Raw genomic sequence first — 114514 nt, forward strand, 5'->3', positions numbered from 1 at the left:
AACCAAAGCAGGGCGATGGAAGCTGACGTTATCCCAAACAACAACAGAGTGACGCTGCTCTGGCTGTGCTGGTTTCCTGTAGTCCAGCTGGAACATATGTTGTCTTAGACCATCAAGAAAAGCAAGGAGAAGCATAGTGTTATAGGGTCCTAGAATGGCATGGCTGTGGAGTACCCCTTGTAGGCTGATGGCTGCGCACATAGTGACATTCCCCCCACGCTGACCAGGGACATTTACAATAGCCCGATGGTCAATTACGTTCCTTCCCATTCTCCTCCTTTTGGTCAGGTTAAAACCTGCCTCATCCACAAAGATTATTTCATGGGGAACAGGTCGTCCTTAAATCTCAAAGATTCTCTGCAAAACATATAACACAGTAAAGTAAATCGCTACCCTGAACCACAGTTCAAGAGTGCACAAATAGCAGCATAAACTGCCATGCTGTGATGGAACACAATACTTTATACAATTTCAAAACTTATACCTGAACATATTCCACACGTTGGTTTTTTACTCTGTCAGAGTTTCATTCAAAATGGATGCGGTATGCCTGTTTCATCTGGAATTGGTTCTTTCGGAGGATGTGGTCAATTGTGGAGAGGCTAATGGCATTTATCCCTCGAAAATGATAATCACCCTCAATCACTCTCCTTTAAATCTCTCGCAGGCAGATTACATTATTGCCAATTACTATGTTTACAAGCTACCTCTCTTGCTCCTCCGACAAAAGCCTTAACCTGCCTCCACCAGGTGGTCGTTTCTGTGTCCTACAAAAATAGAAGCACTCATTACTGTAACTGTCACACATTCTTTTTACAGGAAAAAAAATAGAAACATACTGAAACCCAAGAAACTTGAGTTCAGTAACTCAAAAGTTACTGTACAGAGCAGTCTTACTGAAGTAGGTAGTTCACCTACCTGTTTTCCTCCCTGAAGGTTCTGATAATGGAGGCAACATTGGCTGTACTAGTTTCCCAGCCTCCCTCATAGTCACACCATGGACAAGGACATGGTCAACTAAAATGGCTCAAATTTCATCCGAGACCGCTTATCTTCTTGCTGTTGCTCTTCCCCTTTCTTATCGCCGTCGTCCTCGACCTCCTCCTCCTCCTCTACCTCCTCCTTCCTGGTGTCCTAGACCTCCTTCTCCTCCTCCTCTCCCTCTTCCTTCACCACGTCCTCCTCCTAGTCCTCTTCCTTGATTTGATTGATTTGATTACTTTATTTAGAACATGAAACAATTACAATATAAAATAATAATAAAATAAACAAACAAACAAAATGTTCGAAAAGGAAATTCTTATTTAATCCTACCCCTTTTGACTACTTAAAAATTACAGTCAATTTATGCCACACATAGTATACATACATACACACACATAAACCTATATACATATACACATACACATATACACACACATAAAAATACATATATATATACGTATATATACCCATACATACACACATATACATACATACATACATACATGCACACATGCACACACACACACACACACATATTTATACATACACATACGTGCAACATATATACATACTATACCTACATAAATACTGTTTACTTATACTGTACATACATTGACACTTCACCATTGCTATTTATTTAACGTGTTTACACCATATAATTTACACAAAAAACTTGCATTAACTTTCACTATACAATAACATTAACCTAACCCCTCCTCATTCCTGTACTTTGTAAGGATCACTTCTTTATGTTCCTTTGTAAACTCTTTTATATTTAAAATTTGTTTTAAATCTTCACCTAATCTGTTCCACAGTTTCACTCCACGGACAGATATACAAAAACTGTTGTATGGAAGCTATGCACCTTTAAATTTAACATGCCTCTTAAATTATAACTCCCTTCTCTCTCCAAAAACATTTTCTGTATGTTTTCAGGTAACAAATTATTCCTAGCTTTATACATAATTAATGCAGTTCTAAATTCCACAAGGTCAAAGAATTAAAAAAAATTTTATTGTACAAACAGTGAATTGGTGTGGTCACGAAATCCTATATTATAAACAATTCTCATGGCTCGTTTTTGAAGTATCAACAGGGGTTGTGGTGAGCTTTTATATGTGTTCCCCCAGTTCTCAACACAGTAATTTAGGTAAAGGTAAAATCAATGAACTATACAATGTATGGAGTGACTTCTGATTCAAAACATATTTTACTTTGGCCAGAATAGAAATACTTTTAGACAATTTGTTCTGGACATGTTTAATATGAGATTTCCAGCTGATTTTGTCATCTATTATCACACCCAAAAACTTTGTTTCACAGACTCGTTCAATATTAACACCCTCTATCTGTACCTGTATTTGACTATGAGTTCTACAATTGCCAAATACCATAATTTTTGTCTTTTCTAGATTTAGAGTTAACTTGTTTTTGTCTAACCTTTTTTTAAATTTTTTTTTATTTCCAAAGTGATCAACTCCAAAAGCCTCTGTAGATTCTCATCAGTGGCCCAAATGTTGGTGTCATCAGCAAATAACACATATTTCACTAAATCAGATACTTTACATAGGTCATTTATATATAAAATAAATAATTTTGGCCCCAATTCTGACCCCTGGGGGACACCACACATAATTTCCAAACAATTAGATTGGTGCTCTCCCATCTTTCCTGTCAGTTAAATAATTTCTAACCCAGTCCAATACAACTCCCCGAATCTCATACATTTCCAGTTTGTTAATTATTATATCATGATTTATTGTATCAAAAGCTTTTTTTAGGTCAATAAATATCCCTACAGAAATTTTCTTTTTATCTATGGAATTGGCCATTTCTTCTATGAATTCAGATAATGCTAACGAAGTCATCCGGTTACGCCTAAATCCATACTGACTGTCAGAGAGAAGTTTGTGTTTGTCAATGAATTTATCCAGTCGATTGTTAAACAGCTTTTCTAAAATTTTTGAAAATTGTGGCAGAAGAAAAACAGGCCTATAATTTGTGAAGTGGTGTTTATCACCAGATTTATACAATGGTATCACTTTTGCTATTTCATTTTGTTTGGAAATTGTCCAGTTTAAAATGATAAGTTAAAAATATACATTAATGGTTTTAAAATTCTTATCTATTCCATCACAATCAGTGGATGTTTTGCTTTTGCATTTATTTACAATTTCTATAATCTCTCTTTCTTCCACTGCTTCCACAACATTGAACAGAGATTTCTCTCAATTAATATATTACTGTTATTGCTAGATGACGCCGTGTCAGGGATGTTTTTAGCCAGGTTGGACCCTACCTTAATAAACAAAACTGTTGAGCTTATTTAGAGCATTTTCCATTTTTGTAACATATGTATCATTGTCAGTAAAGTGCTGTGAAAAATTTACTTGCCTTGGGCTACTTCTAATTACATTGTTTAATATCCTCCATATACTTTTTATATTATTTTTATTTTCTTCTAATGTTTTATGATAATAATCTTTCTTAGAATTTCTTATGACATTAATTAGCTTAATTTTATATTTCTTATACTTAACTTCTGCTATTTCAGTTCTAAATTTTATAAACTCTCTATATAATGTATTTTTCTTTTTGTAGGCATTAATTAATCCTTTAGTCATCCTTGGCAGTTCTTTTTTTATTTCAGTAATATTGCTTTATTGGGCAATATTTGTCATACAGAGATTAAAATATTCTTAAAAATTCATCATATTCTGTATCAATATCTTTCTCTTTATAGATTAATTTTCTGTCTTGTGTCATCAATTCCTCTTTAAATGCAACCAAAGATTCCTCACTCGTTTGTAGATTAATTTATTATCTATTTTTGCATTTTTATAATAAATGTCAAATACTGTGAACACTGGCAAATGATCACTAATGTCATTTATTAATAATCCACTCCTCATCTTATTGTTTATTTCCATATGCTCCATATGATCCGGCTTGGTCTAGTAATTTTGGGTTTAAAGATTTAGACTATGCAAATTATTGATTAATTTTTCAGTTATTTACTTTTTTTTTTTTTGGCATTTTATTTGCATTTAGTAAACCAATGTTGAAATCCCCCCAAATGAACTTTACTTTTTGATTTGTTTTTGTAAACATTTCTTCTATCAACTCATTAAAAGTATTTATATCGGAACCAGGTGTTGTATATAAGCAGCTCGCCAAAATGTTTTTACTTTTCTTCATGACTAACTCTATTGTAACACATTCAAGTAAATTATCCACCACTTTTGTCATTTTTTCCACCACATTTTTGCCCACAAACAGAGCCACTCCACCCCCATTCTTATTTTCTCTATTCTTACAAACCATTTTATATCCTTCAATCTCAAAGTCCATACCTCTCTCACTATTAATTCATGTTTCTGGAACTGCAATTATAGAAAAAGGCTGGGTGAAATTATGTAAATACTGTTTTATATTGTGGAAGTTCGTGTACATACATCTGCTGTTGAATTATTGATATTTTGTTTTCAGTCTTGATGGTGTTGTTAAACTGTTCCTCTGTGTAATAGCTGCAGCTATTTTCTGTGTTAGTGAAAAAAATATTCTCAGGATCCATGTAATTTTCCAAGTCCTGTGAGTGGTATTCAGTATATTGAAATGTATTTAATTCCTGATCCTCGTACTCAGCAATCCTCTGTAAAAAATGATTAACCGTAGTAGAATATGAAGTTTTGTTTGTTGTCATAGTAGATCGACATACCTAAATGATGCTTCTCTGCCTATAGATTGTTCCTGACATAGGCTATTAGTTGTTTCTGGGTTGTTTTGGAGTGCTGGACGTTGGATGAATAATCAATTTGTCTTGCCGTATGTAAGCAATATCCCCACTTGCTCTCACCGCTCTCAAACCTGTAATCAAATCCTTCCTTTTTCTCTTAACAGCATCTGTGAAATCTTCGTTTATGTATATTTTCGATCCCTTTAGCAATTTGGCACGTTGCAAAATAGCTGATTTGTCTTTAAACCTTAGGAGTTTCACCACTATGGGCCTCAGTCTTTCTCCTCCAGGTTTTCCTGTGCGGTGGGCTTTCTCAATCTCGACCTCCTGTTGCAGCTGTAATTTATTTTTTAATACTTTCTTCACTTTCTCCTCTGACTCAGTCCAGTTTTCTGGCCCTCCATATACTCCATCTTCTCAGTGATAGTCAGCATGCCCTTACACACTTTGAAGACATCTGATTGCAAAGAATTGCAGCGATCCACTTGTTTAGCATTTTCAGCTTTCATATTCAGCTTCCTTCTGTGTAAACTGTAAACTTGTTTTTATGTCCTGTAATTCCCTTGTTACCGTGTCTATTCTGGAATTTGTTGTATCCATTATAACTTTAATAAATCCTTTAAAAGTGTCCTGTTGTTGCTGAAGCAGTGCCGAAAACATTTCCTTCTGCTGTTGCAATAGTTCTGATACTTGGGATAGTGTGACATATTCCTCGTCAGGTCTCACCTCTGCTGCTCTTGCTCTTGTTGGCATTTTACGCTTTAGTTGCCGGTAAACCAACCGTAGCGTAGCCTAGCCTAGCCTGGCTACGCAAACTGAAGTGAGATGAGGCCTTTAAATCCCAGTTTGTTTACAGCAGTCTTCTCTCAATCTTCTCCGAGTTAAAATTAAGAATTAAAATCGGAATATAAATGAAGTGCAGGTTGTTTACCTTGATTAAAAACCTTGATTACAGTTTTTGCCAGTTGCTTGAACACTATAAACCAATGCTTAGACTAAAGTAACACAACTTGAAGTTTTTGTTACCATACCTCAAACACATGTACCCATACCTTAAACACATGTACCCATACCTTAAACACATGTACCCATACCTCAAACACATGTACCCATACCTCAAACACATGTACCCATACCTTAAACAAAAGCGTTGCTTTGCACTCTAGTTGCAATTATGCAACACACTTACTACTTTATGGAACACACATGGTCCTGCATACTAAACTCTATTTCATACATAAAACACTTCGTTCAAAAATGAAATCTCAGGGTGCCATTTGGAAAACACATGTATCCAAAATACAAAACACATCGGGTAATTGCAACCACTCAAATACACATCTAAAGGCACTTACTTGCAAAACTGAACACCGATTAGCCAACTACAAGGACGCCAACGCCTGTTCACACAACAGCAGGAACTTGCCATTGTGGACCTAGTGAGGGCAGACAATGCCATCCGTCTCCACCAGCTACGAAAGAAAATACAGACAGGCAAGTGTTCAACAACATAAACCATGTGAGCATCACCACCATCAGACGCATCTTGGGAAAACACAGCATCACCATGAAGCAGCTGACGAGTAAGTGTAACTGTCCTTTACATTTACAATACAGTATTGGTGAAATCCAGTAGCAGCTGAATATGTACCATATCAGTACCACATGGATCCATTCTGAGAGCTACACAGGTACCTGTGTGATGGGTTGAGGGTTCTGTATGTGTAGCACTGTAGTACAGTAATATGTTCTCTTTTTTTTCTACAGAGAATCTTGGCCATGGATGGAGCTGCACAGCCTCATGAATTCATTTTCATTGATGAAGCTGGATTCGACCTGTGCAAAACAAGACGACGGGGTCGTAATGTAAATGGCCGAAGGGCAATTGTGCACGTCCCAGGGCAGCGCGGGGGAAATATCACATTGTGTCCCGCCATAAGCCTTCGAGGGCTTCTGCATCATCATGCAAAACTAGGTCCATACAATAGCCAACATATACTCACATTTCTAGATGCTCTCCATAATATAGTTGTACAGAACAAATCAGATCAGCCCAGGTTTGTGGTGATGTGGGAGAGCCCACGTATGCACAATTGTCATGATTTTTTTGTGTTTACAGTATAGTGTTTTTTCTATTACTGTATTATGTTTTTTGTATATTGAGTAGGCCTATTTGCTTTTTTGGTTGTTTGAAAATGTGTCTCCTGAAAATATGCCTTCTGAATAAACAATGAAAATCAAAGCCTGCAGTGTTTTATATAAAGTAGACTAGTGTGTTCCCCCTGATCTGAAAGTGTTTGCATATGATGCAAGTATGTGTCATTTAGTCAACAGAGTTACATTTTGACAAAGGAATGTTAGGTTTTGATAGAGTTTAGGTTTTGAGAGTAGAGTTTCAATTTGGCACAGATGTGAATGGTATATTTCCCAGTGTTGTGTCATGTTTACTTGTGTTTAGAGTTTTGAGCGAAGTTTTGCAAAATGTGTTCAAGCAACGGGCAAAAACTGTAAAAACAGATCCTCGTGCGCCATTAGATCACGCAGACAAGCGAAGTTTGTATACACACCGTCACACAAGAGTCCTTCACCACGTCCTTCTCCTTGTCCTCTTTCTTCACCACATCCTCCTCCTCATCCTCCTAGACCTCCTCCTCCTCGACCTCGTCCTTTGCATCTCTTTGGATTTATTGTTTAAACCTTATGAGCTGACTTTGGTCCTTTTATCTATCCATCAAAGTTTCTGATTGGTGTGTGATAAATTTTGACTCCCAGTGTTTCCACTTGGTTAATTGTGTGTTAATTGAGTTCAAGCTATGCTGACGTAAGGTAACATTATTAAATGATAGTGCTTTATAAATGACCACATGGTGTATGCACTGAAAAATGTAAGGATTTGTGTGTAGAGTTTTGCAGTACCAGTTCATCAAATCTGACTCATGTGTTAAAGCAGGGGAATAGTGTTTATCGTTCAGGGAAATCGGTATGCTTTTTGAAAAATAGTATTATGGTTTTAAAATTTTAGTTTAAAAGATTTGTTATAGTGTTTTAGCAATTGAGAAAAACTGTAAGACCCCCAAAAAGCTCAAAAGATTGGAAAAAAATAGCTGCAAGCAATGATTATTTTTTAGTAATTTTTTTGTTTGTATACTTTTTTTATTTTAATCTAAGCAGTCAGACAAAATGATAAAATAATGTACAAATTGTGACATTTCCAAATAATACGATAAATGAAATAAAACTAAATATCGTTACAAAATAGCAAATTAAGGAATAAGAAACACAAATTTCCTAAACTTCCTTTTTTCTCAATATAAAGCTTTTGAAATAAATACGTACTGTAGGTATCATGTGTCTGTTTGTACAGTGTAAACTATTTCCAGTGTGAGATATACTGTATATTCAGAAATAAGTATTTGATCCCCTACAGATTTTCTAAGTTTTCCCACTTACAAAGAAATGAAGGGTCTATAATTTTAATCATAGGTTTATGGTAAAGGTTCGAGACAGAATATCAACCAAAAATCCAGAAAAAGCACATGATACAAATGTTATGTTGCATTTCGATGAGGGAAATAAGTATTTGATTCCCAAGCAAAACATGACTTAGTACTTGGTAGAGAAACCCTTGTTGGAAAGCTGGAAGATGTTTCTTATAGTTAGTTACCAGATTTGCACACATCTTGGGATGCATTTTGATCCACTATTTTTTACAAATTTTCTCTAAATGTTTAAGGGTTCTTGCCTGTTGTTTGGCAACTCAAAGTTACAGCTCTCTCTGTGAATTTTCTATTGGATTAAGGTCTGAATTCTGGCTAGACCACTCCATGACCTTAATGTGCTTATTCTTAAGCCACTCCTTAGTTGCCTTGGCAGTATGTTAGGTGTCATTGTTATGCTGGAAGACCCATCCGCAACCCATCTTCAGGAGGTTCTCATACAAAATTTTACAACAAATGGCCTCATCCATCAGTGCAGCAAAGTCAATCTGTACCTTTAGCAGAAAAACAGCCCCAAAGCATAATGTTTCCACCTCCGTGCTTGACTGTAGGGACTGTGGTGTTCCCTTTCAAAAGCTACACTCGATGCTGCGTGAAAACGCTATGGGAACATCTTTCTGTGTTGCCGGTTCTGAAGCATGTGTGTATCAAACACGCCAAATCTTGGCATATATAACCTCGGTCAGGTGACGTCATCTGATAAAGAACACCTGCTGGTTATAAATAGGAGTGAACCGGAAACATTCCTCCGATCTTTTTGTCTTCAGGACCGTATTGTGATTGCGTGTGATGTGTGCAAGCGAATTTAAAGTATTAACTCACCGATATGGTGGAGTTTGTTAGGAGATCCGTACCTCTGCTCTTTCGCCCAGGACCGTGGGGGTGCCTCCCCCCGGGGAGGGGCACGTAGAATTTTTCTCAAAGATGAAGTGTTCTCCCTGGCACCCCCAGGAGGTCGGTGTTCTTGCTCTGCCACCACTCGTGTTTCGGGCAACACCGGTCTCCAAGAAATGTTCGTTTTTCGGCCTTTTCCTGCCATGTTTCAGGATGCCGAACATCTAACACCACCCCCCCGTCTAACCGTTAAGACTTTGCCCCTTTCGGGGAAACTGGCAGCGTGGAAGATACTGCCAAGTATATCTCCTTAGGTACTAAGCACTGTAGTGAGAGCTACAGGATCCAGTTCTCACATTGCCCTCCGCGTTTCAATGGCGTGGTCTTCACTTCCGTCAAACCGGAAAGGGCGCATCTGCTGACTCTGGAGTTACAGACGTTGATGGAAAAGGGTCCATAGAACATGTTTCTCTACCAGACAGAGAGTCAGGCTACTACAGTCAGTATTTCTTGGTTCCCAAGAGGAACGGGGGGCTGCGTCCGATTTTAGATCTTCGCGGGCTAACCGCTATCCAAAAAAGACAGGTTCAAATATTGACTGTCAAAGTGATTGTTTCTCAAATTCAACCAAGGGATTGGTTTGTGACAATCGATCTGAAGGACACATATTTTCACATGGAAATATTGTCACAACACCGGAAGTTCCTGGGGTTCGCTTTCGGGGGCTAAGCTTACCAGTATCGACTCCTTCCATTTGGTCTAGCTCACCCCGCACATTAGACGACTGGCTGATTCTGGCTCAGTCTCAGGAGTTAGCCCTTCGACATCGGGATATTGTCCTAGCTCATCTCCGTTCCTTAGGATTGAGACTCAATGCCATAAAAGCATTTTATGTCATTTTATTCCCTTTCCTGCTCAGAACACAACATATTTGAGTGTCACGTAGGATTCGATCGCAATGCGGGCACAGGTGTCTCCTGCGCGTGTCGAATCCATTTCCAACACCCTGAAGGAAACCAAGCTAGGCCAGAAAGGTCATGGCAGCTGCATCCATATAAGGGTGGCCTACTTGGCCTTTGTGCGCACACGCTACACAACCTTGGGGGTCCAGACACTTGCAGTGCGGCGGCGTTGGTATTCTCGTACCCATAGCGTTTTCACGCAGCATCGAGTGTAGCTTTTGAAAGGGAACGTCTTGGGTTACTTTCCTGTTTCCTGAAAAAGCGGGAAGAAGATGCTGTGCTCCAATGCCGCACTGCTTGCGTGACTGGACGTCCTTTCAGACAAAGAGATCTGAGGAATGTTTCCGGTTCACTCCTATTTATAACCGGCAGGTGCGCTTCATCAGATGACGTCACCTCACCGAGGTTATATACTGTATGCCAAGATTTGGCGTGTTTGATACACACGTCCTTCACAACCGGCAACACAGAAAGATGTTCCCATTGCGTTTTCACGCAGCATCTCGTTCATGCTTTTTCAGGGTACATAGTTACAGCAAAGTAACCCGAGACGTTCTTAGTGTCATAGTCATACGTAATGTCTTGTAGCCCATTCCAGCCTTGTGCAGGTCTAAAATCTTTTATTATAAATAGCTTTCTTTGACAGCTCTTTGGTCTTGCCGATGGTGGTGAGGTTTGAATGGAAGATAGAGATTTTGTGGACAGGTGGCTTTTATACACATACCACATTGCTGTTAGGAGCACCTTCTTAAATTAATATGTGTACCACAAAAGCACATAACCAGTCTGTGAGAGGCAGAATTATTGTTGGTTGGTAGGGGATCAAATACTTATTTCCCTCATTGAAATGCAACTTAATTTATAACATTTGTATCATGTTCTTTTTCTGGATTTTTGGTTGATATTCTGTCTCAATCCTTTACCATAACTATATGAAAAATATTATAGACCCTTTATTTCTTTGTAAGTGGGCAAACTTTTAAAATCTGTAGGGGATCAAAAACTTATTTCCCCCACTGTATATTTGTTTAGCCTCTAGTTTATTTGCTATTTATATATGTTAAGATTGCAACATTAAATAAAGCAGCTAAACTAACCGCAACATGTTTGCTTCACTGTCTACCACTGCTGAAGACAAAACTCCCCCACCCCACACCTTTTATGTGGTCATGTGACTCCATGCAGTTATTGGTTTTGCAGCTAATTGGTCAAACAGAGTCATGTGATTGTTGTTGCTGCATCTGATTGGTGAAACAATCACGTGGTAGATCCACTTGCTGCATTTCTCTGGCAAAAACAAAGAACATCTAAAGTGTTGAATAAATGATTAGAAAAGTAACGAGTCGAGTGGAGCCGAATGAAGCGGAGTAAGAGTAGCGTTTCTTTTTCACAAATCTACTCTAGTAAAAGTAAAACATATGGTGCAGTAAAACTACTCATAGAAGTAATTTTTTTTCAAAAAGTTATTCAAGTAAATGTAACAAAGTAAATGTAACTCGTTACTACCCACCTCTGGCGATAACATTTGTGATGTGTACTGTCGTGGCAAATTTGTTGTAAACTATGCCAATTTTCTAAACACAATCCAAACAACTACTTGAGTATTGAAAGAGCATAAAAGTTTGTTGCAACCAAAAGTAAATGGACAGCACTGGACTGGCCAGCCTGAAGACAACAGACACCCAACAAAAAGTCAGCGAGCTTTCCCCACTTCCCCAATTTTACATGGTTTATATACCTTCACTTAACACTTACATCATTGTTTGCTCCTCCTTAAGTCAAATAATTATTTAATATTCATTAGATATAAGCTTCTTTTGTTCAGGTCAGATTGGTGTGGCCTTTTCCCATTACGTAATTTTCCCTTCTTATCTCATATTTATTCATGTCTGGGTCGGCCTAAAAGATCTTGTTTTTATCTTTCCCTTTTTGGAGATGGTTTTGTTTGTTTCTGTTTTCTTAATTAGACCACTGTGAAGACTTCAAGGCATACCTACTTTATTTTTGTATTCTGGATCACTGCCTGCCTTGTCTAATTTTTCTTAATAAAGTTCCCCTATTTCTTGCACTCGTCAATCATCTATTTCTTGCACTCTGTGTCTACGGGTCATTCATACCTCACATACTTCTTGATTATCGTTAGTTATAAGTAAACAGCTATAAGACAAGATAAAAAGTATTAGGAGTAAATACTTTAAATTTTTATTATACTTATTGCTTTGTTTTCTTATCCCTTCCTTCTACTTGTGAATTTCTCACTTCCTCAATTTGTTGGCGCCTTTTCATTTATTGTATCAAGGCCTTTTGAACAGAGGCCTTCTGGGTATTTAGTACTTCACACTTGAATACAATTGTAGGCCAATAAAATTTTTCCACAATACGTGTGTAGAACAGGCCGCAGTTGCAGAAAAAAAAAACATCACACTATGATGTCACTGAACGTGTCACTCAACATTATGTCACTCAATGTAATGCCGCGTAGAAAGTTATTAACCACTTTTCAGCATAAGTTTAAGGTATTATCATGGCTGACCCGTTTGATATATCTAAAATCCCTCCACAATTTTGCATCCTCAATGAGGCAATTAACCGCTCCAAAAAGTCCCATAGACTCGACATTGAGACCAACATCAGCTGTGACATCATAGTTATGGCATCAGAGCTATGATGCCATGGTGAGCACCACTCACATTTTCTTCTTTATTATTATTATTATTATTATTATTATATAACAATTATCATAAGGTCAGAATAAGAATAGGTATGTTTAACGTCATTGTATTTGAAATGTTTTCAAATGGATTGAGCTTTATGATCATCAACCACTATCACATTCCACATTTACTTTCGGTATAAACCTGCACCGCTCAGTTTCTCTTAGAAATAAGTGACGCAACTGAATCCTGAAATCTGATTGGTCAGAGCACCGACTCCTCCCCCTGTTTTACAGGAAATTCAGCAGCAAAATAGATACGAAGAGGATTGGTATAGTGTAGCTAACCCGCGTTAAACTGAGTTTAGGAGTTTTAAAAACGTTACGCATACGTAAGAGAGGTAATTAATATACTTTATAGTTATAAAGAGTTAAGTGTAAGACAGATTTAAATCACCAAATAAGAGATTATTATTAGTTTTCTCTCTTACTGTGTTAGACTTTAGACTGAGAGATGGGGCGCGGCAGTGCAGTTATAAAAACTCTGGTTTTCCTCACATTTTCTCTTCATCTTTCATCAGCTGGTGAGTTCTGTAATGTTTACTCTCTTTATTATATTTATTTACTATGCAATAATAATGGTATAATTAGGTAAATAATAACACTTAGGCTGTGATATAGTGAATATCTTATAGGTATAAATAAATAAATAAATAAATTTAATAGCTGCATCTAAAAATATATATATAATAATAATAATAATTATTAGTAGTAGTGGTAGTAATAGTAGTATTATTTCTCTTTTTACAACTGTAAGAGTAATCTCTACCAAGTAATGTCACTCCTTATTTAAATATTCCTCGTCGCAATTCTAACAACCATCTGCGCATTTTAAATACAAATCTTATCATATTAATGACATTAATATGTCATTTTTGTATTTTTTTTTTTTTTTTTTTTTTAGTCGTTTTACGCTGTAACTGTTTGGTAAAGTTTCGTTTATTATTTACTGCAGCTGTTGTTTATAAACTTCCCCCTCAGTCCTGCTGTAATGTGTAATGTTAAACACTAGGGGTGAGAGCCGATGTTAGATTTTAGTCCTTCAGGGTCCCGGATCGATTCCCGTCTCTGTGTGCATGGAGTTTGCATGTTCTCCCCGTGCTTGGTGGGTTTCCTCCGGGTACTCCAGATTCCTCACACAGTCCAAAGACATGCAGATTAGGCTTGTAGTGTGTGTGTGTGCCCTGTGATGAATTGGCACCCTGTCCAGGGTGTACCGCTCTAGGGCCCCTGCAACCCTGAGTACAGGATAAAGCTGTATACTGTAGATGGTGAGTGAGTAGCTTGACGCAGGGTAAAGTGTAGAGAACATAAACATTACAGAATGAAGAGAGATTAATATTTTTAATTGCTCTTATGGTGCTGGTCTTCCATAGAAGACACTTTTACATCCACTGTAGTATTGTTCTCTTTTATAAAATAACTTTTAAATACAATAATAACAATTGTGTGTGTGTGTGTATGTTTGAATGTGCGAACAGTATATATTAATGTGTGATTTTACACTGTTACAGTCACACACACTCTGCAGTACGTCAACACTGCAGTGACACCAGGAATAAATTTCCCAGAATTCACCTCTGTGGGTCAGGTGGATGGACAGGAGTTTGTGTACTATGACAGTAAGATCAGTAAGGTGATCGCAAGGACAGAGTGGATACAGAAGGTCACCGATGATGATCCACAATATTGGAACAGAAACACACAAATTTTACAGAGTTTGCAGGAGATCTTCAAAGTTGATATGGCTATAGCAATGCAGCGCTTTAATCAGACAAAAGGTAAGTACACACACACACACACACACACGCAATCATGCACACACATTGAATGTTTTTTAACTGTTTAACCTTTTCAAACATTTTTCACCAACTTAGGAATGTAATTTTTTCTATAGGAAAAAAGGACTGTATAGGTTTGTGTGCTTATTTATTAGATTTGTCCTCTTATTCTGATATCCCCTTTGTTACTATAGTGCTGCAGTGTTCTCCATGGTGGTATTAAGAAAGTCTTATCCTGTCATATCTCAAGCCAAGCTTGTGTCATAGGCGAAACGCCTGAGTGTAAAGGGTTCACCATCTGTGTTTTGTGTGAGAAAGAGAAGGAGTTGTGAGTTTGTCACACCTCTTGACCTGTGTGAAACGGTGCAAAATGTTCAGTTTGCAAGCATAGGAACACATTGCATGTCAAACACCACACGTGATATTTCCAAGAGCAGACTTTTTCTGTGTAGCCCATTTAGCTAGATCATCTCTGGAAAAAGTTTGCATCTCTGGCAGAAGTTGTGTGGACAGAGACATGGGGCACTGGTGTGACTTAATATTGCTCTTTTTTTTTTCAATTTTATTTATATAGCGCTTTTAACAATTTTTCAAATACTGTATTCCTGAGCCAATGGTATTAGAAACTCAAGGAATGCGTTATACTTTTTTTCTTTGAGGACCACATTTATTGTTGGTTAAAGCCTGATCAGTGAAGTGCGTCTGTATTTTAATTGTCCACTTTTTGGTTCAGACGCTCATTCAGTTGTAACTCACTATATTTTCTAGCAAGGCAACCCCAACAATTTTAGACTTTTCCACACAGAATACTTTGTTATGTGTGTTACATTTAGTTTCTCTGTCTTGAACTGTTGCTGTCAAGTGTCCTCTGGCTCTTCAGCATGTAAAGCATGAAAAATTAATTTGTTGTTATACCACTTCATTAGACATACCTTCCCATCTGCCCTGGTGAACTGGTGCTGGGGCAATCAGATGCACCTACTTCTCTAGCATCAGGCATCCACACCTGGTAGTTTCATCCAGACTTGAAATAAGTCCTGAACCTGTGAACTTCATGCATCAAGAAACGAGAACGCCACTTTTCTATCCCCACTTTTGCCAGCCTCAAAAAATAATCCAATTATCTATGGAACCCACGTTCATCAATCTATTTTACCATAGTATTTCACATTGTCCACTGGCTGTCAGTCTTAACTTTCTTCTTCAGCCTCAAACAAAACTATGTCTGAAGTAAATGTAACAGGGCAGTTGTAGCCCTGTCACCATCACTGCTCTGATGACCAGATTCTTATGAATCAGAGGAATTAATCACTTCATCACTTAGTTTTTTCTTACCAGGACCAGCAGCATCACAATTTTGACAGAGAAATATGTCATGGGAATGTATCATATGAGAATAAAAAAGTAAATGTTAACTTATGTGTTACTAATAATTGTAATCATAGCTTGTTACCATTGATAAAACTAATTTGTAATTGTTTTTCATTTTTTAAGTTTCAAGTTAAAATTCATAAAAAGATTGCAGTAGAGTGCAGCTACAGCTATTAACAGTTATTGCTAAAATATTTTTTTGCAACAAGTATAATAGAAAAGTATTGCTGTGAATGCTGTGATATTAAGTGTTGACAAAAAAAGAAAAAAGGACAGTAACAAAAACAGACAAAGTCAGCTGACTTTGTCTCTCGACATGAACCACAGAAAGCTTACAAAGGACTGGCTAAGAGAGATAGAACAGAAAAGGGGAGCATGGAGGGACAAAAGGATAAGAATAAACATAAAGTATAGTTTACACTGGCTTGGAGATCCAGTAAAAATTAAATTACAATGGCTATAAATATATACAAGTACATATATACATAAATATATACATGAGGAGAATATGAATATTATGAGAATATGTGATGTGTGGTGTAATACTTGAATGGCTGCTGTAAAAGAAGAGCTCAGCTGGACCTCATCAAGCTCATCTGTATGTATGTGTGATGTGTGTGTGTGTGTGTGTGTGTGTGTGTGTGTGCAGGAGTTCACACATTTCAGAGGATGTATGGCTGTGAGCTGGATGATGACGGCACCACTAGAGGATACAGCCAGTTCGGTTATGATGGAGAAGATTTTATGACCTTTGATCTGAAGACTCTGACCTGGACCGCTCCGACACCTCAGGCACTGATCACCAAGAACAAGTGGGATCCTGATACTGGATATAATAAGGGCACAGAGGACTACCTGAAGAACGAGTGTATTGAGTGGTTAATGAAGTACCTGACTTACGGCAGAGAGACTCAGAGGAGAAAAGGTATAGTGTATGATCTGTTACTGTAACACACACACACACACACACACACACACACACACACTTTTAGTGAACACATTAATAACACACTCCTTCTCCTTCTTAACAACGGACACACACACACACACACACACACACACTAATAACATTTTTTATAAAACAAACAAACATACACAGAACACGCTTTCATTACATTAAAAGCTCTAATGGTGAAAACATTAATACACTCCTTTACTACAACACAAACACTGTACATACCTTTTCCCTACAACAAAGTGTGTGTGTGTGTGTGTGTAGGCGTGTGTTGTAGTGAAAAGTGTGCTTTCAAATCTAGACCGATGCAAAATCCGTTATGACCACTCTAGAGCTCTGTAGAGGACGGTAACGGCTGCTTACAGCCTTTTTTGGACTTTATGAATTCTGACGGGGTCCTCAGTGTCGTTATTGTTGGGAAAAAAATTGGAGCAATTTGCTCCCTCCTGTCAATTACCAAGGCTGTTAATGCTTTGGTATCAATTCATTAGCGCCGATATTGAGTCATTATTGATTTTATTGATATTTATGTTGTTGTTATCAGTTTTTATCACCTCCTTACCTATTCTGCAGCATTCGGCAGCCGATTAAACATAGATGGAAGTAGAGACAAAATTAACAAAGTAATATTTTAAGGAAAAAGAATGTAGAGTCAAAGAAGAATCATTATAGATACAAAAGAAGATGAGAAGAAAAGAAAACTAAAAATAAAGATCCTGGATTAAAGTGTGATTGTGCTGCATGTATGATTGTGAATCTCTCTAATATTAATAATATTCTTACATCTATAGAGAGAGAGAGAGAGAGAAAGAGAAAGCTCTCTCTCTCTCTCTCTATAGATGTAAGAATATTAATTAATAATTAATATTAAATTATATCAACTGATTGATATGATGATATGGAATTCTGAGACTGCAGTCAGAGAAGAAAATGCTGAAGGAGACAAGGGGGTTAAGTTGTAAAAAAAAAAAAAAAGAAAAGCTTGCAAGAATCTTGTGCAGAAGCTTCCTGCTTTTCCTTGTAAAAGGAAGTCTTAGCAGAAGTTGATTCAAATGAGAATTTGTAATGCAACACAATATCTGTGTTCGGTTGTGATTTGTGGCTGTAAGCCATTGTTTTCACATTGATGCGCTCAGTGACAGAGTTTCATATGATGCCATTCATGTAGACCCGCGTGCCATGGTGACTTATTTGTGTATATTACCAAGCAATAGTGCAGGAACTTATTGCTTACTTTTTAGTTACTGATGACTGCCAGTGGAGTTGACTGATGCATCCAGACCATTTTTGCTGCAGGAATTTACCACTATTCTCATAGCAGCTGTTTACATTGTATACTCACTCTTGAACTGGCTGCTAAAACACTAAAAATTATTGTACTTTACTGACCTGCATTATGGCTTGCTGCACTACAAATCTATAAACCAGGTAGCAGGGAAAAAAATCTTTCAGGTTAGAAGATAAAGGGCATATGAGGTTAATAAATGAGAAAAGTGAGAAAAGCAATGTGTCTGTAAGGAGAAAACTGAGTCAGAGTCTGGAAGGGATGATACAGTGCAAGAAGATAGAAAAGGTGAGATAGAGTGGAGGTTTCTTTTAGGAGTACTATTGAGTCTGGAGTAAGCAAGGGGTAAGTTTTGTGACAAAACTTAGCAATGTCTGTATACATTTCTGTGTCTGCTTATTGCAGAATAGGCTTCTAACTGCTGTGATGGATATACTTTAATATCTTGGTTAGCCCTGTCCACAGTTTATACCTTAAGGGAGATGGAACCTACTCCTTATTAGCCCACTGAGGATTCTGACGAAATCAAAATTCTATTAAAAAACATTGAACAAAATGAAAGAATTAAGTGAAAAAAATAATAGAGATAATTAAAAATAACTTCAAAATAAACCATCACAGGGAAAGCCACAATGATTCAGATGTAGGTTCATTGGAGTTGCGGTAATTTAATGTAAAAACACTGTCATTTGCTGAGAATAAACAGGGAGAGATTATCTGACAAGATCATGCATGCTGTGTGTATCTGTGTCTCTCTCCTTGATGAGGAGTGCATGTATATCTGAGGGAGTGGACACTTTAAGCAATCCTTCCATTATTTGAAGACTTAACACCAATAGAATAGAGAATAAATAAAAAAATAGAACTACACTAATTACACTAATGATTAAATAAATTATTGTTAAATCACAGTTTTCTCTTTTGTGCTGGTCAGAGCAGATGATTTTTAACAGTGTATTTAAACTCATCCCAGTAGAATGTGGTGTGTGTGTGTGTGTGTGTGTGCGTATACTGGTTTTACTGTCACTGTGACAAGGTGACTAAGACACTGCTCCTCTGTTTAGATAAATATATACTGTAGATAGTGGAACAGTTTACACACACACACACACACACACACACACACACAATTCAATTCAATTTTATTTGTATAGCGCTTTTAGCAATTTTCATTCCCGCAAAGCAGCTTTACACAATCAAAAGAATTATTTAAGTTTGTATGAAATGTGAATTTGTATGAATCAAAATGGTCAGTTTGTCCCTAGTGAGCAAGCCGAGGGCGACAGTGGCAAGGAAAAACTCGCTGAGATGTTAATAGAAAGAAACCTTGAGAGGAACCAGACTCAACAGGGAACCCATCCTCATTTGGGTGAAACAGAAAGCAGTAAATGATCTGCATTTATACAGTGTGTAGGGTGGGAGGCAGTTCAGCTATAATAGCTGATGTTAATTGATGTTAATATGAAGTCCAGGTAGTTGTTGAAGACCCAGGTAGACTTGTAAGAAGTTCCAGTCCTGAACTATCGAACTGTCAAGTCCCCAGAGAAACAGTTGCCAACACCAGTCAAGGCCAGAACCATTTTCTAGGTAGAGAGAATCGTCCCCTGCCACCACACGCATCCCAGAGAGACACACCGGGCATCCATGTGACGAGATCTTCAGCCAGAAGCAGGCACCAGGATGGGTCAGACAGGTCCGGAGGGCAGAGGGAGTCTGGATCACTTGCAGCTCAGGAACGACATGTGTAGCTCGACAGAGAGAGAGAAAGAGTGAAAGGGGGAGACAGTAGGAGAGAGGAAAGAGAAAGAGGGGGGGAAAGAGAAGAAGAGGAGAGATGGCAGTTAGGTATGGTCACAGTCACACAATGTATAATGTGAATGTTTATTAACTGTAAAGTGCAAGCAGAGACTCCGGCAGGACTAACTATGACAGCATAACTAAAAGGGAGAGCCAGAAGGAAACACAAACATGAGGGCTTTCTGAGATGTAAAGCAAACAATCACCTCACCGTCAGCAAACCTGAGTGATCAATGAGAGTGAGGAAGACAGCATCCAAACATACCAGTTCACCATAATACTCTACGTCCATGAGTCCCCCAGATCTGCTCCTTTACCTACAGATGGAGCCACGCCAAATAGCCGCGGAAGTGTGAATTGCGTACGAATGGCGTACGGCTGCCCTATGCACGCCGTAATCCCCCCTCCTTTTTCTTCGAGAAAGGCGTGTCAAGATTTCACAGTAAACACGCCCATTCAAGCCCTATTTATGCATTTACCTGGTTCCACCACTAGATGGCGCTTTGTTCTCAAGGACACGTTAACACAAGCCAGCAATTTAGCTGCGCTGAGTTGCAATCACGTGATTTTAACAACCCGCTCCCACCCCCGCCGAACTGACACTGCCAAACTGCACTAGAGATGAAGATGGCGGCTTAATGGACTATTCGCGGTAAGTGGTGTTTTAATTTATAAAATTTGTTTGGGATTAGTTTAAAGTTTATTTTCCAGTTTAGTTTTTTTATCGGCCATTTTGAAAATCACTGGCAGCACCAGCAGCGGTCAGATGTAACTTTAGATAACTTAATGATCTGTTTACCAAGTCTGGAGTTAACATTACAGCTTACTGTCAGTGTCACAAACTCACAATGTCACTCCTCTTCAACTAAAAAGACACTAAAGCTTCGAAAATACTCTTAATGTCCCTATTACAAAAGCTGCACTACCGGATGAAGAGTGTTTGTGCTTTATAAAAATGCCTTTAGAGTCTGACCGCGTGTTGTCTGGATAAATTCAGCATTTATTTATTCTTTGGGTAAGAGTTAATCTGCAGGTTATATCTGTGAATATAATGTGATTCAGTTCATGAAGGACACAAGCTGAGGATAGATGTACAGGAGCTCGCGAGCTAAACGCTCATAACCCGGTTTATATTTTTCTCAGTTTGGCCGTGACTTTGCGCGGTAGCGCGAGCGCTTAGTTACCGAGATGGATAAAAACTCTGAAGTGTTTATCAGTTAAGGAGTGTTAGGAGGGGGAGGTGGTGGGGAGGAGGTGTGTGAGGAGGTGGTGGGGAGGAGGTGTGTGAGGAGGTGTGTGAGGAGGTGTGGGGGGCTTCAGTACTCGGGAAGTTATAGTTTGGCTTCAGAGATGAACTAATATATACGAGTGTTATATCGCTAACTTATTTGTATGAAAAGCGCATTTTAATTTAATGCAGACGATAATACAGACAGACCGGGGTTAACACTAACAAAGTTCAATGGTTAAAGTTATCCCAGTTTATTTACATTCCAGAATTCCCCAAAACAGTATTTTACACACTCTGTGGTGTAGGTTTACTAATATCTTTTATATTTATTACAACTAGATATTCTGTAAAGTTTATTTATCTCTGTCTTCACTAAATTCTCCTGTTGTCTTTAAGCAGAGCTCCGCCCTGGAGGATTGGGGGGTCAGACGGATGACGGTTGGCCTTTTGGAGCTACTGGAGGAGCCTGAACAAGCTGTTGAGGGAGCTGTAGGAGGGATGACGTCACAGTGCAACAGCTTTAGAATGATGTTTGGTCAGGTCTACTGTATATTCTGAACATAGAATTGCAAAACGTCTGATACTTTAGGGAGGAAACAAAAAATTAAACAGTTCCTTCTTTAATATTTAAAAAAAAAGATATTTTAATATAAAAGAACCAGATAGAGACTGATAAGCAGCTGGTGTTATCTGGGTATTTTAATGACCTTTAAGCAAAAATTTAACATGTTTTTACCTGTTTTATACAAATTATTGTTTTACCTTTGACTAGTTTTGGAAGAATAAATTTTATTTTTAAAGTCATGTGTGCGTGTTTTAATTGTTGGGGGATTGTTTGTGTATTTAAAAATACATTTACTTAAACCAACAACTTCAATGTGCAAAAATGGGACCCGACGTTGTTTTAAATAGTCAAAGAGTTAGGCTAATAATAATGATAATAATAATAATAATTATTATTATTATTATTATTATTATTACTGGTTATAGAAACAAATTAAAACAACAGTTAAACACTTGATCATATGTATCTATGCTAGTTTGTGACTATGTGACCCATAATAATTTTTTCTCAGTATAAAAGTTTTGGGTTTTTTTAAGAACTCCATTAAAAGAGCAAAGACAAACTTAGAAGGAGTGGAAGGTAAGAAACCTCAGTGGAGAATACTGACTGTGACATGGTGCTAATTGCTCTCTGTGTGTGTGTGTGTGTTTGGCGGGGGGAGGGGTACTTCAGACTTACTTGTCTCTGCCCAAATGTTTGTGTTAAAGCAACGGAGAAATGCAGCACACACACACACACACACACCTCTCATCCACAAACGCTTTAACTGTTGACTTGTAAATCGTTGATTAAACCTATGAACACAGCTGTTCAGCATCAGTCCTAAACACAAGCGCAGGGTATGTTTTTGTCCTTAATTAAAAGACACCAATATGTTAATAATTTACACAATGATAACATGTTGTTTATGTTTATTTTGCGGGAAAAGGTAATAAGCAATATTTAACATAAAACAAACCAGGAAGTAAGTGTTTCATACATTAAAGTGCTGTGTATAACCAAGTGCCCCAACAGACATAGCAACAGTGTAGAGAGTGTGTGCGCTGTGGGGGATTGGAAGGTGAACGAAGATAATCATTTACAAGACAAAAGACGTTCAGAGGTGTGTTATGCCCTAAAACGCCCCCCCCCCCCGGCACGGATTGCCCCCCATTACGCAATCGCTATCTTCAAAGAAAAGCCGCCGCCCCTTTTCATTCAAACGCGTTAGCGAGTGTTTTTCTTTCCCTCGGTTTTCGGTTTTGTGAACACAGTTGCGTTCAGTAACACGATGGAACCAATTACCTAAACAGCAGCAACAACAACCATTATGATCACACTGTTGAATTTATATTAAATATTTCGCAGCTCCGTCCTCTTTGCATTGCTACGTGTTTATTTACTTCCTTTTCGCATCGCACGTATAATGCACTCTAAAATCGACACTATCAAACTTGGAAATGATATAATATCAAATCAAACATCACGTTATAAAAAGTAACGAATTTGTCACTACTCTTCTCTTATGCAGCACGGCTAAAAAGATAATAAAAATTACACCAAAGTGCTGCAGGTTTGGTGTCTGTGTGCTTTTCCTAATCAGAGTTAGACGGGGGGCATTTTGTGGCTGCTCCAGTTACACTGTACTTAGATATTACACAGAGGGGAGTTCACTTCTGTTCTCTTCATCCTAGCTTAATTTCATCTCATGAAATAATATTAAGTTTTGGAGTTTTGGTATGAGTTCATCTCCCCAGCCAGTGTTGGGACAGGGTAGCATCGTGGCAGGATTGGTGTAACTTTTCTTATCTTTTTAGCCGTGCTGCGTAAGAGAAGAGTAGTGACAAATTCATTACTTTCGTTACTAGACATGGTCTATTTTGTCTGCAAGTGAAATACATCGATACGTTTATAATTTACACCACGATAACATTACTGCAGAAGGATCTAGAGACGTGACTTTGAGACGTTCACAGTATATTCGAACCGTAGACAGTGTTTATTTTGCAGAACATTACAAAACAGCCATGTCCAATAAAACAGTGCATCTTTAATAAGCCACATTGGTTTCGAGTCAGTAGTAAAATTAACGAAAGACTGAGAAGCCCCGTAAACTTGACCCTGACAATAATAGTCGATCTTATATTTATGTTTATATATATATATATATATATATTTTTTTTATGTTCGAATTAACGTTTCAGGGTAGCCTATATAATTTGTCTTGTCATCTGTTTACAGCGTTGGCTAATTTTGTGATTGAGACCCATGGGTTACATTGAAATATTTATATTAGTAGTAGTAAGCCAGGCTTTAGTAACCTTGAATAAATCACAATATAAGCCCTCTCTCGCGCACGCGCTCTCTCTCTCACACACACAGACACACGTACACACACGAACAAGTAAAACATGAAATCGCGTAAAACCAAATGAAACTATGGCAAAAATATATAAGCAGTAAAAATTACAGTACTATCCTGTAGGTGATTCCTGTCCTGATAACAGGCGCTGACCCTCTGGAACTGTTTAGTTCTGTTAGTATTGTGTTCAAGTGTGAATGTTTATGGGGATTTAGTCTGTCACTGCTGCCGCATCTATTCACCGTAGTAATAAGTGATTAATGTACCATCAGATCTTTAATGGGGGACGTTATACTGGTTAAATGACTGAAGACATACTGATCCGTATGAACAGATATTTGTTCCAGATATTATGCGTTATTAATCGATTTGTTTTGCCAATTTTTGACTATCAGCGAAAAAAACATCAGCGAAAACATCAAAAATATAACGAAAACAAACTCAAGCAGAAGTTAAATTTCAAGCTTTACTTTGCAGTAAAATATTATCTACCAGTGTATTAAACGGAAATAGATAAAAACACCTTAATGTAAAATACTGTACATAGCCCGCATTCGTATTCCGTACCTATAACGACTGGTATAGATAAATTACAGATGTTACCGTCTTTAAGTATTATTAAGGATGTCGTGAAAAATATTGCAATAAGTAGTTTTATTAATTAATTTAATCATTAATTAAAATAGCATCATGGGTTGTGTATTGAGTGATTTAAATCTGTTTTATGAATCGTTTTTTATCCCTCTTTTTTACCACATCATCTTTTTATGAAACTATGTTGACGTAAGGTATGTTATATATATATAAAATATAGTAACCGGCTGCTTGGACACTGCAGTTAACTGAAGCAGTCAATGCTCCATCTGGCGGAATTATACAGCATTGCAACCATCTTTTTAGAAAGCGCATGGGGGCGTTTATGGGGTGGGGCATCGTTAACTACGTCATCGCGGGGGATCACATTCCGTGCACGGATCGATCATGGTCCTGTCACGGTCCTGTCATGGACCTATCATGCTCCAAGCGGCTGTTTGACGTGGCTCCCACTGTATGGCAAATCTATTTATAAAAATGCTTGGCTAAATAAATAGGTTTTTAGCCTGGACTTAAACACTGAGACTGTGTCTGAGTCCCGAACACTATTTGGAAAACTATTCCATAATTTTGGGGCTTTGTAAGAAAAAGCTCTGCCCCCAGCTGTATTTTTCATAATACGCGGTACTGACAAGCAGCCTGCATCCTTTGATCGAAGTAGGCGTGGCGGATCGTAAGACACTAACAGTTCGCTCAGGTACTGCGGCGCGAGACCATTTAATGCTTTATATGTCAAGAGTAGTATTTTAAAATCAATGCGAAATTTCACAGGGAGCCAATGCAGTGAAGATAAGATAGGGGTGATGTGCTCATATCTTCTGGTTCTAGTGAGGACTCTCGCTGCTGCATTCTGGACTAGCTGAAGCTTATTTATGCATCTAGCTGAACAACCAGACAGTAGGACATTACAATAGTCCAACCTGGAGGTGATAAAAGCATGAACTAGTTTTTCTGCATCGTTTAGCAACAATATATATCTTATCTTGGCAATATTTCTGAGGTGAAAGAATGCTATCCTGGTTATATTATCTACATGAGCTTCAAATGAAAGGCTGGAATCAATAATCACACCAAGGTCTTTCACTGTTGCATTTGATGGAACAAAAAGTCCATCTAAAGTTACGGTGTGATCTAAAATTTTACTCCTAGCTGTATGCGGTCCTATGACTAGAACTTCTGTCTTATCTGGATTTAGCAGAAGGAAGTTAATTAGCATCCAATTTCTTATGTCCTGCACACATTGCTCAATTTTAGTAAGCTGTTTTTTCTCATCAGGTTTTGCTGAGACATATAACTGTGTATCGTCAGCATAACAATGAAAACCAATACCATGTTTACGGATTATGTTGCCCAGAGGAAGCATGTAAAGGGAAAAAAGCAGTGGACCTAAAACTGAACCCTGCGGAATGCCAAACTCCACTAGAGAACATGCAGAATAATCACCATTTAAGTCTACATACTGATAACGATGGGTCAGATAGGATCTGAGCCAGGAGAGGGCTGTACCCTTAATTCCTACTACATTTTCTAATCTGTGAAGAAGAATAGCGTGATCAATGGTGTCAAAAGCTGCACTGAGGTCGAGTAATACAAGCATAGTTACACAACCCTGATCAGAGGCCAATAGGAGGTCATTTACTACTTTAACGAGTGCTGTCTCTGTGCTGTGATGAGGCCTAAATCCTGACTGATACAGTTCATGTATGTTATTTCTATGTAGATATGAGCATAGCTGCTCCGCTACTATCTTTTCCAGAATCTTAGAGATAAAGGGGAGGTTTGATATTGGCCTGTAACTGGACAGCTGACAGGGGTCGAGGTCAGGTTTCTTAATTATTGGTTTGATAACTGCTAATTTAAAAGATTTTGGAACATACCCAATGCTGAGTGAAGAATTAATTATTCTCAACAGGGGTTCTGTTATTGCTGGTACTATCTGTTAAAGGAAATGTGTCGGTACAGGATCTAATATACAGGTTGATGAATTTGTGAAATTAGTTCATTCTCTTCAAGGGGAGTAAAGTATTCTAGGTTCCGATCTGACATGGCTAGATTAACATCTGCATCAATTACATTGTTCGGTTTCAAAACCTCAATTTTATGCCTAATATTTACAATTTTATTATTAAAAAAGTTCATGAAGTCCTCACTATTGCATGATGTTGGTGTGGAGATTTCTGCAGTGGTCTTATTTCTGGTTAATTTGGCTACAGCATTAAATAAGAATCTAGGATTATTTTTGTTATTTTCTATAAGAGTGGAGAGATATGTTGATCTAGCTACACTAAGAGCTTTTCTATAGTTCAGGATGCTCTCCTTCCATGCTATTTGAAATACTAGCAATTTAGTTTGACGCCATTTAGGTTCTAATTTCCGAGCGGTCTGTTTTAAAGTGCGCGTGTGATCGTTATACCAGGGAGCAAGTTTCTTATCTCTAATAATTTTTCTTTTAACTGGAGCTACATTATCTAAGGTATAGCGAAATGTCGACTCTAAATATTCAGTCGCCTGATCGAGTTTTGTGGGGTCAGACGGTGATCTAATCGAAGTTGGGAACTCTGGGAGATTACTGATAAAACTCTGTTTGGTAGTTGATGTGAATGTACGTTTCATACGGTAGCGCGGCGCTGTGCGTACATTATTACTGTGACACACTTGAATTGAGACAAGATAGTGATCTGAGATAACTTCAGATAGTAGAATTGTGAATAAATTTCTTATACTTAATCCGAAAGATATTATTAAATCTAGAGTGTGCCCTGCTTTATGAGTGGGTCCTACTACACACTGATTTACTCCTACTGAGTCCAGTATGGACATAAATGCTGTTCTCAGAGGGTCTTCTGGGTTTTTAAAATGAATATTAAAATCTCCAGCAATTACCACTTTGTCTACAGAAACGACTAGGTTTGAGAGGAAATCTGCAAATTCACTAAGAAATTCAGAGTACGGCCCTGGAGGTCTGTAAATGACAATTAGCGGGATCGACTGAGCTGACTCAATATAGTTAAATACACTTATGTTACTATAAAGAATTTCAAATGCATTAAATTTAAATCTGTGTTTTTGTACGATAGCCAGATTATTGTTGTAAATAACTGCGACACCTCCTCCTCTACCAGTTAACCGAGGCTGGTGTATGTAGCTGTATCCAGGAGGACTAGCTTCATTTAGAGCTACATACTCGTCCTGTTTAATCCAGGTTTCTGTTAAACAGAGTATATCAAATTCCTGATCTGTGATAATTTCATTAACTATAACTGCTTTAGATGCGAGAGATCTAATATTTAACAGTCCTAGCTTCAGATCAGAGGTGCCGGCTGCGCATTCAGTCTGATCCAAGTTTGTGGTCTTTATGTTAATTAAATTACTAAAACAGACTTTCTGAGTCTTTCTAAATTTGTTTTTAGCTCGGGGAACAAACACAGTCTCAATATGATGAACCCTGAGTGACGACTCTATGCAGCTAGCAGACGGTTGGTTTAGCCTGTCTGTCTGCTCCCTGGCCTGGGCTCTGGATTGTCACCGATTAACTAGGCCTCTTCTGAGACTATGAGCTATACTGCAAAAAATGAGTCCCGCCCTAACAGGCCAGCTTTGCCCTCAAAGGTCTTCCAATTATCTATGAAGCCCACGATGTTTTCGGAGCACTACCTGGACATCCAGCGGTTCAGCGACCATAACCTGCTGTAAATTATGTCACCACGTCTCATTGGGATGGGACCAGAGCATACTACTCCATCGGACACCGCCTTCGCTAATTTAAACACCTCTATAAAGTTATTCTTACTAACCTCTGACTGACGAAGGCGTATATCATTAGCTCCAGCATGTACTACTATCTTGGAGAACCTGTGCTGTCCTAGAGCCCTAAGATTACCTGCTATGTCCGGTGCTCTGGCTCCCGGGATACACCAAACCACTGCCGCTGGCGCCCTTAAAGGCCTGGCTAATTTCACGTGTCTCAGTATAGAGTCTCCTATAACCAGAGCTCTTTCAGGTTTCTCAGCGGGTGCATCACTGAGGAGAGCAAACCTGTTGGACACGTGAAGTGCAGAAGAGGTGTGCTCCGGTGGGCTAGCCTTAGCGTTAGCTTTGGCTGAACGAGTATGCCGCCGAGTCATCACCCACTCGCCCCGCTGTGAGGGCTCTAATGCCGGAGTCGGGGGCTGGTTATCTCCGCCTGCGGCACCCAGACTGTCCGCTACAGGAATAACACTGCTCTCGCGCTCTCTAACCCTCTCTAAAGTCTGGATGCGCTCCTCTAACGCTGATATCTTCTCCGTCAGAGTGCTCACTAACACACACCTATCACAAATAAAATTACCACTAACGACAGAGGAAGAATGTCTAAACATCCTGCACTCCGCACACTGAACGAGCTGAATATTAGACATGATATCGTACCTGAGTCGGAGTTTAGCTGTTTGGAGCTGAATTCTGTTTGTTGTTCTTAGAAGAAGAAACTTGCGCGTTCTCCAAAAAGCGCAGAAAAAGGCGAAGCCAAATAGTATTAGATGTAAAAACTAGTTGCTATTAATATTATTATTGTATAAATGAAAAAGATATGTAATTTAATCGCTAATACAAACGCAAAACTTTCGCGGCAACGATACAAAAACAGGAAGCTTGTTTCAGTTTCACACAGTTTGAGGTCTGTCCATAACATTGGTTTATTTAGGTTAGAAAGAAGAAAATGCCAACAGTTCTGGTGTTCACTTTTCTTCATTCCTGCTGAATCTAGTCCACTGTCTACATAAAAAGGACAACACTGAAAATCTTCTCACCAGGAATATTGTCCTTCATCAGGGTTACCATAAAGCATTCATAAATAAGGAAAACATTTTAATCTTAATATTGCTATATCTCTTTGTCTCTGCAGATCGTCCTGAGGTGTCAGTGTTCCAGAAACACTCGTCTTCCCCAGAGGTGGTGTGTCATGCTACAGGTTTCTTCCCCAAAACAGTGATGATCAACTGGCAGAAAGACGGAGAGGACGTGCGTGAGGACGTGGACCTCAGAGAGACGTTACATAACCAGGATGGAAGCTTCCAGATAAGAAGCATTCTGAGAGTCCCAGCTGAGGCGCTGCAGAAACACAAATACACCTGCGTGGTTCAGCACATCACAGGGGAGATTCGAAAAGACGTCCCAAAAGGTCCTAATAAACTAGAGCTGTAGAGAGTAAAAGCTGATTTCTTGCTGCAGCAGATAATAAAGACTCTGTGCTGATTTAATAGGTGGAGGATCGATTGGTGTCATCATCGCTGTAGTCGCGGCTCTCGTCGCTCTTGCCGTTATCGGGGTTATTGCTGGAATTGTGGTCTGGAAGAAGAAGAACTCTGGTGAGAGGAGGAAGGAGGCAGATGGGAAGTTTATATATATATAGTTTATTGTTTTATACTAACTGTCTGTCCATCATGTGTGTTTCAGGCTTCAAACCTGTTCCACCCAAACCCTGTAAGTGAACCTTTATGATCCATAAATGATGTTTAAAACCAATAATAAAAATGATGTTTTTATGAGAAAAGCCCACAAAATCCTGTTCAAATCTTGTAAATGCAGTAAACATACTTTATAATAATTGTCTGTAAATTATGTCTTTTAGACATCAAAAGTGTTCCTTATCATGGTGATTCCTCAACATGCTGTAAATGAGCCTTTGCTTCGTCTGCAGTATTTAAAATAAAATGAATTGTATAGTTATCTAATATCAAATTTTAACACTGTAAATTTCACAGCCTCTCAAGAAGAATTAATTTCAACAACAGACAGAACATGAACGTGTTCCTGCTGAACTGAGAGAGTAAGACATGATGTAGTTTACAGTCTAATATGGAATAAACATCTGTGTGTGGAGAGAAAATCTAACATTCAGTCTCAATTTAGAGCTCATCCTGTTTCTGTCTGTCTGTTTCTCTAGGAGACACGAAAAGCGAGGGAGGAGGAAGACTCTTAACACACACACACACACATGCACACATACACACACACACACACACACACACACACACACACACACACACACACACACACACACACATTATTCCAGTGTGTAATCTTGGTGTATGATTCGATTCTGATTATCTTTTGTTATTGTTATAAAATGAGATTATTAGTGATTGTTGGTTTATTTTTTGTTCTGTGTGTAAATTCTCTGGAGTTTCTACTGTCTGTACTTTGGTGTGTGTTTACACTCTGCTGTTCTCTTCTCTCTGAGCTCAGTGCTGTAGGATCTACTTTAGGGGGAAACCAGGTTTAGGACTAAAGATTATCACTGATGATGATGATGTCATAGTGATGTCACTCTCCATTCTTCCTCTGGGATCTTCATCACTTACAATATACACAAAACACAATTATCAGATTTAAACTCTTCTGTTTATGACACATTCAACTCTACATTTAATTTACTTTACACTCTGTACAATCTTACACACACACACTTTATTATTGTTTATTATTATTATCTTTATTATTATTATGATTTCCTAGAGTTTAATAGAGATGATAAGGTCAGTACATGACAGGTGTGATTTACACACACACACACACACACACACACACACACACGCACACACACACATAATTGGATCTGATCTGTGTGCCTCTAACAGAACCTGGGTTCTTTAGATGCAGAGGTGAAAAGAGTAATACATTTTTGTATTCAAGTAAAAGTTCTGTTACTTTGGTGACTTTTTACTGAAGGAAAGTTACCATTATAAAAATCTACTCAAGTGAAAGTAAAAAGTAGCTCATTAAAAATGTACTCAGAGTAAAAGTAACCAAGTTACTTATTTTAACCGCGGGGGTGGGATGGGTGGGATTATAGTGTAGTTTAAAAAAGACAAGCGGATATAAATCTGAAACCTTTTTTTTCATTGAAGGAACACCTTTGCTTAATAAAGCTGTTGCCTTTCTTGCGTTTGAAATCAAAGTGGTCGCTTAAATATGATGTAATATGATGGATAACCGAGGAAAAAAAAGAACTCATAGCCGAGAATAACGTTCAGCACAAAACCTTTATTGGCCTCTTTTCTCTACGCCCCTCAATCAATCAGTGCAGTGGTTTCCGGGTGCAATTTTTTTCCTTCCCTGTTGCATTATTTTTTTATTATTTTTCATTTTCATTTATTTATTTTTTACTTAGTAGCGAATATGATTTCAAATGTAGTGAAGTACAAAATTTCCAACAAAACATAGTTAAGTAAAAGTAAAATTACAGATTTTAAAAACTACTTTAAAAAGTAGGACTACACAAAAAAAACTACCCAATTACAGTAATGGGAGTAAATGTCCTTAAATTCATTACTTTCCACCTCTGTTCAGATGTGAGAGGTGTTGAAGAGATTAAGTGACTAAAGTGTAAAAGAACAGAAGTGAACTAATTATAGCACTGATCACATTATTCATTATTTAAATCAGTTTAAAGATAAAACCATCCATTAAACACCTGTTCACATCTGTACCACCCAAATCTCTCCAACAATGCATCTGTTCTGTCAGTCTAACAATCTGAATAAAGAATAAAGTGGATTTTTTAAAACTTTGTGCTCTGAGGTTTATTTTATATCTCTGTTATTTTAACGGACGTGACGTCAGGATCAGTTCTGTTTCTTTTCTGTAGAAATGCGATTGCAAAGTATATGTTTTTATATATGTAGTTATATTAGTTATTTAAAAAACTAACATGCGTTTATTATTATTAAAACACATTTATGAATTACGGTGTAACTTGATTATGTTCCTGAACAAATTAATATAAATTTTGGGCATTGGGCCACCACTATAAACCATAATTGTTTTTTTTTCCTTTTTTTAAAATTATGTTAAAAAATGTAATGCTCAATGATGTCATTCAGTTGTTTACTGCATTTATTTACTGAGTTTTACTTTCATTTCACTGTCAGAGCTGTTCACTTACAGGAAGTCACATGATTAAGTCAGACAGCAGGAACATTGTAATCTTAATCACATGGTTTAACTACTGCCTACATTTAAGACATTTCTCAACCCCTAATTTTATAAACCAGGTGTTTATTAGACTTGATGCTGTTCATGATTTCCAAAGTTTCAGAAGACACTAATCTGAATTAGTAGAGCTGTGAATTTAAATTATGTGTTAAATGGCAGTTAATGGTAGTGTTGGTGCTAACTAGACTTCATCCGTTGATTATAATTCATCAGAATAAAAAAATGGAAATTAATTTAGCCTCTAGATCTTTATAGCTGTGTATCTGACCAGTGAGGAGAGCTAGTGAGTATAACCTCAATCAGAAATTTCCTGTAGCTGTTGATGATTTACAGTACAAACACTGTAGGTACTTTGTGTCATTCACCATATATTATCTTCATGTGACAGACCACTAACCCAATATTCTCCCTTGGTGAATTTCTGATACTAATCCTGATAGGGCACAAAACCAACTCAAAACTCTGATCGTTCCACAAACACCAACATTTAAACCGAGATTATGGTGCTGATGTACAGTGTTGTCTTTCTGCTGTTGTGTTTTCCTCCTAAACGTGTTGAACTTTGTTATAATTAGTAATTAATTTTATTGTAGTAAATAATTAATTAAATGAGTAAATAATTAAATTGTTTGTCATACAATATTGTGCTCTGAAAGTTAATATAAGTAGTATCATACTTATTAAATCTAGGCTATGATGAATATTGGATTGACAAAAATAAATGAATGTGGGTTCATTATTTAGAAAGCATGTGTTGACAGAGGAAACCACATTTAATTAAATGTAACTTATGAAACAGAAAGTTATTTTCTATTTATTATACACTTTTATTTGTGCAATTTTATATAATGTTGGTGTTGAACTTAAACTGGATAGATTTTTGGTAGATGATGAATTCATGCAATAAAATACACCCACCTAAAGGATTATTAGGAACACCTGTTCAATTTTTTATGAATGCAATTATCTAATCAACCAATCACATGGCAGTTGCTTCAATGCATTTAGGGGTGTGGTCCTGGTCAAGACAATATCCTGAACTCCAAACTGAATGTCAGAATGGGAAAGAAAGGTGATTTACGCAATTTTGAGCGTGGCGTGGTTGTTGGTGCCAGACGGGCCGGTCTGAGTATTTCACAATCTGCTCAGTTACTGGGATTTTCACGCACAACCATTTCTATGGTTTACAAAGAATGGTGTGAAAAGGAAAAAAAAATTCCAGTATGCGGCAGTCCTGTGGGCGAAAATGCCTTGTTGATGCTAGAGGTCAGAGGAGAATGGGCCGACTGATTCAAGCTGATAGAAGAGCAACTTTGACTGAAATAACCACTCGTTACACTCGAGGTATGCAGCAAAGCATTTGTGAAGCCACAACACACACAACCTTGAGGTTGATGGGCTACAACAGCAAAAGACCCCACGGGGTACCACTTATCTCCACTACAAATAGGAAAAAGAGGCTACAATTTGCACAAGCTCACCAAAATTGGACAGTTGAAGACTGGAAAAATGTTGCCTGGTCTGATGAGTCTCGATTTCTGTTGAGACATTCAAATGGTAGAGTCAGAATTTGGTGTAAACAGAATGAGAACATGGATCCATCATGCCTTGTTACCACTGTGCAGGCTGGTGGTGGTGGTGTAATGGTGTGGGGGATGTTTTCTTGGCACACTTTAGGCCCCTTAGTGCCAATTGGGCATGGTTTAAATGCCACGGGCTACCTGAGCATTGTTTCTGACCATGTCCATCCCTTTATGACCACCATAAAGCTCGAATCATTTAAATTGATTTCTTGAACATGACAATGAGTTCACTGTACTAAAATGGCCCCCACAGTCACCAGATCTCAACCCAATAGAGCATCTTTGGGATGTGGTGGAACGGGAGCTTCATGCCCTGGATGTGCATCCCACAAATCTCCATCAACTACAAGATGCTATCCTATCAATATGGGCCAACATTTCTAAAGAATGCTTTCAGCACCTTGTTGACTCAATTCCTCGTAGAATTAAGGCAGTTCTGATGGTGAAAGGGGGTCAAACACCGTATTAGTATGGTGTTCCTGATAATCCTTTAGGTGAGTGTATATGTCTTGTGTTCACTGTAATAGAAACAGGAGTCAATCCTAAGTGTCTTTACTCAACAGAATAATCTTCATCCGTGTGCTATAACAACAACTCAAATTTTATTTGTCACATACACAGTCATACACAGTACGATATGCAGTAAAATGCTTAGACAATTGCTAATAAAAGAATAAAAGAATATGAATAGGAATAGTAAATAAGTATGAAAATTAAAATAAAGGGTAAGTTTAACTAGGGAAGAATAAAATAAAAATATACAAATAAAAGTTAAAAATAAAATAACTGTACACAAAAATACACAATATAGAAAATATATGGAGAATATATGAAGAAATGTAAAACAATAAGAGGAGCGGAATAAATGGTAATAAAAGAATAGTTATGTCCATGGTTGTGCAATCCACATATTAAAAGTGTATTAGATCTGAATAAACTGGTTTTAAACTTTTATTAGTTTAATTATTAGTAGATAGACAGAACATAAATAATATTAATGTTTCTTCCCTTTTTTTCTTCCTGTAGCGTCATTTTACTTTAATTGTAGGTATAAACTGGCTCTCCTCAGTTCTCCCCAGAAACTGGTGACGTGTGAAAAACTGATTGGTCTGCCTGAACTCTCTTTTCTGATTGGTTTAAATGCTGGGTTCTGATTGGTCAGGGTGGTGACTCCTGTTTGGTAATTCATTTGACCAGTATATTTTGTTTGCCTAAATTGAATTATTTAGTGACCATTATTATTGTTATTTTAGAGTTGCACTGATTATTGTTGTATCAGAGTTTAGACTGAGAGATGTCTAAATTATATATATATTTAAAAAAAATCCTTACAGTTTCTGCATCATTATTGCATTATCTTTCAGGTTTGGAGTGGCCATGGCACAGTCCAGGGCATCCACCATCTCCCAGGAGTGTAGGAACCACCAAAGACCTCCCTCCTAGACTTTGTGAGCCATGTAGTTATCTGACTGCAGCCAGTAGCTGGTGAGCCTCTGTTAGGTTTAAAAGAGGAAGAAGTGTGTGTCCGAGTTAAGTTTTAATCTAAGAGAATAAGAGTTATTTCTTGTTGTGTCCGCTGCACCTTGATACACTAGCAGGTCCGAGCCTGATCGACCGGGAGAGACAAACACACACACACGCAGGTATGATGTCTAAAGATCTCTGTTTATTCTCAGCAAAGAGAGCACATGTAAACGGTGCTACGTCCCGAACATCAAAAGAACCCGTCATTAAGATGTCAGTCATAGAGAGACCCGGAGACAGATAGGAGAGAGGAGATACATTTACATTCTCCTGATTAAACTAAAGAGTTCTAGCAGACAGGAGCCATTTGGATGTATCCTCGTCTGGATACGGGATATAGAAGGTGTTACCACAGAAGGCCTGAGGAAGCACACTGAGGGGTCTGATCATATTAGATTACATTGTCTTACAATATTATAAAACCTTACAGCCTTAAAACAACATCTAGTTGGTTACATGTAATTTGTAATTTTGGTAATATTTTTATCTACGTTTACCTCCATTATTTTCTATAGAAAGATATGTTTAAAAAAAAATCGATTTTTCTTAAGAGCTCATCTCCGGAACAGATTAAATTCATACTGTATGCCAAGGTACTGCTGTAATGTTCTGGGTGGGATGATTACATTTAGATTTACAGCATTAATGTGTTAAAGTTCTGCGTGTGTTATAAATGCAGTCATGTCTTTGCTTCCTTCTGCCAGTAGAACCTGATGGTATGCGTTTGCCAAATCAATGGTGGAGTAACAGTGCCTCCATGCATTTTAGAAAACAAATTGTCTACTGTATATGTGGAAGTGGATGCCTGTTCATTACTATGGCCTTGTTTAGCTCATGTAAATCCAAGCACATTTGTGGCTCACTTTTCTTTCTTTAAAAAGTTTTTTATATGTGTTTGTCTGAAAAACATAAAAAAAATCATCTTATTATAGCAGGTTTTAATATTAAGCAAATAGAACTTAGATAAAAAAAAAACATATACAGTGGCTTGCAAAAGTATTCGGCCCCCTTGAACTTTTCCACATTTTGTCACATTACAGCCACAAACATGAATCAATTTTATTGGAATTCCACGTAAAAGACCAATACAAAGTGGTGTACACGTGAGAAGTGGAACGAAAATCATACATGATTCCAAACATTTTTTACAAATAAATAACTGAAAAGTGGGGTGTGCATAATTATTCAGCCCCCTGAGTCAATACTTTGTAGAACCACCTTTTGCTGCAATTACAGCTGCCAGTCTTTTAGGGTATGTCTCTACCAGCTTTACACATCTAGAGACTGAAATCCTTGCCCATTCTTCTTTGCAAAACAGCTCCAGCTCAGTCAGATTAGATGGACAGAGTTTGTGAACAGCAGTTTTTAGATCTTGCCACAGATTCTCGATTGGATTTAGATCTGGACTTTGACTGGGCCATTCTAACACATGGATATGTTTTGTTTTAAACCGTTCCATTGTTGCCCTGGCTTTATGTTTAGGGTCGTTGTCCTGCTGGAAGGTGAACCTCCGCCCCAGACTCAAGTCTTTTGCAGACTCCAAAAGGTTTCCTTCCAAGATCGCCCTGTATTTGGCTCCATCCATCTTCCCATCAACTCGGACCAGCTTCCCCGTCCCTGCTGAAGAGAAGCACCCCAGAGCAGGATGCTGTCACCACCATGTTTGACAGTGGGGATGGTGTGTTCAGAGTGATGTGCAGTGTTAGTTTTCCACCACACATAGCGTTTTGCATTTTGGCCAAAAAGTTCTATTTTGGTCTCATCTGACCAGAGCACCTTCTTCCACATGTTTGCTGTGTCCCTCACATGGCTTGTGGCAAACTGCAAACAGGACTTCTTGTGGTTTTATGTTAACAATGGCTTTCTTCTTGCCACTCTTTCATGAAGGCTAACTTTGTGCAGTGCACGACTAATAGTTGTCCTATGGACAGATTCCCCCACCTGAGCTGTAGATCTCTGCAGCTCTTTCAGAGTCACCATGGACCTCTTGGCTGCATTTCCTTTTTTTTGTAGGAAAAAAAATGTTTTTGACTCACCCTCCCCTTCAGGCCGCATCACCTCAGTTCAGATATGTTTGTCATGTCCATTCTCACTGGAAAAGTGTCTGTCGGTTTGTATTCAACATTGTGATCCACGTCACACACTCCTGATTATGTTGATTATTCCAGACAGGATTTCACATCATGTACTTGTCTTCAGTTCAGCTGCCTGAGTTTTGTGAAAGTCAGTTCCCAGTTTAGACCTTAGCCGGACCAAATGTCCATACCATATCATTTATTCAGGGACAACTACAATCAGTTTGTTTCTGTTCTGTTATGTTCAGTTATGTTTCAGTCTAGTAAACTAATTAGTTAGTAAACTAATTGTTTAGTTTACGTGGAACAATTACTAAAAAGATCAGAATTAATACATGATTAAAATGTGATTTTTCGATTACATAAGGTATACAAGTAGGAAAGAGATGCAGGAAGATGATAAGGACAGAGAGAAGGGATGAAAAGTGAGGTAAAGAAGTTTATCCAGTTAGGAGAGGAGGAGTGGAGCTGTAGAAGGCAGCAGGAGGAAAGAAGAAGAATTTCACAATCTAAGATTAAAAAAACATAATATATAACATTTTTTATTAGCTTTTTTATGAACATTAACTGTTTAAATTATACTGAGATTATGGTAAAAAAAAATCAAAATCATATTTTTTTATTACGTTTGATTTAATGTGTGCTTAGGAGAGCACTAAAAAGAGGGGAAAAAATCCTGTCTTTTATTGTTTAAGCAAGTACTGCTTTGTCCATTGAATGACTTTTCTGCTCCCACTTTGTTTCACAGACTGCCCCTCTCAACGTGTGAGAAGCTCATGTACCAATGATTAGGGAAGCTCAGTTCACATCGTTGCTGGATTATTACATGCTCTTTTTCGAATTTATTTCATGCACTCACATTACTGACCTTTTGTTGTTTCGTTGTCTTGTGATTTGTATTTATTTCTTCACTCACTAAAATGTCACCGCCCAGCTGCAACAACTTCAAGGAGCACATATCTCAGGTACAAACAATTCCTTGCAACTGGAGCAATGCCTATTTGGCACATGATTTTGTCATGGAGTTTCAGACCTGATCAACTTTAAACAGTTGGAATGATTGAGCTTTTCTTGGAAGGACTGTCTAAAGCAGTTGAAGATGCCCTGAGATCTACCTACTACGCTTCATGAATTCATGGACTTGGTAGGTCAAGTTGACTTCTGCCTTCATTTAGGACAGCAGTCAAGGAATCCATTTCCCAGAAGAACACTCCTCCTCCACATCAAAGCAATCAGGTAAGCTCCATGCAGCTGTACAGAATCCGCATCTCTTTGCAGGATAGATGACGCCGACTTGAATGAGCTTGTTTTTACAATGTAATATTTGTTCACGTGCTCAAGGACTATCCAGTAAAATGAAGTGCCCTCTAGCAGGGTTGGGAGCACTAGAGGACAAAACTTTAAAGAGACTTCCGGACCAATGTCTATTACATCCTATAATTATCATCCATGAATTCTATTCCATTTAGACACTGATTGATTGGGCTCCAACCGGAACATGATCAACTCCTCCACAACAAGAGTTTCCTACCACTCATCACACACCACACCTCCTTACTAACCTTAAGTAGACTTTTTTCTTTATTATGGACGGATCTTGTTCCGCTGTTGTCCTCAGCCTTCCCCAGCTATGGCTTATATTAAGGAGAACATGTCAAATTTTGTGGTGGCATGTGACATTATTTATATGATCTTTTCCATAGAACACTTCTCCAAGGCCTTACACTTTGTCCCACTTCCCAAGTTTCACTTCACCAACAAAACCGCAGAGCTACTGATATCTTTTGGCTTAATGGTCGCACCTGGGACATCATTTCAGACCAAGGACCAAAGTGAATTTCTTCCCAGATTGAAACACAGCTTTTGAACTCTCTTTCTGCATCCTTAACTACATCTCTGTCTAGTGATTTATTTCTTTGATGACTAAAATCACAGCCTTTAAACTTTCACTTCTTAACTTCAACTCTTCCTTGTGATTCAGACTTATTGAAACCATGGTTTTTGGAGTTTTTGTTAAAGTGTGAAAGCAACTATTACTGCTTCCAAAAAATACTTTTAGCTTTGACATTTGTCCATATTGTGTAAATGAAGTAATTCAGATAGTTCTAAAATAATAACACTAACACAGACACTCGCAAAGACACTTTTTTTAGTTTAATTGTATTCATTCTTGTTATTGAAGTCATCTGTCGTGATAAATGAGACATAATGTATGTTTACATTTTTCAATCTAAAAAAAGTTGACTTTAGGTAATTTTAACCCCCTCTCTACTTTGGAGCTTGCTTTGACAGTGTGGGTGTCTCATTTTAACAAAATCCTATAATATTTGGTCATTTGACATGTAACAACCTAAGCTGTTGAAAATCATATAATGTTGTTATATATAACACTAAAATTATATTAAAAGGAAGCGTGAGCTGTTCCACTTTACCTTATACTCTTACAGATACACACAGTTACCAGTACTTCTTCACTAGAGTCACACAAGGAATAAACTTCCCAGAATTCACTGCTGTTGGGATGCTGGATTGAGGAGTTCAAGCATGAAGTGAAAACATTAATGTTACTCTTTAATCAAAAGGTAAAACACAAGAAAATAACAAAAGACTAAGATAAGTGTAAATTAAGTATTGATTAAACAGAAAGGAAATGTAAATGTGTGTGTGTGTGTGTGTGTGTGTGTTCACACATGGCATTGGATGGTTGTCTGTAACCTTGATGATGATGATGGCACCACTGAAGGTGGTCATGATCACCAAACACATTTGGAAGTCTGATAGTTCTTATAGTAAGTATGTGAAGGACCACCTGAAGTACGAGTGTATTGACTGGTTAAAAAAGTATGTGACTCACGGCAATGCGACTCTGGAGAGGAAAGGTAAATGTGTCTGTAATGCACACACCAAATATAGTCCACACAATAACACACCATTCATGAAAACACTGTCTTCAAACAACAAGAGTGACAGCGGTCAACAAATTCCAAGAGATTTTTTATAATAAAAATTCACCAATTGTTTACATAATCTTTAAGTAATCATCTCTTTTGATCTTCTCTGCAAGACTTGATTCTCTCCTAAACTTGAGGTGAAGTGCATTTTGTACCTATGCTGTCTTGAATCTCAGCCATGGTGCTGGACGAGACTCAAATGTCAAATGTAAAGCCCCGCCCACCAAGAACAGTTATAGGTTCACTTAGTGCAAGACTATCTGTAATGTGTCCGTAGAATGGTACTCTTGTAATGCGTTCATGCACAACATTGTTAATCACTGTAGTAATTATCCACTCTAAGACTCTTAATCATTCGTTTACAGAAATCCATAAATTTGACTAATTGTTTTAAAATGTGTTCCATAAAAACCTGTCTTCTCCAGAGGTGGTGTGTCACGCTACAGGTTTCTTCCCCAAAGCAGTGATAATCACCTGGCAGAAGGACGGAGAGGACGTGCATGAGGACGTAGAGCTCAGAGAGACGTTACATAACCAGGATGGAAGCTTCCAGAAGAGAAGCATTCTAAAAGTCCCAGCTGAGGAGCTGCAGAAACACAACTACACCTGCGTGGTTCAGCACAGCAGCTTTTTATCCACAGTGTTTAGTCACTTTGTGGTGGATGTGGATGTTTCACAGCCTCTGAAGGAGATTCTTCCTCCTCTGGATCTGGAGATGTAGAGAGTAAAAGCTGATTTATTGCTGCAGGTTTACTGCACTTTATTGCACTGATTACTTTCATCATTATTGTGGTCCTGGTTGTCATCGCTCTTTTGTTGCTCAAAAGGACTAAGAAGGCAGATATAAAGTTTTTTAAACACTTACAATCTCTAATTAAAAAAAATTATAATCATATTAATATTATTTTAGATTGGACATTTTTCAAATTCATGATTCAAATCCAGTAGACAGATTTCATACGTGCTCTCTGTCCATCATCTGTGTTTCAGACCTCAGAATGTGAAAGATGCTGCAATCAGAGGCACAACTGAAAACCGACAGATTTTGTTATGTGTTCTCCACTGATTTGGGACTTTCACTTGTGTGGCTGGATATCAGGTCTCCAACAGACACAGTTATCCAGCATCTGCCTCATCGAGCCCTGGAAGACTTCTGTCAGGCCATCAAAGTAGCATTGCTAAGATAGAATAATAATGTATATGACTGTTCCGGCTTATCTCTTTAAAGGCAGCAGGTTCCACTAAAATCCTAAACCCCAGAATCGGGTTTATTTCACACACTAACTCTGGTTTATAAATGATTGTGAATTAACTAATTAACTAATAATGAATATATAACACCTTATCTGCACTTACAGTAAAGATGCTATTCAGTTTTAAACAGACAAGATCAGGTCGAGCCAGTGTGTTTTTATATATTGGATGATGTCATGCAGGTGTGTACTGTTTGTTCCTCGAGTTTAATTTTACTTTCATTTCACTGTCAGAAAGCTTTTAGTGGTCACACCCAGGCACAGAGAACACATTGTGCTCAACCACTAAAACTCTTAAGTATTCAGTCACGTGACTAAACTGAACCTCTGTAAATCTTGTGTGAATACAGTTAGAACAAACTGGTCTGCATGTGGGATATCTGTGAATGTAAAAATACTTGAATAAGTTTTAAACATTTCAGTTTCTGTGTTTTCTCCTGTGTACGGTGTTGTGTGACTGGGCGCTGGGTTTGTGGACCTGTTTGTGGTGGACAGTTTAAATTGGATCCATCTTTAATCATGAGAACTCTACACAAAACACACACATGTACAATCTCAGTAAAACTCCACAGACAGTAAGATTTAGTCTTAATAACAAAGTCTTAGATTAGAGTCAGAGATCAGAACTCAGTATGCAAATGTTCAGACTGTAAACGTCCATAATTCAGTGATAGTCAAACTATGTTAAAGCGCCACCTGGTGTTAGCATTGGAGTGTAGTTAACTGAAGAAGTGTAATTATTTCTATCCTGTGTTTTACAGTTCCAATGTCAGTGGTTTCAGCAATCACCTTCGTTTTTTGTAATAATTATCTGACGAACTACATTTACAAAGAGTTTACCCCTGGTTAAAGAAATACATGGTTTATGGCAAAGAGAATCTGGAGAGAAAAGGTGTGTGATCTGTTACTGTAACTACAGCACACACAGATAATTATACCACAGAATCACATTTCACATAATCTTAAAGAACACTAAAATCTTACCTTAATTTAAAGTAATAGTTCACTAAGGTCCAAGTATGGTAACTGCCACATCCTTAATTTAATACCTGACCATTAACAATAATAAAATCTAATACCTGTAAGAGTGACTGAAAATACTTTAACGCTGTCAGTGACTGCTCCACATCCACAGTGTTAGATTTTATATTTTACACAACGTCTGAAACCTTATCCCAATGGCCTATCATATATTAAAGTGTGTTAATCTTACTTTGTCAGGTCCTAATTTGTCTCCTCAGGATTGGCCTATGTGTTTAAAATGTGTTTTCATTTGAATTTAACAAGCAGCATCAGAGTTAATGAATTTACATTATTCACTTGCAATAAACATCTACAGTAACCTCGACAATCCAGGTTTTACTAGCCAGACTATACTTACCAGCTTGCTAAGAACTTACTTGAGGAGGCAATTCTATTCCTGAACACCATGTTGATTTGGGCGGCCTACAATCCAGCTCTTGTTCTGACATCCTTATTTTTTATAGAAAGCTGCTGTACAAATCAATATGCTGCCCATATTTATACAGTTATATCAAATTTACCCATTTTAAATAATAAATAAGGCAAACAATAAGTGACAGTTGATGTTAATATAATAATTTAATGTGTGGTAAAAACTGAGTCACATCTGTTACTGTACTTTACTGCAACAAACACACGGATGTAGTAACATACACTAAGATCCCTCTCCTTCATTCTATAAATCACTTCACCATGTCTACATCATGTACACGATCTTCAATCTGTGGTTTAAACTTTAAAATAATTTGCATGAAAAGTTGCATTATTCTTAAAAAAAACTGTACATTCAAAGATTATAAATTTTCTATTTTTTTTTTTAATACACCAGTATATCTGTCACATGTTTGAATATCTTTCACATGTAATATTATACCCATTTGTGCTGTTGCACCACCAGAATAGAATGTAACATTTTATGTGACTTCGTTTTTGGTGGCAAAGTGGTGTATTGGTAAGCACTGTTGTCTTGCACCTCCAGGGTCTGGGTTCGATTCTCAGTCAGGCTTGATTCTCGTCTCTGTATGCATGGAGTTTTCATGTTCTCCCCATTCTTTGTGGGTTTCCTCCACAGTCCAAAAACATTGGCATTCCCAGATTGCCTGTAGTGTGTGAATGAGTGTGCGCCTGTGTCTGTGTGCTCGCTCGCGCAGGGGTGTGTGTGTGCTTGCTCGTTAATATAGCAATTGAACACCTGCAAATTTTTGTCCAGTACTGTAGTCAGTCCCCCTTTTATAAATCACCAGCATACCTTTTGGTTCTGGTTAGCTGGAAAATACAGTGGAACCTCGGAATTTAATTGGCCCATAAGAAATAATGGAACCTTCAATTATTTGTTCTACAGCCCCAAAAAATAAATACATAAAAAATAATTAATACAAAATATAAAGTAAAAATAAAACAAATTAACCTGAACTTTACCTTTCAAAAAAGTAAAAAATAAATCCCGGCAGATAAGTGTTCCCGTTTGTGCTCGCAGGTGCTGTGTATGTGTGTGTGTGAGGCTAGAGTAAGTGGAGACTCTTGCTTTCAGCCCCTCCTGTCTCCCCCTTCTTATCTTAAACGCACACACACATTAACTGAAAGACTGTTGTTCTCTTGACAACAAGAATGTTGCTCGCAACAGCGTAACAGCTCGTTAATTTATGCTTGTGTAATGACGAGATGGACAAACTGGTCGATACATGCCCGTTCTTTTATTTGCTGCATTGTCAGGTTATAGTAAAAACATTCGGGTGGATCCTGCACTTAAATCCAACAAAAAATAACTACTGAAAAACAAAACTCTAGGCTCTATATCCTAGCTTACATCTCGCATTCGCGTTCACACACACTGGACTGCATTACCCACAATGCATCTCCCGCACTGGACTATGCTTCCGTTAACAGCGGTCATAAATCAACGTCTCTCTCCCGCTACACTGTTTTCTCTGAAAATTAGCAATAAACATCGCTAATGACACTCGTGTGAGCGCAAACTAACAGAATCACTGCTGTAAAGTAAAACAAACAAACAAATGACCCAGCACCTCACCTCTGAAAAGATTTGCGACAGAGCAGAGTGTGTGTCCCCCGCCCTAATTTCTGTGCGCGTGTGTGTTTGTGAAGGGGGTTATGGCAGATGTAAATTCTTGAGGAAGGTAAAAAGGATGACATTCGATGGTCAATAGTTTCAGGTTGCGTGTGCAGGAGCAAGTGAAAGAAACAATGCTTATGCTGTTGCACCAGTTGTTTAGCATTAAACATACCTTGACTTCCCCGAGTCCCATGTCCTGTCCACGTGTGAAACAGAGAAGAACTGGGCCGGCTGGATTGCGTGGTCCGGCACCGCTGGGTTCAGCCATGTCTCAGTGAAGAATTCAATTAAATTTTATTTGTATAGCACTTTTATCAATTGACATTGTCGCAAAGCAGCTTTACACAATCAAAAGAAGGAGGTTGCAGTCCCGAATGTCTCCCTGGAACCTTACTTTAACTTTTTTGTGCATGGGATCTCAGCCTGTTCCTGATGCCGGCTTGTTTTCCTCAGGGCCGCCACTTCGGGTCGCGTCCTTTGTTCTCCCTCAAGATCTCACTCTGCCAACTTGGATCCGGGATTAAAAACGTTAAATTGTGAGTACATTGTATACCAATAGAAATAGGAGTATCTCTATCATACCTAATGTACTCAATTGTGATAAATTTGCCGGTTTTAGATTACTGAAAACTAACTTAAAGAACAGAAACAAAGAAAAAGGGGTTGGAGCAGTCATGACGGCAGCCAACCACACCAGCGCCATCTTTAAAACACTTTATGAGGCTAACCAGCTTCTGGTTAAAGCCAGAGAATCACACTGCTGAGGAAGGTCTGGAGAGATGTTCTTACAATCCCTCCACGCCAAGGTTGATGTTGTATTTCTGCTATACAAGTCCCGGTGAACTTAAAAGTAACATACATTCATGTTTAGACAGATGTGACAAAATACATTCAAACCTAGTGCTAAAAATGTGACTGACTGCAATCAGCAACTCTATCTTTAAATACAAGTTAGTGCACAAGAAATGGCAGCACTAGTTGCATGTGTGTCCTAGCTGAAGTGTTGTTGGTACATTTGTAACTCCCAAGTCTCACCATTTACCAGTCCGTCCCACTTCCAGTGCTGCCTAGGGTATCAACCACCCTTGTTTCCATCTCAGGAGGAGAAGGTCAACATCCTGTCTGCCCAAGCTTTCATCCACCTTTGTAGGAAGACTTGGTCTCTAGTCAGAAAGACACTGCTATGACTCCGCAGAGCCTATAAAAAGCTAGCAGGTCGTAGACACTCTCAGGCCCCTAAATACAGGATAGGACAGAGAGTCATGCTTTCCACCAGAGATATTCCTCTAAAGACCACCTCCTGCAAACTCTCTCCCCTTACATCGGTCCCTTGATAATCCTTAAGATTGTCAACCTCTCTGCGCTGTTAAGCTCTTTCTCCCCTCAACCATGCAGCAGATTAACTCCATGTTTCACGTGCTATCCCAACTATGCCATCTCGATTCATGCCCACGCCTAATCGCACTTCCCTTTTGACTATGGCTTCTGTTTCATGTTTTTGGATTGTCGCCTCACTCTTTGATTTCTTGGCTTTGATCTTGCACTTCCCTTTTTGACTACCGCACTCATTTTGCGGTTTGGCTTTGACACCTCGCTGACTGAATTGGGAGATTTTTGATCATAACTTCTGCCTTTCGCCCACGCTCTCGTCTCACGCAGCAATCACTCATCAGCAGCTGGATTCCTCTCATTCTGCGCTGCTTCATGGCACACTTACCCAGGAAAGTTTTTACATTTTAAAACACTAAATCCTCCCAAATCATCACTGTTTGATCACCAGCATCACTTGGACACACACACATATACACACTAACTGAAGTACACTATAATACTAGAACTAGAATACTAATATAATTAATGGCTATTAGTTAAGTTTAGGTATGATTAATTACATTTGCTAATGAATAATTCAGAGAGTGGTACATGGCTGCCTGTCGTAGCAGAACAAGTTTGCTTTTACTTATTTTTTATGTTAATATATATAGTACATTTAATATAATTTAATTTAATATATAAAGTAATTTGAATAATTTGAATTTGAATAATTACAGCCTTATCATGCACTATTTATTGTTATAAATGAGGACGTAATATGTACATCACACAATAGTAATAATTTGAATGTAATCTACATGTATATTTTTTACATTTACATTTAGGCATTTGGCAGACGCTCTTATCCAGAGCGACTTACAAAAAGTGCTTTAATGTTTACAACATTGGATACATACTTACACTGGGTTAACTAGGTTAATAACTAAGTACCATTAGTCTAACACATCTAAGTTTTTTTTTTTTTTTTTTTTTTGGGGGGGGGTCAGTCCAAGTACTGGAGAAACAGATGCGTCTTGAGTCGACGTTTAAAGATAGTCAAAGTCTCTGATGTACGGACATCTAGAGGAAGTTCATTCCACCACCTAGGTGCCAGAACAGAAAAGAGCCTGGATGAATGGCGCCCTCGATCCCTGAGAGATGGTGGGATGAGGCGAGCAGTGCTGGAGGATCGGAGGGAATGTGGTGCAGTTCGTGGTGTAATTAGCGCAGAGAGGTAAGTGGGTGCTGGGCCATTTTTAGCTTTGTAGGCAAGCATCAGTGTTTTGAATTTGATGCGGGCAGCTACAGGAAGCCAGTGCAGGGAGCGGAGGAGTGGGGTGGTGTGGGAAAACTTGGGAAGGTTAAAAACGAGTCGTGCTGCTGCATTCTGGATCAGTTGCAGAGGACGAATCGTGGACGAAGGCAGGCCTGCCAGGAGTGAGTTGCAGTAGTCCAGTCTTGAAATAACAAGGGACTGAACAAGCACCTGAGTAGCCTGTGAAGAAAGAAATGGGCGAATTCTTCTGATATTGTAAAGAAGAAATCGACAAGAGCGAGTAAGGTTAGCGATGTGTGGGGAAAATGACAGATGATTGTCCACGGTTACCCCGAGATTGCGGGCAGTGGTTGAGGGAGTGATTTGGTTGTTGTCCATGGATATCACAAGGTCTTGACCTGGAGATGAGTCACAAGGGATAAACAACAGTTCGGTTTTACTGAGATTGAGCTTCAGCTGATGAGAAGCCATCCAAAATGAGATGTCTGCCAGACATGCTGAGATCCGGGTGGAAACCTGAGTGTCAGAAGGAGGAAAGGAGAGAACAAGTTGGGTGTCGTCTGCATAACAGTGGTATGAGAATCCATGCGATAATATGACCTTACCAAGAGACCGGGTATAGAGGGAGAACAGAAGAGGACCAAGTACTGAGCCCTGCGGGACACCAGTAGAGAGTCTACGTGGGGCAGATGTAGATCCCCTCCATGTTACCTCATATGACCTATCTTTTAGGTAAGAAGCAAACCATTGCCACGCTGTTCCACAAATTCCAAGGCTTGTAAGAATAGATAATAGAATCTTGTGGTTCACGGTGTCAAATGCAGCTGACAGGTCCAGGAGGATGAGGACAGATGAAAGTTTAGCAGATCTAGCAGCATGGAGCTTCTCAGTGACTGACAGAAGAGCAGTCTCTGTGGAATGTGCCACTTTGAATCCAGATTGGTTTGGGTCATTAAGGTTGTTCTGTGAGAGATAAAGAGACATTTGATTATAAACCGTTCTTTCAAGAATTTTGGAAATAAAAGAGAGCAGTGATACCGGGCGATAGTTGTTAACTTCTGATGGGTCCAGGCAGGGTTTCTTGAGGATGGGAAAAATTCTTAAATGCGGCAGGAACATGACCAGATGATATGGATTGGTTGATGATGGCTGTGGTGAAGGGAAGGAGGTCTCATGAGATGGCCTGGAGCATTGTGGAAGGGATTGGGTCTAATGAACAGGTGGTGGGGTTAGATGACGAGATGATCTGTTGAATCTCGTCAGATGACAAGTTGGAAAATTCTACTAAAGGAGGGAGGGAAAGGTCCTGAGGTTCTGCCGTAGGAGTTTGGTTGAGAGCGAAGGACTGGCGGATTGCTGCAATCTTCCCATCGTAGAATGTGGCAAAATCGTCAGCCGTCAGAGAGGAAGGGGCAGGAGGAGTCAGTGGGTTGAGTAGTGAGGAGAAGATGTTGTGGAGTTTGCCAGGATCATGTGCAGACGCTTCCAACTTTTGTCTGAAGAAGGTAGTTTTGGCAGAAGTCACATCACATGAGAATTTGGAAAGAAGAGTCTGGTAAGAGATGAGATCTGCATCAAGCTGTGATTTCTTCCATCTTCTTTCTGCAGTTCTTAATTCTCTCCTGTTGTTGCGCAGTACATCAGATAGCCAAGGAGCAGGACAAGACGTCTTCCTTGGTTTAGATGACAGCGGGCAAAGGAGATCTATGGATGAGGAGAGAGAGGAGAGGAAAGTTTCAGTCGCAGTCTCTAGTGGTAAAGAGTAGAAGGAGTCTGGGTCTGGGAGGAATGATAGGGTGTATGAAGACACAGAGGAAGGGGAGACAGAGTGAAGGTTTTTGCGGGTAAAAGAGGCATTTTGGTGATTAGGTTTACATAGAATGGGAAGGGTTATGGTGAAGGATACCAGGTAATGATCAGATTTATGAAGAGGAATAGTAGTGATATTTGTGACTGGGGAAGGGCGGCAGAAAACAAGGTCGAGAGAATTTCCTGCCTTGTGTGTAGGAGGGCAGCTGTTTAGGGTTAAAGAGAAGGAGTTAAGGAGAGGAAGAAGGAAAGAGGATTGGAGTTTATCAGATGGAAGGTTGAAATCTCCTAGAACAGTGAGAGGAGTGTTAGCAGAAGGAAAAAGACTAAGAAGTATGTCCATTTCATCTAGAAAGTTTCCTAGAGAGCCAGGAGGACGGTAAATAACTAAGCTGTGGAGGTTAATTGGAGAGGTTACCTTAACTGCATGAAATTCAAATGATGAAAAAACTGAGATGAGACAGGGTGACGGGCGAGAAGGACCATCTCTTGGACAACAGGAGACCCGTACCACCACCTCTGCCAGTTTCTCGTGGAGTGTGAGAGAATACATAGGCAGAGGATAGGGCAGCCGGTGTAGCTGAGTTCTGAGGAGATATCCAGGTCTCAGTTAGTGCCAGAAAGTCAAAAGAGTAATGAGTAGCTAGGGCAGAGATAAAGTCTGCTTTCTTTACAGCAGATTGGCAGTTCCAGAGCCCACCTACCACCAGTGCAGGACAATGAGACAGTACTGGAGGGTAGATGAGGTTTCTGGGAGATCTGCCTCTGCTGTGTGAGTAAAAGCATCTTGGTCTGTGAGAACTGACAGAGATAGGTTGAAGACACATGCTAGACTGAGGTAACTGTCTATAAAAACTTGTAACTTCTTGGCAAACAAGAGTTTAAATCAATTCTCTGTGCACTACCTTTGTTGCAGGATATTCTTATTAACTACACTTGTGTCTGTAGCGGAGACACCTTCAATATATGTAGCTAAGCCCTGCCCACAATTCACACCTTAAGGAAGCCTGAAACTACTCTTGATTAATTACCTGAGAACTAATTGCTTTAGACCTACTTCAATCACACTGCAATCAACACTACCAAACAGCAAAAACTAGGTACAGTATACAGTATGAACTAATTGTGTTTTCAAAAACAGTACAAAAGTTAAAAACCTACCTTACCAGTGGAGAAGAATCCAATTTAGAAAACTAAAGCACAGAAAAAAAAACAGAAGCAGCAACATGAATCTAAAGTGCATATGTTACCAGGGTAATGCACAGATGAAAAATATGTCAGCATTATTGATGTTGCAGGGTATTCTCAATGGAGGAATTTTGTCAAGGGAAATTCCCTTACCCACTATTGTCACAACAAGTAGGAAGTTAGAGAGTAGCCTTTAAAGTCCACTGTATGCTCAGTATCACAATGCTGCACTTGCTCAAGTTGTAGTGGATAGAGGAGGGTACAATCTGACAAGTTGTTTCTGATTGGGTCCTTTCAATTTTTTAAGTTTTAGCACAAAAATAATGCCATAGTATTCTCTTGGAATGTCATGTAAACTAGCACAATTATAGACTTTCCCTGTCTTGATTATCCTGCTTTTCACATTATGACCTACAATGGGATGTTGCACATCCAATATGTATTCTCAATGAAAAGTAACTGCAGAAGACAGAAGCAGTGTTTTTAAATTCAGGGGCCACAATTTTCTATGATATCTTTAAGGGTCAATTACATCATAGCATTGTGACTAAGGCTGCCAACAAAATCAGTCTTTTATATTCTGTCAAATAAGGATGCCACAGTGCATACATCATGGTCCAACGTATGTCAAGATTCTTCATGAGTCAGTAAAATGACTGGAAGTGATGATGGCTGATATATTAATAATTATAAAAATGAAATATATGATATTTGGAAGAGTATTAGGGTCACAATAATTTAAATTCTGAGCTTTTTTTCCCTTAGAAATAATATATATTTATTTTATATATATTTTAATTTATATATTTATATATCCATAATATAAAAAAAAAAATCTATGAAATAGTTTAATAGTTTAATAAAACTAAACCAGGGGCTGTACATGTAATCCACCAGGTTTTTGTAAAAAGTGTCCGGTCAGCTGCAAGTCACCTGCCTGCGTCCACCCATTGTTATTTTATAGATATTTTACAACATTTTATAAATATTTTACAACTGCTTCCCTCTCACACCTCCCCAGTGACTAACAATAAAAAGTAATACTGTCCATTGTTTCACACCCTAACCCTCACAATAAACTTCACAGCTCCATCATCACCCACTTACATCTCTTCCACCTTGTCCAACAACAATGATGTATCCTTAACTCTGCCCACCCCCTCTCTGTTTCAAGATGTCAGGTGAAGAGGCAGCTGGAGAGACTGAATCAAAACAAGGCTGCAGGTCCTGATGGCATCAGCCCCAGAATTCTGATGGCCTGTGTTAACCAGCTACTGTATGTGGGATTGTACAGCATCTGTTCAACCTAAACATGTACCAAGGCAGGATGTCTTCCACAGTGTGTGAACCTTTTCCTAAGCCTGACTCGGGAGAAGGTTCCCACACTGTGGAAGACATCCTGCCTTGTTCCGGTTCAAAAAAGTAATCTCCATCCCCCCCAAATGACTAGAGACCAGTTGCCCTTACATCCCATATAATTAAGGTTTTGGAGAGGATGGTGCTGGCTTATCTGAGACCTCAGGTCAGCACTTTCCTAGACTCTCTTCAGTTTGCCTACTACCCTCAGGTTGGTGTGGATGATGCCATCATTTACCTTCAGCAAACTCTTTATCACCTGTATAAAGTGGGTAACACTGTGAGAATTATATTCTTTGATTTTTCCAGTGCCTTTAACACAATTCAATCTACACTGCTACAAAAAAAAAAAGTTGGAGAAGATGCATGTCAATGACTCCACAACCTCCTCGATCATCAACTATCTGATGGACAGACCAGAGTTTGTAAGGTTGTGGGAATGTATGTCAGAAAAAGTTATCAGCAGCACCAGGGCACCGCAGCGGACAGTACACTCTCATTTCTTTTTTACATTATACACTTTAGACTTTCAGTACAACTCAGAAACAACTACTGGACAGCTTTGTAAATTGGTGTGAGAAGAACCATTTCATCCTGAATGTGACTAAGACCAAAGAGATGGTGGTGGATTTCAGGGGGACCAAGTCTTCCACAAGCACAGTCCACATCCTAGGTGAGGACGTGGAGCTGGTGGAGAAGATATATTGGAGTTTAAATAGACAACATAATTGACAGAAAATGGAACACAGATGCTGTCTACAGAAAAGGACAGAGCAGACTCTACTTCTTGAAGAAACTCAGGTCCTTTAATGTCTGCAGCAAGATGCTGCAGTTCTTTTATCAGTCTTTTGTGCCAAGTGCATGGTTCTTTGCTTTTATCTGCTGGGGCAGCAGCATCAGAATCAGTGACTCTAAGAAAGGCTAGCTCAATACTGGGCACTCCCCTGGAGTGTTTGAAGCTTAAAGTAAAAAGAAGGATGTTAAACAAACTGTTAACCATCATGGAGAACACCTTACAGTACATCCCCTCCACAACATACTGGATAAACAGGGGAACACTTTCAGTAAGAGAATTCTTCAGCTCTGCTGTGGCAAAGAACGTTACAGAAAGTCTTTTCTGCCAATTGAAATTAGACTTTACAATAACTCTGCTCTGTGTCAGGAGAGTGATCTCCTTCTCTGACATCACCATAAATACGCTCATATACATTCTATTTTCATTGCACTATGGTCACATCCTTCATTCATTACATCTTCTTTTTTATTAGTACTGTATTTGCTGGTTACATACTTGCTGGTTCATTCTCTACTACTTGCTGGTGCACCTTATGTACATTTTCATTCCCACCTGTATTTACAATCATTATGCACGTGTACATAGAAGCAGTATTTAAATATTCATATGTTATTTGATAGTATTTTTCTACCTCTTAAACTTGACACAATTTTTACCTTATTAATGCACCTTAAATTGTTAACCGTGTTCATTATTGCACCTTAATTGTACTTAATTATACTTCCTCATTGCATTTTTTAAAATTCTTGTTTGCTGCTTAAATGTTGTATGTTAATATATGTTGTATATACTTCATATTATGCTTATGTGACATTAAGGGCGAAAAATAACTCTGTAGACCAGAATGTCTCATTTTGGTTAATGCAGAAGAATCTCCGGAATTTTTGGTTGGTCACGGGGAGTTCTGGGGGGCACATGTGCAGCCTGTTCATGTTTCTGCCAGCGGCAGTGCGGTTGGCCTTACTTCTCTCTCACACTCACTGATGAACATAAGATAAGAGAAATGTTTTTATGTCCTGCAACTAACATCACGAGCTGTCATGATGATTCTTCATTAGAGAAAATAGCTAAAATATTTTCATTAAATCCAAACTAAATTTAAGTTGGCAAGGCTACATTATGATAATATTTTAATTGCAAACACACAACAGCCATTTTACGGCTAAAATTAATTAGAGTTCATATTTAAAGTGAATTATTGATAATATTAAACATTGAATTATAATAAATGGAATATAATAAAATAATTAGTGTGGATTTAATTTATACAGCAGATATATTTATTTAACCTAGGACAATGCAAATAAACTAGGCCTAAATATAAACACACTACAGTACATTTGCTTTGTAATAATAAATTGATATTTAACCAATTAAACTTGAACAACAATAATCATACTAATCATCATCATTTTAAACATCTTTGCATTTGAAATGGAAAATAGAGTCATGATCATAAAATCTTTCCTCCTCCATTGTCATTTAATCCTGCACTCGTATAATCCTCCTCATTTCATCTCAGAAACTAATGACACACCTTAATCCTAGGCTCTGATTGGTAACAACTCCTCCCCCCAGGTACAGGGAAATTTCCACATTAGTGTTAGTGTAAAGCTGTACTGTACGAGAGTTTAGACTGAGAGATGTGGCGCAGAGCAGTTATGAAAGCTCTGATTTTCCTCACATTTTCTTTTCATCTTTCATCAGCGGGTGAGTTCTGTAATGTTTACTCTCTTTATTATATTTATTTACTCTATAATATTAATGTTTAGCGCTGTGATAGTAATATATTCACTTTCACTCAGTCATCATCTATACCACTTTACAGTATCCTGTATTCAGGGTCACGGGGGGCCTGTGGCCCATCCCAGCAGACTTAGGTAATAGTTAGTTAACCGTGATAATAGTTAGTTAACAGTGATAGTAGTTAGTTAACAGTGACTTAGGTAATAGTTAACAGTGATAACCATTATGCCTTTGTGCTGCCCAGTAATAAATTAAGTAAATACCAAATAATTGAATACTCTGTAAATGCGCACATTATTATTATTATTATTTTTTTTTTTTTTTATTGGCTGGTCAGTTAAATATTTTATATATATATATATATATATATATATATATATATATATATATATATATATTTGCTCATTTCAGTATAATCACAACAGTAATGTTTAGATAAGTTCTGTTTAAAAATTCCCATGACACATTTTTCACTTTACCATAATTTATAATGTTATCTGTAAAAATATTTAAAAAAAAAAATAGATTTTGTATTTTAAATTATATATTTTTATTTCTTTATTTATATTTAATGTGCACAGGGGTTTATTGCACTACTTTTTAAATAAAAATAAGCATAATAATAATCGATTTTGTAAGTTTTATTATAGAACATTAAAGTTGTGCTTTTGCACTTCTTACAGTCACACACTCTATGCAGAAGTTCTACACTTGGGTTACACCAGGAATAAATGTTCCAGAATTTACCACTTTTACTCTGGTGGATGGAGATCTGTGTGACTATTATGACAGTATCATCAGGAGGTCGATTCCGAAGACAGAATGGATCCTAAAGGTGAATGATGAATATCCGCATTTCTGGAACTTTGTCACACAGAATTGTCAGAGTTTGCAGGAGATCTTCAAAGCTGGTCTGGAAATAATAAAGAAGAATTGTAATCAGACTACAGGTACAGTAAAGCACGCACACACAAACACACACACACAAACACACACACACACACACACACACACACACACACACACACACACACACACACACACACAGTAAGCCAGCTAAAGTTATGATAACTCCTGTAGTAATATAAATTTAATCCAAATTAAATATAAATGATAAGAATAAACAACTAAATGAAGAGTAAACGCTAGTGTGAGGTTTGAATGCAGCATATAGAAATAGATGGTGTGTGTATGTCTGTCTGTCTGTCTGCAGGAGTTCACACACTGCAACTGATGCTCGGCTGTGAGATTGATGATGATGACGGCACCACTAGAGGATACATGCAGTTAGGATACGATAGAGAGAGTTTCATGACCTTTGAATTGGAAACTAAAACCTGGATTTCAGCCAAACCTAGAGATGTAATTAACAAACATATTTGGGATTATGTTAATGGTTTGACTGCTGAGTACCAGAGGAACTATGTGAGCACCACCTGTATCAAGTGGTTAAAAGAGTTTGTGTCTTATAGCAGGAAAACTCTGGAAAGAAAAGGTAAAGTCTACAGTATCTGTTTGTAATACACACACACACACACACACACACACACATGCTCAGATCCTGCACACACTATTAACACATTCCTTCACTAGAACACACACTTAACGTAGGCTTAGGTATCTTACTGATGTAATAAATAATCTGAATAGACAGTTAACCCTTCTTTAATCGTAAGCATAATTTGTCCCAGAAGTGTGTATATCAAAATAGAAGCTCATATATCAAAGCGAATTCCCCCATAAGAAATAATAGAAACTCTGACATTGAAATATTCATATTAAAATAATTAATACAAAATATGAAGTAAAAATAAAACAAATTAACCTGCACTTTATCTTTAAAAAGAATCCAGACAAAGCAGTGTTTTTCTCAGTGTGTGTGTGTGTGTGTGTATGTGTGAAACTGAAGTAACACAAGAGGAGAAGGGAGGGGGCTACTGCGTAGGATGACTTTCACAAACACACACACACACACACACATAAACTAAGTACTGGAAACACTGCTCTGTCTGGAAACGTCTTTAACAAAGGACCTCTCTAATGAGCACGCACACACACACACACACACACACATTAATAAAATCACTGCTTTCTGACAGAGAGATTCCTGAAACTGGATCTTTAATAAGGAACCTTTTTACAGTTGTTTTTGCTTAACGTGCATGCACACACACATTGTCACAATGTTATAGTAAACAGTACACACACGGATGCTGACTATACGATTGACGCACACTGAGACTGAGCATGGGAGACAATTACTCATAATGTAACAGCAAGAAAGAGAGAAAAAAACCAATGGCTTAAACCATTGGCTATATCAAGACCTTATTCGTTTATTATGTTAACATTTATTGGCTTGTCTTGCTAAGCACTTGCAGACTGAGTTACTCACAATTAAATTTTTCTGAACAAAACTAAATTGTGCAGCATAAAGTATTGCAGCCAAAAGTGTTGATTATATAACAGCTTAATTTCAATTTGTGACAGAACCAGCATTGGGTGTAACACGTTAGAGTACTTGGATTACTTTTTTGATGCAACGAGTAATCTAACGCATTAGGTCGCCATTTAAGTACTCAGTTATTTCGTTCCTTTTTTAAAAGAAAGTAACGCTGTAATGTAATTAAATACATTTTAAAGACAGTAATTTTGTAATGTAATTAGTTACTTTAAATAGTACTGTCCCCCAGCACTGTGTCAGAACTAAGGTGGCAGCAGAATTGGGCTACATGCAAATTAAGAGGAACTACTATACAATTCACGCTCAAGTTTGCCAAAGCTCTAATGGAACACCTGTAACGTATTAATCCAAAGGTTAAATAAAGCAAATTAATATCAGGACGTACAAGCTCTAGTGAGTTTCTACTTATGTTACCAAGCTTTATTATAATTAACTGACTAAATCAGGTATGATCTTGTTTTGCTAGGTGAATTTTGAAAACTACTTTGTCCCTTGGAATGTTGTTTATAGATCACGTGACCTTTGTCTGTGTCTTCTTTATAATTTGGAAAAACTTTGTTTGCCTGGTTACAACTATAAAAAAAAAAAAACTTTTACCTGCACTGGCATCCTTATGGTACTTTATAACAATAGTGCGACTGTCTAAATTATTTTGCATTGGAATCTATTTTTCCAATATTATTTATTAAAGACATCTGACAGGGGTTTAAAATGTCTGTCCCTCTGTGTCTCTGTAGTTGTTCCTGAGGTGTCAGTGTTCCAGAAACAGTCTCCTTATCCAGAGGTGGTGTGTCACGCTACAGGTTTCTTCCCCAAAGCAGTGATGATCACCTGGCATAAGGACAGAGAGGACGTGCATGAGGACGTGGAGCTCAGAGAGACGTTACCCAACCAGGATGGAAGCTTCCAGAAGAGAAGCATTCTGAGAGTCCCAGCTGAGGAGCTGCAGAAACACACCTACACCTGCGTGGTTCAGCACAGCAGCTTGGAGAAGGAGTTAGTGCGAGAAGCACCAAAAGGTCCTAATAAACTAGAGCTGTAGAGAGTGAAAGCTGATTTCTTGCTGCAGCAGATAATAAAGACTCTGTGCTGATTCAACAGGTGGAGGATCGATTGCTATCATCACTGCTGTAGTCGCGGCTCTCATCGCTCTCGTCGCTGTTGTTGCTGGAATTGTGGTCTGGAAGAAGAAGAACTCTGGTGAGAGGAGGAAGGAGGCAGATGGGAAGTTTTTTTTATGTTTAATTTTTTATGTGATACTGTCTGTCCATCATCTGTGTTTCAGGCTTTAAACCGATTCCACAAAACTCTGCTCAAGGTAAATAAATGATAGCTTCTTCAATGATATTTGAATTTAAACAAATTGTTTAGTTCAGTTAAAATTTTAACTGATTATGTTGTTTTACAGCCTCTGAAGGAGATTCTTCCTCCAACAACTCTTAAAGTGTGACTGTGTGACTTCCTGCTGAACTGAGAGAGTAAGACATGATGGAGTTTACAGTCTAATATGGAATAAACATCTGTGTGTGGAGAGAAAATCCAGCGGAAAAGCCTGAACTAACATTCAGTTGCAGCTCAGAGCTCATCCTGTTTCTGTCTGTTTGTTCTTTTAGGAGACGAGAAGAGCAAAATGAGGAACATGCACACACACACACACACACACACACACACACACACACACACACACACACACACACACACAATTCCAGTGGTGTACGCTTTCATTGGGAAGCAGTTACAGCTCACTGCTATTATACATATACTGTACATCAGATTTTAAACCTGTTCTGGATGAACACACCTTCACACATGACTTAATTTACCTTCATACACACACTTTCTCTCTCTCTCACACACACACACACACACACATCAAAACTGTGATCATTGTACTGAATTTTTACAAAGAGGTGCAGTTTAATATCAGCATACATCAGTCAGCCATAACATTACAACATAAAACACTAATCCCACTATTACGTACACTCAAAAAAATAACTCGTTAAATGAACATAATTAAATTATGGAAATTAAGAATTTCCACCTGATTTAATGGCTTTCTTTTAGCATTAAGCAATTTTGTTTTGGCCTAACTTAATGTTTTTAGGTTCAGTCAAATTAATTTTATTAGGTTCATTTAACTTATTTACTACAGCTGCATCCAACATAATTTAATACTGTTAACATAAATGAATAGCGTTGGTACAACACATTTTTCAGTTGTAAATTAAGTTGATCCAACTCAAATAAATTTAAATTTCAAGCCCTGGTCAACAGAATTCTGTGAAGGAAGGAAGCATAAGACAAACGGGATAAAACGGAGATTTTATTTTACACCAGCAGCAACTTACAAATGAGGTCTCAATTTGAAAAGTTGTACAAAACATAAAACACCACAAATAAGTATTAATCATAGAAAAACAATTAAACACCAACAGAAACGTTTTGTACTTGATAACTGTACGTTATGACTTTTAAATATGACCGTTAGAGACGGTTGGTCAGGAAACTCCTGAAGTCAGACGCAGACAGGACACTTTCACTCACAAAGTGCTGTGAAAAAATATAGAGATAGATTCAATTAAAATCACAAATTCGCCACAATTGCCCGCTGACATTCCACTGGCGTTCCGCGACGTTCTGTAAGGACTGCAAGCTTCTGGGAGGGCCGGCAAAAAAATTAGACATGTTTAATTTTCCATTAAACTTTATTTTTTTTTGCACGGAAAGATGGAAACGTACTCACAGCGCCAAAAACTTGTGGTTAATCATGATGAACTGTACTTACTGCCACTGCGCGAAACCGCATAGGTGAGATAGGGGTATTCACAACTCATGAGAACAGACCGAAACCAGAACCGAACCGCAGATAAAGCACGCGCATATAACCGTCAGTATTTTAAGTGTGATTAAAAATACAAGAAATAGCTTAAACCTTAAGCCTTTTCCACACGCCCGCCAAACGTTTGTCTTCTGAACAAACTGTGTTCTCTTCTCGTGATATCTTCTCGTGATGTTTGCTCTGATATTTCTGCTTTTCATAGTGACACGATATCTTTGGTTTATCTCAACATGATTGAATACATGTAATACATGTTAAGTTGTTGAATTTCATGCAAATACAACATGATTTATTCATGTTTATCTTGGAAACATGAAATGATTATGTACAAAACACATATTACATTTTAGTACATGTAACAGGTAGCCAGGTTCATTTTTTTGAGTGTATGTTCCTCTTGTGCCAGATGGGCAGCTCTCTGGGCTTGGCTCTGCACGGTCTCCGTGTGGGTTTGCAGGGTGGAGACCAGGTCCTGGGTTCTTCAGATGTGAGAGGTATTGAAGTGATAAAGTGACTAAAGTGTAAAAAAACAGGAGTGAACACAGGAGAAGCAGGAGTTCATGCTGGAGGATCAGCAGAACTCCAAGCTTTTATTTTCTCCACAAGTGGAAACACAAATCAACTAAACCACACACTACTGTTCACATTATTTATTATTTAACTCAATCTAAAGCTAAAAACAAACAATTAAACCCCTTTTCACAGTGAAACTGAATGAATGAAAAACAAAGTGTATTTTCTTCACTCTGTGTTCTGAGGTTTATTTTATATCTCTGTTCTTTTAGAGCACATGATCTCAGTATCAGTTCTACATTTACTCTTATCTTCTCTACACATAATACAGCTGCAGAAATGCACACATCCTACTTTATATATATATATATATATATATACAATGCCATGCAAAAGTATTTACTTCTTTATTGTTTGTTCTGTTTTGCTGCAAATCATCCTGGATTTTTTTTTTTTCGGGGGTTGTGCCGTACCATTTGCTGAATACAAGACGTTTATGACTGTTCATATATATATATAGAACCCACAATCGCCACTTCAACAGTTAACTACAATTTATCACACTTGAATCTGCAAGAGATTTCAGAAAAAAAAAAATAAGTGATTAATAAAATACCAGATGAGAAACATGATGGTTTGGTAAATGTATTCAGACCCCTATAGATCCTCTCTGTCTCATTCTTTTATAGCTGTGTATCTGCAGAAATGTCTTGAAGCTGCTGATGATTTACTTGTGTGTTTTGTGTCCCTGTCTTGTTATATTGTCCAATATCTGTTAGTTTCATGTGATAGACTGCTACATGTGATAGACTGTAACCCAACATTTCACTTTGAAATTTCCTGAAAGTGAGACTAATGATACTGAACCACCAACATTAAGGAAGAGACTCTGGTGTTAATCTGCAGTGTTTTTGTTGTCAGTATTTTTTTTTTTTAGAATAATTAACAAAAAGCTGTTTGGAATGTTCACATAAAAATGCTCATATTTATTATAATAAACATTGTAAATGGTTGCATATAGTATCGACAAGAAGAAGTTATTGTGAAGTTATTAGTTTAAAAGTACATGGCATCAGGGGAAACTAAATACATCACCAGGGGAGACCACAATTTACAATTCATTAATGTTAATCAATAAAGATGATTTAGAGAACCAAAGTTAATTTGTAATAAATTATGGTTGGTGCCGAGTGCATGAGATAAAATGGATGGCCTGTTTACATTGTGACAGAAACACAAGTGAGTCTGAAGCATCTTCACTCAGCAGAATCATATTTTTTATCTTATCTGATTATTGACCCTCTTAAAGTCGCCACAAAAACACTAACAATAACACTGTTATGGAGCTTGTTTTAGCAAAAAAAAAAAACTAAACAGGGATATTGTCATGCTATAAAATTATGTTTTTAAAAGCTCTGTACAATATTCAATTTTATAATTTACCAACTGAAAATTCTTTATCAACTTCTACAGGCCTCCTCTGAGCTCTAACTAATCATTGAGGACACAGAAGAGGTTTTGATTAAAATGGTGGTAAAGTGATAAGAAAAAATCCCATGGACAGTGAAGACATTTTATAACTCAAGCTTTATTATATGCTGTTAAAGCACACTAATGCACATTAACATATTTTACTTATTATAAGCAGGAAACAAGTGCATGAATTCAAGCTGATTTGTATTGTGGCCAACACATAAATATCTGTTGTAACGCTTGGATTTATTAAAATCACTAGTTACTATGCTACGGGGTCTAGGATCTAAATACGGGCTAATATTATTCACTTCCGGTGTTGCGCAATCTTCGCGGGGCAAGACAAGACACGGGACAACAACTACTAAACCAACCCAAAGTGTATTAAATGAAAAAGACAAATAAACAAATAAGGTGCACCAACAAAACAATATATACAAAATATATACAACTATAAACAGTGTGTGTAGCGTATGCGTGTGTGTGAGTGCGTATGTATGAAAGTCCAAGTCCGTGTTATTGTGAGTATGAAATGGTGTACGGGAGAGATGGCTCGGCCTCACCGGTAAAAGATGTATAATCCGGGAGCACGAGAAAACGGAACGAGAAGGGTACTGAATGTGTCCAATGAAGATTAGTCCCGTAATGGAAAGTAATCCTCCGTAACAACAAACAATCTCTCTCTCTCTCAAACCAAATGCAGCGCGCTGTCTCATCTCTCCGTCTCGAGCCACTTGCCGGTTCCGGCTTTATACCGGCACACGTGACCCGACGCCGCTTCCGGGTTCCCTCGCGCTGCGATCGCGCATGCTCGCGAGAGCTTAACCCTGTGACCAACACAGTCTATGGGGACAAATAAAACCAGACAGGGCATATTTCATTGAGCAGGTGAGCCGCATTAGCTCCGTAACTCTTTCCCTGCTACTTAAAATGCCCCTTTATGTGGCTGCGCTACATAGACCCCCCCCCCAAGCCTCCGGCGTCTGAGGAGAATGTCCGTAAAAGCGCTTTATATTACCCACGTTCACTGTACCAGTTTTTTGTGGATTGCCCCAAGACACGGTGTAATTATTTGGTCCTATTTTGTTTTTTATTTCTGCTGGTCCCTCCCACTTGGGCACTCGCGCAACTGAAAAGTTTTGATGGGCAGAGGAAAGAGAGGGTGTCCGTCGCCAAACCAGCTCGCCCGGTAGCTCTGGCGCCTTGTTCTGCCGGGAATTGAGGTAGCTGGCGTGTTTGGCTGACTGAGTTGCTGGTGGTTGTGCCTCTTCCTCCGCTGTGATCCTGGGGTCGGTCTGTGATGGATGTGAGGCTGGGTCGGTGGTGAGTTGTTGGGTGGCAGGCTGCTCCAGCGGTCCCTGGTGAGGTCTGGCATCTGATAGCCCCCGGGTCTTTTCCTAAGTTCACAAGGAGGTTGGGCTAGGGGCGCGGCCGATCTCCGATGGCCCCTGGTTCCCTTGGCCCGGCTCCGGGTGCTCCGGCAGACCTCGCACGCTTCCACGTACCGCCAGACGTCCTTGCGGATGGAAGGCCACCAGGCGACGTCTAGGAGGCTCAGTAGTGTCTTTAGCCCCCCCCGGTGGCCACCCGTAAGCTTTTGATGAAAATCTTGCAGGAACGTCTGGGTCTGCGATGGCGGGATTACCAGCTGGAGAACTCCTCCCTTCTTCCTCGGCACTCTACGATGTAACGCCCCTTGGTGGTGTTCGAAGGTCACCCCCTGGTTCGGGGTCTCTCCGGCATCCACCACAGTGGCCAGAAGAGCCACCTGGAGACCTTCCTGCTTTGGATGTTCCACCTCTGCCAGGTCTCTGGGTGGAGCCGAGGACAGCTCTGATGTGACGTGTGGAGGTTCCGCTTTCTGTGGCAAGGCGTAGTAGAGCTGAGAGGGTGCAGACAGGGGCTGGGCGTTGGAGGGTCCGGCCTGGGATGGAGTAGAAGCGGGCTCTGGGGCTCCCTCCTTCATCTTCTCCTGGCTGTGTTGGGCCCCCTCCTTCTGCCGAAAATCCTTCGCCCCCAAGTGGTCCTTCTCTGTAGTTGCGATGCTTGGAAACTCGGGTGATTGTAGAGATGGAGATGGTGAAGACGCAGGGGTGTAGGCTTGTAACCTTTGTACGGTGGATGTGCTAAAGATGCGCAGCTTCCTCATCTGCTTTTCCCAGAGGACATCACGGCGCAAAAAACAGTCCATTATCGCTCTTTCCAGTTTTTCTAAAGACTCTTGGCAGTAGAGCTCCAGCTCTGCTAATCTAGCATCCACTGCCCGCCGAAAACTGAGTTCACGATTTAAACTGCTGTTAATGGAATCTTTAAAATCCCTCTCTAACATGCCCACTTTCTCAGACATAGCCTCTACATCCCCTTTACATTGCTTAAACTCAGTCTGCATTGTTTCGACAACATCAGTAATTTTAGACATCTGACCCTCAATATCATCATGTCTATCTGATATATACAATGAGCTAAGCAATGAAGTAGGGTTACGTCGCGTCACAGGGACATCTACATCATCCGGTACAATACTAGCAACAGCAAAGTTGGCCCTCCGAGCACTACTAGCATTAGCAAAAACGTTAGCTTTAGTGCTAGCCATGTTGGCGTCTATTTTGCTCCTTAAAGTCACACAACACCGGAAAAATACCCAAACAACCAGACTCCCCATACGGGCCACCACTATGTAACGCTTGGATTTATTAAAATCACTAGTTACTATGCTACGGGGTCTAGGATCTAAATACGGGCTAATATTATTCACTTCCGGTGTTGCGCAATCTTCGCGGGGCAAGACAAGACACGGGACAACAACTACTAAACCAACCCAAAGTGTATTAAATGAAAAAGACAAATAAACAAATAAGGTGCACCAACAAAACAATATATACAAAATATATACAACTATAAACAGTGTGTGTAGCGTATGCGTGTGTGTGAGTGCGTATGTATGAAAGTCCAAGTCCGTGTTATTGTGAGTATGAAATGGTGTACGGGAGAGATGGCTCGGCCTCACCGGTAAAAGATGTATAATCCGGGAGCACGAGAAAACGGAACGAGAAGGGTACTGAATGTGTCCAATGAAGATTAGTCCCGTAATGGAAAGTAATCCTCCGTAACAACAAACAATCTCTCTCTCTCTCAAACCAAATGCAGCGCGCTGTCTCATCTCTCCGTCTCGAGCCACTTGCCGGTTCCGGCTTTATACCGGCACACGTGACCCGACGCCGCTTCCGGGTTCCCTCGCGCTGCGATCGCGCATGCTCGCGAGAGCTTAACCCTGTGACCAACACAGTCTATGGGGACAAATAAAACCAGACCGGGCATATTTCATTGAGCAGGTGAGCCGCATTAGCTCCGTAACTCTTTCCCTGCTACTTAAAATGCCCCTTTATGTGGCTGCGCTACACTGTTAAATTACACAATGCAGGTTAAAGCACAATGAAAAAGGCCTTGTACATGTAAACAAACACCTGGATAATAACATGAAGTCATTAGGGAAACTAGAGGTGGGCCGATTTATAACAACCAGACAAACTGGTTCGAAATTTACACAAAGCAGGTGAGTAGAAATAATCGTCTAAAGAGCAATAAACCAATGACAGGTCAGGGACAGAGACAAGAGACTCACGTCAATACAGAGCGCATACAGAGAAGTGCAGCACTGAGAGAGAGAATCATACCACGGATGAGTTTATATTTTAAGTAAATTATTAGTAGCTAAACAGAACAAGAGTAATATTAATGCCTAGTTGTTTTATTTTCCTTTGGCATCATCTTACTATCAGTAATGAATTCTGATTGGTCCTAATGCTGGCTTCTGATTGGTCCTAATGCTGGGTTATGATTGGTCCTAATGCTGGCTTCTGATTGGTCCTAATGCCGAGTTCTGATTGGTCCTAATGCTGGCTTCTGATTGGTCAGGGTGGTGATTCCTGTTTGGTAATCCCTGTTTGCCGGTAGGGTTTTTGCTTTAATACTATTGCCTCTGTAAAGACTGAGAGATGTGTCGCTGCAGTGCAGTTATGAAAACTCTGATTTTTCTCACATTTTCTTTTCATCTTTCACCAGCAGGTGAGTTCTGTAATGTTTACTCTCTTTATTAGAAGGTGTACATTTGAAAAGTGGGACTCTGTATCTTAATGTGTAGATATTTCACTGAGCAACATTTTTGCTTGATTTTATCCTTGAAAAGTAAAGGGCTACTTCTGTGATGGCACTCCTGGTTGAGTGACACTTCATTATAAAATTAGATTAAGTGGTAGGTGAAATGGCAAACACATATGAGTCATAGAATTTTAAAAAGAGTAAAATGAAATAATTTTTTTTTAACTAGGTCATATATTGAAATGTTGTCACTAAAAGGCTTTTTTGGCTTCCCTTTAGAAATAACATTTATTGGTGAAATGGGTAGTCAAGTCATGCCATTTAAAAAGGAGTTTGTGGGTAAATAATCTCTTTACATTTAGAGACATCTTGTACATTTCTAGTAATTCTTTTATGTAGGTTAGAGTATGAAACAGATGCAGTGTGGAAAAGTGGAATTATGCTGTAGAAGGCAGCAGAAGGAGAGAAGGAAGAGAAGAAAGTCATTTTAGGATGAACATCAGGGCCCAATGTCTAAAAATCATCAAAATATTTTCTACGCCCTTAGAAATTTTATATTTTTGATACTCTGTTACTTTTGCAAAAAGCAGCTTTACACAATCAAAAGAAATTATGGAAGTATGAATCAAAATGATCAGATTCTACCTGATGAGCAAGCCGAGGGTGACGGCGACAGTGGCAAGGAAAAACTCCCCGGGATGGTATTAGGAAGAAATCAGTGGCAGACTGGACATCTGGAGCACTGGGAGTTTCCTGCTGGGCCGCTGACCAAAGTGGGCCGGCCCAGTCAGTACGCAAATATATAAAAAAATAACGAAAGACATCTCTTTTCTACACTGATCGATGAGTGAATCTATCACACGGGCGCCGTCAACAAAGAGTGTGCAAGCAAATGTATCGCCCTCCCTCCAATTAATTAGTTTGGTCTATCCCATACATACGTACTGAAACACGCTCCCTTTCACTTCTACTTTACAGAGAAGAATATATTAAACCTTTCTGGATACAGCAAATTTCTCTGAGCAAATATTTAATAATTATTTCAATGGATGGGGAAAAAAGAAAAAGGTGGTGCTGAGAAACATTATTTAGAATTAATATTGACTACCATAATAATTACTAGCACAAGCTAATGCTGCTCCAACTTACCTGTTCAGTTTGATTGCCACACTTTTCACTTGGGTAGAGAAGGGGAGGAGTGTTGGTCAACAGCAGGCACTGGTTCATCATCACTGACCCCGCTGCACATTTAGCTTATACTGATGAGTGGTATATCTTACACTGCTTCAAGATAATCGCCCCTGACTAGCTAAAATATATATATACTAGTAAGTGGTGTTAAGAATTTGTCTCCACATTAATGAGCTAATGTATTATGATGTTGGATGTGGTGGACTGCTGTGCCCCAGGAAGTCCAGGGCCACTTTTTGGTCCCAGTTCGCCCCTGGAAGAAACCTTGAGAGGAACTAGACTCAACAGGGAACCCATCCTCATTAGGGTGATAACGGATAGCAGGAATTAATTTACAGTCATACTGTGTGTTAGGAAGCTGGAAGTTCAATATAACAGTTGATATCTTTAAGTTTTTATGGAGTCCAGTCATTACTGGAGATTCAGGTAGACTGTAGGAATTTCTAGCCCTGAACTCTCCCAAAGCAGACTACATGTGGCATCCATGCAACGAGGTCTCCAGCCAGAAGCAGGATTACAGGATGAGTCAGACAGGTCCAGAGGGCTAAAGAGGTCTGGATCACTGGCAGCTCAGGAACGACATGTATATAGCTCAAGAGAAAGACAGAGAGAGGGAAAGAGCGAAAAGAGAGAGAAGAGGAGAGAGCAGGAGAGAAGGAGAGATGACAGTTAGGTATAGTCACTGTCACACAATGTATAAGTAAGTTTTATGTATATATTGTGCAGAGTGCAAGCAGGGACTTAACCAATCACTTTACCGTTACAAACCAGAGTGATCAATAAGAGTGGGGAGGACAGCATCTAAACATACCAGTTCACCATGATACTCTACATCCATGAGTCCCCTAGATCTGCTCCTTTACCTAAGGCAAATCTATTTATAAAAATTCTTGTCTGAATAAATAGGTTTTTAGCCTGGACTTAAACACTGAGACTGTGTCTGAGTCCTGAACCATAATTGGAAGGCTATTCCATAACTTTGGGACTTTGTAAGAAAAAGCTCTGCCCCATGCTGTACTTTTCATGATACGCGGTACTGACAAGCAGCCTGCATCTTTTGATTGAAGTAGGCGTGGCGACACTAGCAGTTCACTCACCATTTAATGCATTATATGTTAAAATAAGTTTTTAAATCGATATGAAATTTCACTGGGAGCCAATACATTGAGGATAAGATAGGGGTGATGTGCTCGTATCTTCTGGTTCTAGTGAGGACTAACTGAAGCTTGTTTATGCATAGTTGAAAAACAACCAATGTTTTTTTTTTTTATTATATACTCTATATATTGTTTAATTATATATATTCTCTAAGATCATAATAAAAAAGCAAGAAGATGAAATTTCCCAAACTGTACCACTTAACCAGTCTTCACCCTATATTCTTACAGATACACACAGTTACCAGTACTTATTCACTGGAGTCACACCAGGACTAAACTTCCCAGAATTCACTGCTGTTGGGATGTTGGATGGAGAGCAGATTAACTACTATGACAGTAACATCAGGAAATTCATCAACAAAACAGACTGGATAAAGAACGCTCATGCTGATGATCCGGATGTTTGGGACAAATACAGCCGGAAGCTGCAGATTGAACAGGAAGAGTTCAAGCATGAAGTAAAGACATTAATGCAACTCTTCAATCACACTGAAGGTGAAACCAACACACAGAGCTTTACACACTGTGTGTTACAATAAATAAGTTAAAATGATCTTTAATATAAAAAAAAATATTACAAAATACAAATAAAGAAACTATTTTGTAAATTAAGAATAAATTATATGTAAAATGTGCTGTGTGTGTGTGTGTGTGTGTGGGAGTTCACACATGGCAGTGGATGGTTGGCTGTAACCTTACTAATAATGGCTCCTTTTACCAGTTTGGTTATGATGGAGAAGATTTCATCAGTTGGGATGTGAAAGCTGAAACCTGGACTGCAGCTAAACCTCAAGCTGTGATCACCAAACTCATTTGGGAATCTGATAATTTTTATAAGAAGCAGGTTAATAACTACCTGAAGATTGAGTGTATTGACTGGTTAAAAATGTACGTGACTTATGGCAATGCGACTCTGGAGAGAAGAGGTAAATGTGTGATCCGCTCTTTACCTGTAACAAACACACATCTACAAAATAAATTAAATATTGCTGGGTCCCTGTGAAGGTGAAGAGGAGGACCGAGAACTGCCAGTCATTGTTCTCTGTTCCAAATGCATTTTTTCGTCTTGGCTATCAGATTTAGAGTTACCTGCCAGTTTTTACCTGCAAGCCATCCTCCATCCTTCTCCTCAATACAAAGGGACTGGACTGATAAAACAACACACACACACACACACACACACACACACAAATCACTCAGACAGTCCCGACTCTTAAATAATGATAATATCAGGACTGATCTATAACCATCTCACAATTTGTTTATACCGACCCACCTGATCTTCTCTTTCTGCACTATATTGCACAATATTTATTTCCTTGCTATTTTTTTTGCACAAAGGATTTTTAAAATCATTGCTGCTCCTCAGGAATGTCAAATGTTTACTGTTTCTCCTCCCACTACCACAACTCAAGTACTGAAACGTGTAACATTGTTGTGTTTGTCTGTAGCTCCTAGTTTGCACATTTACACATACACTGTGTTGTCTGTCGTCTATTGTTGTCTCTTTTTAGTATGGAGTAGTTAATTTAACTGTATATGGTTGGAATGACTATAAAAGCCGACTTGACTTGACTTGACTTGACAGTAGCACTTCATTAGGTCAAGACTGGAAATGAAGTGAGCCCATCCCAGGTGCTCCACTAAGTCATACACTGGTGGGAGGGGGCAAGAGTCAAACTTAAAAACCTTTGTCAAGCCAGGGTAACTTATTACAAAGTCTTATGCTCTCATCGGGCTTGGGTAGCACAACAATGGGTTGGATCAAGGGCTGGTGAATTTCTTGATGATGGCTCACTGGGAGCATTTTGGCTACCTCTCATTTAGCTGCTCAGAGGCATGCTTCTGGAGTCCAACAAGGCTGCAGAAAGACCACTGTTCCTAGGATTGTCTTAATATAGTTTTGGACTGTGTGGGTATGGCCTGGCTCTGTCAACCCTATTTTAAAACAGTCCAACCAGGATATGGTTTTCCCTACGTTTTTAGCAGATTTTTGTCTGTATGTGACTCTTTCTGCTTACCAGGCTGCTGCAGGCACTAGTTGACGGGGCCAGCTAGCTCATAGATTACCATGACCATGACAGCAGACCAGAAATTTGCAGCTGGTTTTAGGTAGCAAGGGGATGACTTGGTCACCCACCTAGAAATCTTGAGGTTGTGCAGGTTGGTTGTAGGTCCTACTACCTACTACTGTTCTGCCTGAAGTCATTTCAATCTTGCTAATGTTCCCTTTCAAAGGCTACACTCGATGCTGCGTGAAAACGCTATGGGAACATCTTGTCATGTTGCCGGTTGTGAAGCATGTGTGTATCAAACACGTCAAATTTTTGGCTTTTATAACCTCGGTCAGGTGACGTCATCTGATAGGATGCACCTGCAGGTTATAAATAGGAGTGAACTGGAAACATTCCTCAGATTCTTGTCTTCACCTAGTTGTGAGCGTGTTGTGTCTAACCAGCAAAATAAGAAGTGTTTAACACACATTGATAATGGCAGAGTTTTAAACGAGATGTCCCTCCGTGTGATATAATTCATATCGGAGGGCGATCTCTACACTTTACTGCTGTGATTAAGGGCTACGTGCGCGCCTCGCATTCCTTGAGAAGCCTCAAGCCGCCGCGCATTCCTGGGGCTTAAACTCGTGTATCCGGCAGAGCAGTGAGAGATGGATTTAAAAACTCCTTTCTTTCGCGTTCTCATCGGATCGGGAAATCCCTCTGTCCGCTCTCAAGCGCACCCTGTCGCTTCTTGTGAATGGGCAAGGATAAACATCCTCTCTTGCTTCCGCGGAGATGGTAATAGCCTCTAAGCACTTAAAAATAAATAAATTAAAATAAATAAATAAAAACATAGATGGCAGGTTCTGTCAGGTGGCTGGGGGCGGAGCCTCAACGACGCTCTATCCCCTTTTCTTAGCAATCTCCATATGAGTTAACCCTTTCATGGAGTAAGCTGTATTCATCCTGTGTTTTCCTGCCATCAACTTTTATTTATTTAAATATAGTTGAGGTAGAAGCACGGAGTTATATGATGACACCCAGATAGAAGAGACGCTTTCAGGCTATCTCTCTTCTGGGACATCATCCTTCCTGAAAAGCTATTACTTCCTTTCAAGCTGTGTAGACATTTTATCTTCCCTGGAGGAAAAAGCTTTTCGGGCAGCAGGTCAGGTTGGTGCTCCATTGCACACCATGGCAGTTTTGCACGCCTACCAGGCTGACCTGCTGAGAGACTTGAGTACTGGCGGGGCTCTGCAAGTTAAGGCGTATTGGACTTACACCGGGCCACAGACTTGTCTCTTCGTGCAACAAAGCAGACGGCTTGTGCTATCGGCCGTTTTATGGCTGCTATGGTCTCCGCGGAGAGCCACTTGTGGTTGAATCTCAGGGGCATCAAGGAGAAGGATTGTGTATTCCTCCTCGATGCCCCATCTCGCCTCCCGGCCTACTTGGCCATGTCGTTAACTCGGTCGCCACTAGGTTCATGAGGCGAAGTTATATAACAAGCCTTCAGGAAATTTTTTCCCCGCCTATTTAAGAGTCGGGACTGTCGGCCACCCAGTCTTGACCGGGTCTGACTGTTGCGAGGCGTGAAACACACAAGGAGAGTGTTTTTGAGCTGGGCATTCCCTCGCAGGATTAGGGTGCGTCACGCAATCCGCCTCAAAAGAGGTCAGACTGGCATATTGTCTTCACAAAAAAGCCCTGAGGTTCATGTGCCCAGGACCGTGGGGGTGGCCCCCCTATGGGGAGAGGCACGCAGAATTCCTTTTAAAGAATGAAGTGTTCTCCCTGGCACCCCCAGGAGGTTGGTGTTCTTGCTCCGTCATCACTGGTGTTTCGGGCAACTGCAGTCTCCAATAAAATGTTAGTTCTTCGGGTTTTTTCCTTCCATGTTTCAGGATGCCGAACATCTAACATCCCCCCCGTTTAACCAAGCTGCTGAGCTTTGCCCCTTTCAGAGAAACTTGCAGCGTTGAAGCTACTCCCAAGTATATCTCCTTGGGTACTAAGCACTGTACAGAGAAACTACAGAATTCAATTCTCACATCACCCTCTGCGTTTCAATGGCGTAGTCTCCACTTCCATGAAACCGGAAAGTGCGCATCTGCTGACAGAAGTTGCTGGGAAATGGGGCCATGTAACATGTTCCCCTACCAGTCAGAGAGTCAGGCTACTACATTCGGTATTTTTTGGTTCCCAAGAGGAACGGGGGGCTGCGTCCAATTTTTTAGATTTTGCGGGCCTTACCGCTATCCAAAAATAAATCAATAGAAATATTGCCACAACACAGGAGGTTCCTGAGGTTCGCTTTCGGGGGCAAAGCTTAGCAGTATCGGGTCCTTCCATTTGGTCTAGCTTTTTCACCCGCACATAAACAAAATACATGGATGTAGTTCTGGCTCTTACGACTGCAGAGCATCCGTATTGAATTACATTCTTGTACTTTGAGCCTTCTGCACATGAGAGCATTTCAGTTGTGGCTAAGAACCAGGGGATTTTACTCTAGGGCCAATCCCCAATAAGGGCTACGCGCCAGGTGCTTCGTACCCTTCCCATGTTGTTCAAACCTCGGTTTTTGACTTTGGGTCCCACTCTAAGTTCGTCTTGTCGTCGCAGATGCTAATGACAGACGCTTCCCTCATGGGCTGGGGTGCGGTCTTAGATGACCGTCCAGCCCAAGGGAGCTGGAGAGGCCATCTTTTTGCGTGGCACATCAATTGACTCAAAATCATGGCTCTATTTCAGGCCCTAAAGCACTTCCTCCAGCAGTTGAGACTACCATGTCCTAGTGCGGGTGGACATCACTATGGCAGTTTCATATATTAATCGCCAGGGCGGACTGTGCTCGCGCCGCTAAATAGCTAGCGCACCAGGTTCCTGTCCCTCAGGGCGATTTACATTCTGGGAAAATTTCATGTAGCGGAGGTGGACCTCTTTGCCTCGTAAGATCAGCAAATGTCCCCTTTACTACTCTCTGACTGCCAGCCCCTGCGTCTGGACACCTTGGCAGTCCCTGAACAGGACCAACTAAGTCAAGCTGGTCTTCCAGCCAGCGTAATTAAGACTATTCTAAGTGCTAGGGCTGCCTCCCCTCAAATAGAATGTATTTGAAAGTTGGTGCATGACGAAGCAGGTAGACCCAGTCCACTGCCGAATTGTTTCAGTGCTGGAGTTTCTGCAGGAAAAATTTGTCCTCTGGCTTGTGCTTTGTTGAACCACTAGAGTCATCGCCTCAGGTTTCTGACCCTTAAGATGGTTTTTCTAAATGGTGTTACCTCTTTTTTTCTAAAAGCCTTCTGTCCTCCGCCTTTACAGCTTCGGAGCAGGAGAGACTTCACTCACTGTGTCCAGTACGTGCTCTTCAGATTTACATCCACTGCATCAGCCAGTGGCGTAAGTCAGAGCAGCTTTTACATGTTTCGGGGCCACAAGCTGCGTGAGAGATGCTATTGCCCTCTCCTATGAGGCGCGTGGGCTCACTTCGCCTCTAGGAATCAGGGCTCATTCAACCAGGGGAATCGCCTCATCTTTTGCTCTAGCAAGAGGTATTCCCTTGCAGCAAGTATGTGACGCGGAGCGTTGGTCCTCTCCACACATATTTGCCAACATGCATCCTATTGTTTTAAAGCCTTCTGTCCTCTGCCTTTACAGCTTCGGAGCAGGAGAGACTTCACTTACTCTGTCCAGTACATGCTCTTCAGATTTATGTCCACCGCATTAGCCAGGGGCGTAAGTCAGAGCAGCTTTTACATGTTTTGAAGCCGCAAGCGGCGTGAGAGATGCTATTGCCCTCTCCTATGAGGCGCGTGGGCTCACTTCGCCTCTAGGAATCAGGGTTCATTCAACCAGGGGAATCGCCTCATCAGTTGCACTAGCAAGAGTTATTCCCTTGCAGCAAGTCTGTGACGCGAAGGGGCGGTCCTCTCCGCACACATTTGCCAATATGCATCCTATTGTTTTGAAGGCTTCTGTCCTCCGCCTTTACAGCTTCGGAGTAGGAAAGACTTCACTTACTTTGTCCAGTACGGGCTCTTCAGATTTACGTCCACCGCATCAGCTAGTGGCGTAAGTCAGAGCAGCTTTTACATGGTCTGGGGCCGCAACGGGGGGTGGCCCCCACTACACTGGGCTATTGCGCCCTCCTATGAGGCGCGTAGGCTCACTTCGCCTCTACTGTAGGAATCAGGGCTCATTCAACCAGGGGGATCACCTCATCTATTGCACTAGCAAGAGGTATTCCCCTGCAGCAAGTGTGTGACACGGAGGCTTGTCCTCTCCGCACACATTTATTACATTTATAGTCTGGATGTTCATGCTACTCCGGGCTCACGGGTCCTCGAGTCAGCTACCCAGACATAGTTCTGAGACCTTCTCGGCCTTGTGCGCACACGCTACACAACCTTGGAGTCCAGACACTTGCAGTGCGGCGGCGTTGGCACTCTTGTTCCCATAGTGTTTTCACGCAGCATCGAGTGTAGCCTTTGAAAGGGAACGTCTCGGGTTACTTTGCTGTAACCCTGTTTCCTGAAAAGGCGGGAACGAGATGCTGCGTCCCAATGCCGCACTGCCTACGTGACCGGACGTTCGTTCAGACAAATCAATCTGAGGAATGTTTCCGGTTCACTCCTATTTATAACCTGCAGGTGCATCCTATCAGATGACGTCACCTGACCGAGGTTATAAAAGCCAAAAATTTGGCGTCTTTGATACACACATGCTTCATAACCGGCAACATGACAAGATGTTCCCATAGCGTTTTCACGCAGCATCTCGTTCCCGCCTTTTCAGGGAACAGGGTTACAGCAAAGTAACCCGAGACGTGCTCCTGCATCTTCCTTACTTTATTATTTACTGAGCAATGGAGTAAGGACTGCTGGGGTGATCTTGGTAAACAAGAGTGACAGCAAAAGTCAAAACTTCCCATGTGACTGTTTTATGATGCAACTTTACCGAGCAATTTTTCATCATTTTTTTCTAATCACATTTGTTCTGCAAAGTTGATGATTTACTATTATCCTTCTTAACTTTATATAACATTTTTAACCAATTATCAACTTTTCTTTGCTTGACGCAGCCCAATGATTTGACTTTTGAAACACAGTGACATTCCACAACTATGGGAATGTCTCTGACATGGTTATTTAAGAGATGAGAAGCTCCTCGCTGAATCAGCTGGGCTTAAAATAATTGTTACCAGCTGAATCACATTAATCACTGTAGTAATTATCTAATCAAATACTTTGCTTATTTAAATTAAATTTAAATTAAAATTGTGTGTCTCTGCAGTTCGGCCGGAGGTGTCAGTGTTCCAAAAACACTCATCTTCTCCAGAGGTGGTGTGTCACGCTACAGGTTTCTTCCCCAAAGCAGTGATGATCAGCTGGCAGAAGGACGGGAAGGACGTGCATGAGGACGTGGAGCTCAGAGAGACGTTACCCAACCAGGATGGAAGCTTCCAGAAGAGAAGCATTCTGAAAGTCCCAGCTGAGGAGCTGCAGAAACACACCTACACCTGCGTGGTTCAGCACAGCAGCTTGGAGAAGGAGTTAGTGCGAGAAGTACCAAAAGGTCCTAATAAACTCGAGCTGTAGAGAGTGAAAGCTGATTTCTTGCTGCATGAGATAATAAAAACTCTGTGCTGATTTAACAGGTAGAGCACGACCTGCTATCATCATCATCATTATCATTGCAGTGCTGGTTTTCATTGCTTATTGCACAAGAGAACAGTGCAGGTAGATGTAAATTTATTTATTTTTTAATACTTTCTAATTCTTACAGGTGGATTTATTTAACATTTTGCCTACTTTTATTTTGACAAATTCTAAAAATTAGTACCTTAATTTCAGTGATCCAAAACTAGTAGACGGATTTGATACTAACTGTCTGTCCATCATTTGTGTTTTTAGGATTCGAACCTGTTTCTGTCAAACCCTGTAAGTAAACTTTTATGATCCAGAAACCATTACGTTATTTATTTATTATTGTTTAGTGCACTTTGTAATGGATTCTAATGTAAAGATGATTCTCTTCCTCCAAGTGCCAATGTGTCTTTGTGTTGAATTGAGAGAGTAAAACATGATGTAGTTTACACTGTAATATGGAATAAAAATCTGTGTGTGGAGAGAAAAGCCTGAACTAACATTCAGTCTCAGCTCAGAGCTGGTTGTTGCTTTTTTTTACAGGAGATGAGGTGATGGACATGAGCACAGAGTTTAATAGAAATTAAATAACATACAGAGGAGAAATACACCCCCCCCCCCACACACACACACAAACAGGTTGTACAATGTTTAAATCAATTCTGTCCTCCATTACACTAAGGGTGACCTCATTAATAAGCAGCAGTATTTCTGTCCTTTCCACTGTGAAGTTTTGGACCTGCCTGTCTTTTGGGTGTGAAAGTTTCAGGAGATCATCAATTACAAAAATACACAAATCAAACCCACCACCATGCCATGTTCACCAAGTCACTGTGGTGATGTTTTTTTCATTCCATTTTGATATCAGATGTGAACATCACCTGACCAGTACCTATAGATTTAAAGTATACCTGCATAATTATGTGTGTGATGCATCTCTCGCCTATTTGGATGGTGGGTGACTCCATTAAAGTTTGGGTGTTCAGGCTTCCCAATAAAGTGGCCAAGCAGTGTTCAATTAAAACCAAAATGAGACAAATGTGTGTGGTGATGGCATTATGCAGCCTGTGATTGATTGAAATGCCTACTGAAGCTCCACCCTTGTTGCCTCAGAGACGGGATATACACAGAAATTAAAGAAGTAAATAGACCCCCATAGGTTTATGATAATATACTGTATATGCAAATGAAAGAATAATACATGTCCACCTTAGCCACCTTAACAAATGGTGCACTCTAAACTATTCACTGTTAGGAAGCACTGTGTCCTGTGTGCTAGGAGTGAATTATTTGCTCAAATTGTTTAGGATTGTAACAAAATCTAAGATATATAGATCTATATATATTTAAATCAGGATAAATTATGATACTTGCAGAATCGCAATACAAATCAAATCAGCACCTCGGTATTATAATAATATCGTATCAGGTGGCTCCTGATGGACACTAATAAACAACGTGTTAATCATGTATTAATAGCTAAACCAGTGGCACGGTGGCTTAGTAATTAGTATTGTTGCCGTGCACCTCCAGGGTCTGAGTTTGATTTCCAGCCTGGTTTGATTCCCATGTCTGTGCGCGTGGAGTTTACATTTCTCCCCATACTTGGTGGGTTTTCTCCGGGTTCTCCAGTTTGTCTAATTCCCAAGGACATGCAGATTAGACTAATTGGTGTTCCCAAATTGCCCTCAGTGTAAACGAGTGTGTATGTGTGTATGCCCTGTGATAGATTGGCATCCTGTCCAGGGTGTACCCTGTCTGGCACCCTAAGTCTCCTGAACGGGCTTTAGGCCCCTGTGACTCGAATACAGGAAACAGCTTAATAGACAATAAGGGAGTGAGGAACATTTAACACATTTTGCTTCTAAGATCTGAAAAACCTGAGTATGAATTTACTTTATGCATGTCTGTGTATATAACAGATACTGTTTCTTTTGAGGTTTTTATTATATTTTGTGTGTAAGTTGACTGGCTATTTGCTATACAAGTCCCTTTGAATGATCTGTTACTGTACAGTGTTATTGTAAAATATATAATAATATATCTGACTGTTCTGCTTCATCTGTTTAATAGCAGCAGCTTCCACTAAAACCTAAACCACATACAGTAATAGGGTTCATTTACATTATTATACAGTTTACTGATGTAACAGACAGAGACTCAGTGTTTTATAAATGATTGTGCTAAAATTTGTGTACAGATAATTATGAACAACTTTATCGTCACTTAAATATAATTAAGCTGTAACAGAAATGTAGAGTCAGGACTAGATCAGGTCAGACTGGTTGTGTTTTTAAATAGTACTGTACCTGTCACAGGTGTGTACTGAGTTTGTTCTGAGTTTCATTTTACTGTCAGAGAGCTTTCAGTGGTGACACAAATTGTGATCAATCACTAAATAACCTCCTGATCATGGGACTGAATTCATTTTATATCCTGAATTCATTTTAAATCTATTTTTAAACCTTGGTCTCTGATCAGCATGTGTGATATCTGTGACTGTTAAATACATGTATAAGTTATAATCAGTTCAGTTTCAGTGTTTCCTCTTGTGTAGTGGTGTGTGACTAGAGAACTGTTTAAATCAGCTCAAACTTTAACCATAAAAACTCTACATAAAACACACAGGATCACAATCTCAGTAAAACTCTACAGCCGGTGAGGTTTAGTCTTAATAACAAAGTCTTAGTTTAGTCTCAGTCTTATTCAAACCCAAAGTGCCCCCTACTGGTGGTGTTGAAGTGTAATTAACTGAAGCAGTGTAATTATCACAATCATCAGAATCAGGAGTGAGAGACAGATGGTTTCAGCTCCAGCTCAGGATGAATGAGATTTAGATAAACAAACAGGATGAATTTTATGATTTTATTAAATAAAGTGGAGGTTCATTCAGGTCTCCTGTAGATCCTCTCAGTGTTTCCTTCTTTCATGGCTGTGTATCTGGCCAGTGTGAACAGGTAATCACTCAACCTGTGGAGTAACAGCAGAACATCAGAGCAGGTGAAGAAGTCACACTTAAAGCTTCAGCATTCCTCTTTGAAACTCCTGATCTTCACCTGTTGAGATATCTGCTGACGTCATGGTCGGCTTCACCTGAACGCACTTTAGGAGCCACGCAAGCCTTATCTTCACCACACACACACAGTTAGTGATCTGACAAAAGGTTTGTGTGAAGGAACTTACAGGCACAATGAAGTGTGTGAGAGGAGGAAGCTCGACCGTGTAGGAGTCAATCCAGCTCTCCAGCTCCACCACAGGCTCACTGCTGAACTTTGTCTTCTCTGTGTAGACACACTGAAACACGCTGCAAACACTCTCACTACCCACACTGCTTATTTCACTGGACACACACTTATGTGACTCTCTCGGGCTGACGAGTGAGGAGTGGCCATGTTCGAGCCCACGTCCTGAATCACACACTGGATCTGGGAATGGAAACGACAAGGCTGCAGTCAGAGACACTTCATGGTGCTCACACACATCCAAACACAACATGGTGTAAAATTAAACCTATGTTTGATGCCCAAACACACACCTTGTCTACCATCTAGGCCTGATTGGTGGATTGCTGCAGGGATGGTTGTCCTTCCGGAATGTTCTCCTCTCTCCACAGAGGCCCTCTTGAGCTCTAACAGAGTGACCATCGGGTTCTTGGTCACCTCCCTGACTAAGGCCCCTGATCGCTCAGTTTAGATGGCTGGCCAGCTCTAGGAAGAGTCCTGGTGGTTGTGAACTTCTTTCACTTATGGATGATGGAGGACACTGTGCTCATTCGGACATTCAAAGCAGCAGAATTTTTTCCAGACCTTCCCCAGGTTTGTGCTCTGACATGAACTGTCAACTGTGGGACCTTATACAGACAGGTGTGTGTCTTTCCGAATCATGTCCAATCAACTGAATTTACCACAAGTGGACTCCAATTAAGCAGCAGAAACATCTTAAGGATGATCAGGGGAAACAGGATGATCAGGGGAAACAGTATGATCAGGGGAAACAGGATGCGCCTGAGCTCAATTTTGAGCTTCATGGCAAAGGCTGTGAACACTTATGTACATGTGCTTTCTCAATTTTTTTTTTTTTTTTTTTATAAATTTGCAAAATCTCAAGTAAACTTTTTTCATGTTGTCATTATTTGGTGTTGTGTGGATGAACTGAATCCATTTTAGAATTAGGCTGTGACATAACAAAATGTGGAAAAAGTGATGCGCTGTGAATACTTTCCGGATGCACTATTCAGTTTAAAGCTAAAACAATCCATTAAACACCGGTTCACATTTGTACGACCCAAATCTCTCCCACAATGCATCTGTTCTGTCAGTGTAACAATCGGAATTAAGAATAAAGTGTTTCTTTGTTTTAACTCTGCGCTATGAGGTTTATTTTATATCTCTGTATATTTATAAAGGACGTGATCTCTGGATCAGTTCTACGAACATTATCATCTTCTCTACACATAATATACAGCTGTAGAAATGCACACAGAAATACACCTGTTAATTATTAGGATTTATTACATTAATGACTTTAATTTATTATCAGAGATATACAATCTTGTGGGACAGTTTCACATTTTTTAACAATTGTTTAGCTATTTCAGATAGATAGATAGATAGATAGATAGATAGATAGATTGATTGATTGACTGATTGATTAATTGATTAATTGATTGATAGATAGATATATAGATAGAACTTTATTATTATTGCACTGCACAGTTACTCAGCAACAAGATGCGGTTCACCATCTACCAGAAGTACAAATACTAGTATATATACACATCAGTGCAAATATGGCATTGTGCAACTTATAAGGTGCAGGTTAAATACGTGTAATAAGGGTTTTTAAGGGGGTCAATGAAATAGGAGTTTGTGACTTGTGCTTATGTGATTGTTGTGTGTCATTAGTTAAGAGAGAGTGTGTGTGACTGTGGTGATCAGCATAAGAGTATCTGGAGGTCAGATGAAGATTTTATTATTTAAGAAGTTGATCATGTAAGCAGAGAGTCTGAGTTTAGCAGCTTTCATTTACACCCAAAGTCTTACAATTAAAAGAAGGTTGATGATGAGTTACTGCAGTAAAATAGACTGATATCACACATGGAGACAGAAACAGAGTCAGGCTAAAGTGTCTCTAATCATTTACATGTTCTTATCTGACCCTCCACCTCCACCCCAACCCCCATCAGACTCTCATATTAACACCTCAACTCACCTCCTGCACCTTCAGACACTCAGATAACAAACACATGTTCATTATTTAAAAAAGGTCTTAAGATATAAAAAAGTCTTATATTATGATTAAATTTACTGTTCACTGTGTTTACATTCTAAATCACACACACACACACACACACAAACACACACACACACACACACATTATATTTACACACTATATATAGATATTGGATAAACTAAACTAAATGTAAACAAACTCATTTTTCTTTTATAATAATAATTATAATAATGTGATTTTAAAGTCTTCTTATATAAAAATAATGTAGAGCGTTATTATGACAAACTTTTTCCTCCTCCATCATCTCCTGCTTTTACTTTCAGTATAACCCTGCACTGCTGAGTTCTTCTCAGAGACTGATGACGCGCCCGAATCCTGAGTTCTGATTGGTCAGAGCGCTGGGTATAAAAGCCCCGCCTTCTTTGCGCAGAGAATTCCCGCTGAACCCCGGACAGGACAGAGTGTGGAGTGTTTATCTCATCTATAAACTAGAGTTTTACCCGAGGATTAAATATGTGAGAACTTTTTAAAGATTATTATTAATTTTCTCTTTTACTGTGAGAGACTTTAGACTGAGAGATGTGTCACTGCAGTGTAGTTATAAAAACTCTGATTTACCTCATATTTTCTCTTCATCTTTCATCAGCAGGTCTGTAATGTTTATTATTTATTATATTTATTTACTCTATAATGTTAATGTTTACTCTCTTTATTATATTTATTTACTCTATAATGTTAATGTTTACTCTCTTTATTATATTTATTTACTCTATAATGTTAATGTTTACTCTCTTTATTATATTTATTTACTCTATGATGTTAATGTTTACTCTCTTTATTATATTTATTTACTCTATGATGTTAATGTTTACTCTCTTTATTATATTTATTTACTCTATGATGTTAATGTTTACTCTCTTTATTATATTTATTTACTCTATGATGTTAATGTTTACTCTCTTTATTATATTTATTTACTCTATGATGTTAATGTTTACTCTCTTTATTATATTTATTTACTCTATGATGTTAATGTTTACTCTCTTTATTATATTTATTTACTCTATGATGTTAATGTTTACTCTCTTTATTATATTTATTTACTCAATAATGTTAATGTTTACTCTCTTTATTATATTTATTTACTCTATAATGTTAATGTTTACATTCTTTATTTTATTTATTTACTCTATAATGTTAAGGTTTACTCTCTTTATTATATTTATTTACTCTATAATGTTAATGTTTACTCTCTTTATTATATTTATTTACTCTATAATGTTAATGTTTACTCTCTTTATTATATTTATTTACTCTATAATGTTAATGTTTTACACTCAGGCTGTGATATAATGAAGATCTGACACAGTTACAAATACCTCATAAATAAATCATTAATAAATAACATTAACTAATAATATATTACTGTGTAAAACATGAACTAAATATGCACTTATTATTATTATTATTATTATTATTATTATTATTATTATTATTATTATTGTTATTATTTTCTGGTAAAGTTGTGAGAGTAATTTATGCGCGTGTCACGTCACTCCTGGTTTTAACATTTATCTGCGAAACTCTAACAAACCTATCATCTCATATTAATACCCCCTCTCTCTCTCTCTCTCTCTCTCTCTCTCTCTCTCTCCGTCATGTGTGTAGTGTTTTATCCTGTAAGTGTTTAGTAAAGTCTAAGTGTTTATTATTGACTGCAGCTCGTGCTCCTCACTCCCCCTCAGTGCTGCTGTAATGTGTGATGTTAAACACTAGAGGGCGCTGTAGAGTGAGAGCAGACTGTAGATACACAGTGTGATATGAAGTGAAATGTTTATATCACTGATGTTCACCTCAATATTCAAAAGAAAGTTTTAGTGCCAAGTAAGAGAATTAAAAACTTTTAAATTAACATAATATACAGGCAATAAGATAATGAGAAACAAAATGGTAAAATGAAATATAAATATGAAAAATGAAAGAATTTATAATAAAACTAAAGATCTATATAGTAAAATGGTGTATATTTGTATAGATGTGATGTAGTTTGGTGTAGAACCGAGTCCAGGTCTGTCAGTCAGTCAGGATGAGGGAGAGCAGAGTGTACAGAACACACACACTACAGAGAGACACTCAGTCTTTATTACTCTTATAATCTCTTTATTTACATTTAATGTGATGACGTCATGTGTAAAGGAGTTTTAATATCTCATCAACTCATTTCATATTTTATATAAATAAAGTTTGCTGTGATAAATAAGTAAATAAATGATAATAGAAGTTGTGATCTTTTCTTATTATTATAGGATATGAACTTAAGGAAATGTTGAAACAGACAGATTAATGTGTGTAACCTGTTCATGTGTGTGTTTACACTCTTACAGTCACACACACTCTGCAGCACGTCTTAACTGGAGTTACATCAGGAATAAATTTCCCAGAGTTCACCGCTGTGGGTCAGGTGGACGGACAGGAGTTTGAGTACTATGACAGTAAGATCAAGAAGGCGATCCCAAAGACGGAGTGGATACAGAATGAGGGAGACGATTATTGGAGCGGTCAGACACAGATTGCAGAGGGTCAGCAGGAGAACTTCAAAGTCGATATGAGTACACTGATGGGTCGTTTTAACCAGACTAAAGGTAAACACACACACACACACACACACACACACACACTGCTGATACACTCACACACACTTCTCTCAGCACTGTAAATAACACACACACACACATACACACACACACACACACACACACACACACACACACACACACACACAGAAATGTCAGAAAGGTCTGTGTTTATTGCCAGCTAAAGGTCGAATGTTTATAATTTTGCCCAAACGTCTGTACCATCGACATCTGTTGTGTGTGTGTGTGTGTGAGTGTGTGTGTGTGAGTGAGTGTGTGTGAGTGTGTGTGAGTGTGTGTGTGTGTGAGAGTGTGTGTGTGTGTGTGTGTGTGTGTGAGTGTGTGTGAGTGTTAACACTTTAATAAGAGAGACACTAGAGGAGACATGAAGAGGATGAGTGTGGAAGATTTAAGACATTAATATCAGATCTATGAGGAAGAGAAGAGAATTAACACCTTTTATATCTAATAATTCTCTTCCAGTCGCCCCTTAAACTCTAACAGAAGGTGTGAAGGTCAGTGAGTAACACAGTGAGAGATATTAATGTGGAGATAAAGAGAGTCGTGATTAATAAAGTCAGCAGAGATGATGATCAGAAGGACGATGAAGAGAAAAGAGATAAAAGTTCTAGAGGAGACGATCAGGATTAAATCACTGATCACAGTTAGACATGAAACTAACAGGACTGAGGTGATCAGGGACGAGGACGGGGGGTCGCGTCCCATTATAATCTCAAAGGGGGAGAGTTTGGGTGTAGAACTGGGCGTGGTTCTGATCTCACACAGACGGTAACAGGTCGACCCGGTTCTGAACCGAACCCATCACGACTTTGGTCCATCTGTCTCTGATCGTCCTGTTCGTCCTTGATACCACACCAGGACTTTGGACGACGGTAGGGGACGTGATATTTACAATCAGTGCTTTAAAATCTACACAGTGTTTGTGTGACTGTGGAGACGAGGGGCGTGTCCTCATCACCGTCAATAGGAATTATTACATCATCCAGAATTATTATAACTGTTTGTGTGTGTGTGTATGTGTGTGTATAAAGACAGATTTCTGTATTCACTAATAAAAAACATTTATTTAAAAAACTTTTATGTTAAAACAGCATTTTAACAAAAGTAAATATGGCGTCTTAAACACCTTCTATTTTGAAATCTCTGGATCAACTTGAACAAAAGCCACAAGCATTGTTCGCAGTGTTCTTTCTTTTCATCACAAAACACAACGGCCTAAGAACATTTCTTATACTGCACACCACGGTTCCTCACAAAATCCCTTATATTTTGTATTGTTCTTTCTTTTAGAACAGGTCCCTCTGCTCTTTTGCACTGCTCACACTCTGCTTTTGTTGCAAGGTGTCCCTTTAAAATATGACTTTTAAAATGCTTCATGACAGCATTAACTTCATCTGGGCCCCATGGATTTTTTACAGTTCTCCGTGATTTGGCCTCTGCAAAATAAATAATAAATTAAATACAATAAAATAAATAGATACAAATAATTATATCTTAATTTAATTGTTTAAATACATTTTTGTTTTGCAAATGTATACCTAAATGTTTACTTTACCGTACCTTTGGAGCTCTCAGCTTCATCTTGATTATTTTTTCTTTTTCCTGATGAAAAAAAAAACTCAAAATGTATTCCAGTTCTTCAGTCTAAAGTGTCTAAAAAAATATAAGTGTGTGTGAAATCAGTCTGTAGACTCTGAAATGGTGCAGTGGGCGTCGCCAAGGCGTGGTGTCTGACGTGTTGTCCTTGTGTGTCCACACGAGCAGAGATCAAACAGGAATCTAATAAAACTAGTGTAGACTGTCTGATATCGCGAGTGCAGAATCTGTCCTCAGTCCTACGGATCAGTCCACCGTTTAGAGACGTGTGAGACACCATGGAAATGACGCACTAATTAATAACGGGAGGACAGACGCTGGATGACCTACATGTCCTGTCTAATCACGAATTATCATATCGGTGCCGGAGACACTTACAGAAGACCAGACATGTAGATCTTCGGGTGATGGACGGGTTTGTGAGACGGCCGTGTCAATGTCAGGGGACAAACTCTGGACAGAGACGTGGGACGTTAAAGAGAATACTGTGTCTCTACAAACCTGTGGGGCGTCTTTAGAGGTCCACTCGGCTACTTCATCAGCTGGAGCGTTACACAAAACCTCTTCAGGATCACCTGATGCATGACCTTTGACCTTCACTATAGCTACAGTAATCGTGAGTGAAGTGAACTAGCCTGTAAAAGATGAGAGACGAGATTAGCATGTGATGATGTTAGCATTGTTTAAATGAAGCTTCTGTATGATAAAGTGTCCACTGAGGAGACGCCTCCGTCCATCCAGACACACTGTTAATGAGAGGACGAGCAGAAAGTCCAAGTCCTTGATTAAACCTCGGATCGTTAGGAGAAACAGACTGTTAACGAGCTTCCTGTTGTCTTACTGAGTTACAGTCAGTAAACAAACCAAGTGGATCCGAGTTAATCAACACTTTAAACTTCTTTACTTTAATTTCAGGTTGTGTGACGTTTAAGTAAATATTTATATATTAATAAAATGTAAATAATAGTGTAATTTATAATTGTGTTATCAGGATGTACAGTAGCTCCGCCCACCTGAGAAACTCTCTCAGAAATATGAGTTTTATTTTAAATTCACGTCCCTCGACACCTCTGAGATCAGAGTAGTCGAACAGTAAACTTTTTCTACACACACACACACACACAGGAATATGGAGATTATAATCAGTTGATTACTGTGTGTTTATTATCCACAAACACACTCTGTACCAGAGACACATTATACACTAAACACACACTACAGACACATCAGTCAATCACAGATATTATTAACCCTCTGAGGTCCGCGCACGCATATATGCGTTTTGAGGCTCATTACAGCTGATGTGATCCCGCCTCCCTGTGCGGGGAGGCGGGATCACATTAGCTGTAATGAGCCAAAACAGGAGAATCTGTACCACTCCTTACATTCATACGAATTACATAAAAACAGATTATTTGTTTCTAAGTTGAATTGGTAAATGTAAAAGTAGACAATTTAAGCTTTCTATAGATATGTATTTTGTGTCAAATACATTCTCAAATAACCTAAACACTGTAAATATATACCTTATTTTGTCCTCAGATTCTTTCTTGTAACTCTCCTCTCTCAGTCCCATACCTGTCTGATGGCTCATTATGCAGATCAGAATGCAGGCCTTTTTCTTCTCAGGTGTGAATCACTGCATTAGTAATGATAGTTCATGCCTTCTCGCATAGAGCCTTTACACTCAAAAAGTGACTTAAAAAATGTTAATTACTATATTGTTTTCTGTGAGCAAGTAAAAAAGATTTTCAATAATGAAAAACACTAGTCCACCAGCCCAGTTCTCAAAAAGTCTTGTGAACAAATGTCCTGTATGAGTTTCATGGCCTTATTTAAGATACTTTTATTTTCACAAAACTTACTAACCACGCATAATATTTTTTTCCTAAAAAATGCAAACACATACATTCATTTTGGTCACATATTATTGTAGAACAGTTTGTGCTGATTACAAGAAAAATACAGGTTGGTCAATACTATATTATGAGTAGCTGAAAAAAGCACAAATATCAGAGCATGTCCAAACATCTCAAGGGCCCCAAAATCACCCCAGACCTCAGAGGGTTAATGTATAAATCACGTAAACAACAGAAGTTAGATGAAGTACAGTGGAACCTCGGATTGTGAGTAACTCGGTTTGTGAGTAAAGATTTGTAATAAGTGTTGATGTGAATACCGCTGGGTCCTAGTGCTCGTCTCTCACTGGTGTAATCAACATCTGTACACACGTGTGTACTGTTTACTATAACACTGTGACCACGAGTGTGTGTGAAACATCTTTTATTTTGTGTCTGTATGCGTGTGTGTACAGTGTGTGTGTACTGGTAATTATAACACGTGTGTGTGTGTGTGTGTGGACTATGATGTTTGCAGATGACATTGTGCTCTGTAGCGAGAGCAGGGAACAGGTGGAGGAAAATTTGGAGAGGTGGAGGTACTGTATGCTCTGGAAAGCAGAGGAATGAAGGTTAGCCGCAGCAAGACGGAATACATGTGTGTAAATAAATGGGACCCAGGAGGATCGGTGAGGCTACAGGGAGCAGAGGTAAAGAAGGTGCAGGATTTTAAGTACTTGGGGTCAACGGTCCAGAGCAACGGAGAGTGTTTAAAGGAGGTGAAGAGGGGGGTACAGGCAGATTGGAATGGGTGGAGAAAAGTGTCAGGTGTGTTGTGCGATAAAAGAGTATCAGCGAGAATGAAAGGAAAGGTGTACAGGACAGTGGTGAGACCAGCGATGCTCTATGGCTTAGAGACAGTGGCGCTGAAGAAAAGACAGGAGGCAGAGTTGGAGGTAGCAGAGCTGAAGATGTTGAGGTTTTCTTTGGGAGTGACAAGGATGGATAGGATTAAGAATGAGTTCATCAGAGGGACAACCCACATTAGATGTTTTGGAGATAAAGTCAGAGAGGCCAGATTGAGGTGGTTTGGACATGTTTAGAGGAGAGATGGTGAATATATCGGTAGAAGGATGCTGAGGTTGGAACTGCCAGGCAGGAGGTCTAGAGGAAGACAAAAGAGGAGATTTATGGATGCAGTGAGAGAGGACATAAAGTTAGTTGGTGTGAGAGAAGAGGATGCAGAGGATAGGGTTAGATGGAGGCAGATGATTCGCTGTGGCGACCCCTGAAAGGGAACAGCCGAAGGACAAAGAAGAAGAAGAAGAAGTGTGTGTGTGTGTGTGTGTGTGTGTGTGTGTGTGTGAAACTCAAATAAGAGAGGAGGAAGTTTTACTGTGTAAGACGAAAGCAGGGGGTCTGAATCCTCATCTTCTCTTACTTTAGCTTCACACACACACACACACACACACACACACACACACACACACACACACACACACACACACACACACACACACACGTCTCACTGTTCCACACACACACACACACACAAACATACACACACACAGTGCTGATAAACACACACTCCTCTCAGCACTAAAACTCTTTACACTTATATGTGTGTGTGTGTGTGTGTGTGTGTGTTTGCAGGAGTTCACACAGTACAGAGGATGTACGGCTGTGAGTTGGATGATAACGGCACCACTAGAGGATACATGCAGTACGGTTATGATGGAGAAGATTTCGTGACCTTTGACCTGAAGACTCTGACCTGGATCGCTGCAACACCTCAGGCTGTGACCACCAAGAACAAGTGGGATCAGAATAGTAGAAGGATTAATATCTATAAGAACTACTTTGAGAAGGAGTGTATCGACTGGATAAGGAAATATGTGTCATACGGCAGAGAGACTCTGGAGAGGAAAGGTAAAGTGTGTGATCTGTTACTGTAACACACACACACACACACACACACACACACACACACACACACACACACACACACACACACACACACACACACACACACACCTTAGCGTGTCACACGTAGCCACTAGACTACATCAAGGTTTAGTGTTAATGTTAATTTGGTGTGTGTGTGTGTGTGTGTGTGTGTGTGTGTTGGGGGGAACAATATTTGGCAGTTAATGTTATTATAATATAATCATTTAACGAATGGGAAAATCTGAGTCACTGATGTTACTGTTTCTCACTAAAACACACACACTGAGAACTCCTTTACTCTATAAAGCACTTTATCAGCTCTGTGTCACACACACACACACACACACACACACACACACACACACACACACACACACACACACACACACAGAGCACTTCATTTCACTATAAGAGGAAAAACCATGTAACCCTGATATTTAAAAAGTTTCACATATAAAATCACTTTTCTGCTCCGTAACACATGACGAGGAATAAAGTCGATCTTTATACCCAGAAACATTTGTGCTGTTACATCACCAGAATAACATTTAGCATTTTATGTGACTTTGATTTCCTTTTTTTTTCTTTTTGGTGTATTTAAAAAAAATATAATTCTTTTACCATGACGTGGCGTCTCAACCGTTTGGAAGAGGTCTATATTGGGGTTTGGCACAAATATGTTACTACAGGACCTGAGAAAGATTATAGTACACTGTTAGGAGTTACTGTATCTCTTAAACATGCACAAACACACCATTTTCACCTTCAGTTAAACATTAGATGAGATAATTGACAGATGATTGACACTTATGACCCCTGCAGACTCCACCCCTTCCCTCCAGGTCACATTAATATGTTGCATTGATTTCCCTGACTGAGTGATGCGGCACCTCGACGTCTCTCACCGTAAATGAGGAATGATTTGAGTTGATGAATGTGAGATTAAATCTATCAGATCCACTAGACAGCGTTACTGACTGTTATAGTTCACTATCACCTGTTTAGGACCTCAATAACATCATAGTGAGAAACACTGATCAAGTGTGTGTGTGTGTGTGTGTGTGTGTGTGTGTGTGTGTGTGTGTACAGGGTTTTACTGTAAACACCAGCTGACTGAGACAATCTGCTCTTCAGTTTCAGTAATGATGTGTTTACAGGTCCTCCTGGACCTGTCAGCTGCATTTGACACGGTGAACCACAAGATTCTATTATCTATTCTTACAAGCCTTGGAATTTGTGGAACAGCGTGGCAATGGTTTGCTTCTTACCTAAAAGATAGGTCATATGAGGTAACATGGAGGGGATCTACATCTGCCCCATGTAGACTCTCTACTGGTGTCCTGCAGGGCTCAGTACTTGGTCCTCTTCTGTTCTCCCTCTATACCCGGTCTTTTGGTAAGGTCATATCATCGCATGGATTCTCATACCACTGTTATGCAGACGACACCCAACTTGTTCTCTCCTTTCCTCCCTCTGACACTCAGGTTTCCACCCGGATCTCAGCATGTCTGGCAGACATCTCATTTTGGATGGCTGCTCATCAGCTGAAGCTCAATCTCAGTAAAACCGAACTGTTGTTTATCCCTTGTGACTCATCTCCAGGTCAAGACCTTGTGATATCCATGGACAACAACCAAATCACTCCTACGCCCGCAATCTTGGGGTAACCGTGGACAATCATTTGTCATTTTCCCCACACATCGCTAACCTTACTCGCTCTTGTCGATTTCTTCTTTACAATATCAGAAGAATTCACCCATTTATTTCTTCACAGGCTACTCAGGTGCTTGTTCAGTCCCTTGTTATTTCAAGACTAGACTACTGCAACTCACTCCTGGCAGGCCTGCCTCTGTCCACGATTCGTCCTCTGCAACTGATCCAGAATGCAGCAGCACGTCTCGTTTTTAACCTCCCCAAGTTCTCCCACACCACCCCACTCCTCCGCTCCCTGCACTGGCTTCCTGTAGCTGCCCGCATCAAATTCAAAACACTGATGCTTGCCTACAAAGCTAAAAATGGCCCAGCACCCACTTACCTCTCTGCGCTAATTACACCACGCACTGCACCACGTTCCCTCCGATCCTCCAGCAAAAAAAAAAAAAAACCTCTTCCCAGTTGTGTTGGACTAATGGCACTTAGTTATTAACCTAGTTAACCCAGTGTAAGTATGTATCCAATTATGTAAACATTAAAGCACTTTTTGTAAGTCGCTCTGAATAAGAGCATCTGCCAAATGCCTAAATGTAAATGTAAATGTTTACTAGAACAGGAAGAAATAAATAAACACCTCTACTGGAAATGACGACACTGAACATCTCATCACCAGGAACACACACGTTATTCCTCATCAGGGTTCACACGAGGCTTCTATAACTGAAGAGAATGTGTTTAATATCAATGTCACTGTGTGTTTCTGCAGTTCAACCCGAGGTGTCAGTGTTCCATAGACACTCGTCTCCCTCTCCAGAGGTGGTGTGTCACGCTACAGGTTTCTTCCCCAAAGCAGTGATGATCACCTGGCAGAAGGACGGAGAGGACGTGCATGAGGACGTGGAGCTCAGAGAGACGTTACATAACCAGGATGGAAGCTTCCAGAGGAGAAGCATTCTAAAGGTTTCAGCTAAGGAGCTGCAGAAACACACCTACACCTGCGTGGTTCAGCACAGCAGCTTGGAGAAGGAGATTCGAATAGACGTAACAAAAGGTCCTAATAAACTAGAGCTGTAGAGAGTGAAAGCTGATTTCTTGCTGCAGCAGATAATAAAGACTCTGTGCTGATTTAACAGGTAGAGCACGGACTGCTATGATCATCATCCACATCATCATCATTGTTGCAGTGCTGGTTCTCATTGCTTATTACACAAGAGGACAGAGGAGGCAGATGTAAAGTTTGTTTTTATTACTTTCAAAAATTTTTTTAGGTGGATTTATTTAACATTTTACCTACTTTCATATTGACAAATTGTAAACATTTATAAATTAATTTCATGCAGTGATCCAAATCCAGTTGACAGATTTGATACTAACTGTCTGTCCATCATCTGTGTTTCAGGATTCGAACCTTTTCCCATCAATCCCTGTAAGTGAACCTTTATGATCCATAAACACATATACACAGTGTTTAGTGCACTTTATGATGGATTTGAATATAAAGACAATTCTTTTCCTTCAAGTGCAAATGTGTCTTTGTGATGAACTAAGAGAGTAAGACACTGTGTGTGGAGTGAAAATCCAGCAAAAAATCCAGCAGTAACATTCAGTCTAAGCTCAGAGCTCATCCTGTTTCTGTCTGTCTGTTTTTTAGGGGAGATGAGGAGATGGAGACGAGCGCAGAGTTTCATGGAAATTAAATATCATACAGAAAAGAAATGCACCAACACACACACAGGATGTACAATATTTCTTTTTCTATTTCTGTATTGGTTTTGACTCACAAATCACTTCTGTCCTTCATTACACTGAGGGTGACGTAATTAATAGTCAGCAGTATTTCTGTTCTTCCCTGTGTGAAGTCTTGGACCTGTTGGGTGTGAAATTTCCAGAAGACACAGTTACCACAAAACCACACAAATCATCTGGCGCAAGCCACCATTTCATGATCACCAAGTGGTGTGAAAATTAATTGAAGACTCAGGCTTTGGTTTCAAAAGATAACGACCTTTATTTATCATGCAATAACGCCTGATCTCTGAATGCTCTCCCTTTAAATACTCCATACAATGAAGCTTATTTAGTATACAGTGATGTCCCACAACAGCTGGGTTTCTTTAAATTCCTCCGTTCTATGTATATCTCACCGTCCTAGGCAAGCACGTTCCAGGAGGCCTTATATGGTCAGCTTTTGCACGTAAGATTCAGCTAGGAGTGACTTATTTACTACGTTTATTTAGGATTGTGATATAACACTGTTAATGGATACAATCATGCGGCACACTTGTAAAAGAATTAAGTTAGATGTAAAAAAAAAAAATGAATAACAAAAAAAACATCTGTTGTTCATAAATGAATAGAGTGTAGAGGGTAACATTGTTCATAGGAGGAAGACACACATTACTGTAATGCTGGTGAGTGATTTTCTTCTTGTATTTGAATGAAGGATTATTATAATTATTTATTTTTTTTGTTGAGTTTTTTATTTATAAATTTTTTTATGTGTTTTCTGCTGTTCTGTTCTGTTCATCTGAGCTCAGCACTCATTATAGTGTAATCTGACTGGCGGTGTTTATTATAAAAGGATGTTTGTTTAAATGAATGTATAAATGAATGTATGTAAGCTATACAAGTCCCTTTGAATGATCTGTTACTGTACAGTGTTATTGTGAAATATATAATAATATATCTGACTGTTCTGCTTCATCTGTTTAATAGCAGCAGCTTCCACTAAAACCTAAACCACATAATAGGGTTAATTTACATTATTATACAGTTTACTGACGTAACAGACAGTTTTGTGTCAAACAGAGACTCTGTGTTTTATAAATGATTGTGAATTAATTTTTGTGAACTGATAATTATAAACAACTTCATCTGCACTAAAATATGTTAATTAATCTGAAACAGAAAAGCCATGCCAGGACTAGATCAGGTCTGACCAGTTGTGGTTTTAAAATCGTACTGTACCTCTCACAGTACTGTGTTTGTTCTCAGTTTCATTTTACTTTCATTTCACTCTCAGGGAGCTTTCACATATTGTGATTAATTACTAAATAACCTCCTGATCATGTGATTGAATGCATTGCATGTTGTAAATGCATTTTAAAGCCATTTTTAAACCTCTGGCTCTGATCAACATGTGTGATATCTGTGACTGTAAAATACATGTATAAGTTATGAACAGTTCAGTTTCAGTGTTTCCTCTTGTGTACAGTGGTGTGTAACTGGACTCTGGGTTTGTGGACTTTGTGGTTTGTGGTGAACAGTTTAAATCAGCTCAAACTTTAACCATAAAAACTCACTCCATTAACCATAAACTTCACTCATGCACACAAACGTGCATACAAATATATGAAACAGTCACGCATACATGTACAGTATGAGTGCTCAGACACAAAGATTCTTATATAGAGATTATTATATACAGTGAAGGGTGCTTATATTCACATTCCACAAGTTTTAAATAATAAATTATTTTTCCGATTTATAATAATTTTTTTAAAAGATTGCATAAGTTCATACAGTATTCTAATTTACCCAAACTCCAAAATCATTGTTATTTATGGCATTGTTATGGGCTGGTGCTGCACATTGTTACTCATGAACACTGTGAAAAGCAGTGTTTATTTAGGGTGCTTTCACACCTACAGCATTTGGTGCGCACCAAATGTGTTTGGTCCCTTGGTTCGGTTCATTTGCGTTGATGTGAATGCAATCTCGGTACTTTGGTGCGCACCAAATCAGTCGATCCTAAACCTGCCTGAAGGGGTGGTCTCGGACCGCTTTATCCGCTCTAATTTGGTACGGTTCGTCTCGTGTGAAAGCAACCAAACCAAATCTGATGAAATGGTATAGTTTAATGCACTTTGGGTATGAGAGATACGGGGTTGTGGGTAAAATTCTTTTCCCTTCCTGTTGACTCCATTAAATTTTTCAAGCTATCGTCTCGCGATGAAATCAAACCGCGGAGTCCCGAAGAAATTAAGTGTCTCTCTGTATTCACATTAAAGATGAAAAATGTATGGCTGGGCTGTTTTGATAGGCCACTGGATTACCTGATGGATCTGCAGGAAGATCGCTGGTTAACAACGAAATGATTATTCAGGAGGGCACGTCTCTTCTCCCTGAAGTGGCGCGCAATGCACCATCAGCGAGATGAATAAACCAGGAAGCTGGTTTGGAGTCGCAGCCGCGAATCGTGTTCGAAATTAATTATCTGAAAAAAATGATTAGCACATACAATGTAGTGCGCGAGGATCAGTGCCACAAGCGCAAAGCAAAGCTCCATGGTTACTGAAAGTGGCCCGATTTTCTGAAAATAGTCTGTTTCCGGTGCCAATGGGCTTCACGGCCTATTTTGGTTCGTTTAGAACAAAATACCGTGTTCTATAATTATATAACACAAACAATTTAAAAGATTTTAGTAAAAAAAAAAAATATATATATATATATATATATATAAATATATAAATTAACAAGCGCAATTTAAGGAACACACACAGATCCCATGTGGATTTTACTTTATTTAATCATGTGTGATGTGAGTGTTTCCTGCTGTAATGTTCATCTGAGCTCAGCATTCACTCATTATACTGTAAGCTGACTGGCTGTGTTTATTATAAATTAAGCAGTAGCTGTTACTGTACAGTGTTATTGTGAAATATATAATAATATATCTTGAGTGTTCTGCTTCATCTGTTTAATAGCAGCACCTTCCACTACATTTACGCATTTGGCAGACGCTCTTATCCAGAGCGACTTTTTTTCTCATTATACATCCGAGCAGTTGAGGGTTAAGGGCCTTGCTCAAGGGCCCAACAGGGGCAACTTGGTGGTTGTGGGGTTTGAACCTGGGATCTTCTAAACCGTAGTCCAACGCCTTGACCACTGAGCTACCCCTGGCTCCTAAAACCGAAACCACATAAAAGGGTTAATTTACATTATTATACATTTTACTTGATGTAACAGACAGTTTTGTGTTAGAGACACTGTGTTTTAAAAAAATATTGTGAATTAATTTTTGTGAACTGATAATTATAAACAACTTCATCTGCACTAAAATATGTTAATTAATCTAAAACAGAAAAGCCATGCCAGGACTAGATCAGGTCTGACCAGTTGTGGTTTTAAAATCGTACTGTATTGTGTTTGTTCTCAGTTTCATTTTACTTTCATTTCACTGTCGTAGAGCTTTCAGAGGTGACACTCAGACAGCATATTGTGATTAATCACTAAACAATCTCCTGATGATATGAATGCATTTTATATCCTGAATTCATTTTAAATCTATTTTTAAACCTTGGTCTCTGATCAACATGTGTGATATCTGTGACTGTTAAATACATGTATAAGTTATAATCAGTTCAGTTTCAGTGTTTCCTCTTGTGTGACTGGAGAACTGTTTAAATCAGCTCAAACTTTAACCATAAAAACTCTCCATAAAACACACAGGATCACAATCTCAGAAAAACTCTACAGCCAGTGAGGTTTAGTCTTAATAACAAAGTCTTAGTTTAGTCTCAGTCTTATTCAAACCCAAAGTGCCACCTACTGGTGGTGTTGAAGTGTAATTAACTGAAGCAGTGTAATTATCACAATCATCAGAATCAGGAGTGAGAGACAGATGGTTTCAGCTCCAGCTCAGGATGAATAAGATTTAGATAAACAAACAGGATGAATTTTATGATTTTATTAAATAAAGTGGAGGTTCATTCAGGTCTCCTGTAGATCCTCTCAGTGTTTCCTTCTTTCATGGCTGTGTATCTGGCCAGTGTGAACAGGTAATCACTCAACCTGTGGAGTAACAGCAGAACATCAGAGCAGGTGAAGAAGTCACACTTAAAGCTTCAGCATTTCTCTTTGAAACTCCTGATCTTCACCTGTTGAGATATCTGCTGACGTCAGGATCGGCTTCACCTGAACGCACTATAGGAGCCACGCTGCAGAGAGACAGGAAGTGACACGTGTGACCCGACAATGACCTCATAATCATACATAGATAAATCAATAGTGCAGATCCACAGTGTTTCTGTCTGTGTATCAGTGTGTGTGTGTGTGTGTGTGTGTGTGTCACTGACCAGCGCTCGGCCCGGCGACACACGGCTCTGGCCACATGCAGGGCGGCGCTGCTTTTCCCCCCAGACTGCAGAAAGAGAGAGAGAGAGTGAGAGAGAACCAGAGACACACAGGTGTGAACACAGGTTGTGTGAAGGAACTTACAGGCAGAATGAAGTGTGTGAGAGGAGGAAGCTCGGCCGTGTAGGAGTCGATCCAGCTCTCCAGCTCCACCACAGGCTCACTGCTGAACTGCGTCTTCTCTATGTAGACGGAAAACACACTGAAACTAACTCACTGCACACACACTCTCACTACCCACACTGCTTATTTCACTGGACACACACTTATGTGACTCTCTCGGGCTGACGAGTGAGGAGTGGCCATGTTCGAGCCCACGTCCTGCAGCACACACTGGATCTGGGAATGGAAATGACAAAGCTGCAGTCAGAGACACTTCATGGTGCTCACACACATCCAAACACAACATGTGTGTGAAATGAAACCAATGTTAGATCTCTAAACACACACCTTGTCTAGCTGAGGGATGAAGGGGTGTCCTTTCTCAAGACAGAATTCTCGAGCCAGCCTGAGGGAGGAAGGGTGTGTGATGAAGACTTTAATACACTGCTTTAATAATGATATACAGACAAGTGTGTGTGTGTGTGTGTGTGTGTGTGTATGTGTGTGTGTGTAACTCACCCAATGGCAGAAGAGAGCTCATCTGTCGTCCCCAAAGCTTCAAAGACACGATCCTCCTTGGGCCGCCTCTCTCCTGTGAAAGTGCTGGAAAACCCTTAAAGAATAAAACAGGAACTTGAAATGACACTGAGGCTGAATGTGTTTATGTCCATGTACAGAGTAAAGAGAAAGAAAATTAACAAAGTTAGAGGAGGTGTGAAACCTTTATCTCCTGTTTTGGTGTAAATCTTGGGAATCGGGTGATCTCGCTCCGACTTTGTGCCAAAACTTAGAAAGGTGACAAAAAAAAAAAATAAGGTTAATAAAACAGTAAGGGAATATCAGGAGGTCAGATTTTGACCAGATGATGGAAATCCCAAAACTTTAACTGTGTGTAAAAGTGAGAGAAGCTGTTCAATGACGCATGCGCACACACATACAGTTCAGTGCAGGTTGATACAGAGAGAGAAAATGGATCTTTATCGTCTCTAATGAGACTTGCTTTTGCTTTACACACGCGCTGTACACACACGCATACAGACACAAAATAAAATATGTTTCACACACACACGTGGTCACAGTGTTATAGTAAACAGTAAACGCGTGCACGGATGTTGATTATACCAGTAAGAGACGAGCACTAAGACCCAGCAGGGGAGACGATTACCCACAATCCCGCAGCGCAAGAGAGAGAAAAAAATTTGGCTCAGTTGTGATCACGTGACGCTTGGCGTCAAAACAAGAGGCGCATATGTAATACATTATACTCGATACTCGTAAACCAAGACTTGTTGGAACACTCGCAATACGAGGTTCCACTATAATTTCCTAAGCACCTTTTAAAAAAATAGAAACTATGCATACGCTGAAAGTTATAAACTAACAAAAGAAATTTATTCTGGGGGCCAACAAACCCGTTGTAGATTGAAAATATGGTTAGAATGTGTGTAATACTGGATACTTAATCTACTGAACATTATGCAGCTCTTCCCTAAAAGCTTCAGCTCTTTCAGTCCCGAGGTGCTGGAGGTGTAACAGAACATCTGTGGCCTGTACGGATCTCTCCTCGCAGTCCTGCACACGTTAAAACCCCAGAATAATCCTAAACCTTAACTACTACAGTGTGAAATAGAGTTTAACACAGCTGTAGAGTGGTAAACAGTATAAGGACATTATTCATGAGTTAATTAATAAGTAAATAATGCACACACGTTACATTTTGCTCACTTAAACTCTCTTGCCTGCACAGGCTGTATTTTTACCTGTTCAAACTGGGTTTGATTTGCCAGATGACACTAACAAAACTCCCTGTAACTGTGCTGACATCTGATCACCAAAAATAAACAAAAAATAAATGAAAAGGAGTCAAATAATATCATGACTAGAACTGATACTGCAGCACATTCACTACTCTTAGTAAAATTAACCTGTTTTATTCACCAGTTCCGTCTGGCTGAATGTGATCTACTGTGGATCAACTAATGCAACTAATACGTCACTAAATTTAAATTTCAAATTCAAAACTAATGCACAGAAGAGGTTAAAACTTTACATTTGTAAACATTCCCCTTTTTCTACTGCATCCATATTTCTTTTTGAGCCACGATAACCAATAGTTCAAATCTAAAGCCTACGTGACTCGGATGTAAATACTGGCTCAAAGTTGTACCGTGTTTTATAGAAGAGTACATACAGAACCACGTTTGTTATTTTTTGACATGGGTCCGTGTAGTCACTAAATTGAGAAGGGCAAAAAAAAATTTTTTTTTTAATGGTTGGAAAATAAATTACACAAAAGTGTACTGGATTTGGCCTCACAAACAGAAGAACTTTGCGCAAACTAACTGCAGTATTTTATGACAGTTATATATAGAATTATTATATTATATATATATATATATATATTTATTTATTTATTATATAATTATTATATTATTATATAATAATCAAATGATAAAAAATAAAATGTTTGACTTGAGATTATCAACATTAGTGACATTGTTCATGGACTTGTAACTGTGGACAGATGTGGATTTTTCACGTGTCTCAGGTGTGTTGATGCAACCAGGTGCTTTATGAAATTTGTAATAGATATACAAGTCTGCCTTTTTTTTTTTTTTGAGAAAATGACATAAGCTGAAGTTTTAAGTAATTCTTGCTGATGTCTGTTTATAGATCAGAGCCTGAAGTCACAGAAGAAGCTGAGAAAGATGAACGTTTTGACCTGATTAGATTCTCTCTCAGTAACGGAATTAAATTCCACTTTGTCACGTTTATAACAAACCAAACCTTATCTAATTCGGTTCAGAATTAAATACATTACAGTTGAGGTTGTGGAGATCTCTGGATCTCTCTATCACACTGTACAGCGGCGCCTCGCCATACAAACGCCTCGCTTCAAGAATTTTGGCCTTAAGAACTAAAATTTTGCAAGAAATTTGCCTCAGAATACGAAACATTGTCGTCATAAGAACGAACAAACCGAGCTGAAGAGGATAACAGATAAACGAGCATATCTTTTGTGTGTGTTTTTGACATTTTGTGTAAGATTTAGTGAACACACGGCACCATGGGCCCTGAAAACGTTATCACGGTATCAAGAGGAAAACAGAGTCACTGTCAGTTTGGTTTTTAAAGCAGCCGGTGACAAAAGGAAACGTAAATTAAGATAAAGTGGGGATTATTGTCTAGTTATTTAAGATATTATATACCTTTATTTATCCAACAGTGAGGAAATTTCTTACAATTTTTTTTGCGTTTAATATTTTTGGGTTGTTTAAACAGATTATCTGCCATTACATCACTTCCTGTGTGAAAATGCCCGAAGAACTTTTGCCTCCGCTTCAAAATTGACCGCACCAATATGGCGGACGCGCATGCGCATAGCGGCGCGAGGCGAACACCGTACCCGGATGTCTATATCTATGGCAACACGAATTATAATTCTGATGACTAACCAGTTATCTTAAAGTACAATGTATATTAATGATTTAATTATAATTAATTACCTTCTGATGTTTCCGCACAGAAGCTGCTGTGACTGTAAACACGTAGCATTAACACACTGAAGCAAACAGCGGCGATGTGCAGTGCGACATAAAGCTAATGCTAACGCCATTACACAATTATACAGTCTGTGTGCTTAAATCCAGCACATGTACTAACGCTAATAACCAAATCTGATGAAAATGTTTCTCTCGGTACTGTTAATGCAGCACTATACAAAAGAAATGTACGCAATTCGGAAAATATGTCATATTTGCACCGATCACATTTGTCCCTCCTGCGACCCGTACCTGAGTGGGCGGAGCCCCCCGGTTCTGTTCTAATCTGTATGCCTAAGATTTAACTCGACACCTAGATAGGGCATAGCATGATACTTCCATTTAGGTTGTGTTTCAAATCGCGATTTCGTACTACACTAAATTTTTATTAAATCAGCTGATAAAAAAATTCTTAAAACGACTTAAATTTACACAACAGCAGGTTAACTAAATTCTAGTTACGATTATAAAAGTCAACACGAACGTATTATAAAACAATAGAAAACTATAAATGTGCACTAATTATACTTGGCCTTGCTGCTATCCGTAGGCAACTAAAACGCCTAGATAGTGTGTAGCATCAGCGCCGCCATTTTGGGCGTGTTCCAATCCCCAGAACAGTTACATGAGTAAACTTGGAGACGCTGCATGTAACTGCATCAGAAAAAAAATCAGACTATGACTTAACGTTGTCAGTTGCTGACATTTAAGCTTACAATTAATGAGAAATATTCCGAAATTAACGCATCGTGTTTTGTTGGTAATTTGTAGGCCTTTATATATTAATAGTGTGGAAAGAGATTCGCGAGTAAACACTTTGGCTCCGTCTTGTGGACGCTGCATGTAACTGCATTAAAAAAAACACCACGGCGTTGTCCGCTGCTGACATTTTAATTTAAGATTTGGGAGATTGATAATCCTATAATTAACTTGTAAACGTGTTTTGTTCGTAATTAGTAGGTCTTTATATATTAATATTAACTTTTTAATATACTTCTTTTTATAGTCATCTATTTTTTATTCTGTTTTTTGTTTCTTTAAATCATTGTTTTTAGAGTGATGTTTTAAGGATTAAAAAAGTTGTAGATTAAATTTAAAGGTCATTATTGTTTCATTAAATAGTCATTTTATTTCCTTAGAGGTTAATGGAGTCTGTTTCTTTTCTTAGACTTAGGGCTAAAAAGTACAGAAGCTCGTCATTTATATCCAGATGTGGGTAGTAATGACTTATATTTACTCTGTTACATTTATTTGAGTAACTTAAAAAAAAAAACTCCTCTGAGTAGTTTTACTGCAGCATACATTTTACTTTTACTTGAGTGGATTTGTGAAGAAGAAACGCTACTCTTACTTCGCTACATCCGGCTACACTCGACTCGTGAGTGTTAGCGATGTTCCTTGTTAATTATTCATATAAAGCAATCTTCCCGTTAATGTGTGTGTGTGTGTGTGTGTGTGAGAGAGAGAGAAACTTAAAAAAGAGAGGAGGAGGGGTTACTGTGTACAACAAGAAGAGGGAGTGGGGGTCTGATTCCTCCTCTTATGAAGGTAAAACAGTAGCAAAACCCAAGAGCTTGCAAATTTGAATGTGAGAACTTGTAAACTGAAGTAAAGCGCAAAGATAAATGTGTAGTACACAATTGTGCCTGTCATTTTGTTTATGTGAATGGTACTTTACACATTTTGTCACTATTAATCTGCAACTTCGAATTTTAAACACAGGTGTTCTGAGTATTGTCTATGTGTGCAAATCGATAGATGCAGCTTTTCACATCAGAGCTGTGAGTATAAATGTCAACTTACAAATACAAATATTAATTTTACAAGTTCTTACATTCAAATTTGCAAGCTCACGGGTTTTGAAACTGTTTTACCTTCATATCCTCTCCTCTTATTTTAGCTCTACTGTAAGGGTCCACCACCAGAGGTCACTGTTTTTTATTTGTAGTTTTTGTTGGCTAACTCAGTTTCCCAGAAGGCACCTTGGTCAGGTGGTGCAAGTGCTCTTTAGTCTGGGAAACTGGGTCGAGCATTATTGGTATCACCACTGTCATTTGTGTGGGCATTTTGGTCTTTGTTTAGTTTATTTTGATTTTAGTTGTGTTGACTGGGGCTCTTTTATTGGCAATGTTTCTGTGTATGTTCTGTGGGTCTTTGTGTGTGGAGCTGATTCAGTCCTGTCTTAGGTGTATGTATGTACTGTTTCTTGTTCCCTTGTTTTCATGTGTGTTTAGCTAGAACAGGTAAGTAGATACAGTAGGTGTGTGTTTGGCTAGAAGTGTGTGTAGCTAAAATCTAGGTTAAGCTAACTAGCATGCTTCTAGCCATAGCCCCTTGTGTCTCTAGCTATTCTGTGTTTCCTGTCTGCCTAGTGTCCCAGTGAGCTTGGCCTTGGGATATCTCCCAGCCTAGCCACTGGGTATCCCTTGTCTCTGTGTTTCTGTGCCCCAATTCCCTAGTGTGTGTTGAGCTATTAGGTAAGTGTAGTTTAGTGCATGTTGGGGCTGAAGACATGTTTAGCTAGGTGTATGTGTAGCTGACTGCCATGGTTAAGAGCAATCTTAACCATGTTTAGCTAAAAGCCATGCCTAGCTGACTGCCATGTCTTTAGCCCTAGTCCCGTCTCCCTCTAGTCTCTATGTGTCTCCCTCTAGTGTCCAGTTTTAGCTCCATGCATAGTTTGTGTGTCCTGTTATGTGTCTGTCCTCCCTTTGCATGTGTCTCGCCACAGGATGTGTGTTTGTCCTCCAGTCTGTGTCCTGCCAGAGAGTCCTTGTTAGCACAGAGTTCAGTATTGTTTGAGTTTGGTTGTTCCTTTGTTTGTGTCTTTATTTATACTTTGTGTTGACTGTTCATTAAAGACCTTTTTTTTTTTTTTTTTTTTTTTTTTATGCCTCTATTCTCTCTTGGCCCACGGCGATCAACACCTGCCTTTACACCCAGATCGTGACATCTACACACAGTGCCTGCGCGAATGAAAGGAAACACTTATCTGTCAGGATTTATGTTTACTTTTTTGAAAGGTAAATGCAGGTTAATTTGTTTTAAATTAAATTTCTACAAAAATGTAAAAATTGGACATTATGATCAAAACAGTTACTCAGTACTTGAGTATCTTTTCACCGAATCCTTTTTTTTTTTTTTTTTTTACTCTTGAGTATTTTGGATGACTACTTTTAACTTCTACTTGAGTATTTTGAAGTACAGTTACTCTTACTTGAGTACAATTTTTTGGTTACTTTACCCACCTGTTTATATCACTGATATATATTTTATGTTAAATGACCAAGTTACTGGATTTACCAAACATGATCATTAGCAAAAGAGTTTTAATGTGAGCACATTTCTAAAATTTAAATGAGTTTTTAGCAAAGAAAACTTTGATAGAGAAACATGTTATCTGCTGATTGTGATATTGTCCATTGATGTACATTTAGAACAGAAACTGAAACAGACTTGTGACTGCATGGTAAATGACACAGAATTATTATAAACAGTATTTTGTGGACTGGATGGTTTTATTTACAGATAGTTCGAAATAAACCCTACACAGCATCAACAATAAACAAAGAGATTAGGTGTCAATGTCTTTTCCAATCTTTTCTTCTGAATATCAACCCACATAAACTTATGAACCTCAGATGTCCACAGTTCAGGACACAACACTCTAAAAAATAAAACTGTGCTGTACTCAATTTTTTGGTGAAACATTTTTACACTTAAAAATATTGAGTAAATATAAAAAAATATAAAAATCATGTAAAATATACTTCAAGAATTGAGTACAGGTCAGTAAAAAAAAATTAAGTAAACCTAAATAACTATATTTAGTACAATGATGTACAAAATTGAGTAAATGTAATGAAAATTAGAAGTTAATGAAAAGTGAAAATGAGTAAAATAATTGAGTAGATAAAATTGAAGGTAGAAGAAACTGAAAATTATACTATTATTTAATAAACAAATGTTCTTCATTTACTAAATATTTTAACTGAATGAAAGAAACAATACACACATTTTCATTTTAATTAAACATTTATTTGCCAAATTTGACAAGACATGAAGTCTAAACTCAACATGGTTTACTTTGCAAATGACATGTAACAAGATCATAAACAAAGAGCTGAATTTATGTTATTAGTAAACAGTCTCAGAAACAATACTTATGCCACAAGTATTATACAGTTAACACATGGAAAGTAGACTTTTGTATTAGAATCTAATGAGTCACATTTTACATCTGAAAGATTGCACACCTTCACACTTCAGTTTCCTGCAAACTGTGGGATCCATGTAAATGTGTGTGCAGACCTTCTCAGGTCTTAAAGAAGCAATGACTAAATGTCTAAATGAAGACAGGACACTAAATATCCATGACCAACAGTACCATGCTTCACTCCATAATGATCGAAATTCCTTTTGATGATGCGACAAATGCACACAGTTTACACCGCCATCCCATAATGCTGGCACCTAAAAAAGGAACAATAGTATACAAATAAGTACAAGTGTGACTATTAATATAAAGTCTACCAGACTGGTAAAATAGTACTTCTGTTCAAATACATACTTTTTGGACTAATATACATCATCACACAGATCTACCAGTGGTGTTTAAGTCAAAGCGCGACTTGTGATGAAAATTCTCTAAAACGAAGACGTAAAACTGATTTGATTTTACGTAGCCCATTGCTGGTAAAATTCCGGTGAACATTTCAGTGGAATGCTTTTACACAAAACGGACTGCTTTGATTACCAAAGGCATTTTGCTCTTACAGAACAATGCACAACCTCATACATAGAAAAAAATATATAGAGAGAAATAAAGGGGGTGTTCTGTTATTCTGCACAATCAATGGTCCCGCTTTGACTTGAACGTCCCTTGTACATGTTTTTGTCCCTTGTATAAAAATGATACCCAACTTTATTTATGCATGACTATCAACTATATCAATTTTTTACTTTGGTTAATGGAAAATCTAGTATACTCGAGTGGAAAACTTGTATAGTCTAGACTTATTATAGGTAAAGTGAAATATTTCAAGCCTTGTTTTAATTTCTATCTTTGATTCAATGGTTACACATTTAATACTTCTGTAACATTGAAAAAGTTGACATTTACCTCCTGTTTTATCTCCATTCAACTTCTCTTCATTAGTGGTGTTGGTGCTGTGAAAGAGATATAGAAAATATATAACATGTTTCACACAAACACACAAAATCAATCAGTTTTAGTTTCTTTTACTTACTGTACATATCAGAACATACATAACATTGTAAATATAAATATTTAAATTTCATATTACTTTCTCCCAATTCTAAGTCTGAGAGAAATGTTGTATTTTCACTAAATCTTTATATTTCATACCTTTAGTTACTAGTACATTACTTAGCACATTTATTTTATAACATCTGCTGCTGCGTGCTCAGTGTTTAATCATGTTATAAATACTCATATACAGTAACGTATAAAACACTGCCAGAACCCGGACACTGCACCTCATTTCTGCTGTTTAAACCGAATTTGTTCTGAGTTTCTTCCTTAAAGTGTCGGAGTGAAATGAGCAGACTCGCGGTTCAGTGTGTGAGGTGGACCGGTACACATGCGGTAATTATTTGAACATGTTAGTTTTATATCCCCGCCACAGTGGCGGTTGGCTGCGCAAAATCACCCATTTGGCGGGAGAAATTCAAATATTGCGGCACAACCGCGGCCGCACCGAGAAACCCGGACATGCACGCGCTGCTGCTCGGTGTTAAATCTCTCCTTTTACACCAGAGTTTAAGTGTCTGTATTAACGCCGCTTTAGCTGAGCAGTTTGGTGGTTGGAACAAACAAGCTAAATCACTATGAACCCCAGGACTGGCCTGTTGCTAGCTATCGTTAGCTCTGGAGCTCGGCTGTGACAGGATTCAGAACAGTAACTCACACCCTATAAAGTTGTGTGTGCAGGCAGACAGAGTCATTATTACAGTAACTTGTGTTAGCTGTTTACTCACCAGGATTTGTAAGGAGTGTTCCAGAATGTTCCAGGTGCTTCATGTCCATTCTCACAGCCTTCTTGTCTCTGATGTTACACCAGACTTCCCATGAGCACTTGCACAGGGCAATTTACTCAATTATTTAAGTTTTTGTTGTTAAACATAAATAATGTTGAGTTGGAATGAGTGATAATTGTAATTCTTGAAACTAATCAGTACAATTACTCCATTACCAGATATTTTGATTGAAATGTATCAAAAAATATTAAGTGCATGTTAAAAATATAATTCAGTTAGTCAAATACTGATTTTTACTAGTGAAGTAAACTTAAATTATAGTGTAAATGTAAGACAAAATTAATAGTTGTTTTTTTAGGCATTTATTTTGATTTGTCTAACTCAAACAATCATGTATGTGACTTTTAGAGATTTTATTAAGGTAACATAACCTTTTTATAACTGTGAAATTTACAAGGCCACAGAATCATTTTTTAGAGTGCTCTGTGTGAGGGTACAGGCTTATATACAGTATGTGATTTTAGCATCAATAATGTTTTTCTGCTAACTAAAGCATGCTGCCTTGGAGATGATATTAGTGACATCTCTGTTTCAGTTCGAACAACATATTCCATAATATTTATGAATACATTAATCCAAATATGTTCAGCAGTTAAAACAGAGGTTCTTAAACATTTTACAGCGAAGGACTCCTTCTACTGTAAAACAAACACCTCTGCATACATTTACTTATAGTAGCAACTTATATCTATGTACTGTGAATGGAATGTTCAAGAATAAGAGTATCATAAATTGGCAAATACTTGAAATACACATGTAAACAATGAGTGTGACATTTGAAATACAGTTTAAGAACAGAACAACAGTCTTTCCGTTAATGTGTGTGTGAGTGTTTAAATGAGAGAAGAAAGTTTTAATGTGTAAGATGAGGAAAGGGAGACAGGAGGGGCTGAAAGCAAGAGTCTCCACTTACTCTAGCCCTTTCTCTCTCTCTCTCTCACACACACACACACACACACACACACACATACACAGCGCCTGCATCCACAAAGGGGCACGCTTATCTGCCTGGATTTTTTTTTTTACTTTTTTGGAAGGTAACGTGCAGGTTGATTTGTTTTATTTTTACTTAATATTTTGTATTAATTATTTTTATGTATTTATTTTTTTGGGCTGTGGAACGAATAATTTAATTTTCCATTATTTCCTATGGGAAAATTCAATTTGGTTTACGAGTGTTTTGGAATATGAGTCCACTTCCTAAACGAATTATGCTCGTAATCCGAGGTTCCACTGTATAAGTACACAGGAAAAAGCACACATTTACAAGAGAAAAATAATATACTTACACAGGGAAACTAATATACGTACACAGGAAAAAGTACACATTTACAAGGGAAAAAGCACACACTTACAAGGGAAAAAGCACACATTTTCAAAGGTAAAAAACACATTTATAAGTGAAAAAGCACACATTTACAAGGGAAAAAGCACACATTTTCAAGGGTAAAACACAAGTGAAAAAGCACACATTTACAAGGGAAAAAAACACATACTTACAATGGGAAAAGCATACATTTACAAAGGGAAAAATCACACACTTAGAAGGGAAAAAGCACACACAAGGGAAAAAACACATTTACAAGGGGAAAAACACATTTTCAAGGGAAAAAACACACGTACAAGGGTAAAAAACACATTTACAAGAGAAAAAGCATATATTATCAAGGGGGAATTTTTTCTATGTGTATGACGTTTCCCTTGTGAATGTGTTTTTCCCCCCAATAATTTTAATGCTGAAACTCTTTCGCACAATATTCTATTTTTTTTAGATAAACGGCATTTCAAATGACACACTCATTGTTTACATGTGTATTTTAATTATTGGACAATTTATGATACTCTTATTCTTGAACATACATTCACAGTACATACAGTAGATATACGTTGCCACTATTTATAAGCCTACATATTTTTAAATAGTTGGTGTTTTTATGCAACCCATTGCAGTGTATGTGACAAATAAAATTTGAATTTGAATTTGATTAAGCTGTTAAACATGACACCCTGGTTATGTTTGCAGATCACACTTAAAGCATTCAGCTTGTAAATTTATCCCAGATTTCAGCTCATCTTTCCCATGAAACGTCAGGTCAGGTGAGTTGGCTGGCCAATCAAGCAACTAAATGGTCAGTGAAATAGTTGGTGGTAAAGTTTGACCTTGAGGGCTTAAACTCCTTCTGGAAGGTGTAGATGATCATCTTCTGGACAACTTGTTAGGTCAGAAGTCTTCCCCATGATCGAAGTAAAATATTCTAATATTTTGACATACTAAATTTTTGATTTTCATGGATCATTTAATCATTAATCATTTAAATGAAAACAAAAAGTTTTACTTTTTGAATAACATAAAAATTAATTTTTGGAAATGCACTATAAGTAAATGTATGCAGAGGTGCTTGTTTTACAGTTGAAGGAGTCCTTCGCTGTAAAATGTTTAAGAACCTCTGTTTTAACCGCTGAACATATGGCATTAATGTATTCATAAATATTATGAAATATGTTGTTCGAACTGAAACAGAGATGTCACTAATATCTCCAAGGCAGCATGCTTTAGTTAGTAGAAAAACATTACTGATGCTAAAATCACATACTGTATATAAGCCTGTACCCTCACACAGAGTGGAGTAACATCTGATTCTATTCAGTGTCATTTGCAGCAATGCTTTACATGCACTTTAACTGTTTTGCTAAATAATAAGCAAACTAGAAAGAAATACTCAACTATAAATTATATTAAAGACTTTATTTACAAATTAATAAAATACATGTATGTATTGGTGGTGCAAAAAGGCAGAGCATCAAGGGTCCGTCCTCTCCACGACAATCTACAACAGGGGAGAAATAAAGACATGTTAATATAAGTGTCTAGTAAAAAGACTTCATGGTGTTACTATGCAGCTCCATGGCATCTCTGTAATATACATTCACATATGGGTTTATAAGCAAGTTAATATCACTTCATGATGTTTGACATCATATGACATCAGTTTGACACACGCAGGCAGGCACGCACACAAAATTTCATAGAATGCAAGCTTTTAGTAATGCTGTGTATTAAAACCAATTATTTGGTTTTGCTATTAAGGATTGCTGCAAAATTTGGCCCCATCTCCACCATTCATTAACACACACATCATGTCTATGAAGAGAAATGTGTCCCTGTCCCCTGATTAAGATGTGCTCAGTGGTGTTCTTAAAAAAAAGAGGGGTAAATAGTTCTGAGCACTCACCTTCTGCTCAGGATGTAAAGCTGGTGTAGAAATCAGCTGATACACAGGCAGTTGATGATTTACACACAGTTCACTGTGAGAAGAAAAATACACAATCATACATATTATAAGGAGTATAAACATATATTTAATGACTTTATGATAGGATAGATAGAACCTGAACAAAAGCCCCTTTTCTTGACTAATACATACATTGTGTAAGCACATAACTAACTATTCAGAAGATCTCTAGCTATGATAAAACCACTACATTATACAGCAGTATACATTATATGGCACTCAGGAGCTCCAATAAACTACATACAACAATTCGTTAACCATCTGTAACATTTAGCATAACAGGAGCAGCTCAGGGATAATTAGCAATAGTTGATAGGCAACAGTTAATAGTTGCTGCTATCTTAGCTCTTTTAGTAAGCTAGCGCTTAGCATAATTATATTAACTTGCTTATAGATTCATATTTGGAAAGGCATTTTACAGAAACAATAAAGCTAACTGTTTACATCACGTATATGTGTCCAAATACACTATTAAACTAATATATATTAATGAACAAGCTAGTTTCCCCATGCTAAGCACTAGCAGTTGATGTCAGAGGAGCTGATGGTTTACATCAGTGTTTAATGGTCTAAATCAGATAATAATTCTTTTAATCACTGCCATTTACACTCGGCTCGGCAGTTCCCCCAAACACTCCGATAGTATTAACACTGCTACAAAGTTATCATTAGTGCCTAAAACAGTAACATCTGATTAATTTTATATATTAAACATTACCTGGTAAGTGTGTGCAGTTGAAAATTTAGTGAATATTATAACGTTATCACGCTATAATTCACTGTATACTCCATGATGTTAAGTCCTGGAGCTGATATCCGGAAAGGTTCCGTGTTCAGTTATGTTTTGACCCCACTCCCATAGTGCTTTGCGCATTAGCTTTAGCTTTTAGCTTGCAAAATACAGAAGGAAAAAGAGTTCTCACACGGGAAAAAAGTAGTTGCGCACAAACAGGAAAGAGCAGACGGCTACACGGGAAAAAGCACACATTTTCATGGGAAAAAAAGCACATTTATAAGGGAAAAAAAGCACATTCATAAGGGAAAAAGCACACCCCACTAAACATTGGACGTCGGATAGAAGTGCAGATCACGTCTATATTGGGTCTGTCGGTCCATGACCAGTCCTGGACATCTATTCGACGTCCAAACTAGGTCCACTATTTGGACGTCCAACCATGACCCAATTTGGACGTTGTTTTGACGTCATTTTGACGACCTAATCTGGCTTATTTTTTTTTATGTCATTTTGACGTCCAAACTAGTTCCACTATTTGGACGTCCAACCATGACCCAACTTGGACGTCGTTTTGACGTCATTTTGACGACCTAATCTGGCTTATTTTTTTGGGATGTCTATGGCAGTGGCAGTAAATGTGTTTTACAAAATAGTGCCTATCAACATATGATTATACATATGAATACAGATTATTTATAAACAATCAAGATTTATTATCTGTATGTCTATTTATTTATTAGGTAGACCATATATATATATACAGATGGAGCCACGCCAAATAGCCGCGGCCGTGTGAATGGCGTACGAATGGCGTACGGCTGCCCTATGCACGCCGTAGTCCCCCCTCCTTTTTCTTCGAGAAAGGCGTGTCAAGATTTCACAGTAAACACGCCCATTCAAGCCCTATTTATGCATTTACCTGGTTCCACCACTAGATGGCGCTTTGTTCTCAAGGACACGTTAACACAAGCCAGCAATTTAGCTGCGCTGAGTTGCAATCACGTGATTTTAACAACCCGCTCCCACCCCCGCCGAACTGACGCTACCAAACTGCACTAGAGATGAAGATGGCGGCTTAATGGACTATTCGCGGTAAGTGGTGTTTTAATTTATAAAATTTGTTTGGGATTAGTTTACAGTTTATTTCCCAGTTTAGTTTTTTTTATCGGCCATTTTGAAAATCACTGGCAGCACCAGCAGCGGTCAGATGTAACTTTAGATAACTTAATGATCTGTTTACCAGGTCTGGAGTTAACATTACAGCTTACTGTCAGTGTCACAAACTCACAATGTCACTCCTCTTCAACTAAAAAGACACTAAAGCTTCGAAAATACTATTAATGTCCCTATTACAAAAGCTGCACTACCGGATGAAGAGTGTTTGTGCTCTATAAAAATGCCTTTAGAATCTGACCGCGTGCTGTCTGGATAAATTCAGCATTTATTTATTCTTTGGGTAAGAGTTAATATGCAGGTTATTTCTGTGAATATAATGTGATGCAGTTCATGAAGGACACAAGCTGAGGATAGATGTACAGGAGCTCGCGAGCTAAACGCTCATAACCCGGTTTATATTTTTCTCAATTTGGCCGTGACTTTGCGCGGTAGCGCGAGCGCTTAGTTACCGAGATGGATAAAAACTCTGAAGTGTTTATCAGTTTAGGGAGTGTGAGGAGGGGGAGGTGTGTGTGGGGAGGTGTGTGAGGAGGTGTGGGGGGCTTCAGTACTGGGTAAGTTATAGTTTGGCTTCAGAGATGAACTAATATATACGAGTGTTATATCGCCTAACTTATTTGTATGAAAAGCGCATTTTAATTTAATGCAGACGATAATACAGACAGACCGGGGTTAACACTAACAAAGTTCAATGGTTAAAGTTATCCCAGTTTATTTACATTCCAGAATTCCCCAAAACAGTATTTTACACACTCTGTGGTGTAGGTTTACTAATATCTTTTATATTTATTACAACTAGATATTCTGTAAAGTTTATTTATCTTTGTCTTCACTAAATTCTCCTGATGTCGTTAATCAGAGCTCTGCTGTGGAGGACTGGGGGGTCAGACGGATGACGGTTGGCCTTTTGGAGCTACTGGAGGAGCCTGAACAAGCTGTTGAGGGAGCTGTAGGAGGGATGACGTCACAGTGCAACAGCTTTAGAATGATGTTTGGTCAGGTCTACTGTATGTTCTGAACATAGAATTGCAAAACGTCTGATACTTTAGGGGGAAAACAAAGAATTAAACAGTTCCCTCTTTAATATTTTTTAAAAATGATATTTTAATTTAAAAGAACCAGATAGAGACTGATAAGCAGCTGGTGTTATCCGGGTATTTTAATGACCTTTAAGCAAAAATTTAACATGTTTTTACCTGTTTTATACAAATTATTGTTTTACCTTTGACTAGTTTTGGAAGAATAAATTTTATTTTTAAAGTCATCTGTGCGTGTTTTAATTGTTGGGGGATTGTTTGTGTATTTAAAAATACATTTACTTAAACCAACAACTTCAATGTGCAAAAATGGGACCCGACGTTGTTTTAAATAGACAAAGAGTTAGGCTAATAATAATAATAATTATTATTATTTTTATTATAATAATAATAATTATTATTATTATTATTACTGGTTATAGAAACAAATTAAAACAACAGTTAAACACTTGATCATATGTATCTGTGCTAGTTTGTGACTATGTGACCCATAATTTTTTCTCAGTATAAAAGTTTTTTTTTTTTTTAAGAACTCCATTAAAAGAGCAAAGACAAACTTAGAAGGAGTGGAAGGTAAGAAACCTCAGTGGAGAATACTGACTGTGACATGGTGCTAATTACTCTGTGTGTGTGTGTGTGTTTTTGGCGGGGGGAGGGGTACTTCAGACTTACTTGTCTCTGCCCAAATGTTTGTGTTAAAGCAACGGAGAAATGCCGGAGCGCGCGCACACACACACACACACACACACACACACCTCATCCACAAACGCTTTAACTGTTGTCTTGTAAATCGTTGATTAAACCTATGAACACAGCTGTTCAGCATCAGTCCTAAACACAAGCGCAGGGTCTGTTTTTGTCCTTAATTCAAAGACAATATTTTAATAATTTACACAATGATAACATGTTGTTTATGTTTAATGTTTATTTTGCGGGAAAAGGTAATAAGCAATATTTAAATATATAACAAAAATAAAATAAAATAAAACAAACCAGGAAGTAAGTGTTTCATACATTAAGGTGCTGTGTATAACTAAGTGCCCCAACAGACATAGCAACAGTGTAGAGAGTGTGTGCGCTGTGGGGGATTGGAAGGTGAACGAAGATAATCATTTACAAGACAAAAGAAGTTCAGAGGTGTGTTATGCCCTAAAACGCCTCCCCCCCCGGCACGGATTGCCCCCCATTACGCAATCGCTATCTTCAAAGAAAAGCCGCCGCCCCTTTTCATTCAAACGCATTAGCGAGTGTTTTTTCTTTCCCTCCGCTCGGTTTTGTGAACACAGTTGCGTTCAGTAACACGATGGAACCAATTACCTAAACAGCAGCAACAACAACCATTATGATCACACTTTGTTGAATTTATATTGCTTAAATATTTCGCAGCTCTGTCCTCTTTGCATTGCTACGTGTTTATTTACTTCCTTTTCGTATCGCACGTATAATGCACTTTAAAATCGACACTATTAAACTTGGAAATGATATAATATCAAATCAAACATCACGTTATTAAAATTAACGAATTTGTCACTACTCTTCTC

At 38.7% G+C, this 114514-nt stretch overlaps 4 protein-coding genes, 2 long non-coding RNA genes and 1 pseudogene across 6 annotated transcripts; 3 read left to right on the forward strand and 4 right to left on the reverse strand.

The window, feature by feature from the left end:
- Nucleotides 1-12968: 12968 nt before the first annotated feature.
- LOC128509190 (H-2 class I histocompatibility antigen, Q9 alpha chain-like) lies at nt 12969-58647 on the forward strand. Its single transcript, XM_053480814.1, has 7 exons — nt 12969-13250; nt 14241-14507; nt 16528-16803; nt 29529-29804; nt 29887-29991; nt 30080-30106; nt 58461-58647. The coding sequence occupies exons 1-7, from the start codon at nt 13181-13183 to the stop codon at nt 58493-58495; spliced, it is 1056 nt and encodes a 351-aa protein (XP_053336789.1). The 5' UTR covers nt 12969-13180; the 3' UTR covers nt 58496-58647.
- Nucleotides 58648-65843: 7196 nt separating this feature from the next.
- Nucleotides 65844-75923, forward strand: LOC128509714 (BOLA class I histocompatibility antigen, alpha chain BL3-6-like). The gene is made up of 4 exons (XM_053481549.1): nt 65844-65945; nt 68558-68824; nt 68992-69255; nt 75619-75923. Exons 1-4 carry the CDS (start codon nt 65876-65878, stop codon nt 75921-75923), a joined length of 906 nt encoding a protein of 301 aa, XP_053337524.1. The 5' UTR covers nt 65844-65875.
- A 2899-nt stretch (nt 75924-78822) lies between these two features.
- LOC128509715 (corrinoid adenosyltransferase MMAB-like) lies at nt 78823-79518 on the reverse strand (annotated as a pseudogene).
- A 1993-nt stretch (nt 79519-81511) lies between these two features.
- On the forward strand, nt 81512-92058 carry LOC128509209 (class I histocompatibility antigen, F10 alpha chain-like). The gene is made up of 4 exons (XM_053480833.1): nt 81512-81853; nt 83589-83846; nt 88946-89221; nt 91659-92058. Exons 1-4 carry the CDS (start codon nt 81784-81786, stop codon nt 91964-91966), a joined length of 912 nt encoding a protein of 303 aa, XP_053336808.1. The 5' UTR covers nt 81512-81783; the 3' UTR covers nt 91967-92058.
- Nucleotides 92059-96566: 4508 nt separating this feature from the next.
- Nucleotides 96567-100928, reverse strand: LOC128509198 (corrinoid adenosyltransferase MMAB-like). The gene is made up of 9 exons (XM_053480823.1): nt 100636-100928; nt 97851-97915; nt 97649-97742; nt 97478-97535; nt 97294-97366; nt 97112-97209; nt 96970-97034; nt 96772-96831; nt 96567-96685 (listed from the first exon to the last, which is right to left on the reverse strand). Exons 1-9 carry the CDS (start codon nt 100743-100745, stop codon nt 96601-96603), a joined length of 708 nt encoding a protein of 235 aa, XP_053336798.1. The 5' UTR covers nt 100746-100928; the 3' UTR covers nt 96567-96600.
- A 4086-nt stretch (nt 100929-105014) lies between these two features.
- On the reverse strand, nt 105015-106754 carry LOC128509218 (uncharacterized). Its single transcript, XR_008356019.1, has 3 exons — nt 106672-106754; nt 105794-105840; nt 105015-105144 (listed from the first exon to the last, which is right to left on the reverse strand). It is a non-coding gene; the product is annotated as an uncharacterized LOC128509218 (long non-coding RNA).
- Nucleotides 106755-109458: 2704 nt separating this feature from the next.
- Nucleotides 109459-110814, reverse strand: LOC128509221 (uncharacterized). Its single transcript, XR_008356022.1, has 3 exons — nt 110743-110814; nt 109965-110037; nt 109459-109559 (listed from the first exon to the last, which is right to left on the reverse strand). It is a non-coding gene; the product is annotated as an uncharacterized LOC128509221 (long non-coding RNA).
- Between the last annotated feature and the right edge of the window lie 3700 nt (nt 110815-114514).

Source organism: Clarias gariepinus, chromosome 21 (assembly GCF_024256425.1).
Source record: "Clarias gariepinus isolate MV-2021 ecotype Netherlands chromosome 21, CGAR_prim_01v2, whole genome shotgun sequence".
NCBI lineage: Eukaryota > Metazoa > Chordata > Actinopteri > Siluriformes > Clariidae > Clarias > Clarias gariepinus.

Coding starts and splice junctions, on each gene's coding strand:
- LOC128509209 (XM_053480833.1), top strand. CDS start 81,784: ATGTGTCACTGCAGTGTAGTTATAAAAACTCTGATTTACCTCATATTT. Junction 81,854..83,588: donor TCTTCATCTTTCATCAGCAG/GTCTGTAATGTT, acceptor ACACTCTTACAG/TCACACACACTCTGCAGCAC. Junction 89,222..91,658: donor AGAGACTCTGGAGAGGAAAG/GTAAAGTGTGTG, acceptor GTGTTTCTGCAG/TTCAACCCGAGGTGTCAGTG.
- LOC128509198 (XM_053480823.1), bottom strand. CDS start 100,745: ATGGCGTTAGCATTAGCTTTATGTCGCACTGCACATCGCCGCTGTTTG. Junction 97,743..97,850: donor CACCAAAACAGGAGATAAAG/GTTTCACACCTC, acceptor TTATTCTTTAAG/GGTTTTCCAGCACTTTCACA. Junction 97,035..97,111: donor TCACACACTTCATTCTGCCT/GTAAGTTCCTTC, acceptor CTCTTTCTGCAG/TCTGGGGGGAAAAGCAGCGC.
- LOC128509190 (XM_053480814.1), top strand. CDS start 13,181: ATGGGGCGCGGCAGTGCAGTTATAAAAACTCTGGTTTTCCTCACATTT. Junction 13,251..14,240: donor TCTTCATCTTTCATCAGCTG/GTGAGTTCTGTA, acceptor ACACTGTTACAG/TCACACACACTCTGCAGTAC. Junction 29,805..29,886: donor TCGAAAAGACGTCCCAAAAG/GTCCTAATAAAC, acceptor CTGATTTAATAG/GTGGAGGATCGATTGGTGTC.
- LOC128509714 (XM_053481549.1), top strand. CDS start 65,876: ATGTGTCGCTGCAGTGCAGTTATGAAAACTCTGATTTTTCTCACATTT. Junction 65,946..68,557: donor TTTTCATCTTTCACCAGCAG/GTGAGTTCTGTA, acceptor ATATTCTTACAG/ATACACACAGTTACCAGTAC. Junction 68,825..68,991: donor ACTCTTCAATCACACTGAAG/GTGAAACCAACA, acceptor TGTGTGTGGGAG/TTCACACATGGCAGTGGATG.